This window comes from Phoxinus phoxinus (genome assembly GCF_949152265.1).
Source record: "Phoxinus phoxinus genome assembly, chromosome: 1".
Classification (NCBI taxonomy): domain Eukaryota; kingdom Metazoa; phylum Chordata; class Actinopteri; order Cypriniformes; family Leuciscidae; genus Phoxinus; species Phoxinus phoxinus.
The window spans coordinates 9,440,458-9,561,542 of NC_136876.1; the positions used below are offsets into that span (position 1 = coordinate 9,440,458).

The following is a 121,085-nucleotide window of genomic DNA, read 5'->3' on the forward strand; positions in this document are numbered from 1 at the left end:
TTGTAGTCCATGATGACAAGGTAGTCCCTCCCTCCCAGGTGAAATAAGTCTGTACCGACCTTTCTCCATGGTTCCTCAGGTTTACTGTGAGCCATAAGGGGTTCCTTAGGTTGCTGGTACCTGTGCCGCTGACATGTCTCACAGCGCTGCACCAGTGCTTCAATGTCCCTATTCATGTGTGGCCAATACATCAAAGCTCTTGCACGTCTCTTGCATTTCTCAATGCCTAAGTGTCCCTCATGCGTGAGTTTTGCCATTTGTGAGCGCATGGAGGTAGGTATGACAATCCGTTCACCTCTCAGGAGTACACCATGCACAACTGACAGCTCGTCTTTAAAGCTCTGGTATGGATTTGTCAACCTCTGATCTCTTGGCAGGTGGATTTTGTCTATTACAGCTTGTAGCTCACGGTCGCCTGCCGTTGCTTCAGCAAGCTGTCTCCATTTATCCTCAGATACTGGTAGGTTTTTTTGTATGCAGTCCACATGAACCTGTACATCATGTTCCGTATTACTTGATCCTGTTTGGCTCAAAGATGCTCTGCTGAGTGCATCTGCCATTACCAGGTGCTTCCCTGGAGTGAACTCAAACTTCAAACTGTATTTCTGGAGACGGAGCATTAACCGTTGGATGCGAGGAGGAGCATCTCCTAGTGCCTTCGTTGAGATCGCAATCAGTGGTTTATGATCAGTTTCCAATACCACTTCTCTTCCATAAATGTATTCATGGAACTTTTCACATCCGAAAACTGCTCCTAATGTCTCTTTCTCTATTTGTGCATAGTTTCTTTCCGCCTCTGTCATCGTTCGTGATGCATATGCCACTGGAAACCATGCCAAGTCATGCTTTTGAAGCAGAACCGCTCCAAGTCCATCCTTTGAAGCATCAGTAGATACTTTCACTGGAAGCTCAGGATCAAAGTATTTCAGCACTGGTTCTTTAACTAGGCTGTTCTTGAGCATGTCCCATTCAGTCACATGTTCATGCTCCCATCGCCACTCCGTTCCGCTTTCCAGCAAACTGCGCAATGCCTTTGTGTTAGCCGACAGATTTGGAATAAATCTTCCCACATAGTTGACTAAGCCTAATGCACGTTGCAGCTCAGTCTTTTCTTTGGGTTGTGGCATTTCTTTTATTGCTCTTATCTTTTCAGGGTCTGGCTGTATCCCTGCAGCAGATAGTCTGTCTCCCAGATAAGTAATGTCTCTCACCCCAAACTGACACTTTTGTTTGTTCAGTTTCATTCCTGTTTTTCTTGCTCGTGCCATCACATTTCTTAGTCGCTCATCATGTTCTGCCCTTGTAGCACCCCATACGACTACATCATCCAGGAAAACTCCCACTCCTTCCATGCCATCGAACATTTGCTGTACAGTCCTGTGGAAAACCTCTGGAGCTGAAGCAATTCCAAAAGGCATGCGTAAGAAGCAATGTCTACCAAAGGGAGTGTTAAATGTGCACAATGTTGCTTTTTCCTCATCCAATTTAACTTGGTAGAACCCTGATGATGCATCAAGCTTGGAAAAGAATTGTGCTCCAGCCATTGCGCTTGTGATGTCTGATTTAGTTGGCAACCTATAGTGCTCTCTTTTGATCCATTTATTCAGATCTCTTGGATCGATACAAAGTCTCAGATCACCATTCTTTTTTTCCACAATGACGAGAGAATTCACCCAGTCTGTAGGTTCTTCAATTTTTTTCACTATCCCTTTGTCAATCAAGGATTTCAGTTCTTTTCTCAGTCTTTCTTTTAGGGCTATTGGCACTTTTCTTGCTGCATGGATAACTGGTTCTGCATTTTCTTTCAGACGTATTTTGTACTGAATAGGTAGGCAACCGATACCCTGGAATACATCCTTGTACTCCCTCACTATCTCTGTGGTAAAATCTGCACCTGTGTCCATTCGTTTGCTATGTGCTGCGCCCCTAGTGGTCACTAGAGCACTATCAATGACATGAACTCTCTTTATAAGCCCAAGTCCTTCACTTGCTTTCAAACCTAAAATTGGCTGCCTATCCTCTTCTACAAGAACAAACAGTGCTTTTATGGTGCGTCCTTCTCCTGAAAGACTCGCCCTGAAAACACCCTTATGTGGAATCGGCTGATCATTAAATGCCCTTAAGTCCAATTTCTTGGGTCTTACTTTTGGCTTAATGTTCATCATATTATAGTATTTCCTCGGCAGGACATTTACTTGTGCACCTGTGTCGATTTTCATTGGCACTGTCACACCATCCACCATCAAAGGTGCTATCCATTCATCATCATTACCGCCCATGTTAGTCAGAATTGCTGCGTCGACATACAGTGGTTCTTCGTCCTCACTGTCATTTTCCTCTTGTTTCTGTCCTACTACATGTACCTTTTTTTTTGTGAGACAGGACCTGGCAAAATGATTTTTACCTCCACACTTTCGACATTCTTTGCCATAAGCTGGACATTCTCTTGGAGCATGTTTACTTCCACATCTCTCACAGTCTTTGTCCTGTGGTTTCCATTTGGATTTCTGTGGCTGTCGCTTATCAAATCTCTTTTTGTGTTTTTGTACAATATCAACAGCAGCAGTTTCACTTTCGTTTTCAAACGACTTCAATTGTATCTTCGTACTTTCTGCAGCCTGACAAATACCAATTGCTTTCTCAATGGTAAGTTCTGTTTCTTTTAATAACAGCATCCTTACTCTCTTGTCCTGCACTCCTATTACAATTTGATCCCTTATCATGGAGTCGCACAGTGTGCCGAAATTGCAGGATTGACTCTTAAGGCGCAAGTCTGTCACATACTGTTCTATTGATTCAGTCTCTTTTTGCATTCTGTTCCTGAAAACATACCGTTCATATGTTTCGTTTTTTTCTCGGCGTGCAGTAATCCTCAAACTTGCTCAGTACCGCGGGCAGCGTGTCTCTTTCCTCATCCGAAAAGACGAACGTGTTGTATACATCCAGCGCAGCCCGTCCAGCAACAGTTAGCAACAGAGCTATCTTTCGTCGATCGGTTCCTTCGTCGAGTCCAATAGCTAACAAATAAAGCTCAAAACTTTGCCTAAACGCTTTCCAGTTAGCGTGGACGTTACCCGTCAACTTCAACTCGTCCGGTGGCCGTATATTATTCATTACACTCATGTTTTTTCGAGTTTACTCCTGGTACCATGTATTGACTGAACTCTCACACAGACTGCCATTCTCAAGAGTGCTTTATTGCTTAACCTCCGTTTACAAACAACCAAAAGCAACACAGCTAAACGGCGCCCTCTGTTGGTTAACTGTTACAACGGTCAGTATCAGTACAGAAGGGATAATTTGTTATTAAATTAGGGGCCGCTAAGACGACACCGTTCTCTCTACACAGACTTTAAACGCGAACCTGTGAGAAACGCTGATGGCGCTCACGTGCGCATCAATAATTAGTTATGTGTGTTTGAATATGTGCGCATGTTTGTAATTCTCTACAAACCAAGCCTATACAAACTACTTGTCCTACCTATAAATTTGATAGAGAATTTAATTTTATCACTACGGGGTAGATATACGTGAATTTTCCACAATGCTTTATCTGTAGAGTGGTAAAGGGATCCTCCATAGGGAGAGGCTAGTTCTCTTACGTAGACTTCTCTCGTACTGCGTCGAAAGAACGCTACGGGAAAGATATTTCTTTGTCGAGATTGAAGCCTAAAATTAATCCTTAATTTTGTAATATTGTAAAACGCTTTTCTGAAGCATACAACCTAGGCGGAGCAATACAGCTCACCCATTGGCTGCTCTGCCAGAAAAGCACAGCCTATGCGAGGCCAGAGACGCTGACCAATGAGGACGCTTCGCGCCCTTCTGCGTCACCTCCCGCCCAAACAGGCGTGGCCTAGGCCTATAAATACGAGCATAGCTGTCTAACACGCCGATTTTCTTAAATTCAACGAAGCTGCACGCATCGCTGGATTGATTCGAGCCGCCACAGCCGTTTGGATACAAGCACCTCAGCAGGACGAGCCCTTACCTGAAGCCGCTGGTCATCGCCGCCTTCAGCCGCCGTTCCCTGCTGCGCTTCTCCGGCGTGGAATATCCTTTACATTATGTGTGTGTGTTTTGTGTGTGTGTTCGCCGTCGCGTCACACAGTTTTTCCACACTAAAAGAGCCGAGCGTCTTTTTCAAGATGTCTCGCACCTCCTGTGGCTCGTGTAGAGCCCCGCTCAGCGACGGGGACCACGTGCTTGTGTTTCCTGCCTGTGAGTATCACGCAGCTTCAGCTCTCGTCGATGGCGGCTGCCATCACTGTGATTTGATGCCTACGGTGACTCTGCGGACTCGCCTGGCGTTCATTTACTGAAGCTGCACCTTTTCCGCCCGCTGTAGTGCCGCGCCGTGAAAAGCGCCGTGCTCAGCGGAGCCCGGAACCTCCCTTCACCACGAGGTGCTCGCCGCTGCTGCCGCTAGCTTCTCCGCCCGCTTCGCTCGACTCTCTGACCGACGGACAAGGGCCGCTGTGTGCCGCCGCGTCCGTCATGGATGAGGAAAATGAAGCCGTGTCTGTGAAGGACGACTGCTGTTCTCTCCTCGCTTCGGGTAGCGAGGGATGGGCGAGCTCCGAGGATCTCCCCTCCCCCGCCGCTCGTGAGCGTCGACGGAGAAAGACCAGCATCGATGCGCTTACCGGCTGGATGGCTGCTTTTCTGCAGAGGAACGTACGTTACCGTCCTCACGACCCGCGCCTTTTTCTTCCTGAATTCACGAAGAAATCGCGGAGTCCCGGAAAGCCCCGTTTTCAGCCAGGATGCGCATTTCTGCTTCGAGGAAAGCTACAGTGTTAAAATCCCGCCGCGGCCGGATTTCACTAAAATGTCTCGCTCGCACAGTCCCAACATTCGCGACCGTGCCAGTGTATTTTGCAGTCACCAAATCGGCATCAATGCCCGTTTGCCTGCACACAGACGCCGTTTTCACGACGCCCCAGGTAAATCTGAAAATGTATTTACTGGTGTCCCGGCCACGGCCGATGGTGTAATGTGTGTATCCGTAATGCCCACGACCTAGTGCCCATTCGTACACGCAAGCACAGCCCTACACAATACAGGGCTTGCACACATAAAATCGACTCATGTCGGTTTGTGCTTCACATGTAAGTTAGTGAACGTGCCCGCTTTTCAGTGCCCACAATCACTATACACTGCATGTCCCGTGGTTTCTGTAAAAACGAAACGAATGCACGGTCAGTCGGTTCTGATAGACAGTACTCTCTGTGCTACACGGTGTCCCGGCCACAGCCGATGATGTAATGTGTGTATCCGTAATGCCCACGACCTAGTGCCCATTCGTACACACAAGCACAGCCCTACACATACAGGGCTTGCACACATAAATCGACTCATTTCGATTGTGCATTATATGTAGTGAGCGTGCCCGTTTTCAAGCGCCCACAATCACTACAAGCTACATGTCACACGGTTTCTATGAAACGAAACCAATGCACGGTCAGTCAGTTCTAATAGACAGTACTTCCCAGTGCTATAAATGTACCCGCGTTCACGCACCCACATTTATTCTCAAACATGCCGAGCCGTACGGGGCTCGCACCGCGCGCTCTCTCTTTCAGCTGAGAGAGCTGAGAGCGCGCGCGGGCTGCCCGCTCGATTAAGCGCGCCCCCGCATCACGCTGCAATGGCGCCCATGTTACAGCACACGACTGCTCTCGTGTCGCCGCCATTTCGCGACCAGAGCCCGGTTTTTCAACCCGTGCAAGCACAGCCCTGAACAACACAGGGTCTGCACACATAAATCGGGTCATGCCGATTGTGTTTTACATGTAGTGAGCGTGACCCACTGCCAAGTGCCCACAACCACTACACACTGCACGTTCCGCGGTTTTCTGTAAAAACGAAACTAACGAACGGTCAGTCAGTACACAAAAACAGTGTTCCCGGTGTTATAAATGTGCCCGCCACCAAGCGCCCACGTTTATTCACAAACATAACGAGCCCTACGGGACTCGTCCCGCGCGCTCTCTCTCGACACAGAGAGCTGAGCGCGCGCGGGATGCATATTGTGTTAAACATGCCCCCCGCCTCACACGCCACGGCGTCCATGTCACAGCACACGGTTGCTCTCGTGTCGCTGCCATTTCGCGACCAGGGCCCAGATTACATTCAACCCCTAGTCACACGTGCAGATGCATGGGAATGACTTCCCGGGGTCTCAGAATGGGTGCTAGAGACTATAAAAAGAGGCTATTCGCTACAGTTTCATCGACGCCCTCCCCGTTTCACGGAGAAAGTCGAAACTACGGTGAAAACAGAAGTAGCACATCTACTTCGAGCCGAAATAGCGAAGCTATTGAGCAAAGGGGCCATAGAGCCTTTATCTCAAGCTCAGAGCGAAGGGGGTCTGTACAGCAGATATTTTCTGGAACCGAAAAAAGACGGGGGTCTCAGACCCATTTTAGATCTCAGGCATCTGAACAAAGCGCTGACAAAGCGAAAGTTCAGAATGCTCACGACCAGAGCTATCCTCGCGCAGATTCGCCGAGGAGACTGGTTTATGACAATAGATCTGAAAGACGCGTATTTTCATACAAATTGCGTCACGTCACAGGCGATTTTTGAGATTCGCCTTCGAGGGCCAGGCATATCAGTACACAGTCCTGCCATTCGGCCTGTCTCTAGCACCTCGTACATTTACAGTGTGCATGGACGCGGCGCTGGCACCCCTGAGACTCCGCGGCATTCGAATTCTGAATTATTTGGACGATTGGCTGATTCTAGCTCAATCACCTTCAGAACTCATCCGCCACAAGACCCTAATTCTCGATCACCTCGAGTGCTTAGGTCTGAGAGTCAATTGGGAGAAAAGTTCACTGTTTCCCAGTCAAAGGATCTCCTTTTTAGGACTGGATCTGAACTCACTGTCTATGACAGCACAGCTGTCATCACAGCGCAGGCGAAATACCCTGCAAATGGCGAAATCCTTCCGCAGCGGCCACATAGTGCCACTCAGGAGATTTCAGAAAATGCTGGGCCTCATGGCCTCAGCCTCAACAGTACTGCAGTTGGGCCTGCTGCGCATGCGCCCACTACAGTTCTGGTTGAGAGCGCGCGTACCGCGCCGAGCATGGCTACACGGTCGTTATCGCCTCAAGGTCACTCAGGAATGCATTTCAGCCCTGACACCATGGAGAGCGTCAGACTGGTACCGGTCAGGTGTAAGCCTGGGGACTTCCTCGAGCCTGAAGGTGGTGTCCACGGACGCGTCCACCTCAGGCTGGGGAGCACTGCTCGACGGCAGACCGCTCTTTGGCCAGTGGGCAGAGCGAGCCAAACTACCGCACATAAACTGCCTGGAAATGATGGCAGTGGACTTTGCGCTGAGGCGCTTCTGTCCCCGGATAAAAGGACACCACGTCCTGGTCCGCTCGGACAACATGTCGGTAGTAGCCTACATAAACCGCCAGGGTGGCGTGAGATCCCGGAACCTATTCAGGTTAGCGGAACGCATACTGGTGTGGGCCCAGCACAACCTGCGCTCGTTAAGAGCAATGCACGTGCCAGGCCACTTGAACGTAGGCCCGGACAGACTCTCACGGAACAACGTTCCTACGGGAGAGTGGTCCCTACACACACAGACAGTGCGTCTGCTGTGGAAAACGTTCGGCAGAGCGGAAATAGACCTGTCAAACCAGGAAAACGCTCACTGCCCAGAATTCTTTTCGAAGAGCGCGAACGCGCTGGCCAGAGTCTGGCCCCGCCGCCCGCTCTATGCTTTTCCTCCTGTCTCACTCCTGCCTCAAGTGCTGGAGCGTATCAAGGAGAGCGGATGCTCAGTACTGCTAGTTGCTCCATTCTGGACGAATCAGACCTGGTTCCCAGCTTTGATGCGACTGAAAAGTACTGCCCCGTGGCCGATTCCAGTGAGGAGAGACCTCCTCTCACAGGCCAAGGGCTCGATTCTGCATCCTCACCCCGAGCTTTGGTCCCTACACGTATGGGCCATAAACGGGTACCCGCTAACCTCCCAAGAGGAGTGTTAGACACGATCGAACAAGCTAGGGCTCCGTCTACTAGACGGCTTTACGCTTCCAAATGGTCGGTGTTCTCTGGATGGTGTTCAGATCAAGGTCTGTCACCACTTCAGTGCGGAGAACCGGAGATTCTCTCCTTCTTGCAAGAGCTATTGGATAAGGGAAGAACCCCATCCACGCTCAAAGTCTATGTGGCTGCCATATCAGCGTTCGTTAATCCAACGCTTGGCCGTTCACTAGGCAGGAACGACCTGGTGGTCCGCTTCCTGAGAGGCGCCAGGAGGTTAAACCCTCCAAGGCCTCCTTCAGTCCCCGTTTGGGACCTTTCTACAGTGTTGAACGCTATGAAAGGGGCCCCTTTCGAGCCTATTCACTCAGTTGACATGAAACACCTGTCTCTCAAGACCGTGTTTCTTTTGGCTCTCGCTTCAGTGAAGCGTGTGGGAGACTTGCAAGCGCTCTCAGTGAGAGCTTCTTGTATGGAGTTCGGGCCAAACGACTCTGTAGTCGTATTGAAACCGAAGCATGGGTACGTGCCTAAGTCCCTCAACACACCGTTCAGGGCTCAGGTCATCTCCCTGTCGGCCCTGCCGGCCTCAGAGGACGGAAATAGCTCCCTTTGCCCGGTCAGGGCATTAAGAGCTTACGTGTCCCGCTCCGCTGTTTTTCGACAGACGGAGCAGCTCTTTGTTTCGTTCAGCGGGCGCTCCAAGGGACGAGCCGCAACGAAACAGAGTCTGTCTCGATGGGTAGTGGACGCCATTGCGCTAGCCTACGCATCTAGAGGCTTGGAATGCCCTTTGGGCATCAGAGCACATTCCACGAGAGGCATGGCCTCTTCATGGGCTTGGTATAGCGGAATCTCGTTACAAGATATCTGTATGGCGGCAGGCTGGGCCTCCCCGTCTACATTTATTAGGTTCTATAACCTAGAGGTTCCTGCGTTGCAGGCTAAACTGCTCTCGGTCTAGAAGACTATGTATAAGTGTTCCTGCCCCGCGCTGCGGCCCAGGTCACTTCGATGTTAATATGTATAAGTGTTCCTGCCCCGCGCTGCGGCCCAGGTCACTTCAATGTTTTATATGTATAAGTGTTCCTGCCCCGCGCTGCGGCCCAGGTCACTTCAATGTTAATATGTATAAGTGTTCCTGCCCCGCGCTGCGGCCCAGGTCACTTCAATGTTTAAGCATCACTCACTGACAATGTGTCCCATGAGCATGCTATTACCCCTCATATATATCTATATTTACTAGGGGTGTGACGAGATCTCGTGCCACGAGATCTCGCGAGACTAAATTGTGACGAGATGTCTCGTCGACTGAAAAGCTGTCTCGCGATATCGCCATAATTAGAATAGAATATGCCACCGCTACATTCACATTACGGTGTACACCGCGTTTTGCTGTTGTAAACGTCTCCTCTGCTCATCCAGCACGAGTTGCAGTCGCACACAGACTGTGACAGTGCAGCAGGAATCAGTTCACTGATCGCGTTACGATGGCGGAGGATTTGTTGCGCAACAGAGTCGATCTGAGATGACTTAGGGCGGTTCACACAAAACCTTTTTTTCCATTCCAGTGCGGTACTTTTCCATTGTTTTTCTATGTAAACGCGCTAGACGGATGTGTAACCTTGCGCTCGCGTCTTGCATCTTTTGCAGCGTCTCGCGCATGACACAGCGTTCTAAAAATACGGCGCTCAAGTTAAAATCAGTTCTCCATTCTACGTAGTATCGCATTTTACAAAGCAAAAACGCACTGTGTGAATGGCCCCTTATCTTGTAGAACGCGCGTTCAGCACTGCCACTACGGAGTAAAAGTGAAAGTAAACACGATGCGCACAAATTAGACTGCATACAATAGCCCGTCTCCCAATATCAAACCTATCACTGGACGGTGTAGTCGTGGCTCTGGTCTCTGTTTTGGTCTCTGTTTGCACTTTGAATACAGAGAGAGTTGGCCTACTTTGATTATGGTTGCCCTTGCACTTAATTATCGTTTGCACTAATAAGAAAAACTGTTGTTTTATACTGTTTTTATTTCTATTTTCAATTTGTGGAAAGTAGTTTCATTTGGAGGTCACACACAGCCTCAGAAGTTCTGGAAGCTCATAATGTACAGTAAGGTCTGAAGAGACTCGTGTGAAATCATACTTGAGAGAAGCCAGTCAGTTGAGTTTGTGGTAAAACCTTTACAGTGCTTCTATATTGTTGTATTTCAATGTATTTGATAATTCATACTCATAAAGTAGAACTGAAATTACATTCATTACAAGATGATTTAGTTAAAACATTTCAAAATCCACCTGCAGACTATTTTTCCAGTCATGAATTTTGTCATTGAGGATTTCTATCAAATATTGTGCAAAAATCTCGTCTCGTCTCGTTCTTGTGAACCCAATCTCGTGTCTCGTCTTGTCTCGTGAGAAAAGGGTCTCGTCACACCCCTAATATTTACATATATATGCTATTATGCCTTAAGAGGCACTACTATATGGGATGATGCTATTTAGCCGCTCTCCCTATACTTCTTGGGGTAGGCGCTTGTATACCAGGGCGCGCGCGCCCTTAGGTGTCTGTGTCGATCCAAGAGCACGCACGGCGGTTTGCATAGGGTTCCCGTAGCATTCTTTCGACGCAGTACGAGAGAACTCTACGTAAGAGAACGTACTCGGTTACTAACGTAACCTCGGTTCTCTCTAGGAGAGGGAACGAGTACTGCGTCTCATGGCCGTGCGTGCCCACGCTGCGTCGCTTCATTGACGAAAATCGGCGTGTTAGACAGCTATGCTCGTATTTATAGGCCTAGGCCACGCCTGTTTGGGCGGGAGGTGACGCAGAAGGGCGCGAAGCGTCCTCATTGGTCAGCGTCTCTGGCCTCGCATAGGCTGTGCTTTTCTGGCAGAGCAGCCAATGGGTGAGCTGTATTGCTCCGCCTAGGTTGTATGCTTCAGAAAAGCGTTTTACAATATTACAAAATTAAGGATTAATTTTAGGCTTCAATCTCGACAAAGAAATATCTTTCCCGTAGCGTTCTTTCGACGCAGTACTCGTTCCCTCTCCTAGAGAGAACCGAGGTTACGTTAGTAACCGAGTACGTTTTAATAGGATCAAAAAGCAGTTGAAGGAGAATGAGCATTTAGTTATCTGACTTCAATATAAGTAATCTGACCCATTTAAAGTTATTATTGTTTTTTTTAACCTCAGGGTAATTTAAGGCTTTCTTGGATCTGAGAGTAAAACATAGAATTTAACCAGAATTAAGCAAGTTAAAATCACTTTAGCTTTTAACATTATCAGTAATAAGGGGGAATATTCTCCATGCCTTTAGTTTAAAGCAGGCAAAGTTGTTTATTACGTCATGTATAAATAAACAGACAGCACAATGGAGCAACATAGGCTACTATATAGAGAAACTGACTTTTATTCTTATACCCTGAGCAAGGCGTTGTTAAAGTGGAATACCAACACCAAAAACAACTGGCAGGGAACCAGAAGACCACAAACCTGAAGGCAGTATCTAGATTGTACATTAGGATACTTTAATATCTCTATTAAGTTCAGCACAATTCTGTTCAGTTTATAAGCAGTCAGATGAGACAAAACCTGTTGGAAACACACTAGATCTGTAGTATGTAGTGTGAAGATGTGTGTGTGTCCTGTGTGGCAAAGATGTGTGTTAGAGGTGTAAGAGACACATCAGTCCTCAATCTGCATAATGACGATTCCCTGCACACATTAGCATACTGTGATGATGAAGGCCATTGTCCCACGCTTAATTCACAAGTATACTTTTAAACTGATAACTGTTGTACTAGGGCAGTAAATAGTTCCACCCATTTCAAGCCAATAGTTCCTGTTTTCACCTCATTTATTATGCTGATGTCTTCAGACCTCCTGTAAATTGACACCTAAAGGTTCCACCTATTATGGAATTTTGGAAATGTACCTTTCATGTAGTGTGTAACATAGATCTAAGTGAAGAAAAACATCCTGCAAAGTTTGAAATATGAAAGTGCACCGTATATAAAGTTATTGTCTTTCAAAAGTAAGAGTCGACTCGGAGTCATTTTTATGAATCGTTAGAAGACCGAAGCTTTTTCTCTGACTAGATTATTTATTTATTAGTTTATTTAATAGGGACCATGCATATTCATGTACATTGTTGTATGAAAATACACCATGTAATTAAAGCTGCAAGCAGCGATGAAAGGGCCCTCGCACCCGTGCCAACCGCCACCCGTGCCAACCGCCACCCGGTGGCTTTAGGAAGACAGAGCACGGTGGGCAATGTGCATTTAAGTAGGTATTAAATAGGAGGAGTATGTCAAAGTCAGTTACAAAAATGTCCTTGATTATGGGGATAATAGCATGCGTTATAACTCAGATAAGTGTTGCTAGCATGTTTTAGCATGTTTCTAGCATGTTTAGAACTCAATGGCATATTAAATATGTCGCTAGCAATGCATCACAGTTTAAAATGTGTCACTTCCTGTCGACAGTAGGTGGCGCTATTACTTTAACTTAAAATTGTCATGTAGATGTGTTCAGGGCAGGACTCTTATCAAACGTGTGAAGTTTGGGGCAGATTGGACATTGCCTTCTTCAGTAACAACAACTTCCCGTTTCATTGCATTAGCATGCTTTAGCACTTAGCTAAGAATTGCTAGCATGTTTTAACATGTTTCTAACATGTATATAACTCAATGGCATATTTAATATGTTGCTAGTAATGAATCGCAGTGTTAAACATGTCACTTCCTGTTGCCAGTAGGTGGCGCTATTACTATAACTGAAAATTGTCATGTAGATGTGTTCAGGGCAGGACTCTTATCAAACGTGTGAAGTTTGGGGCAGATTGGACATTGCCTTCTTGAGTAACAACAACTTCCTCTTTCACTGCATTAGCATGCTTTAGCACTTAGCTAATAATTGCTAGCATGTTTTAACACGTTTCTAACATGTTTATTACTCAATGGCATATTTAATATGTTGCTAGTACTGCATCACAGTGTTATGTCACTTCCTGTTGCCAGTAGGTGGCGCTATTACTATTACTGAAAAGTGTCATGTAGATGTGTTCAGGGCAGGACTCTTATCAAACGTGTGAAGTTTGGGGCAGATTGGACATTGCCTACTTGAGTAACAACAACTTCCTGTTTCATTGCATTAGCATGCTTTAGCACTTAGCTAAGAATTGCTAGCATGTTTTAACAGGTTTCTAACATGTTTATAACTCAATGGTTTATTTAATATGTTGCTAGTACAACATCACAGTGTTAAACATGTCACTTCCTGTTGCCAGTAGGTGGCGCTATTACTATAACTGAATACTCTCATGTAAATGTGTTCAGGCCAGAACTCTTATCAAACGTGTGAAGTTTGGGGCAAATTGAACATTCAATGCCTGAGTTACAGCAAATTCCTATTTAATTGCAGTAATAGCATGCTTTAGCACTTAGCTAATGTTTGTTAGCATGTTTTAGCATGTTTCCCGTATGTTGTTAACATGTTTAGCACTTGCTGGCAATTTTTTATATGTTATTAGGAGTCCAAAATGGTGTTAAACATGTCACTTCCTTTTGCCAGCAGGTGGCGCTATTACTATAATTGAATATTCTCATGTAAATGTGTTCAGACCAGAACTCTTATCAAACGTGTGAAGTTTGGGGCAGATTGGGCATTCAATGTCTGAGTTACAGCAAATTCCTATTTAATTGCAGTAGTAGCATGCTTTAGCACTTAGCTAATGTTTGCTAGCATGTTTTAGCATGTTTCTAGTATGTTGTTAACATGTTTAGCACTTGCTGGCAATTTTGTATATGTTATTAGGAGTCCAAAACAGTGTTAAACATGTCACTTCCTGTTGCCAGCAGGTGGCGCTATGACTGTAACTGAATTTGAGCATGGTCATGTGTTCAGGACAGAACTCTTATCAAACGTGTGAAGTTTGGGGCAGATTGGACATTCAATGCCTGAGTTACAGCAACTTCCTGTTTCATGGCGAAACATCAAAATTTGTCAGGCCGCCGAGGACACGCCCTTCGACGAAAACTCTAGATCTTCGCAATTTAACGTCGCAAAGGCCTTAAGATTACACTCACCAAATTTGAAGATGATCAGATTAAAACTGTAGGAGGAGTTCGTTAAAGTACGAGGCCTGAAAATGGCAAAAACTGCACAAAAATCAGAGAGGAAGTTCAAAATGGCTGACTTCCTGTTGTGTTTAAGGCTATGCTCCAAGAGACTTTTTTGTAGGTATTGGGTCATTACATGTATGTACCGAATTTCGTACACGTACGTGAAACGTAGCGGGAGGCGCACTCCGTTGAACCTTTATAGGTGGCGCTATCGAGCCATTTTACCCTGTCCAATTCTGAAACGCATATCAGATGTCAATTTTCGCCAGTTCTGACGCGTGTGCAAATTTTCGTGAGTTTTCGTGCATGTTTAGGCCCTCAAAAATGCGATTAAATGCGGAAAATAATAATAATAATAATAATAATAATAAACAGAGCAATTCCAATAGTGTCCTCGCACCATCGGTGCTCGGGCCCTAAATATGCCAGAATTAGCAAAAAGATGCTACTTTTCCTCTGCAGTCCCTAGTAACATATTAGGTAACATAAAAACTAACAAAAAGGTAACCGACAATCAAACAACAATCATTCACTATGACAACAGTACACATAGATAAAAATAAACAATGACAATACAAACAAAAACAATAAATGTTACAGTTAAAAGTGAGTACATCTCTGGTTCTCTAAGAGCCACTGTTTTAATTGAGTTTTAAATGTGGTGAATGTAGGACACTCTCGTATCACAAGGGGCAAGCTATTCCAAAATTTACCGCCTATTATTGACAATATATTTTGTCCAAAGGTGGTACGTCTAAATGGTATCATACAGTCCCCTTTTACAGAGGCCCGTGTACTACCTCCGCTTGCAAGTTTTTGAAAAAAAGCATGCAGCGGAGGCGGAGCAAGATTATTGAACACCTTATAAACTAGATAAATATACTTGAAGCGTTTGAAATAGTCAAAACTTAAAAAATGATGTCTCTCTAAAATATTGCAATGGTGAAATGATAATGGCTTTTTATCAAAAGTTTTTATGGCTTTCTTAAATAAAGATTAAATAATTTGAAGACTCGATATGCTAGTTAATGACCAATTTATAAAACAAAACTCAATATGTGAAAAAATCATAGTATATAAGAACAACTTGGCTGCTTTGGTGTTAAGAAATGGCCTAACTTGTTTAAAATTCTGCAAACTGAATTTAACTTTATTTGCCACCTTTTTTACATGATTTTTGAATGTTAAGGTGGAGTCATATATAACTCCTAAATACTTAAATTCATTAACAATATCAAACTCCTGCCCTCTAAAGAACACATTAGAATGTGATATCTTCACACTTTTTTTGGTGAACGCCATACAGACTGTTTTTTTGGTATTTAAATGGAGACATGACTTAGTGAGCCAGTCATCAATGTGAGCCATTGCTGATCATGTAAGTGTGGATGCTATCTCTTAGTAGTTCTTACCATTTGTAAAGATTACAGCATCATCTGCATACATCTGGACATCAACATTTGTACATGCCTCTGGCAGATCATTAATAAAAAGTGTGAACAAGATCGGACCAAGTATGGAGCCTTGGGGGACCCCTACTGGACATTCACTAAATGGAGACTTTGAGTCATTAATACGAACACATTGTTTTCTACAGGACAAGTATGATTTTATCCAGTTGAGAGCTTGCTCAGAAAAATTTAAATATGTCAGTTTAGATAAAAGAACTTTGTGATTTACAGTATCAAAAGCTCGCTTTAGGTCTAAAAAGACAGCACCAACATAAGAACTCCTATCTAGGTAGCATTTAACTTTTTCTAAAAACAAACAATTAGCTGTTTCTGTTGAGTGATGGGCCCTAAATCCAAATTGCATGAGGTGGAGTGAATTATTGCTTTTATTGAGATGTTGAATCAGTAATTTTGCCACCCATTTTTCAAGGATTTTAGAAACAACAGGTAAAATACTGATTGGCCGATAATTGTCCATATCCGATCTTTCCCCTGATTTAAAAATGGGTGTGACCAGGGCCATCTTCCATGCTGATGGCACGATGGATTGACTTAAAGACTGATTAATCAGATGTGTAATAGGTTGTAGAAGGACCTCTTTGTGCCTTTTTAAAAAAATTGTATCAAGGCCATATATATCCATGGCCTTCGAATTTTTTAAGCTATTGATAATATCTAATACCTCTAGTTCAGTTATATGTTGTAGGTAAAAAATTGGCTGTGCACAACTAATAGAGCGAATAGAGTAGCTAGGTGAATTAAAAAGTTTAGTTATTTCATAGACAGAATCTAAAAAGAAAGTGTTTAGTTCAGTAGCTATGATAGTTGGATCTGTAACTAGTTCAGTGTTAATTTTCAACTCTAAAAGTTTATTGTTATAATTCTGTTTTCTGCCAATCAGCTTGTTGATGGTTTGCCATATCCTCTTCCCATTTCCTCCAGCCGCTTTGATGGTATCAATGAAAAAGTTAGCTTTAGCTTGTCTCAGCGTTTTTATTACTTTATTTCTTAATGAGGTACATTTTTGTCGTTCTGTTGTAAGACCTGATTTTAAAGATTGCCAGCTTTCCAGCGAGGGAAACATGCCGAAGCGTTGTGCGTATGGATTGTGCAAATCTGATACCCGGTATCCTAAAAGTTTGGACGGTGGGGTGGAGTTTTTTTCCTTCCCGAAACCTATAAGCCAAGTGGAGAAATGCCGGGCGTGGATCAAGCAGTGTGGGACGCCCCATTCACAACTAAATGTCGACAGGATTAACAAACACACCTAACCTTATATTGCTTGAAATAATGACGGTTCTTTGCTCATAATGCATATATTTGAACGTAAAATAAGACGATTAAAGGCAAGACGGAGGCTCACTGACATACTTTAAAATATATTTAAGCATTTTGTTAATTGACGGCTTACTACCCCTGAGTAACTTTAAAGGGGTCATGACATGGTTTTTTTTATTTTATTATTATGTTCCCTTAGGTGCAATTATAGTATTATTATAGTTTTTTTTACAAAAAACTTTTAAAATGTAGTGATTTATGACCTTTTCCCACCCTGTTTCTCATCCTCTGATTCAAACAGTCTGTTTTGGGGGTGTTTCCCCTTTAAGAGTTCAGTGTTAACGCCCACTGATATGATTGGCTAACGTCAGTGCCTATGCATCAATTATTAACGCCCCCAGCCAGAACATTTGCGGATTCGGCGCAACTGTTTATTAGCGGGTGATGCATGCGAAGCGATGGCTCTTGCAATGATAAAATGATTATGTTTGAGCCGGAATCAGAGGAAAATGAACCATCACCACAACAACGAAGACTGGATCAGCTCGTGTCCACATGGAAAGTGAAACTATTTTGAATTAATAAAAAAAAATTAACCCGAGACACTTGAAAACGGATTATTGTTGCATAATTATCCTATAGCTTAATTTGCTAACAGTTAAACATTATTTAACTAATCACATGTAGGCCTACTAGAAAGGCGACATATTTTCAAGATTCTCTTATACAAATCTGTTTATATTAGCCATGGTAAAAAGTAAGTTTGCGTCGTCGTTGTAAAGCCCAGAATAGTCGGCACGGACTTAAGTTATCTTTGAGCAACAGTTTTCTGGCAAAGCCAAGCATCATATTGGGATTTTTTTCCTCAAAACAGTCATCCTTAAATGTATAGAACAAACGCTTAAACTAACACTGCCGTGACTGGGACGTCCGCAAAAAATAAAGTGCATCCATTTTTCCCTGACGACTGGATCTTTCAGCGTATTTAAAAAGTAGTTTAAAGTTTTAAATACATTACTTACAGTTTGCGTCGTCGATGTTGAGCCCAGAATAGTCGGCACAGACTTATCTTTGAGCAACAGTTTTCTGGCAAAGCTCAAAACAGTCATCCTTCAAATGTACAGAACAAACGCTTAAACTAACACTGCCGTGACTGAGACGTCCGCAAAAAATAAAGTGCATCCATTTTTCCCTGACGACTGGATCCTTCGCAGCGTATTCAAAGATGTTGTTTGTCCACAGCCAGGAACAGCACATCTGCAGCATCGTAATTTCCCTGTACACAGACCCACTCGCTGTCCGGCGACTGAACACTTGTGAGGCGCGCAGCGCGCGGGCGCGACAACGATACGAAATGAGCGTAGTTGTCTTGCGCTTAAAGCGTAACTGTCTTCTGCTGGAGGCGGTCATTATGCAAACGCTGGTACGTCACTTCGTACCGTGACGTCACTTCTTACCATGGATCCAGAACGAGCTGTATTTAGAGCTTGATTAAATAAATGATTCGTTTATAATGGGGAGGACGTCTTAAGCTATGAAACTTGCAGGACGTTTAAATGGTACAAAGACCTCTTATATACCAAAAGATCAAGGCAAATTTGGTTTCTCATGTCATGACCCCTTTAAGGTTACGTTACCCCAATCCGATCGCGACTCTCCCGTTGTTAGTGTTATTCCACAAGATTTATGGATAAGCTGTTTGATTTATAATTATTAGATTATAATTTATTTTCACATTTCACTTACCCTGTGCCAGGCGTAGCAACAGTAACTAAGGAGGGCGGGGCTTAGCGAAGGGTCAATTCACTTCAACCTTTCCGACCTTCATGAAAGATTATTTTATAGAGTGTGTGTGTGTGTGTGTATGTGTGTGTGTGTGTGTGTGTGAGTTTGTGTGGGTGATATAAACGATATGCAATATAAACGATACAAAATTGGCCTACGATAGAGATTTTAATTATATTGCACTATCGTGATAATGCATGTTGATGACACAAGGTCCGCGAAATTTAGAGCCACGAGCTGCAATCGTCATCTTGAGTAAACATGGGTGAAAGCGAAACGGAGGAGCTGGTGAAAAAGATCGGTGCAACATCCATTATTTGGACTTGGTTCGGATTTAAGCCGTCCGACGAGCAGCAGCAAACTATAGAGAGTGCGTGGGGCAATAGTTCGGTAACACACACGACTAATCTGTTCTACCACCTCAAAACGAAACATGTCACTGAATATCAGCGCATATTCACAAAATAGTGGTGTAAACACAAAATCTCTGTGTGTGCCCGATTTTAAGATTCGTTGTTGTGTTGCTTTTTAACTGAGAAGACATCAGTTTTTCTGCTCTTTGCATCTTTTGTGTTCTTTAAAAAAAATAGCCAAACTAAAACTACATTTGGAGTGCCTTCTGTTTTGCACTTTTTACTGTCTATGGCATGGTACTACTGTAAATAAACTTTTATACTTGAACCTTTTTTTTAGTTGATGAATACAGGTGAAACTCGAAAAATTAGAATATCATGCAAAAGTAAAAGGTGAAACTAATATATTATATAGACTCATTACATGCAAAGTGAGATTTGTTGTAATTTTTATGATTATGGCTTACAGCTTTATGAAAACCATTTTGAATTTGGGGTTTCATAAGCTGCTAGCCATAATATAAACATTAGGGCTACTTAAAGACTCTACAGCTAGTGTACTTGAATTTGATTTATCTGCAACATTATGTAGTATAATTACAGTTTTGCACAATAAATGTTCTCAAAACTACATACACCATTTCTTTCTTTACAAAAAAAAAAAAAATACATTTAGCAGTTGTTTGGCTTTCCTTAGGGTCTGTGTAACCTGTTCTGAAATGGTTTTATTACAATTTATAGCCTATATCGTGATATATATCGTTATCGCAAGAGGCTGCAGTGTATATATCGCAATATGGATTTTAGGCCATATCGCCCATCCCTAGTTCAGAATCGATCCAGAATAGTTGGAGAGAGAATCGCGATGCATCCGAGTATTTTGATGAAGAAGCAGGATAATGTTCAGGTTAGTAATAAAAGAAGTTGTGAATTAGCATCAGTTACTTTACAATATACAGACAAACAGACATAAAGCTTAGATGTGATATTTAGTACAAAAACAAACTCACTAACTGATATATATTGTTTTTGTCAGATCAGCTCCTCCCACTACAATTCATCATCAGTGAAGCTCCTCCCACTACAATTCATCATCAGTGAAGCTCCTCCCACAACAATCACATCATCAGTGAAGCTCCTCCCACATAAATTATCCAATAAATGCTGTAAATTCCCGAGCATCAGAGCATCAGGAAGAGCTGAAATGTGCAGAGACTGAGTTTATTAAAGAGGACAGTGAGAACACGAGTGATCCAGAACCCTGCAGAATGAAACACACTGAAGATCCTGAAGAACAAAGAGGTTGGTGTTTATTCTTCATTCATTCATGATGCTGGACAACATTCGTGTTAGAAACATTCAAGCACTTCTTCATATTTGGATAAAAAGTTGAACTATGAAATGGTACAACATGTTCTTGTTTGTTTACAACGAAATGTCAGTAAAGGTCATAAATATTATTTTAGCTCTTTTTTTGTTACATTTATATCGGGTTCAACAATTTTTTGCAACAATGTTGCCAATATTTTAGAAAATGTTCAATATAGTTATCATTATAATTATTTTAGCAATAAACAGTTAACGCCAAACTGTATCAAGTGTATGAACTTTCCAGAATGGCTGACATGGTTGTAAACATAACTTAAGCAAACTCTGTCTGATTAATAGTTACTACGGTAATAAAGTTGTAGTTCTCATAAATTATAGAAGTTATTTATATTTTTTGAGATACATCTTCTTCAGTGGCGATTTCTTTAAGACTGCAAGGGAAGCTCGGCTTCCCCTATAATGTCAACAATTAATAGTCAAATATATGTACTACTTAGTTAACATTTTATTGACTAAAAATGCTTTAGAAGATTAGAACACGTTCATCTCGAAGACGAGTTCGTTCAGAATCAGCAGCTGGTCAGCTGACTCGATTTCCTTCTCATTCATTCCCGTAGCGTCACAGTGCATTTTTCTGTTGAAGCCGAGCGTCCATTGACTTCAATGGGGCTGCTTTGAACAGTTTTTTTCAGTGCTCCGAAACTAGACGTCATTGGATAAATGCTGCGATTATGTCCCGCCCACGGACGCTCAGCGTCTCTGGTGGGAATGGAGGAGTGGGCGGGCCCGGACTGCGGGCGTCTGCGTGGTGATTGGAGGGTCTGTCATCTCCTTTTGATTGACAGAATTTCTGCCAATAGCTGAAGCTATTCGAGCTCAGTGAAAAGTAAACTGAAAAACGCGTTTCTCACGCAGGGAAAAATCGCGAAGCAAAGAGGACACTGACAGACAACAAAGAGAAGGTTACTTTTGATTAGCAAATTCTCAGCTCTCCGATTCTGTAAATTGTATTACGAAATTCAAACAATAAATATCGCTTTAGCACTTGTAAATGTGATGTGACAGATCATCTCTCTCACTCTTTACAACTAGTAAATAATAAATAAACACGAATCAGCATGTTGAAAGATCCAGTACAACTTACCAAAATGTATATGCCTCATACTTAATATCGAGCAATCAGTGTTTTTCAACGCGGAAAGGTGTCAATAAAACAGCTGGAGAAAAATGTCACTACGTTTAGGTTTAACGTACGTTACCTCAGGATCAAGAAATCCATTTAATAACCATTGCACGTTAGTTGGCTAGAAAAATTAGCTACAATTAGCTAGAGTATTTTGCTAAATATGTGCACTGTATGACATATTTATATTATATTTGTATTATTTAATTTGAGTTGTTATTTAACCTTTAATAATAATACCAGCTGACAGGGCTCTCTGTATGTTTACAGCATTAGATGAGATTTCTTTTCTTGAAAAAAAAAATGAATGTAAGTTAGGCTACCTAATATTTATCCAAATGAATCGATATTGAATCAAGATCCGAATCAAATCAAAAGAATAAAATTGAATTGAAATGAAATCGTGTGTCAAGCAATAATAAAATTCTGTTTAATTACCTAATGTTTTGACAATCACGATACACATTTTGATGGAAGTTTTGGACCATTTTTATGATGTAGGCCGAAAATGAGCTTCCCCTCTTTGAAAGACCAGCAGTCGCCACTGATCTTCTTATAATAACCTTGGTAACCGGTCAATACAGTTTGTGTAAAAACTTAGACAATGGATTGAGATTATTTTCTTGTCCTCCCATCATGCTGTAGAAAGAGCCCAGATGATGTCACTTCCTGGGTGTCACATTTTAAAGAAATGCTCTGTTTTTGAAAGGAGGAGGAAAATCATGTCGGAAGTAACAGGGATGAGAGAAAGCATGAATGAATTTCTGGATCTTTATAAGGAAACATCCAAGCAACCAAAGCAATAGAAAAGTTATAACTTAACTTTTAACTTAAACTTAATCATTTATTGATTTCTAGGATGCTTTACATTTTTATTTCAAATTTGTAATGAGCAATTCATTTAGTTTTATTTTTGAAGCAGATTTGTTATGTGACAGTATTCATTTAAGTTTCTTAAGTTAACTGCATCTCCTGCGCAGCATCGAGCCATTCCCATAATATCTGTCACCGCTTAAATTAATGCACGGTAAGTAGCAGAGGAGGAAAGTTATCATCATTTAGTTGGGACAAAAAGATTCGAAAAGTTGGATTTTTGTTCTGTGAATAGAAAAAACTTTCATGAAATAAAGAGTAGGTTGAAACGCCATGGGCTGTTCATTTTGGTGTTGAAAATGACTGTAATTTTCGTGTTATTTTCAGTATTATTATCATACCTGCAAACTAGTCGCTTTTCGGCGAAAATCGCCGTTTTGAATCGGAAAATGTCATCCACGTGAATCGTGTAGATCCGAAGAGTTTAGATTTTTTTTTGGGGGGGGGTCATCACGCGAGTCATTTGGCCAATCACAGTCAAGATGACGGCAGCGCCTGCGCCCCTGGCTATTGACATTTTCGTCAACAAATAAACTAGACGAAAATGTTAGATAGTGGCGATCCATTCAGAACTGATGTCCTGCGTTGGTGGTAGATGCGCACAAACTGTAACGAGCTGATGTAATTTACCCAGTGGGACACGAGTTAGCATGCGCTGCATGTCTCATCATGTCTCATCTTTTTATGCGCACGTACGCACACACCCGACCCGAAGCGTGCAGCCATAGACACCTATACAGCGCGCGAGTACTGAATTGAGCTCTGTTTCGTGTCTGAATGGACAAATACACACAACATTATGTCTAAATGTCGGTTTTGGAGAGTATTCAGGTAAATTATGTCTGTTATATCTTAAACAGTTGTGAGTGTAGGCCTGTCGGATGTGAAATTCTGGATCCGCATGTCATTGGAAATGATCCGATGTCTTAAAGTGACAGTGGGTAATACGTTAAACCCAATGCGGTCTCGGTCTGTGTCCTTACTATTGATCAAGCAACAAAAGAAAAAGAAAAGCATTCACTGCTCTTTAACCCCCTGGGGTCGGCAATCACGCCGGCGTGATTTGCACGTTTTTTTTCACATACAGATGGTACTCAACCAGAATGAGACTTTTACCGCCGCCGTTCCCGCGGCGGTAAAATTGCGGGGGTGTATTTGCTGCCTTTGACCGCTAAGAGGCGCTACAATCGCAGACTTTGAAAAGTGTCAGTTTATTCTCTCTATTGCGTAATCTGCCGCCGCGCCGCGGCTCATTGAGAGTGTTTGAAATGTGGTAAAACAGATCAATTCAAGTTAAACATTTAGTTAAATGAATTCATATAATCACAAGACTGAAATTAAATGTAGGCCTAATACATTGAATAAATAATGAAAACATTTCAACACAAAACATTGCAATAGAAAAATATTAGGCTACATCAATGAGGCTTTGCAAGAGCAACGTCTTATCAGCGGGCCGACGGTAGCGCAGTGGACAACGCAACAGCACGAGCTTCACGGAGCTTCAAGCGATGCGAGATCGAATCTCACTAGCTTTGGCTGACAGTGTTAAATGTTTTACCATTCTTGATGCTTAGATAGGTAACTGTTTATTGAAGTCAAGCGTTTTGTTTAATTATCAATGGCACATTATAACATACATTTGCTAGATTCCAGTAGAGCCGCTGCACAGACGACAAAACTGATGAGGGAGATTATCAGCCGATCGCGTCAGAAAATGAAAATGACGAAGCTATCTTTAATCTGCTAAATTATTGTTTTGTGAATCATCCACGAAATTGAGATGACTGACAATTGATACCCGCCATAGCAAAGGAAGACATTTTTAAAAACAGATCCTGGACATTTCAAGGTTTAAATAAAGTGTCGGGGGCAGTTTATTTATTTAAAACAGGGTTGCATCGAGTTAGAGTTTATTAAGTAAGAAACAGAATCTTATTCTTGCGACATTTTAAATCTGTATTGCCAAATAAATTGCAGCTAAATAAACAATTAAAACAGTAAGCTAGTCTACAAAACGAAAATAGTTCAAAGCAACATAAATTAAGATTTTCTTTGCTTCTCTCGCGCTGGAACTCTTTTATTTTAGTTTATTTAGTCTCCCTGCACTGCGCGCGCCGGGTCTCTCTCGACATTAAACAAGATTTCAGGGTAAAACCCCATTATACAGCTGATAATAGGCTACTGATGTCATCCATACAAATCACGAAAAAAAAACTGTAACAAATGATTGAGTCTTGCTTCAAACAGAATGCCTGGTTGAATTCACCGTACAATAAAACGAGGTGGATCGCGAATAAGCGCTCTGCATCTGCTGCTCACTTGCATTCGTTTAGTTGGCAAGAACGCGTTTCGTCGATAGTTCATGTTTAGATAATGCCAGATTGTTGACAAACACACACTCAAACGTGTTAAAATTCTACAAAACCAGTTGAAACAAATGGGTTGAACACTTCAACTGAAAGTGTGTGTGAAACCTCTTTAAATACAATACATAAAACTACAATATTTATAATTTAAGGGCCTACATTTGGACACATCGAGAGATTTATCTTTAAAAGTATTTTGCCTTTGCCTGGTCATCAGGCTCACTCTCCATATGAAAGACGGAACATTCAACACCTCCTGAACCCCCAACCCCCACAGGCGATCTGAGTCTGAGACCGACTCAAAACAAAGAGAAGTCGGAATTCACACTAGACATTAGCATTAGGCTAGTAAAGTGTTGATAATGAAATAATTAAATTATTTAGGCTATGTAGGCTAATGTTTCTGTCATAAAAGTTTATTAATAAACATTTAATTATTTCAATAATTGAAGAAATAAAACACTACCTCGGTTTGGGCCAGCTTTTTCCAAGCAAACCTAAATACAAACGCATGTTCATTTGTTGTCATGAATACAATGTTCAACTCAATGTTAAATTCCACGGGGATCTTTGGATCCTTACAACCAGGGTGCGCGATTTGTGAATTAGCTATTTTTTTTTTTTATATATATAAATCTCGAACCACAGTGCTTGCTGCTGCTAAACTAAATAACATTTATATAATAATTATGAACTTAAATGAAACAATATCGCAACATTTCGACAAATAAATTATCTGATCTATTTTTACAATTTAATTCAAGGTGATTTAGCCTAGAGACTACATTTAATTATAGCGAGATTTTCACCCTTGTCCGTTCATCATTGGGAAGCACTCACAGCTAGTAGATCTTCTGCACCTCTCGGTTTCATACGGATTACCTAATCAGATAACATTTATTAAATATTTAGACATTTAAAGGCTTTAGACACAGCCGATTTCTTATCGTGACTGAGCGGAGGAAAGTGGCTTTCGGTTCATTTTTGTGACGCGCAGTTCCTGGAGACAGAGACGACAGATAAACTTTTGAATAAAAGTTTGAATATGAATAAAAGTTTACAGTTTTGAACGATGTAGGCTACTCTACTCTGATCTGAATGACTAAAAAACTACGGAGTAGCCTAAAGGGCCTAAGTTATTTTAGTTGTCTGTTATGAGAAAAATAAATCCAAATGAACGCGCAGCCGCGTCTGCCGAACACTACTTCAACATGCCAGAATAAAACCCGACTTTAGAACAATGGATAGCGCCACTCGGCGTGGTGTGCCAAAATACTTAATTATAAACTTCAATATTTCATTCAAAACAATCTCAAAACGCTTTGTGACATTTTGAAAGCCGTGCATGCATTAAGGCACTGGAACCATGAACTGAAACTGGTTCTGATTTTATTGTTTGTCGTTTAAACGTGCCTGTTGCATATCTTTACATTATATATTTTAAATGGTCTATTGGTGAAGTAATTTATAGCATTGATTACTGTGGAGGGAGGGGGGATTAAAATAATTCAGCAGAAGCAGGGATGTTTAGACCAGAAGGAAATCCCCGTTCCCCTGGCAAATCGCACCTTGCTTAAAACCATGTTTTACAAACTCTTTATAGAAACCAAAAAAAAAAGGCAATCCTGTATAAAAAAAATGTTTTGTTTGTTTGATTGTCTGCATTAATAACAGGCTATGACATGCATTAATATTCTAAAATGTACAATAGTCTATGTTTGTTCGGGATTCGAACCCGTGTCATCCAAATGACCGATACGTCAGTTCTATCACTCGGCCATGAATGTACTCATTTAGAAATGCCCGGTTTATCCAATCTGTTCCAGAGAAGCGCTCATCATTCGTCTTATTCCTCAATAGAGTAGCCTAGTAAACAAATAATCAGCTTCTTTGCACCTAATTTATTTTTGTTCGTTATTTTTGTTATTATTATTATTTTATCACGCTGCTCCCAACGGGCAATAGGCTTATGTCGCCCACCGACGTCTAGGCGTAGGCTACAATATGAAATAAAGGCTATATTGTTCTCGTCTCTATTTTTAAATTATGATTCTATTTTTCTGTCCTAAACAATGTTCTATAGTAGCCTATTTCATCTGTTAATTGACATTAACCCCGCTTACATTTCAAAATACGGCAATTGCTGTTTTGCACAATGTCCCTCTGCGCCACCTGGCGGTCATTTCGCGAATGACTTTGAAATGCGACTGGATTATTTTTACCGCGGTAGTTTTGCCGCGGTGCCTGTCGCGGCGGTAATAGGCATTCTGGTTGAGTACCATCTGTAGCAGCTGAATAAACTTAAAATACTCCGTCATATATGGTCATACAGACTTAATAAAAATTAAAAAAGAATCTGTGAGATGTCTACTTTTGTATGTGTCCACTTACAATCAAAACAAAACGTTGTGCTTTTGTAAAATAAAGAAATTAAACAGGGTGTGCATTCTGCCTCTCCGTCTCGTGAACTTTTTTTTTCTTGAGCACGTCTCTAAACATTTAAAAAACTCAGCGAATACTTGTCACACATTTGTGAGCTCTATATATTTATAATCATTTAAGTGTGTAGTTTTAAATTATCTGATTCAAAACGAAAACAAATATTCTCTGTTTAAGTAATTTGTATAAAACCAACAAGATATTCAGTTTCTCTAACCCTTCCTCATTAGTTTTAATGTGACCACACCCACACGCGCAAAACATATAGAGATGCAAATCGTCCATGTGTCGCGCGAACGCCCCCATTACCTCAACAACAAAGCGGCAAACTTTATCAGTCCTGCAGTCGTCGAGTTTGGAAGACATGCTGTGAGATTATAGGGTTTACATCTGAAGAAGAAGATCGCGATTTGAAGACAAGAACGATTTTAAGGTAAGAAATAATTCTGAATTATATTAGTTAGTGTTATTGTTGCATAAACTTCATATTGCCATTGAACTGTTGCTCGATGCTTCAGTGAATGTTCCCTGCACACGCTGTGAGTTTGAGTCATTCGCGCGACGTGCATTTGAAAAGCAAAACGCACCATGATTTTACTCCAATCTCATTTCATAACGTCATATCGATTGTAAACATTTGAAGTAACATATGATAATCAATATGTTTTTCTCTAGTGTAGTGTTACTGAAGTGTTCCTTTTTAACTATGCCTGCTATACTATTGTTCTTATTATTTGATTCAGCCCTGCAGGTATATGCCTACAAGGCACAACAAATGTATATATATATATATATATACATATATATATGTGTGTGTGTGTGTGTGTGTGTATTTTGTAAATTTTAAAAAGGAATTTTCACCAGAAATCTAAAATGTATTCCCACAATCATGCAGCCCTGGTTTCTTCTTGATATCAGCATGTTCACAGCTTTTTTATATATATATATTTATTTTAGGTAGCTACCCGTCCTGCTGACTTCAACATGAGCATGAGGAGGTAAAGTGAAAAATCAAACACCTTGGAAATGACAGGTAGGCTATGCACTATGTTTCAGGAAAGGAAAGGTGTGTGACTGGTTAAGTCTCTGTCTTTAGTTCAGTGTGTTAAATAATGTGCTTTTTGCCATTTGTTGTGTATCTTTGGATTATGTTGTGTTGTAAATAAATTCAAACAATCAAAAAGCCATTCTTTTTTAAATCTCCTCATTCTTTGTGCAAGGTAATGTAATGATAGTGCCTGAGAGCTCCTAATAGGGCCAGTATGGGGGGGGCCTTTGTCTTTTCTCAGGTGTGAAACACTCAATATTCATGGTAGTTTACGCCTCCTCGCATAAAGCTTTCTTACACAAAACATGTCATACAAATTTTAAATCAATATATTGTCTTATCTGAATGAGTATTCAGGATGATTTTCACATAGTTTTGGAGCAAATATTCTAGGCTACGTGATACAATTTTCAAAAGCCTTGCGACGAAATAATTAGTTTGTGTTTCATGACATTATTTCAGTGACTTTTTTTTGGGTCATTTTCACAAACCACGCATAAATGTTATTATCTCAAAACTACAAACTTTTACATACATGCTGCTGACATATTATTGTAGCAGAGTTTGTGCTGAATGCAGTGTAATAAGACCTTAGCCATGAAAATGTCACAAGTAACAGAAATAAGCACAAATGTTAGAGCATGTCAGAACACCTCCAGGACCCAGAAAACACCTCAGACCCCAGGGGGTTAATAGCTTTAAGGATTGATTATATTTAATTAATTTAAATATGTCTGCTTGAAAGAATAAAAATAATAAAAAGGGGGGGGGGGGGATGGATGTGTCACCTTTTTCAGACCTTCTGAGTTTGCAGGTATGATTATTTGTGTAATGTATTTTGTGAAGTCAGGGTGTGTCTGTCCTTTCACTTTATATTTCTCTCTTTGAATTATTATGTACTAAAAATTAAACTTCTTTTTTTTCTTCACATTTCATGTCAGACCCGATGGAAGAGAGCGAGGAGAGTGAAGAACTGAGTGAAGTGAAGGAAGAGAGTGAAGAACTGAGAGAAGTGGAGGAGGAACATCATGTCAAACCTGGAGAAAAACCTTTGAGTCGCTCAAAGACTAAAAATAAATGTTTAAAGAAAAGAAGAGCCAAGAAATCTTTCACCTGCACTCAGTGTGGAAAGAGTTTCACAAGTCATCTTGAGCGTCACATGAAGATCCACACCGGAGAGAAGCCGCATGAATGTGATCAGTGCGGGAAGAGCTTCACACGCAAAAAATATCTTGAGGAACACATGAAGATCCACACCGGAGAGAAGCCATACGCATGCCATCAGTGTGGAAAGACTTTAAAGGCCAAACGTAATCTTGATGATCACATGAAGATCCACACCGGAGAGAAGCCGCTCTCTTGTGATCAGTGTGGAAAAACATTTATTTGGTCATCAAACCTGAAGAGACACCTGACAGTTCATATGAAGGAGAAGCCACATTCATGTTCTGTGTGTGGAAAGAGTTTTTCACTGCTGCAATATTTACATACACATGAGAAAATACACACTGGTGTGAGAGAGTACATGTGCTTTGAGTGTGAGAAGACTTTTACTACAGCGCATATTTTAAAACTGCACCAGAGAATTCACACTGGAGAAAAACCTTACAAGTGTTCACACTGTGACAAGAGATTCAGTGTGTCATCATCTCTGAAAACACATGAGAGGATCCACACTGGAGAAAAACCTTACAAGTGTTCACACTGTGACAAGAGATTCAATCAGTCATCAGATCTAAAAACACACGAGAGGATCCACACTGAAGAAAAACCTTACAAGTGTTCACACTGTGACAAGAGATTCAGTGTGTCATCATCTCTGAAATCACATGAGAGGATTCACACTGGAGAAAAACCTTACAAGTGTTCACACTGTGACAAGAGATTCAGTCGATCAGAACATCTGAAATCACATGAGAGGATCCACAGCAGAGAGAAGCTGCACACGTGTGATCAGTGTGGAAAGAGTTTCTCTATTAAAAGTCACCTGAAGCTACACATGAAGATCCAGAAACCACATCACCACAGTCTGAGATCACAGTAAGTAGTTCATCTTTATGTGCTGAGAAACATAGGCTGTGTCCCAATTCAGTGGCTGCATCCTCCGAAGGCCGCATTTGAAGGCCGATTGCGTCACAGCTGCGCGACGAAGGCTGTCCCAATTCAAAGGATCCTTCTAATGCGGCCTACCGTCAGTGTTGCCAAGTCCAAGGTTTCCCGTGGAATTGGGCTTCTTTGTTGCCACAGTAAAAAAAAAACTTGTAAGTATGAATTAGGCACTCCAACAACCTCCAAAACGTCTCTCAGACCGCACAAATCAAGTGGAGAATTTGGCCGCCCAATGGATTTTTTGAGCTACTTTTGTTGCACAAACCTGGCAACCCTCCTACCGTCCTTCTTTCCCCGGGCTGCGAAGGACAGAACGAGGAACAGCAGCAGTCAAGAGGAACGAGGCCGAGAGGAGCTGATCGAGCTAGTTCGGGAGGACATGACGTTTCAGAGACAGAGGAGAGGAGATCACAGGGAGAGGATGAACAGATTGTTTTCTCTTCTTGACAGATTAAAAAACTTTTACTTATGTGAATTAAAATTAGTAAATGTAACACTATTCGTATACACTATTTTATGAGTTATAGTTTGTAAATGAAACAAAATTTCTGTGAATTGTTTATTTTTGTATTGCAAGTTATGACTTGTAAATCTAATAAAGAAATGATTCTGTAACTTTCTTGTCAATGAAAGTACATTTGATACTAAATAAATTGTTCTATACATTTTTACTTGCAGTACTTTTTACAACTTTTTACAAGATGAGAAAAACTAAATAAGAGTTTAAATTAACAGTATGTTAAAACAGATTGAAAAAAAAAAAATTCTGTAGAATTCTATTGAGCTGAGCTGGAGATCCGGGATGGGCTGCACAATAGAGACGCTGGTAAAGCCTCTGCCGGAGGGACATCATCTGGGATCAGTGCATATTTACACTGTCCACTAGCAGGTGACATGCCAAACATAGCGGCGCCATCCTCCCTCTGACCACTCTCTCATACGGTTTGACATCTGTGCTGTTCCTCCTGCATCCACGTCCACTGACCCCCATCATCGTCGCGTCATTACCTTATCTACAGTTGATGACTTTGTTGCTGCCTTCTCTGTTTCTGATCTCGCCTGCTGAGTTGGCACCGCCCCTATGTCCTGACCTTCTCCTCTCCTCCTTTCACACCATCTGCTCCCAGATTATGGACTCTTTTGCGCCCTACAAGGTAAAGTCGACCTAAGGTCCATTGGACCCCTGGTTCAATGATACAACTTGAGCCCTCAGGCATAAGTGTAGACAGGCTGAGCGAAAATGGAAGAAGGATAGACTGCAGGTGTCACTGGAGATGTTTAGAGACAGTCTTGCCACCTATCAGAGAGCAGTGAAGGAAGCTAAAGGACAGTATCTATCCAATCTCATCAATACCAACAGCCACCGCCCTGGAATCCTGTTTAGCACTATTAATTCTGTCATAAATCCGGTGTCTGTTGCTTTGAATGATGTATCTGAAAATACATGCAATGCATTCAAACAATATTTTTTGTACAAGGTTCTGTCTGTTAGGCAAACCATTACACAAGCCCCTGCTGTTGCCATGTCCTCCCGAGCGGCGCATTGTGTGCAGGAGAACTTTGAGGCAGTTACTCTTGCGGACCTTAAAGAAGCTGTCCATGAGTTGAAGCCAACCACTTGCCCTCTTGACGCTGTTCTTGCCAGGATTTTGAAGGAGGCTATTGACATTATAGGTCCCTTCCTTGTCTCGTTCATAAACAGCTGTCTTAGTTTGGGAACTGTTCCCACTGCTCTCAAATACGCCATTGTTAGACCGCTGCTCAAGAAACCCAACCTTGATTCTTCCATACTGTCCAACTTCCGCCCAATATCTCACCTGTCACTTCTGTCTAAGTTGATGGAGAAGCTTGTTTTGTCCCAGCTTCAGTCTCACCTCCAACTGCACGTCATTGGTGATAAATTTCAGTCCTGTTTCAGGTCTAGACATAGCACCGAATCAGCTTTACTGAGGGTCAATAATGACATTCTCGGAAGCCCTGGACAGTAAAAGCACTTGAATGAAGGAAAGACTGAGTACATCCTGTTCAGCCCGGACTCACCTAACAGCTCTCTCACTTTTGGTCCTCTAACACCTCAGTTTGCACCCACTGTGCGTAACCTGGGTGTTATTTTTGACAAAAGTGGCAAAATTTGGCAATATGACAAACATAAAAATAAAGAGCATCACAAACATACGTTAAATTTATTTGGCAGAGATACAGATCTTTGGGCTTTTAAAAAAAAAAACTTCACAGACTCAAAATACCTTTTAAAAGCTGCTTAAAAATTAGCATACTTGGGTTTTGAGTTACTCCATTTAGTTTGATGAATATACAATTTTTCTAATAACAAAAACAAATCGATAACATTTTTATTTTGGAAAAGTCATACTCATTTGTATGAAGTAAGATAGATGACAAATTTAACACAAGAAACGGGGGCATCCAAAAAACATTGAGAGATCGTCTCTTCCACCCACTTTAACACAAAGTTTAATTGCATATGTAACCCACCTAAAAAGGGTAACCAGTTAATTGTGTGTAATTATTATCATTATTTATCCATACTTTACGTTTATGAGTAATGGGGGGTTTATTTTGAAAAATATATTTTATTTTGTGGGAAACCGGAAGTAGCGCTAAGATACTTCCGTTGGCCCAACACGCTAAAGATGGAGCACTGCTTCGGGTTCCCCCGCGAGTTAAAATAAACTGAGAAGAAAAGGTATGAAAACCTGTCTATTTTTGTTAGCAGTTAAATATGATTCAGTTCATTATGTAAACATCTGTATACTTGCTTTAAAAGTTGGAGAGCCGTCCAGAAATCGCTTTTATCTGTCCTGGCTTCTCATACTGAGAATCCTCTCTTGGTAAGCTAAGTGTTTAATGATGGTGTGTGGAAAAAACCACGCTGTAGCCATGCTAGTTTCAATTAGTGATTATTCAAACATTTCTGTTGTTTTGAAGGAATGTAACATGATAAAAGACTATTTATTTCAAGGTTTAAGGAGAAATGTAAACTAATTTGGTATGTATTACTTTGTGATATATATGTGACTAAAGGTTAAAGTTACAGACAGGAGAATATAAAATGTCATTTTAAGTTAGTTAAAGTGGTGTTGTGGCAAAAATTCCTCAAACAAACATCACTGCGTAAGAGACACTCAGTCAAATTATAAAAAGAGAAGTATTTATTCTTGCAAGAATAGGAGCAGTCTAATACACAGTTGTTACCCTGTGCAGAAGAGTGACACACCCCCGGACAGACTCAACAAGCTTTTATCTTAGTTTCAAGGCCTTCTTTCCCCCAAGAGCCTTCCTCCCAGTAGTTTTCCATCCAGTAGTTTTCCATTTACAAGGAAGCCATAACACTAGTTAAGATTCGTCAGTAGTTGGCCCACTAAGCCCCCCTGCACCAAATGGCCTTCTGACATCTAGGTCAGAGGTCCTTGTTCGTCTGTTCTCTGGAGGGTCTCCCCCTTCTGCCTCCCCAGGTACATAAACAGAATCTTCTCTCACTACAAGTGAGAGACACACATGTGACATTCTTTGAATCATCTATATTTTACTAAAGATCAATGAATATCATAAAATTGCCACCACAGTGGTTAAATCAGCAAATGTAAATTCATATAAATGGGTTTTCAATTAAAACTGTATTTCAATTATTTTGATTTAAAATCTAACAAAATCCTACGTAAAAAGGGATTAAAAAGAGAGAAAACGTTCATTAGTATATTGATACAATTACAATTGTCCTATAATTACATTTCATTGTAATGACATAAGGTATATTCTGATTTAAATAGTTAAAATGGCTATTGTTTCTTCTTGTGAACTTTAAGAACTATTTGATATAATTGATTTTGGACTGAACCTGTTCTATATACAGGTCAGGTCTTTTTTTGATGAGGTGAGCAGAAATTTCAGAAGTTCCAGTCCTGGAATTATACCAGGTGAACCATTGACCCATAGATGGCGAGCCTGTGGTAGGATTGTGTCAGTTCAAATAACCGGCAGCAACGAGATTTTCCCTGACGAATATTTACTTCTTTCCCTTGACTAACTGACTCGAATTCTGGATTTAACTTTGGAATTCCTAAGGAAAATTTACAAGGAACATTTTCAACAAAGGAAGGACATTTTATTTTATTCTACATTTATTTTGGGCCAATAGGTATTGTGAACAAAATTGTTGTGAAGTGTTGAAACATTTTGTTGACCTAAAAGTTACACATGTCAAAACGTTACACTGGGGATGCTTGGAACCTAGGGTGTACATACTCTGAAGTGGGTTACACATATCTTCCTTAAAAAGAAAAAGACAAATTGTGTATTGATAATTGGCGCCATCTGTTAACTAAACAAGGATTATACATTTTTGGCCCTAATTTTAGCTAGAAGATTGAAAACTGTTTTGGATTCCATTATTGATTAATCACAATCTGAATTTATAAAAAAAAAAAAAATCGGCATATAACAAATAGTTTAAGTGTGGAAATTGCAGAAATTTGCAAGAGACAACTTCTCACGTTGAACACACAAGTGTGTGTGTCATTTGTTTAAAGAAGGAAAAAACACAGAAAACAAATGGCGCGGACAACTGTTCCGCGTCATCACGCATTCAGAACATTTAAAGGGAACGCGATCCTTGAACAGTCATGAAGAAACATGCTAGGAACAAAGTACTGCGTTTATAATCAACTGTGTATAGAACTACGCTTAACAACCGAGGTGAATTATGTATGTCAGATTCACTACACACGTCCCCCCAGAATTCATCATATCAGAAGAAGAACCAAACAGTCAACGGGGAGGTGGGCGTATCAACCGGATGAATGAAATACCAGAGGTCGAGGAGACCCCACTGCAGCCGGTGTCCCGTCCTGACACGGGTGTGGGGCATGGAAAAGGTGTTTGTTTATTATCAACATTTGGGCACCTCACTCTGGGGGATGCAAGCTAGTGGTGAGAGTTATCTTCTTTGGTTTCTGTGGGAAGATGCATATAAAACCTCTGGCAAAATTATGGAATCACCACATTTAGAGAATGCTCATCCATCTTTTTTACTTTATATCAAACAAACGAATCACAGATATGGCACAAAACATTTTTGTTCATTAGCTAAAGTGTAACTCTCACCAAAATGCAACCTAGCCGAAATGCAACCAAGCCGAAATGCAACCTAGGCTCTTTTTGTGAATGTACCCGAGTCAAACTTATGTTTAAAAGCATAATTGCTATCATATAAATGCCCCTAGCACTCCCACTCAAAAGGCCATTTGACTGAAGACGAAAATACGGCCAATCTTAAAAGTGCCGTTTCTGCCTGAATTATGCTTTTAAACATAAGTTTGACTCGGGTACATTCACAAAAAGAGCATAGGTTGCATTTTGGCGAGTTACGCTTTAACATTCTGGCTTCATGAAACATACCTCACAAAAATGCACTTTTTTTCTGATCAAGTACTGCTAGCCTAGCTTAGCACAAAGACTGGAAGTAAATGGCTCCAGCTAGCATACTCCTCCCAATAAGTGACAAAATAATGGCAACATTTTCCTATTTACATGGGAGCTGCATGCTAGCTGGAGCCATTTACTTCCCGTCTTTGTGCTAAGCTAGGCTAGCGGTGAGTGCGTCAGACAGAGGTACGGCACGCATGGAGATGAAAAGGGTATGTATGGACTTGTCTAACTCTGGGGTATACGGTGAATGCGCTAAAGTCCCAAAATGTTGCCCTGTTCTTTTAAGTATCTTCAGTTCATGATGCTCAATGAGGAGGATGAGGGGTTAGAGAAAGTGAGAATGGAAACCGATGTGGGCAATCAATAGTAAGGGGAGACTCTTCTGTCTCCACACAGTGGAGCAAGACTTCAGTGTTTCCTCACAGTGTGGTCGTAAATGTAACAAAATCAGAATCATTGTCTCGTTTTGGAGATTACCAAGTTATTTTTTGTTACTGACATTTAAATCAGGCTACTTGTCTGGTCGGCCAAGTAAAATTATTTCACTTGAACCTTCAAAAAAATCCACTTGTCCCAGACAAGCGATCATGGATTCAGCTGACTTTCAAAAGCGTCTGTCCACTGTGGATCTTCTCATGCATTTTCAGATTTGATGACTGACTGAATCTCTTGTCACAGTGTGAACACTCATAAGGTTTTTCTCCAGTGTGAATTCTCATGTGAATCTCAAGATATTGTTTGGATGAGAAACTTTTCCTGCATTGATCACATGTGTGCGGCTTCTCTCCAGTATGAACTCTCATGTGATTTTCAAGACTTAATTTATGTGTGAAACTCTTCCCACATTGACCACATGTGTGTGGCTTCTCTCCAGTGTGGATCATCATGTGTTCTTTAAGTGTTTTTAATCGCGTTAAACTCTTCCCACATTGATCACATGTGTGCGGCTTCTCTCCAGTATGAGCTCTCATGTGATTTTCAAGATTTACTTTTTGTGTGAAACTCTTCCCACATTGATCACATGTGTATGGCTTCTCTCCTGTATGAACTATCATGTGACGCTCAAGATTTTGTTTGCATGTGTAACTCTTCCCACATTGATCACATGTGTGTGGCTTCTCTCCAGTATGAACTATCATGTGACGCTCAAGATTTTGTTTGGTTCTGTAACTGTTTCCACACTGAGTGCAGGTGAAAGATTTCTTGGCTCTTCTTTTCTTTAAACATTTATTTTTAGTCTTTGAGCGACACAAAGGTTTTTCTCCAGGTTTGACATGATGTTCCTCCTTCACTTCTCTCAGTTCTTCCCTCTCCTCCTTCACTTCTCTCAGTTCTTCCCTCTCCTCCTTCACTTCTCTCAGTTCTTCACTCTCCTCCTTCACTTCTCTCAGTTCTTCACTCTCCTCCTTCACTTCTCTCAGTTCTTCACTCTCCTCCTTCACTTCCATCAGCTCTGAAATGAAAGAAAAAAAAAGTTTAATTGCATTTTCAGTACATTAAAATTCAAAGAGAGAAATATGATTATAAAGTGAAAGGACAAAGTTTTTATAAATTAATTATGCATGTCCCTGAAAATCTCCATGAATGAGGAACATAGATCTTCCAGTAGGGCTGGACAATAATTCAGTATCAATATATCGGGATATAATTTTTTTCAATAACGGTGATATGATTTTTAAACACATTTCCGATATTTCGATATACATTACAGGCGTGGGCTATGTTTACGTTTTCATTTTTACTCCGTGATAATGTAAGCAGCACGGCCTAACGGTTCATATGTTCATTGTCTGTAAATTGACAGTTCACAAAGACCCGCCCCTTTAGTTACTGTCGCTATGTCCAACATTACGCCGCTCTCACACCACACCATGTTCTCACGCAGTGAAAAATACATTGCGGGGTAGAGAGGACGCTGACAACGCGCCGACAGACAGGACAGATCAGGTTACTTTTGATATGAAACAAAGCCTCAACTTTCAAATTTGGCAATTTTGTCTAGAAATTTAAACAATAAATACCGTTTTGTGGCTCTTTAATGTGTCTGACTGATCGCTGTCGAGCCTCATCTCTTCCTTCTAGTTAATTTATAAGCATCAAATAAACATGAATGAATATAAGAAGAAATCTTGTTTTAACCGCGGAAAGACGTCAGTACACTCCGTTTTTCAAGTTCAAATCCTCCAACGTTAATCTACTAAATTAACTCCTGACTGCTTTGCCAGACAAAAATGGCGGATTCAGCGAATGGAGTTATTATGTGCGAACAGCTGGAAACTATATTTGTGCAGTGTGCGCATGTCAAAAAATCTATTCTGATTTTCAGCGTGTCATCAACACTCAAAATGTCCCTCAGCAACATACGCTTTTGTTGTTGCTCACTTTTTTTGGTTTGTTTTCTGCAGCAACTGAACAATTTTCATATTCTTTATCCTGGCTGAAGCACTTTTTTCAATCTATAAGAATAATATAATCAACCTATGTTAGCCTATAGCTTAAAGTTAAAGTATATCAATAAGTTGAGTTAACTTATGTTTATTTGACAATTATTTCACATTACTTGTATGAAGGCTAAATACAAATAAAATATTAACAATAATTTATTCATACCATTTTTATTTCTAAAATATTATATAGTTTTATAGGAGGAGGTTTCAGAGACTTGGGAAATAATTTTTTCAGAAGTTTGAAGGTACAGACATTAGTTGTGGGCGTTCTTGCCAGTTTTTCCTGAGGCTTTTATATTGTTCATATCGATATCGGAATTGTATCGTATCGACCGAAATTAAGAAATATATCGTGATATAAATTTTGGCCATATCGTCCAGCCCTATCTTCCAGTTATTACTTTTAAAACAGTAAATCACATGTTTCTGAAGAACTATTCAAATATTTGATCAATGACAGAATTATCTAATGTAATAAACACATTAAACATACAGTGCCATAACGTTTTCAATTCAAGAGCTATTTTTCTATTTCATCTTAACTGTTGTTTATCATAACAGCTTACACCACAAACAGCAGGAGATTTAACATACAAAATAATCTACTTTGAAATGAACAATGTTTTGTACTGTATATGTAAAAAAAAAAAAAAAAAAAAAAAGGTTTTAAAAATTTAATGAAAAAAGTTGTTAAAAATTGTGTTCATTGTTATGAAAAATGCACATAAATACAATTTTATATTTTTAGATGAAATATGGGTAACACCTCCAGTATGGTGAACACATTCACTATTAACTACAACTTTTGCCTCATTAAACTCCTAATTTACTGCGTATTAATAGTAAGGTAGGTGGATTTTTTTAGCGTTTAAGTTATGGCATGGGATTAAGGGATGTAGAATATGGCATTAATATGCATTTTCCAAAAAAACGAATTACTCTACTACCATGAATCTAAACAAGCAGTGCTCCAATGTTTAGGTTGATATCTCAAAATGAGCTTCCACTAGATGAAATGTGTCTCATTCATTTCCAATGCACTTATTTTTTTCAGGACCATTTAATCTTTTTTAATCATGTCCATAATTCGTGTGTGTTCACAAAGCAAATGGCCAAACCTTTACCAATTGAAGGATTGTTTGTTTCTAATTAACTTTAGTCAGATGTATTTGTAACCTTTATCAACTGGGTTAAGATTCTTTGAAGGCCGACATGCTAACATCGCTGCTGAAGAACTGCGCTACACTAGTACCTTCAATAAACTCTTCTCCCCACGAGAACTCTGGTCAACAGGGTTTTTCCTGCTTTTAAATTTAAAAAAAATTTGTCCCGCCAAAGTCTTATTTGATTGGTGAGTAATGTAGGCTAGATGAACTGCTACGCTTGTGACAGGGCGCATGTTTAACTAGTAAAAGTCGCTAGATTTGTTGCTATTGACAAAAAAAGTCGCCAGAAGGATGATTTGTTTGTGTTATAATAGTCCAACCACTTGCATTTCAACATGGGGGGAATTTTCCTGTAGCCTACTCGCCCCAGGAGTGTCCGCACCCCACCGGTTGAGAACCACTGCATTAATGTTAACAAATCAAACCATATTGTACAGTGTTTCAAACAAATAATTTACTCAGAACACCTCTTAAAATAAGAACGCATACCTGCTTTTTTAGTAAGAGTAGCCTACATGCTTAGCAAAATTTAGCCTTAATAAACTACAGTGTTTACAATTGAATTTTATTCGAGACTATTAGTTAAAATAAACTTTTTAATGCTACTTTTTTTTCTACTTTTTAATATTGATATGATTATATACCAAAATAATTATCAGAACTAGTAAAGAAGGATTTTATCTTACAAAGCTATGAAATCCAGAGGTAAAAAAATCACAGGTTTTTTTTTTAAAAGAGGGCAAGAAAGGATTACTGTGTCTGTGTCGACTACCACTGAAGACCATTTTTGACCCAAGAAAAACCCTGGTCAAGCTTACATCGGCGAACCCCCAAATAACCGCTTGACCACATATAAAGAAATCGAACACAAGTTTGGTGTCTAGTGATGGGGAGTTGCACTCCTCCTCACTGGAATGTGTTTGAAATCTGAGGGGAGACTCTTCAGGGCTCCAGACTAACTTTTCCACTGGTTGCACTGGTGCTACCAACTTTCTAACTTTCTGGTCGCACCAGCACATTATTTGGTTGCACCTTTTTTATTTTTTTTCTACAACAGATTAATCAGTGCATGCTGATGAATAGTTGTCGCAATCTATTCAATTTAATATGACTTATAGTCCATTAGGAATTCAGGAAATTTAGGAATTATGCACAGTTACTTCCTCGTTTTCAATAAGCCAGCTCGAGCATTTCTGGGGAACATTCGGTTTACTGTACATCCACACAAAACCATCAATTATGGTTGCCTTTTTAATGTTTTATTTATATTTTAATGCCATTATCACACTTGCCTAATTTGCCAATAAAGCATTTTTATTGATTGCAATAAAGACTTGAAGCTAATGTGAACGTTGGAATAAGAACGAGCCTGTAATTGGACACACTGTACGCAAAAAATGTTCAGCACTTCAAATGTTATTTTTAACGTGATAAACAAAAACTATAATTGTATACCAATAAATACTATAAAATCACTAGGTTTAAAAATAAACTGTCAAAGTGAAGTATCAGGTATTCACAAAAGTCTCATGAAAAACAATAACGGTCAGTCAGTGCAGCTGCCAGCACAAGCTCACTGATCTCAGCACACTTGAGAAAACTCTAGTTTTGCTCAAAAAATGTAACTAAAGTACTCACTAATCTTTTTAGTTCTCAAACGAAAGTGTGAATGATGATCGAATTTAGCTGAGGAACACGTCTTTTTTTATGTCGTCTTACATTTGAATAACTATGATAACTATTATAACTTACATTATAATAACTATAATTATGTTTACATCACTGTCAGCCATTCTGGGATTCTGGAAAGCTTATTTACTTAATACTGTTTATTAGGGCTGGGTAAAAAAAATATTGATTATGGCAAGAATCCCAAGAATCGATAAGTCTATTCTGTTTTTAGTTGATGAATGACCGGAACATTGTAGCGCACATCCCATCCAATAAATCGCAATAATCTTTATGCAGCCAATCTGGAAAGTTTATTTACTTAATACAGTTTACTGTTTATTAGGGCTGGGTAAAAAAATATGGATTTCTCGATTTTAATCGATTCTCATTTTTACGAACCGATATCGATTCTTAAATCCCAAGAATCGATTAGTCTATCCAATAAATCGCAAACATCTTTGTGCTTTTGATATGAAACAAAAAGTCTACAGTTTGAAATTACGTCCATTTTATTACAAAATAAAAAAATATATAAACCGTTTTGGCGCTGTTTAATGTGGCGTGACAGAAACACACGTGAACTGATCATCTCCTCTTTAATATCAGTTACAGCTCAAAATAAACATGAATGGACGTCTGACGGTATGTTAAAAGATACAGTAAAACTCATCTAAACATGTAACATGTCTCATGTAATCGCTTAGTGTTTCAACCACGGAAAGAAGACTTGTAAACAATGTCATGTAACATCACATCTACCTCAGAAAAACCATATTCCATCCCCCATCACACTCTAGGTGGATTGAAGACCATTTGCATTTCATCAAACTTAAAAAAAATAAAAAAAATAAAGACTTTCTCTTCACCGTACACAAATCAGTAAATTTTAACCTTCAATATTATAGTAATGTAATACAAACTGACTCCCATGTATAGTTTACAGCATTATTTGAGATATTTTCTTTCCTTGAGAACATTTGCCATGTACTTTATCTAATACAGTATATCCAAAACAATCAATATCGAATCACAAGCTTGTGAATAGAAATCTAATCAAAAATTGAGAAATGTCAAAATGTTTGGTAACATGGTTGCAAAAAAAATGTGAGCCAGTTATAAATGTAAAATAAAACAGCTCAAATATTTAGTTGGACCTGATGTTGACAATCAATATAACAGTTTCTCAAACCTCCCTTTACTGACCAAACAAACAAGAACACTTTGTACCATTTCCCATAGTTTAACTGGTTGTCTAAATGTGAAGAAGTGCTTGAATGTTTCTAACATGAATGTTCTCCAGCATCATGAATGAATGAAGAATAAACACCAACCTCTTTGTTCTTCAGGATCTTCAGTGTGTTTCATTCTGCAGGGTTCTGGATCACTCGTGTTCTCACTGTCCTCTTTAATAAACTCAGTCTCTGCAGATTTCAGCTCTTCCTGATGCTTTCCTGCTCGTCTTCACTTGTAGACTGATGGGGATATTCCAGCATTTATTGGAGAATTACAGTGGGAGGAGCTTCACTGATGACGTGATTGCTGTGGGAGGAGCTTCACTGATGACGTGATTGCTGTGGGAGGAGCTTCACTGATGATGTGATTGTTGTGGGAGGAGCTTCACTGATGACGTGATTGCTGTGGGAGGAGCTTCACTGATGATGTGATTGTTGTGGGAGGAGCTGATCTGCAAAAATCAAAGTTATCAGTTACTGAGTTTGTTTTAATACTAGGCTAAATGACACATCTAAGCATTTATGTCTTTATCTCTATATAGAAACCAACAATTAGCCTAGTCTATTGACACCAATGAAATGAGCTTTAAGTCAATTTACAGGAGATCTGAAGACATCAGCATAATAAATGAGGTGAAAACAGGAACTATTGTCATGAAATAAAGAGTGTTTTCAGCAGATCTGTTAATATTGATGAGCCTCAGACTATCAACACTCATTCAACAAGCCATTCAGGATCATCAGCAGATCATCTCACTTTATTCTGAGTGTTTGCTGTTAGAAACACATTATTTGACTCAGGATACATGATAAAAGCCTATAAAACTGCTATATTAAAAGATGATACTGTTATTTCTCTCAATATGACATGGATAAAACATCAATAATACAAAGACCAGCACTAATGGCGCTCATCTTCAACCACTACAGCTACATAACTATGAACTGAAACATGGTTTGATTTTATGATAAATACATTGTAATTAGATCTCTAACAGTTTTTATGTGCAGAAACTGACAATCATCATGATTTATCAAGGGACGACAATACTTTTTGTACGTAAAAAAAATAAGCAGCGCTTCTGTGTTGTGCGTCACACGCATCACGCATGACCAGCGTCGGCCAATAGTGAGCCTACGTACTGACGTACAACACAGAAGTGCTGCGCTGTTACACTACGTGAACTCACTCAGAGGCCCACACAGAGGAACATCGTCTCGGCTGTTACACTCAAGGGGGTAATAATCCATCCGCCGGAAACCGAAGCTTCCCCGGCGCCGCCATTGGCTATCAAGCCATCACCTGCTGTTAGCATTCCAGTGACTCCCATTCATTTTGGCGTCACTTTGACAGCGAATAACTTTACATCTGAGGCGTTTAAAGACTCCATTTGTCCATTATTTATTTCTAAAGAAACACGACAATGTATAAAAGGCTCCATTACCTTGTATCTTACGTTATGGCCCCGTAGAAGCAGTTTTTGTAAAAATAGGCTAACAATTGCGTCATAACCACTCGACTCACTGTCGCACAGTCGAGAAATTACCATATAGACCGGCGGAGAAGCTCGCAGGCAATCGGGGGGACGGGGGATTTTCCCTTAAAGGGGTCATGACATGGTTTTTTTTATTTTATTATTATGTTCCCTTAGGTGCAAAATAGTATTACTATAGTTTTTTTTACAAAAAACTTTTAAAATGTAGTGATTTATGACCTTTTCCCACCCTGTTTCTCATCCTCTGATTCAAACAGTCTGTTTTGGGGGTGTTTCCCCTTTAAGAGTTCAGTGCTAACCCCCACTGTTGTGATTGGCTAACGTCAGTGCCTATGCATCAATTGTTAACGCCCCCAGCCAGAACCTGTGCGGATTCAGCGTATTTAAAAAGTAGTTTAAAGTTTTAAATACATTACTTACAGTTTGCGTCGTCGTTGTTGAGCCCAGAATAGTCGGCACGGACTTATCTTTGAGCAACAGTTTTCTGGCAAAGCCAGCATCATTTCGGGATTTGTTCTCTACCACTGCCGTGACTGGGACAAATAAAGTGCATCCATTTTTCCCTGTCGTCTGGATCTTTCGCAGCGTATTCAAAGATGTTGTTTGTCCACAGCCAGTAACAGCACATCTGCGTGGCATCGTAATATCCATGTACACAGACCCACTCGCTGTCCGTCCGTCGACTGAACACTTGTGAGGCGCGCGGCGCGTGGGCGCGGGCGCGTCAATGATACGAAATGAGTTTGGAACGCTTAAAGCGTAGTTGTCTTGTGCCGGAGGCGGTCGTATGCAAACGCTGGTACGTCACTTCGTACCGTGACGTCACTTCTTACCATGAATCCAGAACGAGCTGTATTTAGAGCTTGATTAAATAAATGATTCGTTTATAATGGGGAGTAGGGGTGTGCGATATTACGATTTTTGATCGTGGACGATTAAAATGTCTCCACGATCTGCTTTTGAAGAAATATCGTAGGATCGTCCATTTTATCAGTTTGCATTTCTGGCGCCTCCGTCTCAACATACTGTACAGCGCGACGTATATCCACATGAAATGCAGAGGAACGGGACACTGTAGTTCATAAAAATGAATTATTTGCATGTGCTTTAAAGCCTTGCCGGTTAAACATGTCATTCGCTGCTGATGCGCTGTTCTAACGGGCGCTTTTCTGAGCGCAATAGACCCGACGCGCGCACATGCACTAAAAGCCTGTCTAACAGCACCCGTTACTGAACTAAGTCTTTCGAGTCTTATTGCGCTAATACTGTCAAATACACACAAGGTTTACATAAACAAAGTTGGTTATGTCTAAAGTGAAAGAACAATAGAAAAAATGAAGAAAAAATCTGCCTTGTCAAATGCGTGTGTATATTAGACTCGTTGCGCGCAGATCTTAAAGTGACAGTAGCCCTAATAGTAAACATGCTGCCGCTTGTCCTTAAAGGGACAGTTACCCAAAAATAAAAATTCTGTCATTATTTACTCACTCTCTAATGTTGTTCCAAACCTGTATTAATTTATTTCTTGTGCTGAACACAAAAGAAGATATTTTGAGGAGTGTGGCTAACGGTTGCTGGTCCACATTGATTACCATAGTAGGAAAAAACTATCATGGAAGTCAGTGGGGTACATCAACTGTTTGTTTACCCACATTCCTCCAAATAACTTTTATTTTCAACAGAAGAGGGAGACTTATTCGGGTTTAAAGCGGCTTGAGAGAATTTAAATTTTTGGGAGACCTATCCCTGTTAATAAAACAACAAAATACAAAGAGCATCTCACTCACTCTTGACTAAGAACTTTAATAGTAGCTTTAATAAGAATCAATGTAAAATTTATACAGTGAAGCCTATGTTGTGTTTTATTTTCATATTTGTTCATTTAATTACTTTCTTCAATGCTGTTAAATACACCTGTAGCTGGAAAAATAAAGCACTGTTTTTTTTATTTGTATATTAAGTTGTGTATGTGTATCTTTGTTCTTAATTTTTAATAACAAAGACAATGACAAAGATTTTTTTATCTTCGCCACTTTGGCCTAAATGTCTGCCATTCTTTTTTATTTTATATGTTGTTACCTAAGGCTTTGTTTTTAAAATAGAGACATTAGTTTGGCTGTGATGCTCAGTCACTTGCAAAATAGTAAAACCAACATGAAAAGGAATCGTGATAAAATCGTGAATCGTGATTTTCCTGAAAAAAATCGTGATATGATATTTTTGCCATATCGCCCACCCCTAATGGGGAGGACGTCTTAAGCTATGAAACTTGCAGGACGTTTTAATGGTACAAAGACCTCTTATATACCAAAAGATCAAGGCAAATTTGGTTTCTCATGTCATGACCCCTTTAAGTTCGCTGCAGAAAAATACCCTTAAGTGTTAGGCTATTTAACGTTTTTTTTAAGTGAAACGTCATAAACACTTAGAATTTCCCTTAAATGCTGTTTTTTCACTTAAGTAATCCCTTAAAAAGCGTTAAGTGTTGCATAAAACCCCTTAACGGTCATTTCCCTAAGTAGAAAAAAATAATTAATTGCACAGTTTAACCATCATAGAGTGAAAGTGTATCATTTGCATGTGTTTAACAATGTCAGTTTAACAGGGCGCGCTTGACAGGGCATAGGCTATATAAGAACAAGCAGAGAGAGAGAGAGCGCGCGGGCGCACTCACCCGAGCGCTGTCTGCTCTCTCTCTCCCTCACGCATATTAATCAAAATCAATTAATACGATGGTGTCGGAAAAAAAACTCTCCAGTGATGAAATGTTTTCTGTGTTGACAAATCTTGTGCGATATCCTAAACTGCCGAATGCATTGCTTGTTTTTTCTGTTTACATTTCATTGTGAATGCTGCTACGTCAGAGCGGCCAAAGCGTCAACAAGATTCCCCGTACTTTTTGACAAGCGTCCTTGACAGGGCGACCATAGATTTTCTGCAGCTCGAATCGGCGGCGTTGTGAACGTACAATCAGCCGCCAGCTGCAGACCAACGCACACTGCAGTGCTTCACGAAACTCCCTGCCAACTCCGAGAGGGCAAAAAAACAAAAACAACTCGGTCTATCGCTGCTTCATCGCCAGGTAGCTTAGGGGTACTATTTTTTCATTTTGAAAGAAGCACTTTATTTTCATAACTTGTTATTCTTTTAGTTACTGAGTCTGACTGAGAAATATAGATGTTTTGTGTCTTCACCGGTTGTGTTCTACATGATATTTGTGGTAAACTGCAACTTTCCTGGGAAATGCATCTATTTTCAACCATTTTGTATTATGAAGAAGCACTTTATTTTTGTTCCAACTTATTTTATAGCTAGCTACTAATGAGTAGCAATTGAGAACCAGACAATGTTTTTGATAAAAGGCACTTCCCTGAGAATTGAACTTAATAAATGTGAAAAAGACACTTTAATGTCTCCGTTTGTCATTCTGTATAGCAAAGCAGATGAGAGTAGATCATGATCAGAAACCCGATTAGAAATCATTATGGTTAAAATCGAATCGTTTTGAATCGAAAATCTTTTTGAATCGAAAATCGATTTTGAATCGAATCGTGGCCTCAAGAATCGGAATCGAATTGAATCGTGAGATGGTAAAAGATTCCCACCCCTACTAAGTATAACTTAAGGTTTGCAAAATCGTAACCTTAAGAGTAATTTTTTGCGAATACAGAGATGGTTTTATATTTTTTAAGGACTTCCTGAACCGTCCTCTTCACATCAAGATTCCTTGCATACATTTTTTCCGTTATTTCTTCCCACTGTTTCTGTTTTTTCGCCGCAGTTACATTGGGATTTAGTTTGCTTTTCAAAAGTGTTTTTCTTTTACCATATTCGTCAAGAAGAATACATTTCTCCTCCTCTGTCCAATTCACCTTTGGCTAAGCCACGCCCTAGAATGTAGATTGACCAATCACAGCGCAGCCAAGAACGAGCTCCCACAGAGGGTCCGACACTTTTTCACAGCGCTCCATTTACTTTAACACAGGCGTCTCATATTTTTGGTCTCGGCAGGCTATTACGTCGTCGTTTTATCAAACATATGGTTAAACGTTGTGCCTGGGGCATTTGTAACACAGATACACGTTTCCCAGAGAGGTTGGAGGGGGGTGTCCGTTTTTTCCCCTTTCCAAAACCGAAGTAAAATACTGCCAAGTGTCGTTTTTGGATTAAACTGTGTGGACGTCCTCAGTCAGCGAAACCCCTCAAGGATCAACAAGCACACTTTTGCTCTAAGATACATTTAGCTTTTAACCTTACTGTGAAGTTATACTAGTTACACAGTTTTATGCTGTTTAGGTCATGATTTCGGTTCTCTGCCCTAATTGTTGATACGCTAGCACACGCTGCTAATAAATACAACTTTATACTCGCGTAGTCCGTTTGCTTTGTAAATAATAACGATTATAGAAGTGAATAGAGACCTACCCAGCTTTGCATGAACAGTGTTTCTCCTGATATTGTGAGTCCCAGCCTCCGTCTCGATTAGGATATGCGCTGGGTCATGTTTTGCCTACTTCTATCGGACACTTTATTTGCTGCTTTATAAAAGTTTAATACAATTTCAGCAGGAAGAGCCGTCACAGCATAAGCCATGTTGATACCAAACCAGAGCCCAGATGAAGTTGTCGGAGGTAGCAACAGTAACTAAGGGGGGGGCGGGGCTTAGCCAAAGGTGAATTAGGCTTTCTTTGTTTGTTTTCTTTATCCATTCCGATAGCCTGTATACTTTATTTGATGAAACCGCTAGTGTTAGTGTTTTGCGCAACTATGGCAACAACAGACTTTTATAACGTGAATCCAGGATCGCTGTCGTGAAACACTTAAATGTTTCCCTTACCTAAGAGAATCGTTTAAGAGATTATATGCAACACCTTATTCTCTTAGGTAAGGGAAAATTGCCCCTTAAGTGTCATATTAAGGGAAAAACTTAAGGTGCTTTATGCAACCGGGCACGGGTCCTCTCTACCTACCTACTGCTTTCGCCCGAGTTTTACCATGCTGCAGTGCGGTGTCCCGTGTTGTTTAAATAGATCGGATTTAAAAAAAAGCAAGTGACATTCAACTGTCATTTTACCGTAGTCACTTCGAGCTACATCGAATGACGACAAAATGCTTTCCATGTGACGAGAAAGAGAAGAGGAAATGGCTGCAGTTGAAAAGGTAAGTTAAAAATCTTAAACGAATGAAGAAACTTTGACTGGCAAGGGTGCCTCACTAAAGAAAGACGTGATCGTAAATAAATTAACAGGTTCCGCTATTGTTATTGGATCTGGACGTGCGGTGGGCTTGGCCCCGGAAGAGGCTAAACGTCATGCGTGACGTCAGACTTAACGACCGAATAGAGAGTGATAAAGTTGCTCTGCGAGATTTGGAAGGGAATGATTCAGATTTCTCTCGGCACAGCCACAGCTACTAGAAGACTGACAGCTGTCAGACAGGTTGCTCACGTCACATCTACGTCGTCAAGCTCAGTTTGAGCCTGCGCAGTACGCCTGGCGACTTCACTTTTCTCCGTTGAAATCTATGGGGTCGCTGTGTCCCGTTTATATACTGTCTATGGTTACACTACGTGAACTCACTCAGAGGCTCACACTGAAGAAAATCAATAGTTGAAACTTATGGTTGAGTCACTGTAGTCACTTGGACTATTTTAAACTTTGTCTTTACTAACTTTCTGGGCCGGCAAGTTTCAATTAGGCTAACCTACAGATTTAATCAAAAATATCTTAATGTGTGTCCCGAAGATGAACGAAAGTCTTACGGGGCTGGAACAACACAATTACTGACAGCATTTACATTTGTGGGTGAAATAACCTTTTAATTGTTCAGTTGAGGTTTATTTGTGTACTCTATAGTATATATTTCACTACATTGAAGCTGCACTTGGTGTTTTTAAAGGACTACTTAGATTGAGTATAAGTTACTGTTGCACTTTTCGGCTAAATAATATATTAGTGTCAAATGTATGTCAGATAATACAAATACTCTAGTTCACTGTATGTATGTTCATGTTTTATCAAGGGATAAGTCTGAAACACGGCATAAAATACTTGTATCGTGGCTACAGGTAACGTTACATTAAACATGGTTATGTGTAAACATTTTCTTTACCGTGGTAAAACCATGGTGGTTAGTCTCGCAATGTGCTCATAGTTCTGACGACAGATATTTGGCGACATTCGTTTTGTAGTGTGTGTGTGTGTGTGTGTGTGTGTGTGTGTGTGTGTGTGTGTGTGTGTGTGTGTGTGTGTGTGTGTGTGTGTGAGAGAGAGAGTGTGAGTGTGTGTGTGTGCTGATCAATAAATCCCTTCGAGGATTGTAATATTGAGTTTAAACGATTGTATGAACTCAATTGTATTTGCGTGTACTCGACTGTATTTGCGTGTTGTAACATAAACAGTAGCATTAGCATAAACAGTAGCATTCACAAATAACAGCGTGTAAAAAGAATGAGACGTATATATACAAAAAAAAACATACCTTTCTGAAACGTCCTGTAACAGCCGTTCGTGCACAAATTCTGCTCTACTCCTCTCCACTAATATTCTCTGAGTCTGATTCGGGCTGAAATTGAAAAGGCAATATTGACGCCTGTGTTTACAATACACCGGAGCACGTGCAACTACTGTTATGGCAACGGGCAAGACGTTTCCGGACAGCGCGAACTAGGCGCTTAGCGAATCATAACACACTGCGCCAAGCTGACCAATCAGAGCCCATCGTGTATTTCTGAGGGCGAGGCTTCTTCTTATAACCAGGAAATCATCAGACCGTTTTACGAGAAGGGACACTCGTGTAGAATAAAGGTAAATTTATGAAAAATATATTTATATATTTTTTTAATGAAGCATGAACACATATTAGACTGCACCCCATAAACACAATCACACCTTCTAAAAAAGCTGATCAACCCTTTAACAGAGATGCAGAAAACGCTATATTTTCGAAGTCTTGAAGGCTTACAGTGCTATTTTGAACCAATAGTAGTCAAGTCAAGTCGAGTCATCTTCATTTATAAAGCGCTTTTAAAGTCAGCATGAAATCAAAATTGACCCTATTTACTTTGTTAGCGGGTATTACTAGTCATTTGGTGAACAATTAATCCGTGCAAGTTAATACACAGAAAAAAATTGTTTGCAGTGGTTATCTTTAATCAAAATCTGAAAAGTTACTTCCGGTCTGGAATGGTTCTTTTTCTGATGACATAACGTTAGGCTTGACGCATAGGGCTTGACGGCTTGGGTTGCTTAAACGCTTAATCACTCCCCTCAAACCGTTACTCTGCTATGGCGAGAGATGGAGAGGAGGAGCGCTGAAGTAAAACCCTCTGTTCAATATAGAGCATCACAGTCCCGCCCACAGCCGGTGCCGGAAGTAAAAATTCAATACAATTTCTCCATAGACATTTGGGGTATAAGCCATAAAAACGTAACCATACATGGTAGACTTAAACCCAGCAACGGCTGTACTAAGAGATTGTATATGCTCATATAAACGCCAAAAGTTCATGGGGCACTAACCTTGTTTTGAGATAAATGCCTTTTATTCGCGATGTCTTGGATAAGTACTTCCCCAGATAGCAAGGTGACATTGATTAAATGTTGAAATTCCATCAGAATCATCATTTTGGTTGAGGTCGAAAATTCAATGCTAAATAATATTGGATCAATGTTGAAAAATCAATGCTAAAATAATATTGGAACAATGTTGAAAATTCAATGTTAAAATAATATTGAATCAATGTTGATAATTCAATGTTTTTCAGTGTTGAAAAGACAAACATTGAATCAATGTTGATTTTGGGTCAGCTTAAATTTCTCCACTGGTTGCCAAGACAATCTTAACATTGGTTGCCAACCGCCAATCAGATCAAAGCGCGGCATAACAGATTTCTACACGACATAACAGATTTCAAGCGCGAAAAACAGACAGACAGACGAAGCATTCGGGCAACGACAGAGTGGTTTTTAGGTAAGTTAATCTTAAATCTCAATTTCATTTTGCATGTTTATGTATCTATATTTCTTACAACTTGTTTGTTTTTCCTGGGTGAGTCGGAATGAACTGCAATGTTAGATTTATTAGTCACATGAACGCGCGCCGTGCACAAACCAACGGCCCGGATTTTCCCTAATAATATAACTTATTGAATAAAACCAACAGTGGGTAAATTGTTAATTTTCATTTTAGGGTGAACTAACCCTTAAGTCAAAAAAGGCGCAATTAGAAGCGATCGAGAGTTCATATAACGTTAGTTGGGCACGTGAGACGACGGCAAAAATATAAATGTTGTAACGTTATTCCATAGCTAGCTATTTCTTTTAAAATCCATGATGATAGCGTTTCCACGACTTCCAAAAAGGGGTCAAAATATATAGAAAAAACAGCTGTAATTTGTAGGGTCAAAGACGAGACGTCCCTATAATCTGGTCAAATATAATTTACAAAAGTAACGTTAATTGCAGAGCTGCCAAGTTGTGCCAACTCTCACGCATTGGCCGTGAGACACGCATTTGGTTGGTTTCACACGCCACACCATCGATTTCTCACGCTGAAGTGTCAACCCGGTCGGTCAAATGCCTGAAAGATGAGTTTATCTATAGATCTACCTGTTGGGCCACTCGTGATCGACTAGTTATGCCAGACTGATGCCCGCAAATTAGTTACAATCTCCCTGAATCAGACTGTGCTCCAAACCGCGTAGCGCGCGCACGGCGTAGCCCAGAGTGCAGTCTGGACTATGGGGCGGGGTGACACAGGTTGCTCCGCCCACCCCCAATTTAATTGGCTTATTATACAGCAATCTTATTGGCCTAGACGATTCTTTATGTGCATGAAGTTACTATTTTTGTGAATGATTTGAAATATTAAATGTTAACTATGTTAATCTTATTATCGGTTTACCATGGTAGTTAAGATATATTGACTAATGTTTTATTGTTAAGACACAGAATAGACAAAGTTATTGTTTAAAAACGAATGCTTGGTGACAGCACCTCAGTGTAGGCCTACCTAATAGAGCTGTTTTAGCTACACTTGGCTTCTTCATATTTCCATCAGGGTCGGTGGATCAGCTCAAACTCGGTATTTTACGCAAATTATGATAAATCGCGGTATTAAAGGAAAGACATTGGACAAACCCGAACGCAAGCAGCTGATTTTAATTATTTTTATTTTTTTTACGAGATTTGTTCTCCAATGCTTGCATTTTTTGGCAAATAAAATGTTTAATGGCAAACTCATGTTTCCTTGTTGTTTACCTGTTAAAAAATAGTTTCAAATATTAACACTGGCATTAGCTATAGCCTAACTATAAAAAAAAACACCGCTGTAAATCTGTGCAATAGGCCTATAGCCTAACAGTAGCCTACTTCAAATAGTTACTTATTTATACCTACTTTTATTGAAGTTATACTTATACTTAAATTGAGGACATAAATAATAATATTTGCTATAGATCGACATATAAATATTTGTTTTAGTCACTTTTTTCCCACTTTTCAGCACTGCAGGTTTTTAAATTCCCATTGTACGCAAAAAAACCCAAAACAATGGCCAGGGCTTGTATTATTTGGTAGCCTATTATTGTCTTATTTGTCACTTTCGGAACTGTGTCTTACTGAAATACAGTGAATTATCATCATCTAGTGTAAAATCCCGAGTTTGTTTTTATTCACCAATCCTAATGGAAAAATTAAGAAGCATAAATAAATTAATGAAGTAAAATTACGGAGCCCTGCATGACATTCGGAAAATATTGTCTACTATCTCAGCCTAATCGGCTATCTCTCATTGCCATGCTAGTAATTTAATGCAGTCATGATCATTGCTCACTTAAAGTAGCATTGACTCATCTGCTGGGTAAATTAATAAATATAATTTAGCTAAATCTAAAACATTGTATCATTTATATCAGCAACATATTTCTTTATATCGCCCAGCTCTAAAACTACTCAATATTAAAGCTTGTAGGCCTATATTACTTTTATTTTGTTAAGTATTTAAATAACCAGGGGACTTTTGTCCCGAAAATGCAGTTTGTACGATGTAATACAGGGGTTTCACTACACGTCATCAATCATATCAGTGTATGACATCAAAGTACAGAAAGTACAGTACACCCGTGACCCGTCTGCTAAATCACTCTTGCTGTACTTTGATGTCATACATCCGTCTGAATTTAACTATTTGCTTCAAAAAATGATTCACTGTTTCGAAGTGTTCAAAACAGTCATGTGTATTTTTTTAATGATCTTTTTTTTGTCTCTTACAGTGTTCCAAAGCTGATTTCTCTTCTAGACTCCAGGTTCTCTTTGTAGTAAGCCTGCCATTTTTTTACTAAACAACGCATTGCTCGTGGAGGAAACCCCTGAGTTCATTACGGTATGGTATTCTACCCAAGCGTAGAGGTAAGTGCATTTGCCTAGCATTTGCCTATTAGAGCTGTCCCTTCTCTATCTACTTTCAATTCTTTTAAAAACCTACCTATTTTATTTAGTATATTGATTCTTTTCTTTGGTTGGTTTTATTAATTTATATCTGAGTTCTGATTTCTGTTTTGGTTCTCCTGTTTTATAGAACTCTTAGTTATGTTGCTCTTATTTTTGTTTTATTTTATAATGCATGTTATATCTTTTTTTATATATATAATGCATGTTATATCTTGTTTTATATATATAATGCATGTTATATCTTGTTTTATTTGTTAATGCATACGATATCTTTGTTCTTCTTTGTTCAACTATATGTTGTTCTTCTGTAAAGCACTTTGGTCTGTTGTAAATGTGCTACATAAATAAAATTGAACTTGAACTATTTATCAGAGTAATGTTTCATTCTTTCTTACCGTAGACCTCCGCTGTTTTTTGTCTTTGTCACCACGAAATTACACTTTTTTCTGAATGTGATATTTCCTGTTCAGTTTTGGGGGCATAAATAAATACATTTGCTTGTAAACTAAAGGATGTAGTTTACTTTGAATGACATTTTGATTAAAAACCATATTTAATTGCAACCCTGTCTGAAAGGAGTCATAGTCCAAAAATATTCAAGCATATTACAAGCCAAACTAGCATAGAATATTGCTGTACATAAAGCAATATTGATTTTATATTGTTTCTATGTTGATTCAATGTTAAATAAGCGATTTAATTATGGTTGAAATAATATTGATTTTATGACCATATTGATTGATTTTTCATCGTTGAAATAACATTATTTCAGGGTGCAAACCTGATGAAAAATCAATGTTAAATTTAAACATTGATTCAATGATCTTTTGGTTAATGCATTAACATTGATTCAATGTAGATTCAATGTTGGTCTGCTATCTGGGTCATTACCCACAATCCTAAACAATCCCACAGTGATGCATCTGATTGGTGGAAATCGTGTAAACCCCGCGAAGGTCCGTGGAAAAAACAGAGCGTTGCCATGGAAGCAGGATTCTAACAGAAGAGACGGAACGGACTGTTTTCTTTAACGGAAGCCATATAAATAGTTTTTAAATCAATACATTCCTTTTTTAATTAATATTTTGTGTCAAATTATTGATTTATTTGGTAGGTAGCCATGTAATAAGCGGGATAATGTATAGCGAGTTGGTTGTTATAGCGAATACAGGCTGATTCAAGACCCCTCCGGGCTCATAACGTTAATTAACGTTAGCCTTTCGGGAGTTGTATTCGCTATAACAACCGTCTCGCTTTACATTATCCCTTACTTATCGTTCACTTTAGATAGGCTACTGTAGCCGTCATATCAAGCATTTTATGACGCGACTGTCAAAACAATATTTAACCTAAGTTAGGCATAACGTTACCTCTTCATGCATTTACTGAACATTTGTATAATAATTCATGGCAAGTTAATAAACTGAATATGATGGTCCAAGAGCAGACCATGCATCAGACCGGTGGCGTTGTGCACTTTCTGGTTTGCTGACCATCACTTTTTAATTTACACTCGTTGTGGATATTAAGAAAATACATTAAATGTTATTACAATTAAGAATGAACTATAACTTCATGATAATGAGCATGGACCTCAACCTGTCCTGTCAGCAGAGTGTCCTGTGTCATAAAGGGCTTTGAAATAAACACACAAACTACACACTGACTGAACACACGTGTTGACGACTGAGACTGAGCGGTGATTTGCAGTCAGGTACAAAGCACTGCACCATGTTGCTAACGTTATCGTTAACCGCTTTCACACACGCACACAATATAAAATACACGATGATAAATATAAAATTCAATACACAATACCTATATAAAACACTATTATTTTTATTTACACGATTACTATTGAAATAACTGCTATTAACTACACATTCACTATATAAAATTCACTCAAAAGGCTCTTTCGCGGTTGGCTTCAGTCGACTTCAGTGAGGCGCGGTGGGTTATGGGACGAGTAGTTCCTTCGCTCGGAAATGAAAATATGTACACAGTCTTGTACCTTTGCCTTTTTTTGGATTTTCTCTTCGTTTTTTCACTCGAAATGATATGTTGTATGCTTATGAGTTCAGCCGTAGCTGGTTATCCTCAGACATGCTCTAAAACTCTTTAGATACAGATTTTTCCAAAAGTCAATGGGAGAAATGAATGGGAAATTTACTTCCGGCACCAGAGCTCTCTCGGGCTGTGGGCGGGACTGTGATGCTCTATTCCCTTTCACTCAGAAATGCGTCACAACACTTGAGAAAAGTCGTTTGCAAATTCCGGTTCACGCGGACTTTAACAATGTAGGCTAGATTGTTTCAAAGCTGCTTTACAGAGATAAACGTATAATTTAAGGTAACAGATTGTTTTGGCTTTATAGCGGTTCTTGAATAATATTATTTTCCAGCTAAAGTTAGTTTTGATTGATTCACTTCCATCGAAAGGATAATTTGTTATTAAATTAGAGGCCGCTAAGACGTCACCGTTCTCTCTACACAGACTTTAAACGTGAACCTGTGAGAAACGCTGATGGCGCTCACGTGCGCATCAAGAATTAATTCTATTGTTATGTGCGTTTGAATATATTTGTGCATGTTTGTAATTCTCTACAAACCAAGCCTAAACAAACTACTTGTCCTGCCTATAAATTTGATACAGAATTTAATTTTATCACTACGGGGGAGATACATGAATTTTCCACAATGCTTTAAATCTGTAGAGTGGTAAAGGGATCCTCCATAGGGAGAGGCTAGTTTTAATAGGATCAAAAAGCAGTTGAAGGAGAATGAGCATTTAGTTATCTGACTCCAATTTAAATCTGACCCATTTAAAGTTATTATTGTTTTTTAACCTCAAGGTAATTTAAGGCTTTCTTGGATCTGAGAGTAAAACATAGAATTTAACCAGAATTAAGCAAGTTAAAATCACTTTAGCTTTTAACATTATCAGTAATAAGGGGGAATATTCTCAATGCCTTTAGTTTAAAGCAGGCAAAGTTGTTTATTACGTCATGTTTAAATAAACAGACAGCACAATGGAACAACATAGGCTACTATATAGAAAAACTGACTTTTATTCTTATACCCTGAGCAAGGCGTTGTTAAAGTGGAATACCAACACCAAAAACAACTGGCAGGGAACCAGAAGACCACAAACCTGAAGGCAGTATCTAGATTGTACATTAGGATACTTTAATATCTCTATTAAGTTCAGCACAATTCTGTTCAGTTTATAAGCTGTCAGATGAGACAAAACCTGTTGGAACACACTAGATCTGTAGTATGTAGTGGGAATATGTGTGTGTGTCCTGTGTGGCAGAGATGTGTGTTAGAGGTGTAAGAGACACATCAGTCCTCAATCTACATAATGACGATTCCCTGCACACATTAGCATACTGTGATGATGAAGGCCATTGTCCCACGCTTAATTTACATGTATACTTTTAAACTGATAACTGTTGTACTAGGGCAGTAAATACTTCCACCCATTTCACGCCAATAGTTCCTGTTTTCACCTCATTTATTATGCTGATGTCTTCAGGCCTCCTGTAAATTGACAGTTAAAGCTCTTTTCACTCGTCTAAGACATAATATAAACATTAGGGCTACTTAAAGACTCTACAGCTAGTGTACTTGAATTTTATTTATCTGCAACATTATGTTGTATAATTACAGTTTTGCACAATATATGTTCTCAAAACTACATACACCGTTTCTTTCTTTAAAAAAAAAAATACATTTAGCAGTTGTTTGGCTTTCCTTAGGGTCTGTGTAACCTGTTCTGAAATGGTTTTATTATAATTTATAGCCTATATCGTGATATATATCGTTATCGCAAGAGGCTGCAGTGTATATCGCAATATGGATTTTAGGCCATATCGCCAATCCCTAGTTCAGAATCGATCCAGAATAGTTGGAGAGAGAATCGCGATGCATCCGAGTATTTTGATGAAGAAGCAGGATAATGTTCAGGTTAGTAATAAAAGTAGTTGTGAATTAGCATCAGTTACTTTAAAATATACAGACAAACATACATAAAGCTTAGATGTGATATTTAGTTCAAAAACAAACTCACTAACTGATTTTTTTTTTTTCAGATCAGCTCCTCCCACACTGGAATTCATCATCAGTGAAGCTCCTCCCACAACAATCACATCATCAGTGAAGCTCCTCCCACATAAATTCTCCAATAAATTCTGTAAATTCCCATCAGCTGCAAGTGAAGACGAGCATCAGGAAGAGCTGAAATCTGCAGAGACTGAGTTTATTAAAGAGGACAGTGAGAACACGAGTGATCCAGAACCCTGCAGAATGAAACACACTGAAGATCCTGAAGAACAAAGAGGTTGGTGTTTATTCTTCATTCATTCATGATGCTGAACAACATTCATGTTAGAAACATTCAAGCACTTCTTCACATTTGGATAAAAAGTTGAACTATGATATGGTACAAAATGTTCTTGTTTGTTTACAACAAATGGTCAGTAAAGGTCATAAATATTATTTCAGCTCTTTTTTTTGTTACATTTATATCGGGTTCAACAATTTTTTGCAATAATGTTGCCAATATTTTAGAAAATGTTCAATATAGTTATTATTATAATTATTTTAGCAATAAACAGTTAACGCCAAACTGTATCAAGTGTATGAACATTCCAGAATGGCTGACATGGTTGTAAACGGTCAGATGACCCAGTCATTTGTGATTGGTATACTCTCATATTGTATCTGTTGTGGCAAAAATTCATCAAACAAACATCACTGCGTAAGGGAGACTCAGAGTCAAATTATAAAATAGAAGTATATTCTTGCAAGAATAGGAGCAGTCTAATACACAGTTGTTACCCTGTGCAGAAGAGTGACACCCCCCAGACAGACTGAACCACCTTTTATCTATAAGTTTCAAGGCCTTCTCCGCAGAGCCTTCCTCCCACAGTAGTTTTCCATCCAGTGGTTTTCCATAGACAAGGAAGCCATAACACTAGTTTAGATTCGTCACTAAGCCCCCCCTGCATCAAATGGCCTTCTGACATCTAGGGGTGTACTCACACTAGCCAGTTTGAACCGTGCCCGAGTGCGTTTGACCACCAAAGCGCGGTTCGTTTGACTAGTGTTAACTATAGTTAACTAGCTCGATTAGCCGGCCCTGGCCCGCTTGGAAGAGGTGGGCCAGAGCACGGTTCAGTTGGACTCGGGCGCGGTTCGCATGCAGTGTGAGCGCTAACCGTGCTGGAGCACGGAACAGGACGTCACGGTTTAACAGGGCGCGCTTGACAGGGCATAGCAGAGAGAGAGAGAGAGAGAGAGAGAGAGAGAGAGAGAGAGAGAGAGAGAGAGAGCGAGAGAGCCCCGGCCGCACGCGCGCACTCACCCGAGCGCTGTCTGCTCCCTCTCTCCCTCGCGCATATTAATCAAAATCAATTAATACGATGGTGTCGAGAGAAAAAAAACTCCAGTGATTAAATGTTTTCTGTGTTGACAAATCTTGTGCGATATCCTAAACTGCCGAATTCATTGCTGGATTTTTCTGTTTACATTTCATGGTGTGACACTTCTCTTCATTATGCACCATAATGACGTCACGTAAGCGTGCTCCGGCACGAATGCTAAAACCCTATGTGAGTGCAGGCCAGAGGGGGAGTGGGGAGGGGGGACAATCGTACTCGGGCCCGGTTCATGGCAACCGTGCCTAGTGTGAGTACACCCTAGGTCAGAGGTCCTTGTTCGTCTGTTCTCTGGAGTGCCTCTCCCTTCTGCCTTCCCAGGTACATAAACAGAATCTTCTCACACTAACAAGTGAGAGTCACACATGTGACATTCTTTGAATCATCTATATTTTACTAAAGATCAGTGAATATCATAAAATCGCCACCACATATCCAATGTGTGTAAATGTTAGCAGTGTTTACAGAGATAATACTTATTGTTTAACACGGAGTACAATGATGCTTTTATCAATTAAATTGTGTTATAATAATGATTATAGTCCACTGCTTTGTAGTTTGTAGTAAAAAATAAAAAATATGATAAAGAATTTAATGTTATGTTAGCGAGCATAGCCCAGAGTTCATATTGTAAAAGCACAATCAGTCTTTGTTTGCGTTAGCCCGATGCATAAACATAACGTTTAAAAAAAAAAAAAATGCAGTTACGTTACTACGAGGTATTACTCTATTCTGTAAGACAACTCCGAAAACAACGACAAACACTTCACATATCTCAATACACTTGTAATTGAAGACCTAGAAGCTAAACGGTGCTTACACAACAAACAAAATTATTATGAAGCGTGCTACATAAAACATAAAAGCAACAATTATTAATAACACTTACAGGTTGTGATACGGAGGAGGAAGCTGATGCAAATACACTTGGAACTGAACCTTCCTTCAATATCATTCGGCTCGCGAATCCAAGTTTGATTGCATTTAAGTTGGTAAAGCAATCGTCTTCAAAATGGCACGAACAAAGCACACGGCTCGGACTATACTTCTGTGGTATAGTTGTATATATGAATTGTAGCCACTTAATCTTCAAATGCTCCTCCTTGGGCAGATGAAAAAGTTTGCTTTTGAGTCGCACTTCAGAACACAGCGTCTCGTCGCCATGATGTTAACAAGTTTTCCCTGGGCTTGGAGCGCAATAAGTGGGCGTATCATATTCAAAAAACTTGACAAGTTGACGTCATCTAGTCAGAGAAAAAGCTTCGGTCTTCTAACGATTCATAAAAATGACTCAGAGTCGACTCTTACTTTTGAAAGACAATAACTTTATATATGGTGCACTTTCATATTTCAAACTTTGCAGGATGTTTTTTGTTCACTTAGATCTATGTTACACACTACATGAAAGGTAAATTTCAAAATTCCATAATAGGTGCCCTTTAAGCAAACTCTGTCTGATTAATAGTTACTTCTGGGGCTGTAACGAGTCACCAAACCCACGATTCGGTTCGTATCACGATTTTTTACCCACGATTCGGTTTGTATCCCGATTTTTTTTTTTTTGGGATAAAAAAAAAAATCCATGTTTTCGGTGCTGATGCAGTGGTGACGCGTTTATGTTGTAAGGGTGGCGCTGCCAATAAAGCACCTAAAAGCTGTCAAAGAACCTGTAAAAGTAATGATTATGAATATGTCAAATATAGCAAGGGCACATTTTAATTGTTTATTAATAAACTAGTGTTTTCTGTGTCGGCTGCAAAGATGAAGGTGACGATGCTGACTCGCAATATTCGCAGTAGTGAACGCGCCATTTGCGCCAGAGAAATGCACATTTCGGATTACATAGTTTTCTTTCGTTTTGAATTATTCTGTTTAAAAGTATGATTTCAAGCGTTCTGTAGATAATATATTTATTTCTCAGATCTGTGAGGCAAGTAGGCTATGCAGAGTTTCTGTTCATTTATGAGAGCAGCGCCGGCGGCTCCGTGTCGTGATATCTAGTCTGCTTTACTTATTATTTATTAAATCCAGGCAATTGGTTGATGAAAAATTGATTAAAATTAAGATACAATTAATACAAAACAAAAATCACTTTAAAGAAAGGCTTTGTGCTTTCTGTTTGAGGTCTTTAAAGTTTTAAAGCAGTCCGAGAACTGTCACGTCCATAACATTGTTTTTTCCTCATAAATGCGAACACATAAAATAAAATGAATATTTTATGTTCTGTGGAGAGCATATAGCTTGGAGAGCTACATTAGTAGCCTAAGCTACAGGATAGTCTTTCAAAACATGACCTGCGTGAAAGAGAGAGAAAAATAATGCGTCATCGTAGGCCTACCCAGCACTTCTAAAAAAGCACTTCCGAATGCGTCTCTGTCCCCAGCACATTTCAAACCAAACTGACGCCCATGTCGACTACACGATTGCCATCCTTTATCTCCACCGGGTAGCCGAAATGTTGCCATACTGCTGACTTAAGTTGACAGCGCTGAGGGAGGTTCTCAGCGCTGAACTCTGGCGCTGTGGCAGACGGCTGCCTCTCCAGTAGCTCTACAGTTTTTAGCTCTTTTTATTCTCTTAAAATCTCTTTTCTTTTCCCCTATCTTCTTCGCGCGAATATAGTATGTTTCATATATCCCATGGATATTTCCAATCTTAAAATGCAACCAGGAGTCAGCTTTCTCACTCATTCAAGGGAGGAATTGCTGGCTCTGCGCATTAAGGGACGAGCCGGGATACAGCACTCTATTCCGGCGGAGCTGAGGAGGAGACCCAGGGGCTGCAAGGCCGGGGCTAAGCTAAAGGCCGAGTTAGCGGAGAAACGGAGGCGCTACAAGCCATCGATTCCCTCCGTAATCATGGGGAACGTGAATTCACTGCCGAATAAGATCGACGAGCTGTCCGCGCTGAACAACCAGCGGATTTACCGTGAGATCAGCTTGTTTATCTTCACGGAGACATGGTTAAACCACCTTGTACCAGATGCTAACGTGGACCTGCTTGGATTCACTGCCGCGAGAGCCGATAGAGACACACAGGCAAGTGGAAAAAGCAAAGGTGGAGGACTCATTATGTATGTCAACAATCGCTGGTGTAACCCAGGACATGTCTCCGTAAAGACAGCCTCATGTTGCCGGGACCTCGAGCTGTTAGCCGTTAGCCTGCGGCCATACTATCTGCCGAGGGAGTTCATTGTGTATTGGTGAGTACATAGAGGGGATGACACATTGTCTGACAGACTACCTGAACTTCTGTGCAGACATGGTCTCCCCCATCAAGACTGTCCGCTGTTACCCTAAATAACAAGCCATGGGTAACACGGGAGGTCAAGGCTGTCCTCAACAGGAAGAAGGCTGCCTTCAGGAGTATGGATAGGGAGGCAATGAAGGCAGCACAGCGGGAGGTGAAACACTGTGTGAGGGAAGCTAAGGACAACTACTGGAGAAAGGTGGAGGAGAAGCTGAGGGAGAACAACATGAGGGAAGTCTGGGATGGCGTGAGGCCCATCACAGGTCATAACACAAAGAACTACAGGTGGAACAAGTGAGATGGCCAATGAGCTGAATGGCTTTTTCAATAGGTTTAACCAGCCCTTGCCCTTGTCCCCCTCACCCACACCCCCATCCCCACTGCAGCAATGTCTACTTCCCCTGACAACACCATACCCCAGTCTACACACTCCCCCTCTGACTTCGCAATATCCCATTCTACACACTTTTCCCTCAACACCACATTAGCCCCCTCCTCCTCAATACAATCCCCGCCCCACATCACTACAGACCAGGTCAGAATACAGCTGAGGAGGCTCCGGCCCGGGAAGGCAGCGGGCCCGGATAAAGTGTGTCCGAGACTGCTGAAGACCTGCGCTGCAGAACTGGCAGAGCCGCTCCAACGGATCTTCAACCTTAGCCTTCGGCTAGGGAGAGTGCCCACCCTCTGGAAGACATCCTGCATCGTTCCAGTTCCCAAGAAAAAAAGGCCCAGCGAGCTGAATGACTTTCGACCAGTGGCACTCACTTCACATCTGATGAAGACGCTGGAGCGGCTCCTCCTCAGACCCCAGGTACAGCACGCCGAGGACCGCCTGCAGTTTGCGTACCAGCCAGATGTTGGTGTGGAGGATGCCATCCTCTACATGCTGCATCGGGTCCACTCCCATCTGGATAGGGGGAACGGCACAGTGAGGATACTTTTTTTGGACTTCTCCAGTGCCTTTAATACCATCCGGCCCCCTATACTCCAGGACAAACTGATTAGGATGGGAGTGGACCCCGTTCTGGTAGACTGGATCAGAGACTACCTCACGGACAGGCCACAGTATGTCAGGATGAAGGACATCATGTCTGACACTGTGGTCAGCAGCACTGGAGCCCCTCAGGGCACAGTGCTGGCCCCTATTCTCTTCAATCTGTACACCTCGGACTTCTGTTACAACTCGGAGCTGTGTCATATACAGAAGTACACGGATGACACAGCCATCGTTGGGTGTATTACGGGTGATAGGGAGGAGGAGTATCGGAGTCTGGTGGGGGACTTTGCTCTCTGGTGTCGCACTAACTGCTTACAGCTCAATACCTCTAAGACAAAGGAGCTGGTCGTTAACTTCGGGAGAACCAGATCAAGTCCGCGACCGGTATTGCTGGAGGAAATGGAGGCAGTCAAATCATACAAATACCTCGGAGTGTGGCTGGATAACAAACTGGACTGGACAATACACACAAGCCACCTGTACAGGAAGACACAGAGCAGGCTGTACTTCCTGAGGAGACTGCACTCATTTAACATCTGAAGCAAACTGCTGTGCATGTTTTACCAGTCTGTGGTCACCAGTGTCCTCTTCTACACTGTGGTGTGCTGGGGGGGCAGCATATCCAAGAAGGACACACACAGGCTGGATAAACTGATCAGGCGGGCCGGTTCTGTGATTGGTATGAAGCTGGACACACTGGTGATGGTGGCAGAAAGGAAGACACTGGACAAACTGTTGGACATTATTGACAATGCCCGCCACCCTCTGCACACCATCATCAGCACTCAGAGGAGCCGGTTCAGTGGAAGGCTGCTCCTTCCCAAGTGCCGGACTAACAGACTCAATGACTCCTTTGTCCCTCATGCAATCAGACTCTATAACTCCTCACTTGGGGGGAGGAGGAAATAGGGCAGAGAGGACAATACATATACATATGCATACACACACACACACATATATATACACACCTGGACTTTACATTATACCTGGTCACTATAACACTGGACTCAACACTGACACTTTTTAAAATAATTAATTTATTTATGGTTATGAAATGTTATATGTATGTAAATGTTATTTAGCTTTTTTACTTATCTTTCTTTTCTTCTCTACTACTTTCTTTCCTCATTGCAAAAACTGCAGCTGGAATTTATAATTTCCTTGCGGGAGTCATCCCAAAGGATTAATAAAGAGAAGTCTAAGTCTAAATGAGGAGGTAGGGTCCGCAATCTCTGGGTTAGTTGCCATGTTTCCTCGCGTTCTTCAACTAGCTCAACTTTTGCAGACAGGCATCACATGATTTGAAAGGTAGTCACGGGGCGTGTCGCGATTCTCCCTTATCACACCGCGACACAGGATCGTGGATCTGAGTGTCGCGATTTCGGTTTCATATCGCGTATCGTTACAGCCCTAGTTGCTACGGTAATAAAGTTGTAGGCCTATTTCTCATAAATTATAGAAGTTATTCATATTTTTTGAGATACATCTTCTTATAATAACCTTGGTAACCGGTCAACACTGTAAAGTTTGTGTAAAAAAATATTTTCTTGTCCTCCCATCATGCTGTAGAAAGAGCCCAGATGATGTCACTTCCTGGGTGTCAATGGGAATAGGAGCGGGCTTCACTCAGTGATTAAAATAAACTTTAAGAGTGCTGGCCTGAATAATTGGAATATTTAGAACAGGAGAGAGGCTGCACTATGCATAAATTATCTTTTTATTTGCACAAACGCGTTTCGGCGCGTGCCTTCTTCACGAAACGCGTTTGTGCAAATAAAAAGATAAGTTATGCACTTCCTGGGTGTCACAATTTAAAGAAATGCTGTTTTTGAAAGGAGGAGGAAAATCATGTAGGAAGAAACAGGGATGAGAGAAACATGTAGGACACAGATAATATTCTAATAAAAAATAAATAAATAAATGATAAATTAGAACAAGTTAAAGCCAGCCAAGTTAGTGCGATTGTCTGACGGCAACATAATGACATCATATAATAAAAAAGACACCTGACGAAAAGCATGAATACATTTCTGGATCTTTATAAGGAAACATCCAAGCAACCAAAGCAATAGAAAAGTTATAACTTAACTTTTAACCTATCTTAGATATCAATAAATGATTAAGTTTGTGTATAGGCTTTACATTTTTATTTCAAATTTGTAATGAGCAATTCATTTAATTGTATTTTTGAAGCAGATTTGTTACGTGACAGTATTCATTTAAGTTTCTTAAGTTAACTGCATCTCCTGCGCAGCATCAAGCCATTCCCATAATATTTGTCACCGCTTAAATTAATGCACGGTAAGTAGCAGAGGAGGAAAGTTATCATCATTTACTTGGGACAAAAAGATTCGAAAAGTTGGATTTTTGTCGTAAATAGAAAAAACTTTCATGAAATAAAGAGGTTGAAACGCCATGGGCTGTTCATTTTGGTGTTGAAAATGACTGTAAACCATTCTAGAGAACAGTGTTGCTTTCGTCAACGAAAATTATGACTAAATATCGTCGTCAACAAACCTTTATCACGTGACGAAAACGAGACGAGACGTAAATGCTGGTCATGTGACGATGACTATAACTAAATGTATAATGCAATATTGTTGACGAATAAAAATGAGACTAAAAGTGGTTTACAAAATAAAAACTATGCTAAAATGTCTCCTCATTTTCATTGACCAAAACGAGACAAATGTTAGTCTCCTTGCACTGGGATTCGAGCAGCTGCAGCTTGCTTAAGGTAATGGCAAAAAAAAACTTTTAGAACAGCGGCGAAAATGTAAAAGTAGGCTATATAACCTTTAATATATCCTTTTATTGAAACGGGTGCTTTGCTGTGCGGAGACACTTCGAAACATTTCAACCGCTGGTAATAGGCTACTTTCACTTTTGCCGCAGAGACAATTATGTCCTATAACGTGTCGCAGCTCAGTTTACGATACATACTGTTGAATGTTATTAATAACAAAACATGAATGAATGAGAAAGAAAATAGCAGGATGTGCTTTTTATATTGAAAATAAATATTAAAAGCCCGATAAGTCGCGAAAGAGAACTGAATTCTACTGATAGGATAGGAAGCTGCGCGCGCTTCAAGCGCAACACGCACACGCATATAGCTGTCTTCGGTTGCGCGCCTAAACGGCCAAATAAACACAGAAATATATTTTAAAAAATGCCAAGTCGAGTATTAAATGGGTTAAATATAACTGCATTGCATTACTAAAAAGAGACTAAAATACTATTTTCATTGACTAAAATTAGACTAAATGTCATTAGTTTTCGTCGACTAAAACTAGACTAAAATGCTCAGACTTTTCGTCGACTAAAAATAGACTAGACTAAAAAGAGTATGAATGTGACTAAAACTAATAAAAACTAAAATGACAGCTTGACACAAAGACTAGACTAAAACTAAAATTAAAACAGGCCACCAAAAACAACTATACTAGAGAAGTACGTACAAGCCACTATTGACACTGCAATGGTTGTTATATGTTTTTAAAATATTTTTACAAACATAAATTCAAGGTATAACCAGGGCCAGCACAAGCTCAACTGCCGCTCCAGGAAAAACATTGTTGAAGATTAAAATTGTATTGTTTTGTGTTATTTTCAGTATTATTATTTGTGTAATGTATTTTGTGAAGTCAGGGTGTGTCTGTCCTTTCACTTTATATTTCTCTCTTTGAATTATTATGTACTAAAAATTAAACTTATTTTTTTTCTTCACATTTCATGTCAGACCCGATGGAAGAGAGCGAGGAGAGTGAAGAACTGAGTGAAGTGGAGGAGGAACATCATGTCAAACCTGGAGAAAAACCTTTGAGTCGCTCAAAGACTAAAAATAAATGTTTAAAGAAAAGAAGAGCCAAGCAATCTTTCACCTGCACTCAGTGTGGACAGAGTTTCACAAAGAAAAGTAATCTTGAGCGTCACATGAAGATCCACACCGGAGAGAAGCCGCATGAATGTGATCAGTGCGGGAAGAGCTTCACACACAAAAAAAATCTTAAGGAACACATGAAGATCCACACCGGAGAGAAGCCGTACGCATGCCATCAGTGTGGAAAGACTTTAAAGGCCAAACGTAATCTTGATGATCACATGAGGATCCACACCGGAGAGAAGCCGCTCTCATGTGATCAGTGTGGAAAAACATTTATTAGTGCATCAAACCTGAAGGCACACCTGACAGTTCATATGAAGGAGAAGCCACATTCATGTTCTGTGTGTGGAAAGAGTTTTTCACGGCTGACATATTTACATAAACATCAGAAAACTCACACTGGTGTGAGAGAGTACATGTGCTTTGAGTGTGAGAAGACTTTTACTACAGCGAACTGTTTAAAAGTGCACCAGAGAATTCACAGTGGAGAAAAACCTTACAAGTGTTCACACTGTGACAAGAGATTCAGTGATTCATCATCTCTGAAAAAACATGAGAGGATCCACACTGGAGAAAAACCTTACAAGTGTTCACACTGTGACAAAAGATTCAGTCGATCATCATCTCTGAAAACACATGAGATGATCCACACTGGAGAAAAACCTTACAAGTGTTCACACTGTGACAAGAGATTCAATCAGTCACAACATCTGAAAAAACATGAGATGATCCACACTGAAGAAAAACCTTACAAGTGTTCACACTGTGACAAGAGATTCAATCAGTCATCAGATCTAAAAACGCATGAGAGGATCCACACTGAAGAAAAACCTTACAAGTGTTCACACTGTGACAAGAGATTCAGTCAGTCAGGAAATCTGAAAACACATGAGAAGATCCACAGCAGAGAGAAGCTGCACACTTGTGATCAGTGTGGAAAGAGTTTCTCTATTAAAAGTCACCTGAAGATACACATGAAGATCCATGCAGTGGAGAAAACACATCACCACAGTCTTAGATCACAGTAAGAAGTTCATCTTTATGTGTTGAGAAACATAGGCTGTGTCCCAATTCAGGGGCTGCATCCTCCGAAGGCCGCATTTGAAGGCCGATTGCGTCACAGCGGCGCGACGAAGGCTGTCCCAATTCAAAGGATCCTTCGAATGCGGCCTACCATCAGTGTTGCCAAGTCCGAGGTTTCCCGTGGAATTGGGCTACTTTGTTGCCACAGAAAAAAAAAAAAAATCCACGGGTTGATTTCCACCCTTGTAAGTATGAATTCGGCACTCCAACAACCTCCAAAACATCCCTCAGACCGCACAAATCCAGTGGAGAATTTGGCCGCCCAATGGATTTTTTGAGCTACTTTTGTTGCACAAACCTGGCAACCCTCCTACCGTCCTTCTTTCCCCGGGCCGCGAAGGACAGAACGAGGAACGAGGCCGAGAGGAGCTGATCGAGAGGACGAGGATTGTTCGGGAGAACATGACGTTTCAGAGACAGGAGAGGAGATCACAGGGAGAGGATGAACAGATTGTTTTCTCTTCTTGCCAGATTAAATAAACTTTTGCTTATGTGAATTAAAATTAGTAAATGTAACACTATTCGTATACACTATTTTTATGCGAGTTATAGTTTGTAAATGAAACTAAATAATTTCTGTGAATTGTTTATTTTTGTATTGCAAGTTATGACTTGTAAATCTAATAAAGAAATGATTCTGTAATTTTCTTGTCAATGAATTTGTACATTTGATACAAAATAAATTGTTCAATACATTTTTACTTACAGTACTTTTTTACAACTATTTAACGAAATAAGAGTTTAAATTAACAGTATGTTAAAACAGATTGAAAAAAAAAAATCTGTAGACTTCTATTGAGCTGAGCTGGAGATCCGGGATGGGCTGCACAATAGAGGCGATGGTAAAGCCTCTGCCGGTGGGACATCATCTGGGATCAGTGCATATTTACACTGTCCACTAGCAGGTTTGCAGGGCTGACCCAGTCGACGGCTGCCAGTCACTGAGATGTTCTCATAAAGAGGAGGAATAAAATGAATGAACTCATAATCAAAAATCAAACCATTAAATATTTAAACATATCATAGCAAAACTGTCTTATGAGCTAAACTCTGCAGGACAGCAGCCCTCCAGGACTGATCCCTGATCTATACAACATATTTTTTGTGTTTCTATTATATACTGTTCATATTTTTTTAAACAATATGTAAAATCATAATCTAATATCCATGTGTAAAAGACATTTTGTTTTCAGATTGTAATGTTGCAATGTTAGAATGTAATGTGATTTGACCAAACAATCACACATGTAACCCGCCTCTCCGACCGCGTCTTCTGCGGCGCTTACTGCCTGGTAGCAGACAGACAGGGCATCTCAGGAAAGGAGGAATTGATGTCAACAGTGGTGGTTTAAAGGACTGGGCATTTAGGAGGTGATTAGCTATAAAACGAAATTCCAGCAGCGTAGTGCGATCATAAACAATAATTGGCGGGACGGTAGCAAAAACAAATATGAAAAAACAGAGGAGCAAGTGGTATGCCAAACACAGCGGCGCCATCCTCCCTCTGACCACTCTCTCATACGGTTTGACATCTGTGCTGTTCCTCCTGCTGTTCTGTCCTGACCTTCTCCTCTCCTCCTTCCACACCATCTGCTCCAAGATTATGGACTCTGTTGCGCCCTACAAGGTAAAGTTGACCAAAGGTCCATTGGACCCCTGGCTCAATGATACAACTTGAGCCCTCAGGCGTAAGTGTAGACAGGCTGAGCGAAAATGGAAGAAGGATAGACTGCAGGTGTCACTGGAGATGTTTAGAGACAGTCTTGCCACCTATCAGAGAGCAGTGAAGGAAGCTAAAGGACAGTATCTATCCAATCTCATCAATACCAACAGCCACTGCCCTGGAATCCTGTTTAGCACTATTAATTCTGTCATAAATCCGGTGTCTGTTGCTTTGAATGATGTATCTGAAAATACATGCAATGCATTCCAACAATACTTTTTGGACAAGGTTCTGTCTGTTAGGCAAACCATTACACAAGCCCCTGCTGTTGCCATGTCCTCCCGAGCGGCGCATTGTGTTCTGGAGAACTTTGAGGCAGTTACTCTTGCGGACCTTAAAGAAGCTGTCCATGAGTTGAAGCCAACCACTTGCCCTCTTGACGCTGTTCTTGCCAGGATTTTGAAGGAGGCTATTGACATTATAGGTCCCTTCCTTGTCTCGTTCATAAACAGCTGTCTTAGTTTGGGAACTGTTCCCACTGCTCTCAAATACGCCATTGTTAGACCGCTGCTCAAGAAACCCAACCTTGATTCCTCCATACTGTCCAACTTCCGCCCAATATCTCACCTGTCACTTCTGTCTAAGTTGATGGAGAAGCTTGTTTTGTCCCAGCTTCAGTCTCACCTCCAACTGCACGTCATTGGTGATAAATTTCAGTCCGGTTTCAGGTCTAGACATAGCACCGAATCAGCGTTACTGAGGGTCAATAATGACATTCTTGGAGCCCTGGACAGTAAAAGCATTTGAATGAAGGAAAGACTGAGTACATCCTGTTCAGCCCGGACTCACCTAACAGCTCTCTCACTTTTGGTCCTCTAACACCTCAGTTTGCACCCACTGTGCGTAACCTGGGTGTTATTTTTGACAAAAGTGGCAAAATTTGGCAATATGACAAACATAAAAATAAAGGGCATCACAAACATACGTTAAATTCATTTGGCAGAGATACAGATCTTTGGGCTTTTAAAAAAAAAAACTTCACAGACTCAAAATACCTTTTAAAAGCTGCTTAAAAATTAGCATACTTGGGTTTTGAGTTACTCCATTTAGTTTGATGAATATACAATTTTTCTAATAACAAAAACAAATCGATAACATTTTTATTTTGGAAAAGTCATACTCATTTGTATGAAGTAAGATAGATGACAAATTTAACACAAGAAACGGGGGCATCCAAAAAACATTGAGAGATCGTCTCTTCCACCCACTTTAACACAAAGTTTAATTGCTTATGTAACCCACCTAAAAAGGGTAACCAGTTAATTGTGTGTAATTATTATCATTATTTATCCATACTTTACGTTTATGAGTAATGGGGGGTTTATTTTGAAAAATATATTTTATTTTGTGGGAAACCGGAAGTAGCGCTAAGATACTTCCGTTGGCCCAACACGCTAAAGATGGAGCACTGCTTCGGGTTCCCCCGCGAGTTAAAATAAACTGAGAAGAAAAGGTATGAAAACCTGTCTATTTTTGTTAGCAGTTAAATATGATTCAGTTCATTATGTAAACATCTGTATACTTGCTTTAAAAGTTGGAGAGCCGTCCAGAAATCGCTTTTATCTGTCCTGGCTTCTCATACTGAGAATCCTCTCTTGGTAAGCTAAGTGTTTAATGATGGTGTGTGGAAAAAACCACGCTGTAGCCATGCTAGTTTCAATTAGTGATTATTCAAACATTTCTGTTGTTTTGAAGGAATGTAACATGATAAAAGACTATTTATTTCAAGGTTTAAGGAGAAATGTAAACTAATTTGGTATGTATTACTTTGTGATATATATGTGACTAAAGGTTAAAGTTACAGACAGGAGAATATAAAATGTCATTTTAAGTTAGTTAAAGTGGTGTTGTGGCAAAAATTCCTCAAACAAACATCACTGCGTAAGAGACACTCAGTCAAATTATAAAAAGAGAAGTATTTATTCTTGCAAGAATAGGAGCAGTCTAATACACAGTTGTTACCCTGTGCAGAAGAGTGACACACCCCCGGACAGACTCAACAAGCTTTTATCTTAGTTTCAAGGCCTTCTTTCCCCCAAGAGCCTTCCTCCCAGTAGTTTTCCATCCAGTAGTTTTCCATTTACAAGGAAGCCATAACACTAGTTAAGATTCGTCAGTAGTTGGCCCACTAAGCTCCCCTGCACCAAATGGCCTTCTGACATCTAGGTCAGAGGTCCTTGTTCGTCTGTTCTCTGGAGGGTCTCCCCCTTCTGCCTCCCCAGGTACATAAACAGAATCTTCTCTCACTACAAGTGAGAGACACACATGTGACATTCTTTGAATCATCTATATTTTACTAAAGATCAATGAATATCATAAAATTGCCACCACAGTGGTTAAATCAGCAAATGTAAATTCATATAAATGGGTTTTCAATTAAAACTGTATTTCAATTATTTTGATTTAAAATCGAACAAAATCCTACGTAAAAAGAGAGAAAACGTTCATTAGTATATTTATACAATTACAATTGTCCTATAATTACATTTCATTGTAATGACATAAGGTATATTCTGATTTAAATAGTTAAAATAGCTATTGTTTCTTCATGTGAACTTTAAGAACTATTTGATATAAATGATTTTGGACTGAACCTGTTCTATATACAGGTCAGGTCTTTTTTTGATGAGGTGAGCAGAAATTTCAGAAGTTCCAGTCCTGGAATTATACCAGGTGAACCATTGACCCATAGATGGCGAGCCTGTGGTAGGATTGTGTCAGTTCAAATAACCGGCACCAACGAGATTTTCCCTGACGAATATTTACTTATTTCCCTTGACTAACTGACTCGAATTCTGGATTTAACTTTGGAATTCCTAAGGAAAATTTACAAGGAACATTTTCAACAAAGGAAGGACATTTTATTTTATTCTAAATTTATTTTGGGCCAATAGGTATTGTGAACAAAATTGTTGTGAAGTGTTGAAACATTTTGTTGACCTAAAAGTTACACATGTCAAAACGTTACACTGGGGATGCTTGGAACCTAGGGTGTACATACTCTGAAGTGGGTTACACATATCTTCCTTAAAAAGAAAAAGACAAATTGTGTATTGATAATTGGCGCCATCTGTTAACTAAACAAGGATTATACATTTTTGGCCCTAATTTTAGCTAGAAGATTGAAAACTGTTTTGGATTCCATTATTGATGAATCACAATCTGAATTCATATTTAAAAAAAAAATAATAAAAAAAATCGGCATATAACAAATAGTTTAAGTGTGGAAATTGCAGAAATTTGCAAGAGACAACTTCTCACGTTGAACACACAAGTGTGTGTGTCATTTGTTTAAAGAAGGAAAAAACACAGAAAACAAATGGCGCGGACAACTGTTCCGCGTCATCACGCATTCAGAACATTTAAAGGGAACGCGATCCTTGAACAGTCATGAAGAAACATGCTAGGAACAAAGTACTGCGTTTATAATCAACTGTGTATAGAACTACGCTTAACAACCGAGGTGAATTATGTATGTCAGATTCACTACACACGTCCCCCCAGAATTCATCATATCAGAAGAAGAACCAAACAGTCAACGGGGAGGTGGGCGTATCAACCGGATGAATGAAATACCAGAGGTCGAGGAGACCCCACTGCAGCCGGTGTCCCGTCCTGACACGGGTGTGGGGCATGGAAAAGGTGTTTGTTTATTATCAACATTTGGGCACCTCACTCTGGGGGATGCAAGCTAGTGGTGAGAGTTATCTTCTTTGGTTTCTGTGGGAAGATGCATATAAAACCTCTGGCAAAATTATGGAATCACCACATTTAGAGAATGCTCATCCATCTTTTTTACTTTATATCAAACAAACGAATCACAGATATGGCACAAAACATTTTTGTTCATTAGCTAAAGTGTAACTCTCACCAAAATGCAACCTAGCCGAAATGCAACCTAGGCTCTTTTTGTGAATGTACCCGAGTCAAACTTATGTTTAAAAGCATAATTGCTATCATATAAATGCCCCTAGCACTCCCACTCAAAAGGCCATTTGACTGAAGACGAAAATACGGCCAATCTTAAAAGTGCCGTTTCTGCCTGAATTATGCTTTTAAACATAAGTTTGACTCGGGTACATTCACAAAAAGAGCATAGGTTGCATTTTGGCGAGTTACGCTTTAACATTCTGGCTTCATGAAACATACCTCACAAAAATGCACTTTTTTTCTGATCAAGTACTGCTAGCCTAGCTTAGCACAAAGACTGGAAGTAAATGGCTCCAGCTAGCATACTCCTCCCAATAAGTGACAAAATAATGGCAACATTTTCCTATTTACATGGGAGCTGCATGCTAGCTGGAGCCATTTACTTCCCGTCTTTGTGCTAAGCTAGGCTAGCGGTGAGTGCGTCAGACAGAGGTACGGCACGCATGGAGATGAAAAGGGTATGTATGGACTTGTCTAACTCTGGGGTATACGGTGAATGCGCTAAAGTCCCAAAATGTTGCCCTGTTCTTTTAAGTATCTTCAGTTCATGATGCTCAATGAGGAGGATGAGGGGTTAGAGAAAGTGAGAATGGAAACCGATGTGGGCAATCAATAGTAAGGGGAGACTCTTCTGTCTCCACACAGTGGAGCAAGACTTCAGTGTTTCCTCACAGTGTGGTCGTAAATGTAACAAAATCAGAATCATTGTCTCGTTTTGGAGATTACCAAGTTATTTTTTGTTACTGACATTTAAATCAGGCTACTTGTCTGGTCGGCCAAGTAAAATTATTTCACTTGAACCTTCAAAAAAATCCACTTGTCCCAGACAAGCGATCATGGATTCAGCTGACTTTCAAAAGCGTCTGTCCACTGTGGATCTTCTCATGCATTTTCAGATTTGATGACTGACTGAATCTCTTGTCACAGTGTGAACACTCATAAGGTTTTTCTCCAGTGTGAATTCTCATGTGAATCTCAAGATATTGTTTGGATGAGAAACTTTTCCTGCATTGATCACATTTGAACAGCTTCTCTCCAGTATGAACTCTCATGTGAATTTCAAGACTTCCTTTGTGTGTGAAACTCTTCCCACATTGACCACATGTGTGTGGCTTCTCTCCAGTGTGGATCATCCTGTGTTCTTTAAGTGTTTTTAATTGCGTGAAACTCTTCCCACATTGATCACATGTGTGCGGCTTCTCTCCAGTATGAACTCTCATGTGATTTTCAATACTTACTTTGTGTGTGAAACTCTTCCCACATTGATCACATGTGTGTGGCTTCTCTCCAGTGTGGATCATCATGTGTTCTTTAAGTGTTTTTAATTGCGTGAAACTCTTCCCACATTGATCACATGTGTGCGGCTTCTCTCCAGTATGAACTCTCATGTGATTTTCAAGACTTAATTTATGTGTGAAACTCTTCCCACATTGACCACATGTGTGTGGCTTCTCTCCAGTGTGGATCATCATGTGTTCTTTAAGTGTTTTTAATCGCGTTAAACTCTTCCCACATTGATCACATGTGTGCGGCTTCTCTCCAGTATGAGCTCTCATGTGATTTTCAAGATTTACTTTTTGTGTGAAACTCTTCCCACATTGATCACATGTGTATGGCTTCTCTCCTGTATGAACTATCATGTGACGCTCAAGATTTTGTTTGCATGTGAAACTCTTCCCACATTGATCACATGTGTGTGGCTTCTCTCCAGTATGAACTATCATGTGACGCTCAAGATTTTGTTTGGTTCTGTAACTGTTTCCACACTGAGTGCAGGTGAAAGATTTCTTGGCTCTTCTTTTCTTTAAACATTTATTTTTAGTCTTTGAGCGACACAAAGGTTTTTCTCCAGGTTTGACATGATGTTCCTCCTTCACTTCTCTCAGTTCTTCCCTCTCCTCCTTCACTTCTCTCAGTTCTTCCCTCTCCTCCTTCACTTCTCTCAGTTCTTCACTCTCCTCCTTCACTTCTCTCAGTTCTTCACTCTCCTCCTTCACTTCTCTCAGTTCTTCACTCTCCTCCTTCACTTCTCTCAGTTCTTCACTCTCCTCCTTCACTTCTCTCAGTTCTTCACTCTCCTCCTTCACTTCCATCAGCTCTGAAATGAAAGAAAAAAAAAGTTTAATTGCATTTTCAGTACATTAAAATTCAAAGAGAGAAATATGATTATAAAGTGAAAGGACATAAAGTTTTTATAAATTAATTATGCATGTTCCTGAAAATCTCCATGAATGAGGAACATAGATCTTCCAGTAGGGCTGGACAATAATTCAGTATCAATATATCGGGATATAATTTTTTTCAATAACGGTGATATGATTTTTAAACACATTTCCGATATTTCGATATACATTACAGGCGTGGGCTATGTTTACGTTTTCATTTTTACTCCGTGATAATGTAAGCAGCACGGCCCAACGGTTCATATGTTCATTGTCTGTAAATTGACAGTTCGCAAAGACCCCCCCCTTTAGTTACTGTCGCTATGTCCAACATTACGCCGCTCTCACACCACACCATGTTCTCACGCAGTGAAAAATACATTGCGGGGCAGAGAGGACGCTGACAACGCGCCGACAGACAGGACAGATCAGGTTACTTTTGATATGAAACAAAGCCTCAACTTTCAAATTTGGCAATTTTGTCTAGAAATTTAAACAATAAATACCGTTTTGTGGCTCTTTAATGTGTCTGACAGATCGCTGTCGAGCCTCATCTCTTCCTTCTAGTTAATTTATAAGCATCAAATAAACATGAATGAATATAAGAAGAAATCTTGTTTTAACCGCGGAAAGACGTCAGTACACTCCGTTTTTCAAGTTCAAATCCTCCAACGTTAATCTACTAAATTAACTCCTGACTGCTTTGCCAGACAAAAATGGCGGATTCAGCGAATGGAGTTATTATGTGCGAACAGCTGGAAACTATATTTGTGCAGTGTGCGCATGTCAAAAAATCTATTCTGATTTTCAGCGTGTCATCAACACTCAAAATGTCCCTCAGCAACATACGCTTTTGTTGTTGCTTACTTTTTTGGTTTGTTTTCTGCAGCAACTGAGCAATTTTCATATTCTTTATCCTGGCTGAAGCACTTTTTTCAATCTATAAGAATAATATAATCAACCTATGTTAGCCTATAGCTTAAAGTTAAAGTATATCAATAAGTTGAGTTAACTTATGTTTATTTGACAATGATTTCACATTACTTGTATGAAGGCTAAATACAAATAAAATATTAACAATAATTTATTCGTACCATTTTTATTTCTAAAATATGATATAGTTTTATAGGAGGAGGTTTCAGAGACTTGGGAAATAAATTTTTCAGAAGTTTGAAGGTACAGACATTAGTTGTGGGCGTTCTTGCCAGTTTTTCCTTAGGCTCTTATATTGTTCATATCGATATCGGAATTATATCGTATCGACCGAAATTAAGAAATATATCGTGATATAAATTTTGGCCATATCGTCCAGCCCTATCTTCCAGTTATTACTTTTAAAACAGTATATGTACAAATCCCATGTTTCTGAAGAACTATTCAAATATTTGATCAATGACAGAATTATCTAATGTAATAAACACATTAAACATACAGTGCCATAACGTTTTCAATTCAAGAGCTATTTTTCTATTTCATCTTAACTGTTGTTTTATCATAACAGCTTACACCACAAACAGCAGGAGATTTAATAGGCTATAAATAATCTACTTTGAAATGAACAATGTTTTGTACTGTATATGTAAAAAAAAAAAAAAAGGTTTTAAAAATTGAATGAAAAAAGTTGTTAAAAATTGTGTTCATTGTTATGAAAAATGCACATAAATACAATTTTATATTTTTAGATGAAATATGGGTAACACCTCCAGTATGGTGAACACATTCACTATTAACTACAACTTTTGCCTCATTAAACTCCTAATTTACTGCGTATTAATAGTAAGGTAGGTGGATTTTTTTAGCGTTTAAGTTATGGCATGGGATTAAGGGATGTAGAATATGGCATTAATATGCATTTTCCAAAAAACGAATTACTCTACTACCATGAATCTAAACAAGCAGTGCTCCAATGTTTAGGTTGATATCTCAAAAATGAGCTTCCACTAGATGAAATGTGTCTCATTCATTTCCAATGCACTTATTTTTTTCAGAACCATTTAATCTTTTTTAATCATGTCCATAATTTGTGTGTGTTCACAAAGCAAATGGCCAAACCTTTACCAATTGAAGGATTGTTTGTTTCTAATTAACTTTAGTCAGATGTATTTGTAACCTTTATCAACTGGGTTAAGATTCTTTGAAGGCCGACATGCTAACATCGCTGCTGAAGAACTGCGCTACACTAGTACCTTCAATAAACTCTTCTCCCCACGAGAACTCTGGTCAACAGGGTTTTTCCTGCTTTTAAATGTAAAAAAAATTTGTCCCGCCAAAGTCTTATTTGATTGGTGAGTAATGTAGGCTAGATGAACTGCTACGCTTGTGACAGGGCGCATGTTTAACTAGTAAAAGTCGCTAGATTTATTGCTATTGACAAAAAAAGTCGCCAGGAGGATGATTTGTTTGTGTTATAATAGTCCAACCACTTGCATTTCAACATGGGGGGAATTTTCCTGTAGCCTACTCGCCCCAGGAGTGTCCGCGCCCCACCGGTTGAGAACCACTGCATTAATGTTAACAAATCAAACCATATTGTAAAGTGTTTCAAACAAATAATTTACTCAGAACACCTCTTAAAATAAGAAACCATACCTGCTTTTTTAGTAAGAGTAGCCTACATGCTTAGCAAGTTTTAGCCTTAATAAACTACAGTGTTTACAATTGAATTTTATTTGAGACTATTAGTTAAAATAAACTTTTTAATGCTACTTTTTTTTCTACTTTTTAATATTGATATGATTATATACCAAAATAATTATCAGAACTAGTAAAGAAGGATTTTATCTTACAAAGCTATGAAATCCAGAGGTAAAAATCACAGGGTTTTTTTTAAAAGAGGGCAAGAAAGGATTACTGTGTCTGTGTCGACTACCACTGAAGACCATTTTTGACCCAAGAAAAACCCTGGTCAAGCTTACATCGGCGAACCCCCAAATAACCGCTTGACCACATATAAAGAAATCGAACACAAGTTTGGTGTCTAGTGATGGGGAGTTGCACTCCTCCTCACTGGAATGTGTTTGAAATCTGAGGGGAGACTCTTCAGGGCTCCAGACTAACTTTTCCACTGGTTGCACTGGTGCTACCAACTTTCTAACTTTCTGGTCGCACCAGCACATTATTTGGTTGCACCTAGGGATGCAAACGATTAATCGATTATCGATTAATTGTCGATAATACATTAATCGATCAAACTTATCGATCATCGATTAAGCAGGTTCATGCGCGTGCGTGCTGCTCAACCGCGAAACACAAGCGAGCGCGCCGGAGTTATGTTTGGGACTGTTTTACACCTTCATCATGACTATAAGTTTGCGTGTGCATTCGCAGCCTTTTGTTTTGTGCAAATGTAAGTTGTAATAGTTTATTATGTGTACGTTTATTATGTGTATTATGTGTATCTATATCTGATTTATCTCATAGCCTATATTGGATGCATTTGGTTAAGAATTGTTGAAGCGTGATCTTTAGCGCGCACAGCTCAAACGGCAATGCACGACTAATAATGACTATTGGGACTGTCATATTACATAACATTATAAAGAGAACAATAGTGTAACGTAATAAAACATTGTGAAGTATTTGGGTTTAGTTGCCGTGTCGCGTTGTTCCAGGAAGAGCGCGTCCACAACATGAGTCATTCTGAATGGCACGTAACTCAAATTCACTTGTGCATTCACGTCATTTTGTGCAGATATACTAATTTGTAATATTATGTTTATTTTGTATATATCTGACTAATCTCATATAGATTGCGCTTCTTTGAGATAAATAACGCGCTAGCAAAGTGCTCAACGGTTATTCATTCAGCGCGCGCCGCTCAAGCAGCATTAATGCACGACTAATAATAACGATGAATAATTTGGGACTGTCATATTACATAACATCAGAACACAATTTTATTAAATCGTTGTGAATTCATTGGGTTTAGTTGCCGTTTTCAGTGCGTTTCAGTGCACGTCTAACGTAACACACTGCAAGCACGCATCTGAGGCGGCGTTGACACGTTGTATTATTAGTCGTTATATTTGATTATTAAATAATTAATTTAATTTAATTATCATTCACATCGAAACATTTTACAATCCTACTAGCCCTTCATTTGGATTACAAAACATTCTCATTCATTTGGTATATTTGAGTAACATAGCGTTTTTGAGCAAACCCTGTCATGCTGGCCATATGCACTGCAGCAGACGCATAATTGATCATTAATTTAAATTACGATCGATCATGGGAATTTGTGAAAATTGACATCCCTTCAGTTCTATATTTGAAGTTTCCAGGTCTAGTAATCTTACTGTTACCTTTCTCAGACCAAGCATCAATAAGTGCTGCTGCTAATGTTTCAAGTTTTTCAAGTTTACCAGATGGATTATTATGTAGACTTAATATAGTTTAGGCTAAGCCTACCCATATAGATTTTTATTTAACATTTATTTTATGTTGCTTAATGTTTGCAACAGGTGAGCCAGTGCACAATTATTTTTTATGTATTTTAATTTTCTGTGCATAATTTATTTTGTTAAACTACATAAATGCCATTCTGTACCGTATCCCAACTGTTACAATAAAACATCATTTGAGCAATATAACATGCATTTTTGTTCAGTATATAAGCAATATTTTGCTTTTTATGTTAAAGACACTATTGATACCGTGAGAAATGTACATTCTCAGGAAAATAGCCGCTTATCAGTTAATCGTTAATCGATCGATAAGGTCAATCAATTAATGATTAATGAATTAATTGATAATTTGCATCCCTAGTTGCACCTTTTTTTTTTCTACAACAGATTAATCAGTGCATGCTGATGAATAGTTGTCTCAATCTATTCAATTTAATATGACTTATAGTCCATTAGGAATTCAGGAAATTTAGGAATTATGCACAGTTACTTCCTGGTTTTCAATAAGCCAGCTCGAGCATTTCTGGGGAACATTCTGTTTACTGTACATCCACACAAAACCATCAATTATGGTTGCCTTTTTAATGTTGTTATATTTTAATGCCGTTATCACACTTACCTAATTTGCCAATAAAGCAGTTTTATTGATTGCAATAAAGACTTGAAGCTAATGTGAACGTTGGAATAAGAACGAGCCTGTAATTGGACACGCTGTACGCAAAAAAATTTCAGCACTTCAAATGTTATTTTTAACGTGATGAACAAAAACTATAATTGTATACCAATAAATATTATAAAATCACTAGGTTTAAAAATAAACTGTCAAAGTGAAGTATCAGGTATTCACAAAAGTCTCATGAAAAACAATAACGGTCAGTCAGTGCAGCTGCCAGCACAAGCTCACTGATCTCAGCACACTTGAGAAAACTCTAGTTTTGCTCAATAAATTTAACTAAAGTACTCACTGATCTTTTTAGTTTTCAAACGAAAGTGTGAATGATGATTTAATTTATCTGAGGAACACGTCTTTTTTATGTCGTCTTACATTTGAATAACTATGATAACTATTATAACTTACATTATAATAATTATAATTATGTTTACATCACTGTCAGCCATTCTGGGATTCTGGAAAGCTTATTTACTTAATACTGTTCATTAGGGCTGGGTAAAAAATATTGCTTATCGCAAGAATCCCAAGAATCGATAAGTCTATCCTGTTTTTAGTTGATGAATGACCGGAACATTGTAGCGCACATCCCATCCAATAAATCGCAATAATCTTTATGCAGCCAATCTGGAAAGTTTATTTACTTAATAATGTTTATTAGGGCTGGGTAAAAAAATATGGATTTCTCGATTTTAATCGATTCTCATTTTTACGAACCGATATCGATTCTTAAATCCCAAGAATTGATTAGTCTATCCAATAAATCGCAAACATCTTTGTGCTTTTGATATGAAACAAAAAGTCTACAGTTTGAAATTACGTCCATTTTATTACAAAATAAAAAAATATATAAACCGTTTTGGCGCTGTTTAATGTGGCGTGACAGAAACACACGTGAACTGATCATCTCCTCTTTAATATCAGTTACACCTCAAAATAAACATGAATGGACGTCTGACGGTATGTTAAAAGATACAGTAAAACTCATCTAAACATGTAACATGTTTCATGTAATCGCTTAATTAGGGTGTATTCACACCAGGAAAGTCTGATAGTTCACTTGCTTTGGTCCGGACCAAATAATTTTTTTCGTTTTTTAGTTTGGTACGGTTCGCTTTCACACTGCTCTTTTTGCAAGTGAACCAAAATGTGTAAACAAAACCACACGTGTGCTAAGGTCGTCCATTCATTGGACAAGGATTCTCAAGTAGAGAAATCAGGAAGTGCAAAAAAAAAGAGGCTCGGAGATATAAATAAAATAGATAAAAATTATAAATAAAATAAATAAAATAAAACATAAATTTGGAGATATTTCGTACTGCAATATTTGTTCTTTTACTGTTTTTGTGTTATTCTCTACAAACGCAATATGAAGAAACTAATGAGTATCATACGACACAATGTCATCTATACGATGTTATAATTCGGATTTTGAGAAGACGACGATGTGCTGCAAGAGGTTCCGGCGGAGAGAACATCATGCTCTCATGTGCGCACCATGGGATGCTGACAGTGGGTATAAAGTATAAAGTTTAGATTCATAGAGAGGGGCTATGTTCACACATTCAAATAATGAGATTCTTATTGTATATACTGCTAACAAGTGCTGTCAACGTTAACGCTTGCGATTAAGTTTGACCAGTTTAACGTAAATTAACGCAGCACCCCCCCACACCCACCATCCCTGTATTGTAACTATCGTTACATTATGAACTCGCTCGTATTCATGCAAATGCTTTTTATTAATAAACAAGTGTTTTCTCTAAAAGTGTCGACTCGGCTGCAAAGATGAAGTTAACGATCGCCATCTCCGTGTGAACGCGCTTATAGAGAGAAATGCACATAAGCCTAATAATGGATTACATAATCAGAGAGTAGCCTTTTTCTTTTTTCGTTTTGAATTATTTCGTTTAAAGACATTTCAAGCTTTGTGTATTTGATGTATTTGTCATGTCTGTGTGAGGCATACACTGAGTTTCGTTAAGTTAGGATGTGCTCTAGTTCACGTGCAATGCAAGTGAGCGCGCGGGCGCCTCCGTTATATTTGTTTCGTCGGCCTATTCATTAAATACAGGCAATTGGTTGATGAAAAATTTATTAAAATTAAGATAAAATTTATACAAAACGAAATTCACTTTAAAGAAAGGCTTTCTATTACAACTTCAACTTCAACGGTCAAAATCATGTCTGACCCGCTGTGCATCCTATCTCGGTCGTGCTGTTCACTTTTCATAAATCAACATAAATGGGGAAAAAAATAACATTATAATATTTTAACAAATATGAAACGCGCTTTTTTAAATGGCTACAACAGTATAGTAGGCCTACATATCCTACTCTCTATTTGTACAAATTTCTGCACATTAATTTAATTCTGAATTTTGCACACACAGTTGAAAGGCATTTGTTCAAATCAAGTTCACGGATAATTGTGCGTGCATTTATTAGCCTAATCATTATGATACTAAAATCCTAACAAATAGGCTATGCTATGTACAAAAAATCAGATGAGTTCTCTCGAAAAATCTCTTGTTCACGTTCATTGTATGAAAAGTGATTCGTTAAATTCAGCGTTCGGCGAAAATATGAACGCGTTCATGCACAACACTGCCAATGATGCACACACGACGCGCAACAGTATCGTGTGGCCAGACAGCGCGCCGGAATGGAATTCTCTTTCGCACTTGAACGAACAATATTGGGTCGATATTGATATTGGGCCGATACTGGGTCGGTTCATGTTCACATCGTAAACGAACCGTACCAGAGTTCGTTTGGAACCGTACCGAGACCACCTCTTCAGCTGGGTCTCGGTTCGATTGTTTGGTCCGCACCAGAGTTCGATTGCTGTATTCACACCTGCCCAAAAGGTCCGCACCAAGGGGGGAAACGAACTAGAGTTCGATTCAATCGAACCAAACAAGGCAGGTGTGAATACACCCTTAGTGTTTCAACCACGGAAAGAAGACTTGTAAACAATGTCATGTAACATCACATCTACCTCAGAAAAAACATATTCCATCCCCCATCACACTCTAGGTGGATTGAAGACCATTTGCATTTCATCAAACTTAAAAAAATAAAAAAAAATAAAGACTTTCTCTTCACCGTACACAAATCAGTAAATTTTAACCTTCAATATTATAGTAATGTAGTACAAACTGACTCCCATGTATAGTTTACAGCATTATTTGAGAGATTTTCTTTCCTTGAGAACATTTGCCATGTACTTTATCTGATATATACAGTATATCCAAAACAATCCATATAGAATCACAAGCTTGTGAATAGAAATCTAATCAAAAATTGAGAAATGTCAAAATGTTTGGTAACATGGTTGCAAAAACAATGTGAGCCAGTTATAAATGTAAAATAAAACAGCTAAAATATTTAGTTGGACCTGATGTTGACAATCAATATAACAGTTTCTCAAACCTCACTTTACTGACCAAACAAACAAGAACACTTTGTACCATTTCCCATAGTTTAACTGGTTGTCTAAATGTGAAAAAGTGCTTGAATCTTTCTAACATGAATGTTCTCCAGCATCATGAATGAATGAATAATAAACACCAACCTCTTTGTTCTTCAGGATCTTCAGTGTGTTTCATTCTGCAGGGTTCTGGATCACTCGTGTTCTCACTGTCCTCTTTAATAAACTCAGTCTCTGCAGATTTCAGCTCTTCCTGATGCTTTCCTGCTCGTCTTCACTTGTAGACTGATGGGGATATTCCAGCATTTATTGGAAAATTACAGTGGGAGGAGCTTCACTGATGATGTGACTAATGTGGGAGGAGCTTCACTGATGACGTGATTGCTGTGGGAGGAGCTTCACTGATGATGTGATTGTTGTGGGAGGAGCTGATCTGCAAAAATCAAAGTTATCAGTTACTGAGTTTGTTTTAATACTAGGCTAAATGACACATCTAAGCATTTATGTCTTTATCTCTATATAGAAACCAACAATTAGTCTATTGACACCAATGAAATGAGCTTTAAGTCAATTTACAGGAGATCTGAAGACATCAGCATAATAAATGAGGTGAAAACAGGAACTATTGTCATGAAATAAAGAGTGTTTTCAGCAGATCTGTTATTGATGAGCCTCAGACTATCAACACTCATTCAACAAGCCATTCAGGATCATCAGCAGATCATCTCACTTTAGTCTGAGTGTTTGCTGTTAGAAACACATTATTTGACTCAGGATACATGATAAAAGCCTATAAAACTGCTATATTAAAAGATGATACTGTTATTTCTCTCAATATGACATGGATAAAACATCAATAATACAAAGACCAGCACTAATGGTGCTCATCTTCAACCACAACAGCTACATAACTATGAACTGAAACATGGTTTGATTTTATGATAAATACATTGTAATTAGATCTCTAACAGTTTTTATGTGCAGAAACTGACAATCATCATGATTTATCAAGGGACGACAATACTTTTTGTACGTAAAAAAAATAAGCAGCGCTTCTGTGTTGTGCGTCACACGCATCACACATGACCAGCGTCGGCCAATAGTGAGCCTACGTACTGACGTACAACACAGAAGTGCTGCGCTGTTACACTACGTGAACTCACTCAGAGGCCCACACAGAGGAACATCGTCTCGGCTGTTACACTCAAGGGGGTAATAATCCATCCGCCGGAAACCGAAGCTTCCCCGGCGCCGCCATTGGCTATCAAGCCATCACCTGCTGTTAGCATTCCAGTGACTCCCATTCATTTTGGCGTCACTTTGACAGCGAATAACTTTACATCTGAGGCGTTTAAAGACTCCATTTGTCCATTATTTATTTCTAAAGAAACACAACAATGTATAAAAGGCTCCATTACCTTGTATCTTACGTTATGGCCCCGTAGAAGCAGTTTTTGTAAAAATAGGCTAACAATTGCGTCATAACCACTCGACTCACTGTCGCACAGTCGAGAAATTACCATATAGACCGGCGGAGAAGCTCGCAGGCAATCGGAGGGACGGGGGGATTTTCCCTTAAAGGGGTCATGACATGGGCTTTTTTATTTTATTATTATGTTCCCTTAGGTGCAATTATAGTATTACTATAGTTTTTTTTACAAAAAACTTTTAAAATGTAGTGATTTATGACCTTTTCCCACCCTGTTTCTCATCCTCTGATTCAAACAGTCTGTTTTGGGGGTGTTTCCCCTTTAAGAGTTCAGTGCTAACCCCCACTGTTGTGATTGGCTAACGTCAGTGCCTATGCATCAATTATTAACGCCCCCAGCCAGAACCTGTGCGAATTCAGCGTATTTAAAAAGTAGTTTAAAGTTTTAAATACATTACTTACAGTTTGCGTCGTCGTTGTTGAGCCCAGAATAGTCGGCACGGACTTATCTTTGAGCAAGATGTTGTTTGTCCACAGCCAGTAACAGCACATCTGCGTGGCATCGTAATATCCATGTACACGGACCCACTCGCTGTCCGTCCGTCGACTGAACACTTGTGAGGCGCGCGGCGCGTGGGCGCGGGCGCGTCAATGATAAGAAATGAGTTTGGAACGCTTAAAGCGTAGTTGTCTTGTGCCGGAGGCGGTCGTATGCAAATGCTGGTACGTCACTTCGTACCGTGACGTCACTTCTTACCATGAATCCAGAACGAGCTGTATTTAGAGCTTGATTAAATAAATGATTCGTTTATAATGGGGAGGACGTCTTAAGCTATGAAACTTGCAGGACGTTTTAATGGTACAAAGACCTCTTATATACCAAAAGATAAAGGCAAATTTGGTTTCTCATGTCATGACCCCTTTAAGTTCGCTGCAGAAAAATACCCTTAAGTGTTAGGCTATTTAACGTTTTTTTAAGTGAAACGTCATAAACACTTAGAATTTCCCTTAAATGCTGTTTTTTCACTTAAGTAATCCCTTAAAAAGCGTTAAGTGTTGCATAAAACCCCTTAACGGTCATTTCCCTAAGTATTAGGGGTGTGCCAAAAAATCGATTCACAGAAGAATCTAGATTCTCATTTGCAACGATTCAGAATCGATCTGAAATGTCCAAGAATCGATTTAATAAATAAATAAAATCAGCTGGCTGTTCGCCTCCATTTTTGTAACTAGCCTATACGGGACGTCACCACGCAGCCGGTTTTTGTACGTGAGCGGCAAATCACTAAAGCAAAGAGGAAGCAAATATGGATGAGAGGGAGATCTTTCGTTCCTACCTAGGGTTGCCACCCGTCCCTTAAAATACGGAATCATCCCGTATTTACAAGTAAGATGATGTGTCCCGTATCAAATCAATAAGGGACGCGATTTGTCCCGTATTTTACATTAGGCCCACATATAGTTGAATAAAAACATAAGGATTTTGCAGTATGGATAATACTAATAGCAAATATAAAGAAATCAATTTCGTAGTAGAGAAGCTCATTGCGTGATTGCATTTTAGCGTCTTTGTTTCTATAGCGACTGAGTCTCGTGAACATGCGCTGTAAACCTGCACGTTTTTAACCCCTCGTGCGCTGTTCGGGTCTCTGACCCCAAATGACGTTTGCTGAAATAAATAAAACATTATCTTTGTCCAAATGGCGTGAGACTTTGCACGGTTGACAACACTTTCTAGATCTACAAAAGAAATGTAAATAAATTTGAGTAATATCTGTTTTTTATGTTAGTGTGGGGGGGGGGGGGGGGGGGGACGTCACACTTGTGTTGTTTCAACAAAATGTCATTTTGAAACAACATTATAGTTTTTATGGGGGGGAATTTATAGTTTTAGCAGGATTTATTATATATATTTTTAATTTAGGCTATACAAATAAATACATATTTTTATACAAAAACAGTTTAAAAAAAATTCACTTTATAAAAGACCCACATTTCTAACGTTCATGGATATAGATAATTTGACATGGTTTAGTGTAAGATTTTTGCCCATCTTTTGGAAAATGCCATTTTAAAAGTAAAGAAATGATCACTTTAGTAGATGGCTGCAGAGCTACACCATTTGCTATTTGACTAAAATATATATTTTCACTAGTTTTTAGTTGGATTCATATCTGCATATTATGAAATCACAATTATAACAATAAAAATGACTTTGTCAAAGTTGAGCATTTTTTGTACTGACAAAAATCTGTTTTTCAATAATGTTACATTATGATTAGAATCAAATTACATCAAGGTCGGACCCTGTTTAGAAGATTGACAAAATTCATCCTCAAAATCAGAAACAACGCAAAACACACATAAACAGTAAGTGGCAAACTACAGATGATATGAAAAAACAGATGTTTGAAATTGGAAAAAGTCGAAAAGCTCTATGGGCGGGGCGGGGTGGTGGGGGTAGGGGTGTGTGAATGGGTGTCCCTTATTTTGCCACACTGAAGGTGGCAACCCTATTCCTACCAAAACATTAGTTCCGAGAAAAAAATAATGAATTGCACAGTTTAACCATCATAGAGTGAAAGTGTATCATTTGCATGTGTTTAACAATGTCAGTTTAACAGGGCGCGCTTGACAGGGCATATATAAGAACAAGCAGAGAGAGAGAGAGCGCGCGGGCGCACTCACCCGAGCACTGTCTGCTCTCTCTCTCCCTCACGCATATTAATCAAAATCAATTAATACGATGGTGTCGGAAAAAAAAAACTCTCCAGTGATGAAATGTTTTCTGTGTTGACAAATCTTGTGCGATATCCTAAACTGCCGAATGCATTGCTTGTTTTTTCTGTTTACATTTCATTGTGAATGCTGCTACGTCAGAGCGGCCAAAGCGTTAACAAGATTCCCCGTACTTTTTGACAAGCGTCCTTGACAGGGCGGCTATAGCTTTTTTGCAGCTCGAATCGGCGGCGTTGTGAACGTACAATCAGCCGCCAGCTGCAGACCAACGCACACTGCAGTGCTTCACGAAACTCCCTGCCAACTCCGAGAGGGCAAAAAAAACAAAAAAACTCGGTCTATCGCCTGCTTCATCGCCAGGTAGCTTAGGGGTAGGACTATTATTCATTTTGAAAGAAGCACTTTATTTTCATAACTTGTTATTCTTTTAGTTACTGAGTCTGACTGAGAAATATAGATGTTTTGTGTCTTCACCGGTTGTGTTCTACATGATATTTGTAGTAAACTGCAACTTTCCTGGGAAATGCATCTATTTTCAACTATTTTGTATTATGAAGAAGCACTTTATTTTTGTTCCAACTTATTTTATAGCTAGCTACTAATGAGTAGCAATTGAGAACCAGACAATGTTTTTGATAAAAGGCACTTCCCAGAGAATTGAACTTAATAAATGTGAAAAAGACACTTTAATGTCTCCGTTTGTCATTCTGTATAGCAAAGCAGATGAGAGTAGATCATGATCAGAAACCCGATTAGAAATCATTATGGTTAAAATCGAATCGTTTTGAATCGAAAATCTTTTTGAATCGAAAATCAATTTTGAGTCGAATCGTGGCCTCAAGAATCGGAATCGAATTGAATCGTGAGATGGTAAAAGATTCCCACCCCTACTAAGTATAACTTAAGGTTTGCAAAATCGTAACCTTAAGAGTAATTTTTTGCGAATACAGAGATGGTTTTATATTTTTTAAGGACTTCCTGAACCGTCCTCTTCACATCAAGATTCCTTGCATACATTTTTTCCGTTATTTCTTCCCACTGTTTCTGTTTTTTCGCCGCAGTTACATTGGGATTTAGTTTGCTTTTCAAAAGTGTTTTTCTTTTACCATATTCGTCAAGAAGAATACATTTCTCCTCCTCTGTCCAATTCACCTTTGGCTAAGCCACGCCCTAGAATGTAGATTGACCAATCACAGCGCAGCCAAGAACGAGCTCCCACAGAGGGTCCGACACTTTTTCACAGCGCTCCATTTACTTTAACACAGGCGTCTCATATTTTTGGTCTCGGCAGGCTATTACGTCGTCGTTTTATCAAACATATGGTTAAACGTTGTGCCTGGGGCATTTGTAACACAGATATAGAGGTCGACCGATAGTGGATTTTACCGATAACGATAGCTAGGTTGAAAACCGATGAATCGGTCGACCTCTACACAGATACACGTTTCCCAGAGAGGTTGGAGGGGGGTGTCCGTTTTTTCCCCTTCCCAAAACCGAAGTAAAATACTGACAAGTGTCGTTTTTGGATTAAACTGTGTGGACGTCCTCACAGTCAGCGAAACCCCTCAAGGATCAACAAGCTCACTTTTGTGCTCTAAGATACATTTAGCTTTTAACCTTACTGTGAAGTTATACTAGTTACACAGTTTTATGCTGTTTAGGTCATGATTTCGGTTCTCTGCCCTAATTGTTGATACGCTAGCACACGCTGCTAATAAATACAACTTTATACTCGCGTAGTCCGTTTGCTTTGTAAATAATAACGATTATAGAAGTGAAGAGACCTACCCAGCTTTGCATGAACAGTGTTTCTCCTGATATTGTTAGTCCCAGCCTCCGTCTCGATTAGGATATGCGCTGGGTCATGTTTTGCCTACTTCTATCGGACACTTTATTTGCTGCTTTATAAAAGTTTGATAAAATTTCAGCAGGAAGAGCCGTCACAGCATAAGCCATGTTGATACCAAACCAGAGCCCAGATGAAGTTGTCGGAGGTAGCAACAGTAACTAAGGGGGGGGCGGGGCTTAGCCAAAGGTGAATTAGGCTTTCTTTGTTTGTTTTCTTTATCCATTCCGATAGCCTGTATACTTTATTTGATGAAACCGCTAGTGTTAGTGTTTTGCGCATCTATGGCAACAACAGACTTTTATAACGTGAATCCAGGATCGCTGTCCTGAAACACTTAAATGTTTCCCTTACCTAAGAGAATCGTTTAAGAGATTATATGCAACACCTTATTCTCTTAGGTAAGGGAAAATTGCCCCTTAAGTGTCATATTAAGGGAAAAACTTAAGGTGCTTTATGCAACCGGGCACGGGTCCTCTCTACCTACCTACTGCTTTCGCCCGAGTTTTACCATGCTGCAGTGCGGTGTCCCGTGTTGTTTAAATAGATCGGATTTTAAAAAAGCAAGTGACATTCAACTGTCATTTTACCGTAGTCACTTCGAGCTACATCGAATGACGACAAAATGCTTTCCATGTGACGAGAAAGAGAAGAGGAAATGGCTGCAGTTGAAAAGGTAAGTTAAAAATCTTAAACGAATGAAGAAACTTTGACTGGGAATGGTGCCTCACTAAAGAAAGACGTGATCGTAAATAAATTAACAGGTTCCGCTATTGTTATTGGATCTGGACCATAGACAGTATATAAACTGGACACAGCGACCCCATAGGTTTCAACGGAGAGAAATGAAGTCAATTAGAAGCACTCACTTCCTGATCGCAAGGCGAACTGCGCAGACTCAAACTGAGCTTGACGACGTAGATGTGACGTGAGCAACCTGTAGGTCTTCTAGTAGCTGTGCCGAGAGAAATCTGAATCATTCCCTTCCGAATCTCGCAGAGACGGAGAGCGTGGGTATTAGCTGTACATGAGCTAGCAACAGGAGCAACTTTATCACTCTCTATGGGCTTCTCCCTTGACTTTATGCCTCCACGTCCTCCCGATTGCTTGCGAGCTTCTCTGCCTGTCCATACGGTAATTTTTCGACTTGTGCGACAGAGTCGCGCGGGTATGACGCAATCGTTAGCCTATTTTTACAAAAACTGCTTCTACGGGGCCATAACGTAAGATACAAGGTAATGGAGCCTTTTATACATTTTCGTGTTTCTTTAGAAATAAACAATGGACAAACGGTGTCTTTAAACACCTCAGATGTAAAGTTATTCGCTGTCAAAGTGACGCCAAAATGAATGGGAGTCAATGGAATGCTAACAGCAGGTGGGGGTCCGCTAGCCAATGGCGGCGCCCAGGTCGGCTTCAATATTTTTCGGAACACTGCCCCCCTGATCTGGACGTGCGGTGGGCTTGGACCCGGAAGAGGCTAAACGTCATGCGTGACGTCAGACTTAACGACCGGATAGAGAGTGATAAAGTTGCTCTGCGAGATTCGGAAGAGAATGATTCAGATTTATCTCGGCACAGCTAGAAGACTGACAGCTGTCAGACAGGTTGCTCACGTCACATCTACGTCGTCAAGCTCAGTTTGAGCCTGCGCAGTACGCCTGGCGACTTCACTTTTCTCCGTTGAAATCTATGGGGTCGCTGTGTCCCGTTTATATACTGTCTATGGTTACACTAACGTTACGTGAACTCACTCAGAGGCTCACACTGAAGAAAATCAATAGTTGAAACTTATGGTTGAGTCACTGTAGTCACTTGGACTATTTTAAACTTTGTCTTTACTAACTTTCTGGGCCGGCAAGTTTCAATTAGGCTAACCTACAGATTTAATCAAAAATATCTTAATGTGTGTCCCGAAGATGAACGAAAGTCTTACGGGGCTGGAACAACACAATTACTGACAGCATTTACATTTGTGGGTGAAATAACCTTTTAATTGTTCAGTTGAGGTTTATTTGTGTACTCTATAGTATATATTTCACTACATTGAAGCTGCACTTGGTGTTTTTAAAGGACTACTTAGATTGAGTATAAGTTACTGTTGCACTTTTTCAGCTAAATAATATATTAGTGTCAAATGTATGTCAGATAATACAAATACTCTAGTTCACTGTATGTATTTGTTCATGTTTTATCAAGGGATAAGTCTGAAACACGGCATAAAATACTTGTATCGTGGCTACAGGTAACGTTACATTAAACATGGTTCTGTGTAACATTTTCTTTACTGTGGTAAAACCATGGTGGTTAGTCTCGCAATGTGCTCATAGTTCTGACGACAGATATTTGGCGACATTCGTTTTGTTGTGTGTGTGTGTGTGTGTGTGTGTGTGTGTGTGTGTGTGTGTGTGTGTGTGTGTGTGTGTGTGTGTGTGTGTGTGAGAGAGAGAGTGTGAGTGTGTGTGTGTGCTGATCAATAAATCCCTTCGAGGATTGTAATATTGAGTTTAAACGATTGTATGAACTCAATTGTATTTGCGTGTACTCGACTGTATTTGCGTGTTGTAACATAAACAGTAGCATTAGCATAAACAGTAACATTTACAAATAACAGCGTGTAAAAAGAATGAGACGTATATATACAAAAAAAAACATACCTTTCTGAAACGTCCTGTAACAGCCGTTCGTGCACAAATTCTGCTCGATTCCTCTCCACTAATATTCTCTGAGTCTGATTCGGGCTGAATTTGATAATGCAATATTGACGCCTGTGTTTACAATACACCGGAGCACATGCAACTACTGTTATGGCAACGGGCAAGACGTTTCCGGACAGCGCGAACTAGGCGCTTAGCGAATCATAACACACTGCGCCAAGCTGACCAATCAGAGCCCATCGTGTATTTCTGAGGGAGAGGCTTCTTCTTATAACCAGGAAATCATCAGACCGTTACGAGAAGGGACACTCGTGTAGAATAAAGGTAAATTTATGAAAAATATATTTATATTTTTTTTTAATGAAGCATGAACACATATTAGACTGCACCCCATAAACACAATCACACCTTCTAAAAAAGCTGATCAACCCTTTAACAGAGATGCAGAAAACGCTATATTTTCGAAGTCTTGAAGGCTTACAGTGCTATTTTGAACCAATAGTAGTCAAGTCAAGTCGAGTCATCTTCATTTATAAAGCGCTTTTAAAGTCAGCATGAAATCAAAATTGACCCTATTTACTTTGTTAGCGGGTATTACTAGTCATTTGGTGAACAATTAATCCGTGCAAGTTAATACACAGAAAAAATTTGTTTGCAGTGGTTATCTTTAATCAAAATCTGAAAAGTTACTTCCGGTCTGGAATGGTTCTTTTTCTGATGACATAACGTTAGGCTTGACGGCTTGGGTTGCTTAAACGCTTAATCACTCCCCTCAAACCGTTACTCTGCTATGGCGAGAGATGGAGAGGAGGAGCGCTGAAGTAAAACCCTCTGTTCAATATTCCCTTTCACTCAGAAATGCGTCACAACACTTGAGAAAAGTCCTTTGCAAATTCCGGTTCACGCAGACTTTAACAATGTAGGCTAGATTGTTTCAAAGCTGCTTTACAGAGATAAACGTATAATTTAAGGTAACAGATTGTTTTGGCTTTATAGCGGTTCTTGAATAATATTATTTTCCAGCTAAAGTTAGTTTTGATTGATTCACTTCCGTCGAAAGGATAATTTGTTATTAAATTAGGGGCCGCTAAGACGACACCGTTCTCTCTACACAGACTTTAAACGCAAACCTGTGAGAAACGCTGATGGCGCTCACGTGCGCATCAGGAATTAATTCTATAGTTATGTGCGTTTGAATATATTTGTGCATGTTTGTAATTCTCTACAAGCCAAGCCTAAACAAACTACTTGTCCTGCCTATAAATTTGATACAGAATTTAATTGTATCACTACGGGGGAGATACGTGAATTTTCCACAATGCTTTAAATCTGTACAAAGGGATCCTTCATAGGGAGAGGCTAGTTTTAATAGGATCAAAAAGCAGTTGAAGGAGAATGAGCATTTAGTTATCTGACTCCAATTTAAATCTGACCCATTTAAAGTTATTATTGTTTTTTAACCTCAAGGTAATTTAAGGCTTTCTTGGATCTGAGAGTAAAACATAGAATTTAACCAGAATTAAGCAAGTTAAAATCACTTTAGCTTTTAACATTATCAGTAATAAGGGGGAATATTCTCAATGCCTTTAGTTTAAAGCAGGCAAAGTTGTTTATTACGTCATGTTTAAATAAACAAACAGCACAATGGAACAACATAGGCTACTATATAGAAAAACTGACTTTTCTTCTTATACCCTGAGCAAGGCGTTGTTAAAGTGGAATACCAACACCAAAACCAACTGGCAGGGAACCAGAAGACCACAAACCTGAAGGCAGTATCTAGATTGTACATTAGGATACTTTAATATCTCTATTAAGTTCAGCGCAATTCTGTTCAGTTTCTAAGCTGTCAGATGAGACAAAACCTGTTGGAACACACTAGATCTGTAGTATGTAGTGTGAATATTTGTGTGTGTCCTGTGTGGCAGAGATGTGTGTTAGAGGTGTAAGAGACACATCAGTCCTCAATCTACATAATGACGATTCCCTGCACACATTAGCATACTGTGATGATGAAGGCCATTGTCCCACGCTTAATTTACATGTATACTTTTAAACTGATAACTGTTGTACTAGGGCAGTAAATACTTCCACCCATTTCACGACAATAGTTGTTTTCACCTCATTTATTATGCTGATGTCTTCAGGCCTCCTGTAAATTGACAGTTAAAGCTCTTTTCACTCGTCTAAGACATAATATAAACATTAGGGCTACTTAAAGACTCTACAGCTAGTGTACTTGAATTTTATTTATCTGCAACATTATGTTGTATAATTACAGTTTTGCACAATATATGTTCTCAAAACTACATACACCGTTTCTTTCTTTAAAAAAAAAAATACATTTAGCAGTTGTTTGGCTTTCCTTAGGGTCTGTGTAACCTGTTCTGAAATGGTTTTATTATAATTTATAGCCTATATCGTGATATATATCGTTATCGCAAGAGGCTGCAGTGTATATCGCAATATGGATTTTAGGCCATATCGCCAATCCCTAGTTCAGAATCGATCCAGAATAGTTGGAGAGAGAATCGCGATGCATCCGAGTATTTTGATGAAGAAGCAGGATAATGTTCAGGTTAGTAATAAAAGTAGTTGTGAATTAGCATCAGTTACTTTAAAATATACAGACAAACATACATAAAGCTTAGATGTGATATTTAGTTCAAAAACAAACTCACTAACTGATTTTTTTTTTTTCAGATCACCTCCTCCCACTACAATTCATCATCAGTGAAGCTCCTCCCACAACAATCACATCATCAGTGAAGCTCCTCCCACATAAATTCTCCAATAAATTCTGTAAATTCCCATCAGCTGCAAGTGAAGACGAGCATCAGGAAGAGCTGAAATCTGCAGAGACTGAGTTTATTAAAGAGGACAGTGAGAACACGAGTGATCCAGAACCCTGCAGAATGAAACACACTGAAGATCCTGAAGAACAAAGAGGTTGGTGTTTATTCTTCATTCATTCATGATGCTGAACAACATTCATGTTAGAAACATTCAAGCACTTCTTCACATTTGGATAAAAAGTTGAACTATGATATGGTACAAAATGTTCTTGTTTGTTTACAACAAATGGTCAGTAAAGGTCATAAATATTATTTCAGCTCTTTTTTTTGTTACATTTATATCGGGTTCAACAATTTTTTGCAATAATGTTGCCAATATTTTAGAAAATGTTCAATATAGTTATTATTATAATTATTTTAGCAATAAACAGTTAACGCCAAACTGTATCAAGTGTATGAACATTCCAGAATGGCTGACATGGTTGTAAACGGTCAGATGACCCAGTCATTTGTGATTGGTATACTCTCATATTGTATCTGTTGTGGCAAAAATTCATCAAACAAACATCACTGCGTAAGGGAGACTCAGAGTCAAATTATAAAATAGAAGTATATTCTTGCAAGAATAGGAGCAGTCTAATACACAGTTGTTACCCTGTGCAGAAGAGTGACACCCCCCAGACAGACTGAACCACCTTTTATCTATAAGTTTCAAGGCCTTCTCCGCAGAGCCTTCCTCCCACAGTAGTTTTCCATCCAGTGGTTTTCCATAGACAAGGAAGCCATAACACTAGTTTAGATTCGTCACTAAGCCCCCCCTGCATCAAATGGCCTTCTGACATCTAGGGGTGTACTCACACTAGCCAGTTTGAACCGTGCCCGAGTGCGTTTGACCACCAAAGCGCGGTTCGTTTGACTAGTGTTAACTATAGTTAACTAGCTCGATTAGCCGGCCCTGGCCCGCTTGGAAGAGGTGGGCCAGAGCACGGTTCAGTTGGACTCGGGCGCGGTTCGCATGCAGTGTGAGCGCTAACCGTGCTGGAGCACGGAACAGGACGTCACGGTTTAACAGGGCGCGCTTGACAGGGCATAGCAGAGAGAGAGAGAGAGAGAGAGAGAGAGAGAGAGAGAGAGCCCCGGCCGCACGCGCGCACTCACCCGAGCGCTGTCTGCTCCCTCTCTCCCTCGCGCATATTAATCAAAATCAATTAATACGATGGTGTCGAGAGAAAAAAAACTCCAGTGATTAAATGTTTTCTGTGTTGACAAATCTTGTGCGATATCCTAAACTGCCGAATTCATTGCTGGATTTTTCTGTTTACATTTCATGGTGTGACACTTCTCTTCATTATGCACCATAATGACGTCACGTAAGCGTGCTCCGGCACGAATGCTAAAACCCTATGTGAGTGCAGGCCAGAGGGGGAGTGGGGAGGGGGGACAATCGTACTCGGGCCCGGTTCATGGCAACCGTGCCTAGTGTGAGTACACCCTAGGTCAGAGGTCCTTGTTCGTCTGTTCTCTGGAGTGCCTCTCCCTTCTGCCTCCCCAGGTACATAAACAGAATCTTCTCACACTAACAAGTGAGAGTCACACATGTGACATTCTTTGAATCATCTATATTTTACTAAAGATCAGTGAATATCATAAAATCGCCACCACATATCCAATGTGTGTAAATGTTAGCAGTGTTTACAGAGATAATACTTATTGTTTAACACGGAGTACAATGATGCTTTTATCAATTAAATTGTGTTATAATAATGATTATAGTCCACTGATTTGTAGTTTGTAGTAAAAGATTAAAAATATGATAAAGAATTTAATGTTATGTTAGCGAGCATAGCCCAGAGTTCATATTGTAAAAGCACAATCAGTCTTTGTTTGCGTTAGCCCGATGCATAAACATAACGTTAAAAAAAAAAAAAAATGCAGTTACGTTACTACGAGGTATTACTCTATTCTGTAAGACAACTCCGAAAACAACGACAAACACTTCACATATCTCAATACACTTGTAATTGAAGACCTAGAAGCTAAACGGTGCTTACACAACAAACAAAATAATTATTAAGCATGCTACATAAAACATAAAAGCAACAATTATTAATAACACTTACAGGTTGTGATACGGAGGAGGAAGCTGATGCAAATACACTTGGAACTGAACCTTCCTTCAATATCATCCGGCTCGCGAATCCAAGTTTGATTGCATTTAAGTTGGTAAAGCAATCGTCTTCAAAATGGCGCGAACAAAGCACAAGGCTCGGACTATACTTCTGTGGTATAGTTGTATATATGAATTGTAGCCACTTAGTCTTCAAATGCTCCTCCTTGGGCAGATGAAAAAGTTTGCTTTTGAGTCGCACTTCAGGACACAGCGTCTCGTCGCCATGATGTTTACAAGTTTTCCCTGGGCTTGGAGCGCAATAAGTGGGCGTATCATATTCAAATAACTTGACAAGTTGACGTCATCTAGTCAGAGAAAAAGCTTCGGTCTTCTAACGATTCATAAAAATGACTCAGAGTCGACTCTTACTTTTGAAAGACAATAACTTTATATACGGTGCACTTTCATATTTCAAACTTTGCAGGATGTTTTTGTTCACTTAGATCTATGTTACACACTACATGAAAGGTAAATTTCAAAATTCCATAATAGGTGCCCTTTAAGCAAACTCTGTCTGATTAATAGTTACTACTGGGGCTGTAACGAGTCACCAAACCCACGATTCGGTTCGTATCACGATTTTTTACCCACGATTTGGTTTGTATCACGATTTTTTTTTTTTTGGGATAAAAAAAAAAAATCCATGTTTTCGGTGCTGATGCAGTGGTGACGCGTTTATGTTGTAAGGGTGGCGCTGCCAATAAAGCACCTAAAAGCTGTCAAAGAACCTGTAAAAGTAATAATTATGAATATGTCAAATATAGCAAGGGGACATTTTAATTGTTTATTAATAAACTAGTGTTTTCTGTGTTGGCTGCAAAGATGAAGGTGACGATGCTGACTCGCAATATTCGCAGTAGTGAACGCGCCATTTGCGCCAGAGAAATGCACATTTCGGATTACATAGTTTTCTTTCGTTTTGAATTATTCTGTTTAAAAGTATGATTTCAAGCGTTCTGTAGATAATATATTTATTTCTCAGATCTGTGAGGCAAGTAGGCTATGCATAGTTTCTGTTCATTTATGAGAGCAGCGCCGGCGGCTCCGTGTCGTGATATCTAGTCTGCTTTACTTATTATTTATTAAATCCAGGCAATTGGTTGATGAAAAATTGATTAAAATTAAGATACAATTAATACAAAACGAAAATCACTTTAAAGAAAGGCTTTGTGTTTTTTGTTTGAAGTCTTTAAAGTTTTAAAGCAGTCCGAGAACTGTTACGTCCATAACATTGTTTTTTCCTCATAAATGCGAACACATAAAATAAAATGAATATTTTATGTTCTGTGGAGAGCATATAGCTTGGAGAGCTACATTAGTAGCCTAAGCTACAGGATAGTCTTTCAAAACATGACCTGCGTGAAAGAGAGAGAAAAATAATGCGTCATCGTAGGCCTACCCAGCACTTCTAAAAAAGCACTTCCGAATGCGTCTCTGTCCCCAGCACATTTCAAACCAAACTGACGCCCATGTCGACTACACGATTGCCATCCTTTATCTCCACCGGGTAGCCGAAATGTTGCCATACTGCTGACTTAAATTGACAGCACAGAGGGAGGTTCTCAGCGCTGAACTCTGGCGCTGTGGCAGACGGCTGCCTCTCCAGTAGCTCTACAGTTTTTAGCTCTTTTTATTCTCTTAAAATCTCTTTTCTTTTCCCCTATCTTCTTCGCGCGAATATAGTATGTTTCATATATCCCATGGATATTTCCAATCTTAAAATGCAACCAGGAGTTAGCTTTCTCACTCATTCAAGGGAGGAATTGCTGGCTCTGCGCATTAAGGGACGAGCCGGGATACGGCACTCTATTCCGGCGGAGCTGAGGAGGAGACCCAGGGGCTGCAAGGCCGGGGCTAAGCTAAAGGCCGAGTTAGCAGGGAAACGGAGGCGCTACAAGCCATCGATTCCCTCCGTAATCATGGGGAACGTGAATTCACTGCCGAATAAGATCGACGAGCTGTCCGCGCTGAACAACCAGCAGATTTACCGTGAGATCAGCTTGTTTATCTTCACGGAGACATGGTTAAACCACCTTGTACCAGATGCTAACGTGGACCTGCTTGGATTCACTGCCGCGAGAGCCGATAGAGACACACAGGCAAGTGGAAAAAGCAAAGGTGGAGGACTCATTATGTATGTCAACAATCGCTGGTGTAACCCAGGACATGTCTCCGGAAAGACAGCCTCATGTTGCCGGGACCTCGAGCTGTTAGCCGTTAGCCTGCGGCCATACTATCTGCCGAGGGAGTTCAGTCATGTGATCACGCTCTGTGTTTACATCCCTCCGAGAGCGGACGCAGACGCTGCATGTGAGAAGATCCACTCCGTCACAGCAGCGCTGCAGACACAGCACCCTGAGGCCTTTATGATCATCTCGGGGGATTTTAATCATGTAACTCTAGACTCTACTTTGGCCGTTTTTCACCAGGTTGTAGATTGTCCTACAAGAAACAACAGGACAATCGATCTCCTGTATGCTAATGTGAGGGATGCATACAGAGCGACTCCCCTCCCCCCACTGGGGAAATCTGATCACAACCTGGTTCACCTACAGCCACGGTACACTCCTCTGGTCCAAAAACAACCGGTGACAATTCGCACCAGCAGGAGGTGGTCCCCTGAGATGGAAAGTGCCCTGAGAGACTGCTATAACACCACAGTCTGGGATGTGCTGATTGACCCGCATGGTGAGTACATAGAGGGGATGACACATTGTCTGACGGACTACCTGAACTTCTGTGCAGACATGGTCTCCCCCATCAAGACTGTCCGCTTTTACCCTAAATAACAAGCCATGGGTAACACGGGAGGTCAAGGCTGTCCTCAACAGGAAGAAGGCTGCCTTCAGGAGTATGGATAGGGAGGCCATGAAGGCAGCACAGCGGGAGGTGAAACACTGTGTGAGGGAAGCTAAGGACAACTACAGGAGAAAGGTGGAGGAGAAGCTGAGGGAGAACAACATGAGGGAAGTCTGGGATGGCGTGAGGACCATCACAGGTCATAACACAAAGAACTACAGGTGGAGCAAGTGAGATGGCCAATGAGCTGAATGGCTTTTTCAATAGGTTTAACCAGCCCTTGCCCTTGTCCCCCTCACCCACACTCCCATCCCCACTGCAGCAATGTCTACTTCCCCCCACACACCTCCCCCCTGACAACACCATACCCCAGTCTACACACTCCCCCTCTGACTTCGCAATATCCCATTCTACACACTTTTCCCTCAACACCACATTAGCCCCCTCCTCCTCAATACAATCCCCGCCCCACATCACTACAGACCAGGTCAGAATACAGCTGAGGAGGCTCCGGCCTGGGAAGGCAGCGGGCCCGGATAAAGTGTGTCCGAGACTGCTGAAGACCTGCGCTGCAGAACTGGCAGAGCCGCTCCAACGGATCTTCAACCTTAGCCTTCGGCTAGGGAGAGTGTCCACCCTCTGGAAGACATCCTGCATCGTTCCAGTTCCCAAGAAAAAAAGGCCCAGCGAGCTGAATGACTTTCGACCAGTGGCACTCACTTCACATCTGATGAAGACGCTGGAGCGGCTCCTCCTCAGCCTCCTCAGACCCCAGGTACAGCACGCCGAGGACCGCCTGCAGTTTGCGTACCAGCCAGATGTTGGTGTGGAGGATGCCATCCTCTACATGCTGCATCGGGTCCACTCCCATCTGGATAGGGTGAACGGCACAGTGAGGATACTTTTTTTGGACTTCTCCAGTGCCTTTAATACCATCCGGCCCCCTATACTCCAGGACAAACTGATTAGGATGGGAGTGGACCCCGTTCTGGTAGACTGGATCAGAGACTACCTCACGGACAGGCCACAGTATGTCAGGATGAAGGACATCATGTCTGACACTGTGGTCAGCAGCACTGGAGCCCCTCAGGGCACAGTGCTGGCCCCTATTCTCTTCAACCTGTACACCTCGGACTTCTGTTACAACTCGGAGCTGTGTCATATACAGAAGTACACGGATGACACAGCCATCGTTGGGTGTATTACGGGTGATAGGGAGGAGGAGTATCGGAGTCTGGTGGGGGACTTTGCTCTCTGGTGTCGCACTAACTGCTTACAGCTCAATACCTCTAAGACAAAGGAGCTGGTCGTTAACTTTGGGAGAACCAGATCAAGTCCGCGACCGGTATTGCTGGAGGAAATGGAGGTGGAGGCAGTCAAATCATACAAATACCTCGGAGTGTGGCTGGATAACAAACTGGACTGGACAATACACACAAGCCACCTGTACAGGAAGACACAGAGCAGGCTGTACTTCCTGAGGAGACTGCACTCTTTTAACATCTGAAGCAAACTGCTGTGCATGTTTTACCAGTCTGTGGTCACCAGTGTCCTCGTCTACACTGTGGTGTGCTGGGGGGGGCAGCATATCCAAGAAGGACACACACAGGCTGGATAAACTGATCAGGCGGGCCGGTTCTGTGATTGGTATGAAGCTGGACACACTGGTGATGGTGGCAGAAAGGAAGACACTGGACAAACTGTTGGACATTATTGACAATGCCCGCCACCCTCTGCACACCATCATCAGCACTCAGAGGAGCCGATTCAGTGGAAGGCTGCTCCTTCCCAAGTGCCGGACTAACAGACTCAAGGACTCCTTTGTCCCTCATGCAATCAGACTCTATAACTCCTCACTTGGGGGGAGGAGGAAATAGGGCAGAGAGGACAATACATATACATATGCATACACACACACACATATATATACACACCTGGACTTTACATTATACCTGGTCACTATAACACTGGACTCAACACTGACACTTTTTAAAATAATTTATTTATTTATGGTTATGAAATGTTATATGTATGTAAATGTTATTTTGCTTTTTTACTTATCTTTCTTTTCTTCTCTACTATTTTCTTTCCTCATTGCAAAAACTGCAGCTGGAATTTATAATTTCCTTGCGGGAGTCATCCCAAAGGATTAATAAAGAGAAGTCTAAGTCTAAATGAGGAGGTAGGGTCCGCAATCTCTGGGTTAGTTGCCATGTTTCCTCGCGTTCTTCAACTAGCTCAACTTTTGCAGACAGGCATCACATGATTTGAAAGGTAGTCACGGGGCGTGTCGCGATTCTCCCTTATCACACCGCGACACAGGATCGTGGATCTGAGTGTCACGATTTCGGTTTCATATCGCGTATCGTTACAGCCCTAGTTGCTACGGTAATAAAGTTGTAGGCCTATTTCTCATAAATTATAGAAGTTATTCATATTTTTTGAGATACATCTTCTTATAATAACCTTGGTAACCGGTCAACACTGTAAAGTTTGTGTAAAAAAATATTTTCTTGTCCTCCCATCATGCTGTAGAAAGAGCCCAGATTATGTCACTTCCTGGGTGTCAATGGGAATAGGAGCGGGCTTCACTCAGTGATTAAAATAAACTTTAAGAGTGCTGGCCTGAATAATTGGAATATTTAGAACAGGAGAGAGGCCGCACTATGCATAAATTATCTTTTTATTTGCACAAACGCGTTTTGGCGCGTGCCTTCTTGAAGCGCGTTTGTGCAAATAAAAAGATAATTTATGCACTTCCTGGGTGTCACAATTTAAAGAAATGCTCTGTTTTTGAATGGAGGAGGAAAATCATGTAGGAAGAAACAGGGATGAGAGAAACATGTAGGACACAGATAATATTCTAATAAAAAATAAATAAATAAATGATAAATTAGAACAAGTTAAAGCCAGCCAAGTTAGTGCGATTGTCTGACGGCAACATAATGACATCATATAATAAAAAAGACACCTGACGAAAAGCATGAATAAATTTCTGGATCTTTATAAGGAAACATCCAAGCAACCAAAGCAATAGAAACGTTATAACTTAACTTTTAACCCATCTTAGAAATCAATAAATGATTAAGTTTGTGTATAGGCTTTACATTTTTATTTCAAATTTGTAATGAGCAATTCATTTAATTGTATTTTTGAAGCAGATTTGTTATGTGACAGTATTCATTTAAGTTTCTTAAGCTAACTGCATCTCCTGCGCAGCCTCAAGCCATTCCCATAATATTTGTCACCGCTTAAATTTATGCACGGTAAGTAGCAGAGGAGGAAAGTTATCATCATTTACTTGGGACAAAAAGATTCGAAAAGTTGGATTTTTGTCGTAAATAGAAAAAACTTTCATGAAATAAAGAGGTTGAAACGCCATGGCCTGTTCATTTTGGTGTTGAAAATGACTGTAAACCATTCTAGAGAACAGTGTTGCTTTCGTCAACGAAAATTATGACTAAATATCGTCATCAACAAACCTTTATCACGTGACGAAAACGAGACGAGACGTAAATGCTGGTCATGTGACGATGACTATAACTAAATGTATAATGCAATATTGTTGACGAATAAAAACGAGACTAAAAGTGGTTTACAAAATAAAAACTATGCTAAAATGTCTCCTCATTTTCATTGACCAAAACGAGACAAATGTTAGTCTCCTTGCACTGGGATTCGAGCAGCTGCAGCTTGCTTAAGGTAATGGCAAAAAAAAACTTTTAGAACAGCGGCGAAAATGTAATAGTAGGCTATATAACCTTTAATATATCCTTTTATTGAAACGGGTGCTTTGCTGTGCAGAGACACTTCGAAACATTTCAACCGCTGGTAATAGGCTACTTTCACTTTTGCCGCAGAGACAATTATGTCCTATAACGTGTCGCAGCTCAGTTTACGATACATACTGTTGAATGTTATTAATAACAAAACATGAATGAATGAGAAAGAAAATAGCAGGATGTGCTTTTTATATTGAAAATAAATATTAAAAGCCCGATAAGTCGCGAAAGAGAACTGAATTCTACTGATAGGATAGGAAGCTGCCTGCGCGCGCTTCAAGCGCAACACGCACAGTAGCCTGTCTTCGGTTGCGCGCCTAAACGGCCAAATAAACACAGAAATATATTTTAAAAAATGCCAAGTCGAGTATTAAATGGGTTAAATTGAACTGCATTGCATTACTAAAAAGAGACTAAAATACTATTTTCATTGACTAAAATTAGACTAAATGTCATTAGTTTTCGTCGACTAAAACTAGACTAAAATGCTCAGACTTTTCGTCGACTAAAAATAGACTAGACTAAAAAGAGTATGAATGTGACAAAAACTAATAAAAACTAAAATGACAGCTTGACACAAAGACTAGACTAAAACTAAAATTAAAACAGGCCGCCAAAAACAACTATACTAGAGAAGTACGTACAAGCCACTATTGACACTGCAATGGTTGTTATGTTTTTAAAATATTTTTACAAACATAAATTCAAGGTATAACCAGGGCCAGCACAAGCTCAACTGCCGCTCCAGGCAAAACATTGTTGAAGATTAAAATTGTATTGTTTTGTGTTATTTTCAGTATTATTATTTGTGTAATGTATTTTGTGAAGTCAGGGTGTGTCTGTCCTTTCACTTTATATTTCTCTCTTTGAATTATTATGTACTAAAAATTAAACTTATTTTTTTTCTTCACATTTCATGTCAGACCCGATGGAAGAGAGTGAGGAGAGTGAAGAACTGAGTGAAGTGGAGGAGGAACATTATGTCAAACCTGGAGAAAAACCTTTGAGTCGCTCAAAGACTAAAAATAAATGTTTAAAGAAAAGAAGAGCCAAGCAATCTTTCACCTGCACTCAGTGTGGAAAGAGTTTCACAAAGAAAAGTCATCTTGAGCGTCACATGAAGATCCACACCGGAGAGAAACCGCATGAATGTGATCAGTGCGGGAAGAGCATCACACACAAAAAAAATCTTAAGGAACACATGAAGATCCACACCGGAGAGAAGCCGCATGAATGTGATCAGTGCGGGAAGAGCTTCACACACAAAAAAAATCTTAAGGAACACATGAAGATCCACACCGGAGAGAAGCCGTACGCATGCCATCAGTGTGGAAAGACTTTAAAGGCCAAACGTAATCTTGATGATCACATGAAGATCCACACCGGAGAGAAGCCGCTCTCATGTGATCAGTGTGGAAAAACATTTATTAGTGCATCAAACCTGAAGGCACACCTGACAGTTCATATGAAGGAGAAGCCACATTCATGTTCTGTGTGTGGAAAGAGTTTTTCACGGCTGACATATTTACATAAACATCAGAAAACTCACACTGGTGTGAGAGAGTACATGTGCTTTGAGTGTGAGAAGACTTTTACTACAGCGTATATTTTAAAACTGCACCAGAGTATTCACACTGGAGAAAAACCTTACAAGTGTTCACACTGTGACAAGAGATTCAGTGATTCATCATCTCTGAAAACACATGAGAGGATCCACACTGAAGAAAAACCTTACAAGTGTTCACATTGTGACAAGAGATTCAGTGATTCATCATCTCTGAAAAAACATGAGAGGATCCACACTGGAGAAAAACCTTACAAGTGTTCACACTGTGACAAGAGGTTCAGTCAGTTATCACATCTGAAAACACATGAGAGGATCCACACTGGAGAAAAACCTTACAAGTGTTCACACTGTGACAAAAGATTCAGTCGATCATCATCTCTGAAAACACATGAGATGATCCACACTGGAGAAAAACCTTACAAGTGTTCACACTGTGACAAGAGATTCAGTGATTCATCATCTCTGAAAAAACATGAGAGGATCCACACTGGAGAAAAACCTTAAGAGTGTTCACACTGTGACAAGAGATTCAGTGATTCATCATCTCTGAAAAAACATGAGAGGATCCACACTGGAGAAAAACCTTAAGAGTGTTCACACTGTGACAAGAGATTCAATCAGTCATCAGATCTAAAAACACATGAGAGGATCCACACTGAAGAAAAACCTTACAAGTGTTCACACTGTGACAAGAGATTCAGTGATTCATCATCTCTGAAAACACATGAGAGGATCCACACTGAAGAAAAAACTTACAAGTGTTCACACTGTGACAAGAGATTCAGTGTGTCATCATCTCTGAAATCACATGAGATGATCCACACTGGAGAAAAACCTTACAAGTGTTCACACTGTGACAAGAGATTCAGTGATTCATCATCTCTGAAAAAACATGAGAGGATCCACACTGGAGAAAAACCTTAAGAGTGTTCACACTGTGACAAGAGATTCAATCAGTCATCAGATCTAAAAACACATGAGAGGATCCACACTGAAGAAAAACCTTACAAGTGTTCACACTGTGACAAGAGATTCAGTGATTCATCATCTCTGAAAACACATGAGAGGATCCACACTGAAGAAAAAACTTACAAGTGTTCACACTGTGACAAGAGATTCAGTGTGTCATCATCTCTGAAATCACATGAGAGGATCCACACTGAAGAAAAAAACTTACAAGTGTTCACACTGTGACAAGAGATTCAGTGTGTCATCATCTCTGAAAACACATGAGAGGATCCACAGCAGAGAGAAGCTGCACACGTGTGATCAGTGTGGAAAGAGTTTCTCTATTAAAAGTCACCTGAAGATACACATGAAGATCCATGCAGTGGAGAAAACACATCACCACAGTCTGAGATTACAGTAAGTAGTTCATCTTTATGTGCTGAGAAACATAGGCTGTGTCCCAATTCAGTGGCTGCATCCTCCGAAGGCCGCATTTGAAGGCCGATTGCGTCACAGCGGCACGACGAAGGCTGTCCCAATTCAAAGGATCCTTCTAATGCGGCCTACCGTCAGTGTTGCCAAGTCCGAGGTTTCCCGTGGAATTGGGCTACTTTTAAGTTGTTGCCACAGTAAAAAACAAAATCCACGGGTTGATTTCCACCCTTGTAAGTATGAATTCGGCACTCCAACCTCCAAAACATCCCTCAGACCGCACAAATCAAGTGGAGAATTTGGACAATGGATTTTTTGAGCTACTTTTGTTGCACAAACCTGGCAACAGGGAGAGGATGAACAGATTGTTTTCTCTTCTTGCCAGATTAAATAAACTTTTGCTTATGTGAATTAAAATTAGTAAATGTAACACTATTCGTATACACTATTTTTATGCGAGTTATAGTTTGTAAATGAAACTAAATAATTTCTGTGAATTGTTTATTTTTGTATTGCAAGTTATGACTTGTAAATCTAATAAAGAAATGATTCTGTAATTTTCTTGTCAATGAATTTGTACATTTGATACAAAATAAATTGTTCTATACATTTTTACTTACAGTACTTTTTTACAACTATTTACAAGATGAGAAAAACTAAATAAGAGTTTAAATTAACAGTATGTTAAAACAGATTGAAAAAAATAAAATCTGTAGACTTCTATTGAGCTGAGCTGGAGATCCGGGATGGGCTGCACAATAGAGACGCTGGTAAAGCCTCTGTCGGTGGGACATCATCTGGGATCAGTGCATATTTACACTGTCCACTAGCAGGTTTGCAGGGCTGACTCAGTCGACGGCTGCCAGTCACTGAGATGTTCTCATAAAGAGGAGGAATAAAATGAATGAAGTCATAATCAAAAATCAAACCTATCCAGGACCGATCCCTGATCTATACGACATATTTTTAGTGTTTCTATTATATACTGTTCATATTTTTTCAAACAATATGTAAAATCATAATCTAATATCCATGTGTAAAATACATTTTGTTTTCAGATTGTAATGTTGCAATGTTAGAATGTAATGTGATTTGACCAAACAATCACACATGTAACCCGCCTCTCCAACCGCGTCTTCTGCGGCGCTTACTGCCTGGTAGCAGACAGACAGGGCATCTCAGGAAAGGAGGAATTGATGTCAACAGTGGTGGTTTAAAGGACTGGGCATTTAGGAGGTGATTAGCTATAAAACGAAATTCCAGCAGCGTAGTGCGATCATAAACGATAATTGGCGGGACGGTAGCAAAAACAAATATGAAAAAACAGATGAGCAAGTGACATGCCAAACATAGCGGCGCCATCCTCCCTCTGACCACTCTCTCATACGGTTTGACATCTGTGCTGTTCCTCCTGCATCCACGTCCACTGCCCCCCATCGGTGTCGCATCATTACCTTATCTACAGTTGATGACTTTGTTGATGCCTTCTCTGTTTCTGATCTCGCCTCTACTGCTGAGTTGGCACCGCCCCTATGTCCTGACCTTCTCCTCTCTTTCTTCCACACCATCTGCTCCCAGATTATGGACTCTGTTGCGCCCTATAAGGTAAAGTCGACCAAAGGACCATTGGACCCCTGGCTCAATGATACAACTTGAGCCCTCAGGCGTAAGTGTAGACAGGCTGAGCGAAAATGGAAGAAGGATAGACTGCAGGTGTCACTGGAGATGTTTAGAGACAGTCTTGCCACCTATCAGAGAGCAGTGAAGGAAGCTAAAGGACAGTATCTATCCAATTTCATCAATACCAACAGCCACCGCCAGGGGCGGACTGGCCATCTGTGTGATCTGGAGAATCACAGAACGGCCGGTACTCCAGGACGGCCGGCGGGCCGGCCCACCACCCGCCACGCACGCAGTCATCACCTGTTTTTTCCGTTAACGCGCCCGCGGGTAAAAAACGGAAAGAAAAGGGCGGGGCTGAGAAGGCGAGATAAAAAATGTTTTGCGGCATTTAGATGCTGAAGCCGCTAAATGTCGCAAACTTACTGAAATATTTAGCAGCACAGCCAGCAGCAGCACCTCACAGTTAAATATTAGCAACAGTGAAGAAGTGAGCCAGACAGCTGTGCAGCAACATGCCACCAGTGATGATGAGGGACAGAAAGATGAGCTGTTCCACAGGTAGATCCAGGGCAAGTAAGTATGGAACATGAGAGGAGAAAGAAAGTTACTTGCTAGGGATGATGTTAGGAAGTGATATTCAGGTTGCTACATTTTTAATGATTACAGTAGGCTAGTTAAAACAGCTAAACTTCAACATTTTAGCTGAAAAATGACACATGCAGTAGCTAATATTAAGAAATATGCTTTTACATTTACATTCATTCATTTAGCTGACGCTTTTATCCAAAGCGACTTACAATTGCTATATATCAGAGGTCGCACGCCTCTGGAGCAACTAGGGGTTAAGTGTCTTGCTCAGGGACACATTGGTGTCTCAAAGTGGATTCGAACCCGGGTCTCTCACACCAAAGGCAAGTGTCTTATCCATTGCGCCATCACCACCCACTTTTTACTTTTAAAAATGTTGGTAACGTTACAGTTACTGCTTACAAACTTTGAAGATTTTGAATACAGAAGTTACATTTGTAATGGTGTATTTTCATTTAGATGTGGTATTATTATGTGTGCAGTAAGATTAATTACTGCTTAAACTAATTAAGATTATTAAGTTAATAAATTAATTTTAAGACAGCATGGAATAGATTATATAATATGCTGTTATAACAGCATATTATATAATCTATTCCATGCTATCTTGGAATAAAACCTGTTTTTTTTATGTTTTTTTTTTTATCCATTCCATCATTTGTTTATTCAGGTTGAGTTTAGACCAAGAGCAGAGAAAGACACCCAATCCAGCTCAACTTTAAATTACTTTAAGCACCCCAAGTCAGACAGTCACAGCCTAGAGGTTTTTTTACACAGGACTGCAGTGTGTTGAGAGACCTCCATTTAGGTTAAATGTAGTATTCAAGTTAATCTAGAATAATATGCTTTTAACACAACATCACAGTGCTATTGCTATAATTTGGATGGTATAGTATCATGAGCCACAATTAAAGTCTTGTGACACTCATGCCAGGCGTTATTGTTGTTGTTGACGAGTTTCCACGCGCCGATTGCTTTGGGCCGGGCCTAGTCAAAGTCCAGGGCCGTTTTTTAGTCCCAGTCCGTCCCTGGCCACCGCCCTGGAATCCTGTTTAGCACTATTAATTCTGTCATAAATCCTGTGTCTGTTGCTTTGAATGATGTATCTGAAAATACATGCAATGCATTCAAACAATACTTTTTGGACAAGGTTCTGTCTGTTAGGCAAACCATTACACAAGCCCCTGCTGTTGCCATGTCCTCCCGACACGCCATTGTTAGACCGCTGCTCAAGAAACCCAACCTTGATCCCTCCATACTGTCCAACTTCCGCCCAATATCTCACCTGTCACTTCTGTCTTAGTTGATGGAGAAGCTTGTTTTGTCCCAGCTTCAGTCTCACCTCCAACTTCACGTCATTGGTGATAAATTTCAGTCCGGTTTCAGGTCTAGACATAGCACCGAATCAGCGCTACTGAGGGTCAATAATGACATTCTTGGAGCCCTGGACAGTAAAAGCATTTGAATGAAGGAAAGACTGAGTACATCCTGTTCAGCCCGGACTCACCTAACAGCTCCCTCAGTTTTGGTCCTCTAACACCTCAGTTTGCACCCACTGTGCGTAACCTGGGTGTTTTTTTTTTGACAAAAGTGGCAAAATTTGGCAATATGACAAACAGATTAGTTCAGTTGTGAGGGTGAGCTTTTACCTGTTAAGGCTCCTCAGTAAGGTAAAACCATTCTTGTCAAGAGCTGACCTTGAAAAAGCCATTCATGCCTTCATCAGCTCGAGGATAGACTACTGCAATGCCCTCTACACTGGACTTAATCAATAACTACTCAATCGGCTTCAACTGGTACAAAACACGGCAGCACGTCTTCTCTTCTACACCTCCAAACGCTCACACATCACCCCAGTCCTCCGTTCGCTCCACTGGCTTCCGGTGCGGTTTAGGGTTGAGTACAAGATCCTGCTGTTTGTGTTCACAGCCATCAATGGTCTGGCCCCGGCCTACCTCGCCGAATTAGTAACGATCCATCAACCAGCCAGAACTTAGCGCTCCTCTGAACACACCTCTCTGGTCATTCCCAAGTTCAAATATAAAAAGTTTGGAGGCAGGTAATTTGCCGTCCAGGGCCTAAAGCTGTGGAACGCACTTCAAGCTCACTTACGAAGCATCACCGTGTTGAGTGTTTTTAAATCACAGCTGAAAACACATCTATTCAGACAAGCTTTTAATACGTTGCCTCCGACTCGACTGCTATTTTTACATACATTTATGTTTTTATATATTGTTGAATTTTAATGTTTTACTGGAAAGCGCCTTGTGCACCTTTTGGCTGTTGTAAGGCGCTCTACAAATAAAATTTGATTGATTGATCACACAAACTAATACAAAATCGCTCAGGTCTGAATGAACTCAACATATTCTCCTCATGCTCGCTGCTGCTGCACTAAATGTTTATTTCAGTGAGAAGACGCCAGAAAAGACACACAAGTATCGCTGTGTCCGATGAAAACAATACAGAAATGAGCCTGTTGCTTAATCAAACTGTATAAATTGTGTTTGATGGTTGTGTAAATATGAGAAATACCGTGAACTGCTCTCCTCACCTCAGAAGACTCGACGCTGAAACTCAATGATGGTCCTTGTAGGCTACCGCTCATTTACAAAATGATTGCCCAGTGCGGGATGACTGCGCCCTTCAACCAGATGGAACTGGAGAAATATTCTAAATGTTCTGATCCAATCTGACAGTTCTGATCTGTAATGCTGCGTGAATCATAATCATACAGAGTTCGCTCATTGGCCAGAGGAGAACTGGCCCCCGACTGAGCCTGGGTTCTCCCAAGGCTTTTTTCTCCATTCTGTCACTGATGGAGTTTTGGTTCCTTGCCACTGTTGCCTTGGCTTTTGGCTTGCTTAGTTGGGAACATTTAATATTCAATAATATTACTGATCTGCCTTACTTAAAGTGGAGATGACGCAATTTTCTTCTAGAAACATACTTTGTTGTATTTTTTTCCATGTTATCAATGTGAAGCTGCTTTGATAAAATCTGTATTGTAAAAAGTGCTATATAAATTTAGGTGACTTGACTTGCTCTTGGTAGCCCCTCTCTGGAAGAACCAGCTATGGTTCTCCGGGTTGACTCAGCTGCTAGACACAGCGCCATGGCCGATTCCGCTGTCGAAAGACCTTCTCTCGCAGGCGATCGGAAAGCTCTGGCATCCCCATCCCGACTTGTGGGCCCTCCATCTATGTTCCCTCAACGGGTACCCAGGGACCTTGCCAGAAGGAGTGCTGAAAACATATACTCAAAGTTAGGGCTGGGCGATATGGAGCAAAAAATATATCTCGATATATTTTGTTATATCTCGATATACGATATATATCTCGATATCTTTAGAGGAAAAATAACCCCCCAAAAACTACTGCAAAAACAAATATGCCAAATAAAAGCCTTTTTTTTATTGAAGTGCAAAGAGGTAGGCAGTTCATGTAGGAACAATGTGCTTCTGTGACATTTAAAAAAAAAATCCATATACAAAAATAATAATTTAACTGTAAAATAAAGGAAGAAATAATACATATTGCCTTTTCATTCAAAAATAAAACGATTCAACTCAAGGTAGGCAGTGTAGGGTTTCCCGCAGTTTGTCAGAAATGTTTTTTTTTCTTTTTTTTTCTGTACCTCCATGAAATACCTTCAAGTTAGCCTACGTGTTGCCACCATACACATCAGCATACATGCTCCTGATACAATTTTTTTAATAAACAAAATAATAAATTTGTTATTAAAGCATTAACATTCACAAACCACTGTTAATTTAACATATAAGCAAGCAGGCTGCGTGCATGGTTTGCCATGACTGAATGCGAGCAAAGTGTAATAATTCCTAAAAAGCTGACATCGCGATCTCATACATCTCTGTTATTATCATTGATGACTGCACAATGAATCTTTCATAATGTCTACACTTTGTTTGTTATAATCAGAGGATTTGCCAGCATGCAGAATTCAGCACTGAACAGAAAGTCAGTTTTGAGCAGTGAGGAGTTTCTATCTTAAATGCTTCTGATTGGCCATTGCGTTCCAGAAATCAACACATTTGCAAACATGTTACAAATAGAAACTGGCCTGTAAATCGTGTCTATTTTGTTTTAGTTGTTCTTGTTGCTTTTCTGCAACAGATGAATCACAATTTATTAGTTTTTATGTTTTATTCATAGATATTTCTATTTAATCGTTTTATTCTCCCACAGCCCGCACACACAGAGTGAGTGCATTACGGCCCGCGCTCGCACTCTGTCATCAAATCTAGTCCCGCGCCGCACGTCTCTAGATCGAGAGCCGAGTATAGCGGCGGGAAATATCGGGCTCGGGCAGAGAATCTAAGCTCTAAACAGGACAGAGTAACACGGCGGATATGGCTCATATACATTGTTTTGACGATGTAGTTAGGGGGCAAGCATGTGTTGCTTAGGCGGCCGCCTTTAGCACAGCACAGAGAAGGCAAATAAGCAAAATGGTGAAACTGAATTAAATATAAACAATATATCGATATATACGATATGTCAAAATCCATATCGTGTTTAAAAAATATCTCGATATATTTTAAATATCGAGATATCGCCCACCCCTACTCAAAGTATATGTTGCAGAAATAGCAGCTTTCCACGTTAATGTGGCTGGGCAATCACTGGGAAGAAACGACCTGGTTAAACCCACCTCAACCCCCCTCTGTGCCTGTCTGGGACCTCTCCATGGTCTTGGAGGCCATGACAGGACCCCCATTTGAGCCACTTCAAAACTGCTCTCTTGCTGGCGCTAGCATCAGTCAAGCGAGTAGGTGATTTACAAGTGCTCTCAGTAAGTTTCCTGTCTTGAGTTTGGGCCTAACGACTCCAGAGTCGTCCTTAAGCCAAGACATGTGTATGTTCCTAAATTGCTCTCTAGTCCGTTTAGAGCACAGGTCATTTCACTATCAGCTCTTTTCTCGTCTGAAGATGAAAGAGATGTGTAGCTTCTCCTGTAGCTCAAACAGTAGAGCGTTGGCGCTAGCAACGCCAAGGTCATGGGTTCGATTCCCAGGGAAAGCAGGAACTGATTAAATGTAAAAAAATGTGTACCTTGAATGCAATGCTTTGGATAAAAGCGTCTGCCAAATGCATAAATGTAATGTGAACTTGCTCTGCCCCGTTAGGGCCATCAGAGCCTATTTAGAGCGTTCTGCCCCGTTCAGGCAGTCAGAACAGCTCTTTGTATGTTTTGGCGGCCGCTCCAAAGGGCTCGCGGTCACAAAGCAGAGACTATTAAGCTGGATAGTGGATGCTATCTCGCTGGTTTATGAGTCTAAGGGCCTCCAGTGTCCCATAGGCGTCAGAGCTCATTCCACGAGAGGCATGGCCTCCTCTTGGGCATGGTCGAGTGGAATTCCAATTCAAGATATCTGTGGGCCTCGCCATCCACATTTATGAGGTTTTATAACCTGGAAGTTCCTGCTTTGCAATCGAAGGTTCTTTCGATATGTTAAAGCACATAACTATGAGGCCAATAACTGGTCCCAGTCATACGTATGATAAGGTTTGGCCCTCTCTGAGACCCATTCCTTGTGAAAGCGAATGAGACAGATCTCTATTTTTTACTAACTTATAAGAGCCAAAGCATCTCAAGAGAAGAAGAGAAGAAAAGTGTGCAGTTTCAAAGCTACATGGAAATATATCTTGCATTTGCATGGAAGATTAGAAGTGGAAGAGAAACATCTCGGTTACTAAAGTAACCTTGGTTCCCTGAGAGAGGGAACGACTATTGGGTAAGCTCACGCAATGGGAAAACTCCTTTTCTCGAGAATATTGAAATAAAAAATTCTTTTAAAACGCAGTGCAGCTGCACAGCATTCACAGAGCTGAGCATCTACCGTGGTCATTGGCTGTACTGCGGTAACTGCACGAATCCATGGCGAGGTGCCTTATGCGCGCAATCCAAAGAGGCCACTTCACGCCCTCAGCACGTCATAGCCCGCCAGAATGGGTGTGGCTTATACCGTTATAACCATTTTGCACCATAGAAACCAGGTTAAATCGACTGAAGCAATCCCCTGATCTAAGCACATTAGCACGGGGGGTTACGCAAAAGTTGTTCCCTCTCTCAGGAAACTGAGGTTACGTTAGTAACCGAGACGATCCCTTTCGAGAGGTCTCCTATTGCGTAAGCTTACGCTATGGAAACCCCATTTAAAACACTGTGCGTGCTTAAAACTTAGCTCCCCAATATAGCACAGGGCAGAAGTCCCGAGGCTCATATAAGAGTAAAGTTATGAGTCCTATAGAGGCCAAACCCATGTTGGGCTCTCTATGGAAAACACAGGAGCTGTGTCTGGATGACGGCCGCTTTCAGTGCTACTTCCGCCTGTCTAGCGCCCAGTTTGATGACCTGTTGTCCCACATCGGAGCGAGGATCACCCTCGCCCTCACCCACCTAATCTCCAGCTAAACGGCTCCAGTCCTGCTGATTTTGGTGACAATAAGTCCGCAGGAAGCGACTGAGGTCTTGGTTAAGCCGTTCAACCTGCCCGTTGGCCTGAGGATGGTATCCAGAGGTGAGGCTGATGTTAATATTGAGCTTGGAGCAAAGTTCCTTCCAAACACGAGAAGTTAACTGCGGACCTCCATCAGTGATGATGTCCTCGGGAAGTCCAAAAAGGTGGAACACATGATTAGGGAGCGCCTCCGCGGTCTGAAGAGCTGTGGGAAGGCCAGCCAAAGGGATGAAACGGCAGGACTTAGAGAAGCGATCGACTACTGAGAGGATAGTAGTAAATCCTTGAGACCGCGGCAGATCCGTGACAAAATCTATGTGGGACTAAGGACGTTGTGGTACTGGCAGAGGCTATAAGAGGCCGGCAGGTTTCAGGTGAGATGACTTGACAGTGTTACAGGTGGTAACAAACTTTACGACATCAGATCGCAGTGAAGACCACCAAAAGTGATTAGAGACCAACTGAGTGGTGGCTGCAATACCCGGATGTCCAGCACAGGGAGTGCAATGAACCCATTGGAGTACTCGGTTACGGAGTTCGAGGGGGACATAAAGACGATCTGTTGGGCATTCAGGTGGAAATGGATGTCTTTGCTGAGACGCAGTGATTTCAGAAATTATGTCCCACTGTACGGGTGCAACAATGAGGGTTGAGGGCAGGATGGATTCTGGTTTAGAAGACTTGCTGGGGCTGTCGAATTGACGAGACAGAGTGTCTGCCTTTCCGTTCTTCGAGCCCGGACGGTAGGTGATTTTAAAGTCAAATCTGGAAAAGAAGAGGAACCAGCGAGCCTGGCGAGCGGTCAGTGAGCACTGTGAAAGGCTAACGCGCACCCTCTAACCAATGTCTCCATTCTTCAAACGCTGCCTTCATAGCCAGGAGTTCCCTATCGCCCACATCATAATTGCGTTCAGCTGCATTGAGCTTACGTAAGTGGAAAGCATACGGATACATTTTAGCGGGACTACCGTGGTGTTGAGACAGGATCACGTCTACACAAGTGTTAGAGGTCCACCTCTACAATGAACTCCTTCTCGGGATCTGGATGATGGAGAATGGGGTCTGTGGTGAATTTTGCTTTCAACCATTCAAATGCCGAACTGCACTTCGGGTACCAAAGGCCTGAAAAACGGAAGGACTGTTTGACAGTCTGAACAGCATAACGCGGTATTCATATTGGCCAGAGGTCGTGGAAAAGGCCGTCTTCAATTCGTCACCCCTCCGAATACGAATCAGATTATATGCATTCCATAGATCAAGTTTGGTGAAATATCGGGCATTGCGGAGCATCTCCAGGGCAGCTGGAAAGAGTGGCAGCGGATAGCGGTATTTGACAGTTATTTCATTGAGAACCCGAAAGTCAATGCATGGTCGGAGACCCCCATCCTTTTTTTTTTACAAAAAAGAAACCGGCAGATTCTGGAGACATAGACGTGGTGATGAAACCCTTAGCAAGCTGCGCCTCTATGTACAAAATCATGGCCTCAGTTTCAGGTTGAGATAGAGGATAAACTCTCCCGCACAGTGGCACGGACCCTGACAGGAGTTTGATGGCGCAGTCACCAGCCCGATGTGGTGGTAAATGTGAACCCTCCCTCTCACTGAATGCCAGGGCTAAATCATGATAAACGGAGGGTAACTCCCGGAGACATAAATCCTTGGGAGAGAGAGCGAGAGCCCGGTTCAGGACCCTGAACAGCGGACATGCAGTTATTCTCAGGACCCTGGACAGCGGACATGCAGTTATTTTGACAAAAGGGTGACCACTAAGTAATCCTCCTCTCTAACCAGGAAATTTGTGGGTTATGTTTCTCCAGCCAAGGGAATCCCAGGATCGCCGGATGAAGAGGCGAGTTGATACTAAAAAAAATAATTTATTCCGTGTGCTGCGAGCCAATGCTGAGAGTGAGGGATTGTGTGGTGAACTGAACCTCTCCTGTCCCCAGGGGGCACCCATCTAACGCTGCCACTGTCACACGGGGTTCACAAGGGAGAAGAGAGAGGTGATGAGTATTGGCAAAGGCTAAGTCAATGAAATTCCCAGAAGCTCCCGAGTCAATTAAAGCCCGCAATTTGATAACTCTCTCATTGGAATTTAATGAAATCTCTACGATGAATGAATTAGGAGAGGGTAAACAAGAACTCACCGCAGCGGGATCTCGAGGTGCGGATCTTACAGGACAGGAAACCCTCAGGTGCCCGGCTTGTCTGCAGTAAATACATAGATGGTTACGTCTTCTTCTCTCACGTTCAGCAGTTGAGATGTGAGTATAACCGATCTGCATAGGTTCGGGTTCTGAGCTGGTATAGGACTCGATATTCAAACTGGATCTGAAAGGTGTGCGACGAGCCCGGATCAGGTTGTCGAGACGAATGGCAAGTTCCATGATTTGATTGAGTTTTTTTTCCATCATCACGGCATGCCAACTCTCCCTGAAGGTCCGCATTTAATCCGTTTCGATACAGAAGCTTAAGCGGTTCCTCCCTCCAGTTAGTTTGAGCCACAAGCGTACAGAAGGAGAGAGTGTAATCTGCTGCGGTGGAGCTTCCCTGACATAAAGCGAGCAGTAGTTCCCCAGGTTCTTTTCCTCCCGCGGGGTGTTCAAGTACCTCTCTGAAGTGGGCAACAAAAACATCATAAGTAAAAGACAAAAGCTGACCTCCTGACCACATAGCAGTTGCCCATTCCAACACCTTTCCAGTGAGAAGCGAGCATACAAAGGAGATACGGCTCTCATCAGTGATGTGCTCCCGGGACTGGTAGAAATAAATTTCACACTGCATGAGAAAACATTTACAGGCGGTGGGTGATCCATTGTAATTTTCGGGAAGAGACAATCTGGGATTGTTGGAAGAGGTACTCAGACAGGTTGAGAAGGAGCAGGTGCAGCGGGAGCTTGAGCCTGATTAGCGGCCGCGATCTGCAGGGATAATGCCTGAACGGATCTCGCGCTGAATCTCGCGAAAAACGAGAAACGTTGACATAAACTCAGGCTGATAATAGAAGAAACTCAGGCAGACATAAGTAGAATACTCAGGCTGGCATTAGAAGGGCAGTCCAATAATCAAAGTGAAACACAGGCAAAGGTCAGGACAGGCAGCGAAGGTTCATGAAAACATTAAAGAGTCCAGGACTGAGATCGAAGGTCCAGAGAAAACCGAGAAACGTGCGACACAGACAAATCGGCAAATCAATACTTCACAGAGAACAAAAGAGAGAGCAGTCAATAAAAAGGGAGGATGAGGATGAACAGGTGATAATGCTGAAGATGAAAAGGGAATTCGGCAGGGCTGGACGTTGATGAGTGCAGAGAGGGGAGATGAAGTCTTAATACTCAGGAGAGAGGGATCGAATGACGCCAGGAGGAGGCATTGTCGAGCATTCTGTGACAATTTTACAGTACACAAAATGATTACAGTAAATCAGAAAATAATAAATAAAATATTTGTGGTGATGAAGCAGTACTGTGATTATTACTGTAAATATGTTTACAATATTTTAAAGTTACTGCAATTAAATTTACAGTAAGCATACTGTGAAAGGAACTACAGAAAATGACTTGCTAATTGGTGCCAGCTAGTTACTGTAAATTTCACAGTATTCTCTTTACAGTGCAGCAACAAGTATTTCATGATCACAGCAGAGAGAGACGAGATGAGGAGTTACAAGAACACAGCTGAAGAGTTAGGTCAAACAAAATACTGCAAACGTGGTTTCTCCACTGCATGGATCTTCATGTGTATCTTCAGGTGACTTTTAAAAGAGAAACTGTCCTCACACTGATCACACGCACTCAAAAAACTAAATTGTTGAATGAACATGATTTAATCGTAGCACCCATTATGCATCTAATCAAGTCAAGTAAACTTGGTAAGATTTGAATATTTTATTTGAACACAATATTGATCTGTAAATTGAACATGATTTTAATGTCAATGCAACTTCTTTGCAACTAATTGAATCAAAATGTTTGTATTGTG

General features: G+C 40.2%; 5 protein-coding genes across 6 annotated transcripts; 3 read left to right on the plus strand and 2 right to left on the minus strand.

The window, feature by feature from the left end:
* Positions 1–18,916: 18,916 nt before the first annotated feature.
* Positions 18,917–30,426, plus strand: LOC307009814 (uncharacterized protein; the record flags this gene model as incomplete). The annotated part of the gene is made up of 3 exons (XM_079633915.1): positions 18,917–19,025; positions 20,188–20,310; positions 29,191–30,426. 3 exons carry the CDS (start codon positions 18,917–18,919, stop codon positions 30,291–30,293), a joined length of 1,335 nt encoding a protein of 444 aa, XP_079490041.1. The 3' UTR covers positions 30,294–30,426.
* A 4,717-nt stretch (positions 30,427–35,143) lies between these two features.
* LOC307009821 (uncharacterized protein) lies at positions 35,144–50,470 on the minus strand (the record flags this gene model as incomplete). The annotated part of the gene is made up of 4 exons (XM_079633933.1): positions 50,296–50,470; positions 42,419–42,771; positions 36,654–37,256; positions 35,144–35,223 (listed from the first exon to the last, which is right to left on the minus strand). Exons 2-4 carry the CDS (start codon positions 42,450–42,452, stop codon positions 35,144–35,146), a joined length of 717 nt encoding a protein of 238 aa, XP_079490059.1. The 5' UTR covers positions 42,453–42,771; positions 50,296–50,470.
* A 5,356-nt stretch (positions 50,471–55,826) lies between these two features.
* On the plus strand, positions 55,827–69,036 carry LOC307009825 (uncharacterized protein; the record flags this gene model as incomplete). The annotated part of the gene is made up of 3 exons (XM_079633941.1): positions 55,827–55,872; positions 58,473–58,604; positions 67,695–69,036. 3 exons carry the CDS (start codon positions 55,827–55,829, stop codon positions 68,864–68,866), a joined length of 1,350 nt encoding a protein of 449 aa, XP_079490067.1. The 3' UTR covers positions 68,867–69,036.
* Positions 69,037–75,046: 6,010 nt separating this feature from the next.
* Positions 75,047–94,136, minus strand: LOC307004912 (uncharacterized protein). The gene is made up of 3 exons (XM_079624509.1): positions 93,917–94,136; positions 85,390–85,678; positions 75,047–76,672 (listed from the first exon to the last, which is right to left on the minus strand). The coding sequence occupies exons 2-3, from the start codon at positions 85,421–85,423 to the stop codon at positions 75,417–75,419; spliced, it is 1,290 nt and encodes a 429-aa protein (XP_079480635.1). The 5' UTR covers positions 85,424–85,678; positions 93,917–94,136; the 3' UTR covers positions 75,047–75,416.
* Positions 94,137–94,161: 25 nt separating this feature from the next.
* On the plus strand, positions 94,162–109,018 carry LOC307000825 (uncharacterized protein). 2 transcript variants are annotated; one of them, XM_079616716.1, is made up of 3 exons: positions 94,162–94,240; positions 96,620–96,865; positions 106,386–109,018. In XM_079616716.1, exons 2-3 carry the CDS (start codon positions 96,832–96,834, stop codon positions 107,531–107,533), a joined length of 1,182 nt encoding a protein of 393 aa, XP_079472842.1. In that variant the 5' UTR covers positions 94,162–94,240; positions 96,620–96,831; the 3' UTR covers positions 107,534–109,018. The 2 variants fall into 2 exon arrangements, with proteins under 2 accessions (XP_079472842.1, XP_079472841.1); XM_079616715.1 differs by lacking the exon at positions 94,162–94,240 and adding an exon at positions 94,699–96,494.
* Positions 109,019–121,085: the final 12,067 nt, after the last annotated feature.

Bases quoted from the DNA above. Each gene is read 5' to 3' on its own strand.
- LOC307004912 (XM_079624509.1), bottom strand. From the start codon at position 85,423: ATGAAACACACTGAAGATCCTGAAGAACAAAGAG. The intron at 76,673-85,389 runs GTTGGTGTTTAT...CTTTCATTTCAG, and splicing joins AGATCCTGAAGAACAAAGAG to AGCTGATGGAAGTGAAGGAG.
- LOC307000825 (XM_079616716.1), top strand. From the start codon at position 96,832: ATGAAACACACTGAAGATCCTGAAGAACAAAGAG. The intron at 96,866-106,385 runs GTTGGTGTTTAT...ATTTCATGTCAG, and splicing joins AGATCCTGAAGAACAAAGAG to ACCCGATGGAAGAGAGTGAG.